A 121,896-nucleotide genomic window follows, 5' to 3' on the forward strand; every position below is an offset into this window, starting at 1 on the left:
TATGGATCAATGGTCTTGTTAGATAGTAATATTCATGTTAAATTGCTGTTTTAGGGGTTGTTTGTAAAAGTCTGGAACAGATTAATCCATTTTGCATTACTTTCTATGGGAAAGCACGCCTTGGTTTTGGAACGCTTTGGTTTTGGAACGGACTTCCGGAACAGATTAAGTTTGAGAACCAAGATACCACTGTGTATATGTATATGTAGATGTATATGTGTGAATATAAACCATGGTTCAGATTTTGTGGAAAGCTATCATTTCTCACTATGTGGAAAGGAGTTCAATTTTAAGCTAACTGCTCTTCCCTGTGACCTCCAAGCCCAGTAAATTGTGGTTTGTATCCACTATCAGTTTTGGAACAAGCCAAGATCTGAAAACATGCTTTTGATCATTAGTCGTAATTCAAACAAACCACAGTTCCTTGAATTTAGACTTTCGTTGTGCAAAAAAGAAGGCAAAGTATGAGCTTGAGGTATGTATAGGCTCATTCACATTGTTCCCTGAGGCAATATTACAATTGTTATTGATTGCTCTTGTGTGTGTGTGTGTGTGTGTGTGTGCGTGCGTGCGAAGTAGCACTCAGGATTATTATGAGAAAAGAATGAAATAATCTCATGGATGCCACTCTAAGGTTCTTGGAAGAACAGTAACATATAAACGTGATTGTTTCTCACCCTGCAGATGATGAGTGCCTGTACACAACAGTTTGAGTAATAGAAGTAGTGTGACAATCATAAAGTGCATTTAAACTGAGTATCCTTAACGTGAACAAAAATCTCTCCTGCATCACGAATAGATTTATAAAGTTCATTTTGAATTATGCCTAATCAAAGCAGTTGTGCTGCTTAATGAAATCAAGGATGAAATTAAGTTAAAATTTTATTTATGTAATAAATGCATGAACAAATTAACACTGCAAGGGAATGCGTAAATGGCAGATTTTGTTCTTTTAAAGTGAGAACTCACACAGATCCACCCCCATGCCTTGCCATGTCTTTTCCTCCCGCTATGTTGTTCCATTTCAGTGAAAGAAAGCAATATTCCTATCTTGTGTAAGTTAGATTTCCACAGAACATCCATTAGATTTTCACTCCAGATGTTCCATTCTTGCTATTCAAATTAAAAGCAGCCCACAGTTCCTTTGTTGTCTGCATGTACATTGCAAACCAAAATGTTGGCAAAGGAATAAGGCTATCAGTGACAGAAAATTAAATAGAAGGTGAGCAGTGTGCAGTACTGTGCACTATATAAAGATGTGGAAGAGAGTGGAAGTTGAAATAATGAGAATATTGCAAAAGTAAACCACTATACTAAACCCCAGCAGGAACAAAAGGAAACTGTTCTTAAAACGATAACATTCACATTCCATAACCCTTCTGCAGTACAATTGCAAAACAGTACAATTGCAACATATAACAACAGACATTTATAACTGAAAATTCTGGACATGGGCAGAGATAGCAGAGAAGTGTTGTTGGATTATTATTATTTTAAGTAACATATTCATAATTATATTTTACCTCTTGAACTGTTAACGTCCATCTTCAAACTTTCACTTTTTTAAGAGGAAAGCTTAGGTTTGTGATTCTAATGCCAAAAACCTACATGTTTTGTAGCAGGAGTATCCTGCAGAACAAGAAGTGCAGGACACCTACTTATTGGACCAGCTGCTGTCCAGTTACACATAATTGTTATTTGAAACTTAGGCATTCAAAACAAGAACCAAAAGATGTTACAGTGCTGCTGCTTGTGTTGTTGAGTTTTTGTGATCTTTAGAAGTAAAGTGGAGTGGGGAGTTAAACAGACAGTTGCTAAAGGAGAAGGACTGAGAGCAACATCATGAGAGGGTTGTTTCTAGGACCAAGCAGAAACTGCAAAGTTCCCTTGTTATTTTTGTTATTGGATCCTGGGTGTTGTTTATGTAATCATGTTATATTTATAGTTCTGAAATGTTGATTTTTGTAAGTTATGTTTGCAATTGTGTTGTTTGGCTATGTTATTAGGAAACTCTTTTTTGTACCATTTTGTTTTGAAATATATTGCTTTCTTCGTGCAAGTTGCCTTGAGCATAATTTTTGTGTGTGTGTGGCAACGCTGCATGCAAATAAATGAAATGAAATGCGACACCATCACCATCATTTTATTTGTATGCCGCCTTTCCATCGTTAAAACAATGCTCAAGGCGGCTTACAATATGAAAAGATTTACAGTTACAAACATAGCAAAGTAGTCATAAAAAAAACACATCAAAACTACATAACCAAACTGAACAATTTCCACATACAGTGGTACCTCGGTTTATGAACACAATTGGTTCCGGAAGTCTGTTCATAAACTGAAGCGTTCATAAACTGAAGCAAACTTTCCCATTGAAAGTAATGGAAAGTGGATTAATCCGTTCCAGACGGTCCGCGGAGTAACCGTTCATAAACTGAAGCGAACTTTTTCATTGAAAGTAATGGAAAGTGGATTAATCCGTTCCAGACGGGTCCGCGAAGTACTTAAACTGAAGCGTTCATAAACTGAAACATGGGTGTAATTGGTTCCGGAAATCTGTTCATAAACTGAAGCGTTCATAAACTGAAGCGAACTTTCCCATTGAAAGTAATGGAAAGTGAATTAATCCGTTCCAGATGCGTCCGCGGCGTTCATAAACCGAAAATTCATAAACCGAGGTGTTCATAAACCGAGGTTCCACTGTAAAAATAAAGATACAAAAAAATAATATCAACAACAGCAAAAACTTATGTCAAAACTTCCCCCAAAATACCCCAGTTCTTGACAGTGGTGGTTCATGTTCATTGGAAGTGCCAGTTATAATTTTGACCTCAGCTTCCCTGTTAAGTTTTACAAAGGGTAGGTTGAGTCTAAGGAGGAGGAAACTGACTCACAGTGCCATTCTCTAGACTGGTTGTACATAGGGAGGGAGGCGGGGCAGGGGGCTAGCTGAGGGCAATATTAGGATGGTTGGGTAGTGCCCCATATACCTAATGGAGCAGCCCCCCCCCCACTGGAAACAGTCTTATATTCTCTCTTCTCTTCTCTTCTTTTCCAGGTGGATCATGCTACCCAGAGACAACCCAATGGCAGGATATATATATTTATTAATTTATATCCCACACATCCTTATTTCCAAAATGCGAGTATAAACTGTTCTTGTTATTTTGGGGTGCTGCCCAGAAAACAACTATTCTGCGGTGCCTGCTAATTAGAATGAGTGTAAATCAGAGGAGAGGTTAGGTCAGCCGTCCCCAACCTGGCACCCAGAAATGTTGGACTGCAACTCCCGCCACACCGTTGGCCATGCTGACTGGGGCTCAAGGGAGTCGTCGGATGAAACATCCAGAGGGCACCACGTTTGGGAAAGATTGATCTCTAGCCACATATCCAAATATACTGACATTTCAAATCTGTTTCTTGCATAGGGAAGCCGTTGGAATCCCTACTCAGCCATGAACAATAGGAGCCAACTCCTATTATGTCTTTCTTATATAATTTTTATTAAATTTTGTTTTACAATTTAAAATACTCAATTTGCATCCTTAAGATATCAATGACTTCCCTTCTTCTCTTTCCATGGTTCATTTTACATATCATAAATCCCTCCACATTTTACAAAAAAACCTATACCATTCAGTATTCCATTATTGCTTCCATCAAAACTTGTCAACACTGTTGAATTTATTTTAATGCTGCCAGCGTTTTCAGCTGTATACAATTATTTCCCATATATTCAATAAAACATTTTACCAATCTTCTTTAAATGTTACATTCTTCTTCTTCTCTTACTCTATGTGCTAAGTCTGCGGGCTGTGCATACCGTGTTTTCCCCAAAATAAGACACTGTCTTATATTTATTTTTCCTCAAGAAGACACACAATGGCTTATTTTCAGGGGATATCCTATTTTTATTACGTGTCCAGCCTCGCCTCTTCCTTGGCACCCTCCAGAACTGTGCCTATCTTATTTTCAGGGTATGGCTTATATTGCGCAAATGCTTAGAAATCCTGCTACGGTTACTAGGACCTGGCCGTGGACCACAGGGAATTGTCAACCAGGGGAGGGAGGGGGGCTTTAAGGAAATAAGGGTAATAGGTTAAGAATGAGGGTGATAGATTTAGCAAATGGGAATATTTTTAAGGGAAATTTGTAGGCTAAGGGGTTTTTTATAGACAGAATATTTTGTTTTTCTCTTCTTTTCTTCTTCTTCTTTAATAAGGGAATTTCAAGGATTTAAGAGTATTAAATTATGTGAAGATATAGAAAGTATTATTAGATGAGTATGTTACACGGTGAAAACTGCTGAAGATGGATACAAAATGGACTCGGGAAGGGTGGGACGGGGAAGTCAAAGTCATGATAATGATATAGCTAGATTGATGCTATTTTTTCTTTTTTTAATTTATTTTTTTGTGTGTGTGGTTTTTTGTATTTTTTTTCTTTTTTCCTTTTTTCTTCTTTTTTCTTTCTTGCTAAATATTAGGTCATATTGTGATGATAAGCGTTGTGATGATAAGTGTTTTAAGTTGAAAATCTCCAATAAAAATTATTTTTTTAAAAAAAAAGAAATCCTGCTACGGCTTATTGTATGGGTATGTCTTATTTTCGGGAAAACAGGGTATTCTTTCAACGTATGTTTTTAGATACAGTAGTACCTTGGTTCTCAAATGCCTTGGTACTCAAACAACTTGGACCCCAAACACTGCAAATCCGGAAGTGTTCCCGTTTGCAAATAAAAAATAAAAAAATTCGGAAGCTGAATGTGCTCCGTTTTGACTGTTACGCTTCTGATTTGAGTGCCACACTTCCATTTTGAGTGTTACGCTGAGGTCTGTCCGTTTTTGCTATTTATTTTGCGTTTTTGTTTTTGCGGCTTCTTTGCTGTTTTAGTGACTGTGTGGAACTCAGTTCAGCTACTGATTGACTGTGTGATTGCAGTGCATCGTTTATTGCTTTCATTTTATGGCTCAGTGGTCTCGTTAGATAGTAAAAATCATGTTAAATTGCTGTTTTAGGGGTTGTTTTTAAAAGTCTGGAACGGATGAATCCATTTTGCATTCCTTTCTTATGGGAAAGCGCACCTTGGTTTTGGAATGCTTTGGTTTTGGAACAGACTTCCGGAACGGATTAAGTTTGAGAATCAAGGTACCGCTCTATGTTGGAAACTGCATAGAGTGGCTGAGGCAATAAATATCATCATGTTACAGATAGGTAGCCGTGTTGGTCCAACATAGTCGAAACAAACAAACAAACAAAATTACTTCCAGTAGCACCTTAGAGACCAAGTAAGTTTGTCATAGGTATGAGCTTTCGTGTGCATGCACACTGAAGAAGAGGTCTCTAAGGTGCTACTGGAAGGAATTTTTTAATTTATTTTTATGTTTTGACTATCATCATCATGGAATAGGACGCTCTTATTGGAGGGTCTGCGACAAATTCCATCAGGAAGTGGGACGAGCTTCACCTGTTGAATGTCCAAAAAAAACACCCACAGGAGCCCTATTTATTTGTTGGGAGGGGCGGGAGGGAGCAGCGGGAACACTTCCAAGCTGCAGTGCTTTGGTGGGGAGAAAGGGAGAACAATCGCAGGAAGCCACAGCCGCGCCAGGCGCCTCTGGGCCCAGAAGGGAGAACAAACAAGTCCGTCAGGCCGCCCGGGTCTTTCGCCCGCCTGAGGCAAAGGAGGGGAACCGGGCGGTCGGCGGTGGGGGGACGGGACTGGGGGGGGGGGCAGGCTGAGGTAGCAACGGCAGCGGCGGTGGCCGAAGCTCCTCCCCTGCTCGGGGCCGTTCTCTTCCCCGGCGGCGGAGGAACATTGTGACGCTGGCGGCGCTGGAACACCTGAAGCCACGGCGGCCGAGGGCGACGTGAGGTAAAAACAAAAGCAAACCATTCTCGGGCGGAGGAAAGGGGAGGGGAGTCCCTGGCCAGGCAGCGGCCGGGAAGAGGGCGCCATGAGGCTCCCCCTGTGAGGAGGAGCGCGAGGCCGCGGAGCCCTTCGAGGGAGTTGAGGGGGGACGGGCGGGGACGACACGCGCAGCCGCCCTCCGCCCCCTTCCCTCACAGCCGCGGGCAAGGTAGGTGCGGAAGGAGCGCCGCTTTGGCCCAGCTGGAAAAGCAGGTTCTTCCTCTTGAGGCAGCGGCGGACGGTGACTACGCCGCCGCAGGGCGGAGCCGCGCATGCCGGGCAGGGACCACCAACCACCTCGGCAGGCGGCGTGTCTCTTAGGAAGGAGGAGGAGGAGAAGAAGCGAATAGGTCGGGGATGCCTGGAAGCGGGAGGTGGGTCGGGGTGAAGCGGGAGGAGGGGCGCGACCCTGGCAGATGGAGAAGGGAGCTGCAATCTGGGGGGGGGTCAGGATTCAACCCCCCCCCCAATTCTTCGCCTGGGTAACCACAATTCCCCCGATTCCAAAATGGCATCTCTCCCCCCCCTTTCTCGCCTTAGCCTTTGCTTGCTCGGTATCCCCCGCCCTCCCTTCTCATCCTTTTAGCAGATATGACAACCAGCAGGTGTATTTGCTTCCTCCTCCCCGGTTTGTTTTTTCTTTTTTGTAATTTGCTGCATGATTTGCTTTCAGTCGTTAACTTGGGCGCCTGCTGTTTGCAGGGCAGGGAAGCTGCTACTGACACTTTATGAGGTCAGCAGCACGGTGTTACCATTCAAGCTGATGAGGAATAATAATGGGTATTATTATTATTATTATTATTATTATTATTATTATTATTATTATTATTATTATCCAGTGCTTTTTCCTGGGGGTACGCAGGGGTAGGCATACCCCTAAACATTTGTGAAACTAAGCTTGGCCTCATTGAGGGGTAGTATTTCAATATGAGTAGGAAAATGAGAGTACCCCTAAACATTTTTAAGGAAAAAAAGCACTGATTAAATCTATAGCACTGGTACCAGAGGGGCCAACTTGAATGAAATATTGGGGGGTGGCGGCACATAAGCCCAGTCCCACATAATCAATCACTATTTGAATGGCAATGTCCATTAACTTGGGGTGGGCACTAAGCCTCCTCCAAAAAATTTTGGGGGCCAAAGGGACCCCAGCCCCTAAGAATTGGCTCCTAGGACTGGTACTTTGGGTGACTGCTAGGCACTGCACAAGCCCTGAATTGTTTTGTCTTGATCTGTGTTTTAGAGATTGCATTATCCAGTAATAAAAACTGTGTTGGGGTGGTCATGTCTCAGCTTCGTAAACTGGATTATGAATGAGCCTTTTGCCCACACATGCGTGCAGCCCCTTTGCTTCTTTCCCGGCTGATTCAACAGACAAATCAGGAAGGGGTGCCAACTTGAATAACATATTGGGGGGCATGTAAGCAGCACCCCACATAATTGATCACAAGATGTGGCACATGCACACCATTTGAATGGCAATGCCTATCAACTTTGGGGGAGGGGAACCAGCCCCCTCATATATTTTATTTGGTGGTGCAAAGGGACCTTGCCCCCTAGGAGTTGGCTTCTACCGGTAGGAATGGGGAAGTTTCCAATCTTATCCAAACCAGGAAACTATGGTTATCAGCTGTGAAACAAGCCAGTATGTTAATTGTGGTTTGAAGTTGTTTTAATATCCTGGCTTGTAACCATAGATTCATGGTTTGGATGATACAGGAAATGATGGTTAATTGGAGACTTACTGGTTTGATTGCAAGGAGTGGTGGGGCTGCATGCATGGGGGAAAGGCTCGTTTGTATCTTGACCCATTAAGTCAATAGATGATCATCTGAAAACAGAAATCATGAATTATAGCTTATAGCTTGCACCATCTGAAATGTTTAGGATCATGATGGCAACTGTATTGCACTCCTTTCCTAGAAATAGTGGCAGGTTAACAGGAGAACAGGAAGAACAGGTGGATGGAAAGCACCCTGGGGGGTTATTTATACCTCATCATCATTGTATGCTGTCTTTCCATAGTTAAACCATGCTTACAATATCTATATGAAAACATCATTAAATATGCAATAAAATCAGACAATCCCAAAAAATGCATAAATAGTTGCAGTAACAGTAAAAATGCTTCTCCAAAATAAACTCTCAATCCAACAGAAACCCCCAAACACACCACCACCCCAGTAGTTTCTAGGCATCCTGAGCAGGAAGTCTCTTTGGGTTTAAGAGCAAGATAATCTCTGAGCCCTTCAGCAGCAGCTTTGTAGTTGGAGTCTGTCAGGACCCTCCCATCCCTAAGCCATACTTCACTGTATGTATCTATATGTTGCCAGTGTTCTCCATGCATTGCTTCACATTGTATATCCCACCTAGACTTCAAGGGCACTGTGAGATGGGGACTTGTCCAAAGTCATCCTGTGACCTTCATAGCCGAACAGGGTTTTCACCTGAGTTTGACAAGTCCATGCAAAACTTTCAGGAAATGACTCTGTCAACAAACTTGAGGGAAACCCTTTCAAACCCATCCAAGTGAGAATTTCTGACATCTCTGATGTAGACTCACGGGAAGTGTGGCATTCATGCCAGACTGTATTTGAGAAACTTTTATCAACAAAGAATCAAATTAAACAGTAACAATGAGTATTAGTGTTTTGTTGATGTTTCTAATTACATTTTGCAGATAGTTATTTATTGATTTCATTGTATTTATGTTGTAAGCTGCCTTGATATTTGTTGCAAAAGTGCAGGTCACAAATATACAAACAAATGATAGTTTGCCTTCCAGCCAGACAACTCATGCACCAGATGGAAAGGTTCTGTTGTCATAAGGTAGCAAACTACCCATCACTGCCACTTCATAGGCCTGGATATGGACTCCCTGGGATATGCAGTCATTTTTTACTTGGGTCTTTCTCCACTGGTGCTCAAGTTCTTTCCTAGCCCATTTCATAGATCCCAGCACTTTAATATACCAGGGAGCAAAGGAGGCATTTCTTTAAGCCTTCTGCAGCCACTATCTGGTTCTAGGCGTGCCACCAGTGTCAGTTTTCTATCTGAAAAAATATTGTTCATCATAATGATTCCACAAGTGGAAAATGGAAAAAGTCATGTACTGTAGAGAGTTGTTGGAATAACAAACCAAAAGAAAGTTGTAAATCATTCAGTAGATAAATTGTGCTGTATACCAGAGAGAGCAGCTTAATGAATATTTTGTTCTACTAAGAATGCTAATTTTATTTGTCAAATGTACATATATTTATTTATTAAATTTGTATACTGCCCTATACCCATAGATCTCAGGGAAGTTCACAACATATGTTGTCTCTTTCCTCCATGCAGTTCAAAAATGGTGTATGTTCCCTGGTCTAAACAACTTCAAAAGCAGATGATGTAAATAACATGACTGAATGCTTTCCAGTGTTAACCAAATAAAATATTTTAAACATAGAAACTAGCAAATCAGTGGAAGATTTCCACATCCAGCTTAGTATTTATTCATTTATTTCATTTATGAATCACTTCCCAATGAAGCACCCAGAAGCAATATGCAATATAATATCATATAAAAGAAGTCACAAATATTAAAAACAGTTAAAGCAATTTCATATACTGTATAAGAACAATGGGAAACATATAAGCATGTGACAGGAAACATTTGAGCATGCGGTTGCTCACCTGCAGCATTCTTGGAAGAGTATGTTGTTGTTGTTTAGTCGTTTAGTCGTGTCCGACGCTTCGTGACCCCATGGACCATAGCACGCCAGGCACTCCTGTCTTCCACTGCCTCCCGCAGTTTGGTCAAACTCATGTTCGTAGCTTTGAGAACACTGTCTAACCATCTCGTCCTCTGTCGTCCCCTTCTCCTAGTGCCCTCAATCTTTCCCAACATCAGGGTCTTTTCCAATGATTCTTCTCTTCTCATGAGGTAGCCAAAGTATTGGAGCCTCAGCTTCACGATCTGTCCTTCCAGTGAGCACTCAGGGCTGATTTCCTTAAGAATGGACAGGTTTGATCTTCCTGCAGTCCATGGGACTCTCAAGAGTATAGCCACATGAAATTTCTGAATATGAAGTTTGGCTCTTAAACATAAAGATTCTTACAAACAAAAGCAACTTGAATGAATGGGTATGTTTATGGGAGTTTTTAATGTTCATCGGGCTCAGGATCCCAATAATTGTTTATCTTGAAGAAAACTTGAAGAATACTTAATATGATCCCAGTCAAGTAGTTTATCATGAATGAAAAATGATGCAAAAGTAGAAGTTGAAAATACGTGTGTATCAGTATAAAGGCAAGAAAGCCGCAAATGATTGCATTATTCTGCCAAACTAGGTGCATGATCAGGCTGAAAGTAGTTCCACTGAATCTAGATAATACTTAATACATTAAATTACACTGGATCGCTCAGAAGACCCATATATCCTTTAGAATACCACATTGCCAGACCAGACAGGATTCTGTCCCTCATTCTGGTAGGGGGTGGGGAGGCAACAATATTTCAGCCTTCATGTGTAGTGTGGAGTTTTCCCCAATAGATATTCCTACTAGGTCAATGACTGTTTGCTTCAGCTTTATATATTTAGCTTTTTTGTTTCCTTGTCAAGGTAGCTTATAATATAGCGTCAAAATATCACACATCTTTGTATAGTAGTTTCCAAGAGGCTGGTGTGTAAATTGTACCTTGGATACCATGTTAATCCCCCCCTCCGTATTTTTCTTACATGAATATTTTAATCAGCTGTTTAAATTGGCAGGTAAATCCAGGTTTTTGTTTTTACAGGTCAAGAGTAGCATTCTACTTGTTCTTTGTGTTTATTTTGAAAACTGGTTTGCTGTGCCTCCAGCCATTATATACAGTATTAGTTCTGCTGTTAAGGCAGGTGGCTGGTATTTTGCAATGGTATAACCTTGAAAGCACTTTTCTAGATTAAATCCTTCAGAGTATGGTTTAAAGCATCGCAAACAGCTAAGGTCCTTGAAATGTTGCACATCACACACACACACACTTGCCTTGCCAACTCTCAGGCCAAATTTATAAATAGCTGCACACCTGGATTGCCTATTGCAGTGGAATTGTCACTGGGAATCTAGGCAGGAAAGCTTCTAGGCCACAAATGGTTGACATGGGAATGTGTGAACAAGCAAACTACTGAGAGGTAATTTTGATTAATTGAAATCTATTTCCACCCTGTGTTTTTTTTTACCATATACGCTTGCCAGTCAATTGACTGCCTCTCATTTTCTGCAGTCAAAACATTTCTTAAATCCCGTAATGCTTTATGAAATTCTTGGTAGCAGCTTAACATTGCCTATTTATTGATAGCATTGTTTACTGTAAAGGGCAGGAGCAAGAGCTTAAGGCTGGTTAAACCTGCAGTAAATACCGGGAAATGTAGCAACATAGCAAAGCTTCTCTTTGTGGTCACCCCTTGTAACCGCAGGCTTCTGACTAGACCACCTCAGTAGCAAAGGTCACTGTTGGACCGAGCAGTCCAAAAGTGGTGGGTAGGAGTGGGAGAATCCAAGGCAGAGGAATCATGAAATCTTAAGGCCTGCTGCGCTCAACGCAAAAGGTGGGTGGGTATCTTTAGTTTTTCTTTCTTCTGTCCACTGTGGTTTCCTTCATATTTTTCTTCCCATTGGTCCCAACAGTTGCTAGAATTTGGTTATTTGCAAAGCTGTGATCTTTGGCTGTGACTCACCCCCCCCCACTCTTCGCCTAGCCTGTCTGTATTCATTCCTTTGTTCCTCTTGCTTCTTGGCTTGCCCATTTGTTACTTTTCCTCAGCCTTCAATTTTCTTTATTACCCATCCTGCTAAAAGTGCCTGATCCAGCAATGCTTCTTTTACCCTTGTAAGACCCCTGACATCTAATTTTACTTTAACCTTTGTGCAAAATTAGGGACAGCTAGAAACTCTCTGCATGTTTTCTGAAGTTAAGTGCTGAAGGAGAGGATGCACTGGGAGCCTGAAAGCAGAAAGAATGGGGGAGGGAATATTTTGTGGGATGGGTGGAGCTTCACAAGAGTGGGTGTTTATACAGGGGAAAGAACCACTTGGGTAGCATAGGAGTGAATGACAGTAAGGTCCTGGGAGAATGGGGTGGGTGGAACATATATTGGAGAATGATATGCTGGGATAGGTGAAGTAGTTATGTGAATGACCTGGGTAGAAATAAGTTTAAGACACAGCAGTAAATAAAAGCTGAACCTTCTACCGTGTTTCCCCTTTTTTAATACGTAGTCAAAAAGTAAGGCATGGCAAGGTTTTTAATCGTTTGAGAAATGTAAGACATACCCCGAAAATAAGCCATACTTCCGCGACGTGCGGAGCAAGACCACCTAGCGCCCCAGCCAGCTAGCGGGACCCAGTACGCCGGCCGCAACAGGAGGAGGAAGCCTGCCGGGTTGGGTCGATGCCCGGAAGCGGCGGCGGCTGCTGCAGTGCCGATAAAGCGTGCAGCAGTGCCGCACGGAACACTGAGGGCACAAGCCAGCAGGACCCAGCTCCTGCAATGCCGGCCGTGGCAGGAGGAGGAAGCCTGCCAGGTCGGGTTGGCGTTCGGAAGCGGCGGCGGCTGCAGCGCTGACAAAGCGCGAAGCAGCACCGCTCTCCCTCTCTGTGTGGGTGTCAGTCTCTTTCTGTGTGTGTGCGCGCGCGTCTCTCTCTCTCCCCCCCCGTGCGTCTTTCTCTCTCCCCCCCCCCGTGCGTCTTTCTCTCTCTCTCCCCCTGTGTGCGCGTCTGTCTCTCTCTGTTTGTGATCGCGTCTCTCCCCCCCCCCGACAGAGAAAAGGTGCCGCGCAGGTTCCTCTTCGGCTCGTCATTCAGCTGCCCCAGCCTCCTCGCCGAGAGCTGACGCCGCTCCTCTCCTCCTCCTTCCCTCCCCCCTCCTTCCGTCAGTCCGTCAGTTGGGGTTGCGCGCGCCAGAGCCGCAGGCCCAAGCCTCGTCCCCCTCGCGCTTCCCTCACTAGCGTCTCGGAGCGGGACGGGTCCCGGCCTCCCTCCTCATTCTCCGGCCAGCGTGAGAGAGCCCGGGGAGCAGCCTCTATACCTCCACGCGCGCACACACACGGCCGCCGCTGCCTTCGAAGCCATGGCAGCAAGCGCCAAGCCGAAGCAGGAGGAGAAGCACCTAAAGCTGCTGAGGGAGATGAGCAGCCTCCCAGTGCTCCCACCCAATCGCGAGTGCTTCAACTGCGACCAGCGCCGTCCCACCTACACTGACATGACGGAGGGCAGCTTCGTGTATACCTCCTGCTCCACCTCACAGAGTGAAGTCCCCCCCGTCCCCCCCCGTGTGCACGTCTGTCTCCTAGGCAGGTGGCCATCCAGCCTCAGCTTAGAAGCCTCCAAGGAAGGAGAGCCCTTGATTCAGGATGGGGGAGGAGGGGAAACGGAGAGAATAGAAGAGGCAGAAAATGCACGCGGGAGAGAGCGCCAAGTTGTACCGGCACTTAAATAAAAAAAGACACCCCCTGAAAATAAGCCACCGTGTGCTTTTTTAAGGGAAAAAAGTTGTAAGACGGTGTCTTAAAAAGGGGGAAACACGGTATCAGCCACACCCTGTGTTGGCTAAGGGTGTTGAACACAAGGTAGTGAAACAGAAATGCAAAATGATACTAAGTGATCTAAAAGGTTACATATAGTTAATCAAGAGTATGTTGGCTGTACAGAAGAATGTATTCTCCCCCATGTGCTCCAATGTAGAAGGGTTGAATGACTTCCGCATTTAATCTTCTAGGAGCAAGGTAAACATATTTTAATTGTAAGGCATGAACAGTGGTTCCTATCACAGTCTAGTCAAATGAGTTTAGAACTGGGCTATAAGTAGTTCAAGTATAGGATTAAAGAACCATTGAAGCTAGGTCTGTGCACCTCAAGGATTTTTGGACATTCTACAGCCATTGTGCTGTGTGGTAAACCACTTTTGCAACCGAAAGGAGCCTCAAGGAATTTCGCATATGGTATATGGGGGTGATTCTGGTATTTCAAAGGAAAAAGCAGGGGAAATGTCTCTAGTGCCTAGGTCAGGAGATGTCAACCTGGTCCCTACCATCCACTAGTGGGCGTTTTAGGATTCTAGGTGGGCGGTAGGGGGTTCTACGGCACAAGCTGAATCCTCCTTCCATCGAGCACTGGTGGGCGGTAAGGAAATTTTACCATCAAGAAAGATGTATTAGTGGGTATTAGGTATAAAAAGGTTGACTACCCCTGGCATAGGTCTTCAGCTGTTGGGTTGGGGCCCAGTACTGGCGGGTTCAAGAAACTGCTGCAGCTGCAATGGACAGCATTGGAAGCATGGGCTGTGCTTCCTGAAATGGAAAAGCTGAGTAAGAGGAGCAAAAAACCTTGCACATTTTATGACTGAAAATTTTGTATTGCAGAAAGAGGTTTCTAAATTTATTGAGGATTTTTTTGCTGGATATTAGTTGCTAACTAGGTTTTTACTACAGCTGTAGAACTGGAAGGAATATTCATTATAAAAGCTACAGATTCCCAAGCAACTGTTTCGATGCAAAATTGCAACCATCAACTTGAATACTTTGCAAGAGGGTTTTTGTTTTTGCTTTTTAATTGGTGATAGATTTAGGAACTTAAAAACACAAAAAAACAAATAACTGCCACCGACAAGCTACAGCTTAGTCAGGTCACAATGAAAGCCTTTTTGTTTTCACATTTGTTACCTGTCTGGTTGTATAAACAAATAATTGTGTCTGCAAAACCCAAATCCTGCCTCTCCCATTAGAAGTATTCCTATTATTTCCGAGCACAGTTCAAAGTGTTGGTGCTGACCTTTAAAGCCCTAAATGGCCTTGGTGCAGTATACCTGAAGGAGCGTCTCCACCCCCATCGTTCTGCCTGGACACTGAGGTCCAGTACCGAGGGACTTCTGGCGGTTCCCTCGTTGCAAGAAGCCAAGTTGCAGGGAACCAGGCAGAGGGCCTTCTCAGTGGTGGTGCCCGCCCTGTGGAACGCCCTCCCATCAGATGTCAAAGAGAAAAACAGCTATCAGATTTTTAGAAGACATCTGAAGGCAGCCCTGTTTAGGGAGGCTTTTAATGTTTAATAGATTGTATTTCATTTTTCTGTTGGAAGCCGCCCAGAGTGGCTGGGGAAACCCAACCAGATGGGTGGGGTATGAATAATAAATTATTATTATTATTATTATTATTATTATTATTATTATTATTATTATTATTATTATTTTAGAATCTAAGGACTCTTCAAATGATACCTTAACTGCATAGTGGATTGCTATTTAAAAAAACCTGCATCAAAAGTAGTTAGGAAATGAAGTTACTTTGTTTAGCAACAACTTTTTGAGTTTATTATCCTCCACTAATTTTACTCAAGAGTTGAAGAAATGAAATAGCTCTAATCTAAGACAGCAACAGTCCCCCCCCCCCCTGGCCTTCATTCAAGATAGCAGCTGCAGTCTTGTTTTGTGAGAAGCTGAGGGATATCCATAAAGAAGTCACAGTCCAGAATATGTGATTAAGACATCTACCTTTATGATTAAGAACTGAACAGAAGGTAGCCCAAGGATGAAGGAAGCAAAGCATGTTAAAGTCTTAGTTCTTGCCAATCTTACATATATTCATTCCTTTTTAGAGTATTTCCATTACTGCAGTGGGAGTACATGCAAATGTAAATATCATGATTGGTATGAAACTAGTATCATTGGTAATTGGCTGCCATACAAAACATATCATCAGCATAGCTGGGCTTAAATTGATGTTAAGCCTATTACACAGTCCTGTGAATCATTGCTATATAGTTGGAAAAACCTATTTTCATGTAAAATGCTGTTTCCAAAGGTAAATGTTTTCTGACAGTTTGAAAGCCCCAAAGTAGAAATGGAAAACGTATTTTCCTTGTCTCTTAAAGGTAAAGGGACCCCTGACCATTAGGTCCAGTCGTGACCGACTCTGGGGTTGCACACTCATCTCGCATTATTGGCCGAGGGAGCCGGCGTATAGCTTCCAGGTCATGTGGCCAGCATGACAAAGCCACTTCTGGCGAACCAGAGCAGCACACGGAAACACCGTTTACCTTCCTGCTGTAGCGGTTCCTACTTATCTACTTGCATTTTGACGTGCTTTCGAACTGCTAGGTTGGCAGGAGCTGGGACTGAGCAACGGGAGCTCACCCCGTCACAGGGATTCGAACCGCTGACCTTCTGATCAGCAAGCCCTAGGCTCAGTGGTTTAACCCACAGTGCCACCTGGGTCTTACTTGTCTCCTTGTCTCTTACTGATATTTAAATATATATTAAAAATAATACTTGCTAGCTCTATTTGTGTATGGAGATGTAATGCTGGCATCTACAAACCACAGTTTGCACATGGACATCCAGTTTCAGTAATGTGCTCTCACTTCTCTGTTCTCTGGAACAATTTCCCCTCACCCTTCATTTCCTTGTGTCAACCATGTTTAGCATGATATGGACAAACACTATCCCTGGTACTTTCCTAGCCCAAAATGTAACCATGGTTTGAGGTGGCTTATGAGATAATCTGGTTTGTGTTGATGATAGTTTGTGTTGGTGTAATTGTTATGTAGCATCATGGTTAACTGGAAGGAAGGAGGGAAGAAAATTTCTCCATAGAAAGGTGGGTGTGGCATGTGTTCACAAGATAGGTTCCATATTTGCACCTAATGATTTGCAAGAATCTAGTGTTGTATCTGTACTGGGTTTATAACTTCATTCTGAAAGTTTATGTGAGCTGTTAGATGTGTTCCAGCCGTCCTCTTTTTCAACATGAAATGAAGTATATATCCATCAGTACCAGGGGCAGTACAGGCAACTCCCCATTCATATGCATTCAAGGCATGTATGATGCCACACATGTGCATCACCATGAACCTGGAAGTGGCACAAAAGGGGGCAAAATGGCCCTAAGAGTTTATTTTTCTTGTTTGTCTATTATAGTGAAACTGTTGAATACCAGTTATGCACTATATATTGGTCTATACCTTATATATTCTGTGATATATATCTCTATATAGTGCATAATTGGTATCTATCAGCTAAATGTTGTCTGTGCCATGGTTTAGGGCTAGCATAACTGAAATGATCTCATCCACTGATGCAAAAGAAAACGTGATGATTATGCAATAACACTTACTAAGGAGAACTTCTGTATCCGTGCATGAACTTAGCTGAATCCTTGGGATTCACTGAGGATACAAGAATTTATCTTCTCTGAGAAATGCATTATATTTTTCAAAGTAAACAGTATAAACACGACAAAGCTTTGGGATGCATAATCACATCAATCATTTTGCTGTGCTTTTCTTCCCTTATTTCATAGTGTTTGAAGAAAATAACAAAAGATGGATGACCACAAATAGTAAGTAGATTTCTCTGTGTTTGTATCTGTATCTGTAGCAGTAATAAAGTTAAGGCACAGCCTTTCCCAAAACTGACCAAAAAAAATCAAGCTATAGCTGCAGAATAGTTCATCCATACTCCTAAGTATGAAGAAGCCAGGAAAACTGGGGTGGTTGTAGGAGCTAAGGTCGGGAAAATGCAAGTCAGTGTAGAACTGTACAAGGAATGTAAATACAGACAGAGATGTTGCATCAAATGCTGCTTATATGATATCTTGCATGATTTCAACTTGTCTCTTAAATATTTCGTAAATAAACTAGCATCTTGCCTCCTAGCAGTTATTCAAGGGAATTTTATGATCGGTATGCCCAAGGCCAAGAGAAGTCTGTGGTCAATAAAATGCAGCAGAAATACTGGAAGACAAAACAAACTCTTATCAAAGTCACAGGAAAGAAGGAAGATGAACATGTGGTGGCCTCAGATGCAGATCTGGATGCAAAACTAGAGGTAGGCTTGGCAGCCCAGATATTTCCTCACAAAGGGGGGAAATCCTATGTTAGGAAGTCGCAAAAATTGGGCCAGGTTCCAAAAGGCCCTGCAGCTTTTCAACCCTAGCTTCCCTGTTGCAGCTCCCCTTGCCACTCTGCCCCTCAGATGCACCCTAATGTTAGAGGGACCCTTGGATATGGCATTTCATGAGGTATGAGAACAGTGGTGCAGCTAAGTAAAATCTGACCCTGGACTTAATGGAGCCTGGGAGGTGCTTAAGGTGGCCATGCGTAGGGCTCCAGTTGTGAAGCACACTGTTAACATTTATCTCCTCCCAGCACCATTCTATACTTTCCAACTGCTTTTTCTTTCCTGATAAGTTAGAGCAGACCTCCCCGCACAAAAAATAAAACCCCCAAAAAGCAACCAAACCAACACAGTTTACCAACCCCGATAAATGAAAGAAATATACAGAGCATGTGCAATTTCTCATTTTAAGACTTGCTTAAAGCATAGCACCATCATGAATACAGGAATAAAATGTAGTATGCTTCTGCTTCCCTTATGATAAACGGATTTTGTTGTAGAAAAGGACAATATTCTTTTAATAGTAAAATGAGCATCTGTAATCCCTTATTTGTCTGGCTGGTCTCCCACTGGCGATTTTTTTTGAAAAAAAACAACAACCACCAAGTACAGTAGAAAGAAAGGATACTGTGGCAACTAGTGGGAACTTCAGATTGCCCATGCCAGCTTAGATGCTGGTGCCGGGCCTGATGTTTGCCTCTGCTTCCACCATTTCCTTTTCTTTGGGTGGTAATTTGAGGGGGCCCTGAGCTGCAAGTCCCTGAACTTTAGCCTGGATATCCTAGCTGCACTACTGCAGGAGAAACTACATTGGGAGAAATCAAGAATCATGTACCTACCAATTGAAATCACTGTCCCCTGGCTAATGTACCTGATTTAGTCATAAAGATAAAAAAGTGTCCCCAACCTCTTGGAAGAATGGGATACAAATGTAGCGAATAAATCAGTGTTATGCCACAGAAGTCTGTTTTCAGCCATTTCCTTTCCTTTTTTTGGTGTGCAATTTCTGATGTGTTTTTTCCATTTTATTAGCAAGGTTGAGGCAATTGGATATGTTTAGCCTTGTAAAGAAGAGACCGAGAAGAGATAGATAGCCATATTCAAATATCTAAAGCAGGCTTCCTCAACCTCGGCCCTCCAGATGTTTTGAGACTACAATTCCCATCATCCCTGACCACTGGTCCTGCTAGCTAGGGATCATGGGAGTTGTAGGCCAAAAACATCTGTACGGCCGAGATTAGATTGAGGAAGCTGTAAGATGGAGCAAACTGTTTTCTGCTGCTCCAGAGGCTAGAGTCCAAAGCAATGGGTTCAAGTTACAAGAACCAATTAAACATCAGGAAGAACTTCCTGACAGTAAGAGCTGTTTGACAGTGGAACAGACTCCCACGAGAGGTGGTGGACTCTCCTTCCATGCAGGGGTTGGATGGCCATCTGTCATGTATAATTGAGTCAATATTCATGTATTACAGGGGGTTGGACTAGATGACCCTTGGGGTACCTTTCAACTCTACAGTTCTATGAGTCTGATTTTAAAGGATATTCATTACCTAACAGTAGAATTAAAGCAAGCAAAGCAGTGTTATCATAGAATTAGCATAGATAATAGAGAACCTGTTAACCCCTCTCTGGTCTCTCTTTAAATAAGGAAATGTTGATGTCTGATTTGGACTCTCTTTTTTTGTAACTATTTAATTCCTGAGAAATTCTAAAACTAAAATAATATAAACCTCATCTCTAGAAATATTGGATAGTTTGAGCGTTTACTTCTTGGACTGGTTCCAGCTTGCAAATTACATTTTACATATTTACTTTCTGCCTGTGACCTTAATTATACCTCTTTAAATCTGTGCTGTCACATTCCTTGCACAGAATGGCCTTCCTGCTATACTGTAAACATGGTTGCATTTCACTGGCGGAGAACATACCATAGAGCATAAATGCCCGTGAGACAAACTGATTTGCTCAGACCATCTCACATGCTTTTATATAGGAATTGTATTAGAAAATTGCTGCACACGTGAAGAGGAAAACACTATGAATTCATAGGCAAGGAAAGCTGATAAGGTTTCAGAAGCAACATACTGTTTTGAGGGGAAATATAGTATTAAGGAAAGTGGTTTTTTTCTGTGTCTCCTGTCTCAACAATAGTTTTCATTTTATGTTTCATTTCAGCTGTTCCATTCAATTCAGAGGACATGTATGGATTTACTTAAAGCAATTGAACTTTATCAAAAAAGGATTTGTTGTAAGTATTTTAGCTGTAGTTGGCTTCACTTTTTCAGCCTAACTTAAACAGTGGTAAAATGAAGATAATGGTGAGGTATTCTGCAGCATTAATCAGAGTTCAACTTGATACTAAAATTATTTATCAGTCTAGGCTTTAAAGATAGCTTTGTACATTTGGCGGAAACAAATATTATGGCTAAGAAAAATATGGTATTACATAGAACTTGATCAAATCCAGTCCAAGCGATTTTGCTGTCTGAGGCCAAAGACAAGATGCCTCTCCCCATTCCATATGCAAATCATGCTTGCAGTTAAATCTTACTTCAACATTGATGACAAGACAGCATCTTCTACCACACCTAAGGGGTGTGGTCTAGCTTACTGGTATTAGGTCAGAGCAGACCACATGACACACTCAGCTCTGTCTGCTGACAAAGGAAAATGGCCAGCAACAGTGTGTGCCTTAGGACAGATGACTAGGGTCCAGCACTGCTGCTCCTCACCCCAACTGCTGTCTAACGCAGCTACACCACTCTTTCTGATAGTAGGGACAGCCCCAAGTTTGATAAACTGATCCAATCTTTGTGTTACACAGAAAACATGAGAAATGTCTCCCTAGCATGTGCTTATATATATGTTTGTCTTGTCAAAGCATGCACCCCCCTCCAAGCTGCTTTTTATGGTAGAAAGGGGGAGGGCTGTATATTTTGTCCTGCAGAGAACAAAAGCAACTTAAATATAGCAGTTTGGGGTATCCTCTGTCCCTCTGCTTGAAGCAGCACCCTCCTGCACCTGCTTTTCAGTGTTAGCTGTTCAAGCAAAACATTGGTTCCAGAGTATGGTCTGAAGGCATAGGAGGCCACTCCCATGCTGAAAATAAGCCAGTCCGGTGGTGGTGGTGGTGGTGGTTATCAGTGAGCGGATAAGTGACTACCTGGGAACCACTTGAACTTCTTGAGTAACTCCTTGAGTTACATGATGGAAGAAAGGCAGGATATATATGTAAGGAAATAGAAAAGAAAAGTAAAAATCATCCATTGAGAGATTGCATAACTTGAGAACTTTTAATTTGGTCCTCACATTTGCTATTGTGTATGGAACTGTAGGACATGCTTTCCTTTGCCTTAGTTTGATTTAAAAAAAATTATCAATATTTTAAAACATTTTCTTAATTTAAATGCAAACTGTGAAACCAAATTTTCTAAATGAAAAATGCAAATATACAGAGGGAATAAAACTGAAGGGTGTGTGGTGCCCAAGTTGTTTCAGTCAGCATCCATTTGACAAGCCCCTTTGAACTTCTGTCACTTGAGCATCAGGCTCAAGGAGTTGAAAGAGAGTGTAAAACAATCAAGGGAAATTCTAGGTATTGTAGTCAGGTCACAGCAGTCTACTTCATCTGATCCCACCAAGCTTATAGCTCTATTCAAGCAAAAAATAGCACGTTCTCCTGTTGCCTTTTCAGCGTAGAGGTCATTTTGCAGTTCTTGTTACATTACACTGAGCCCATGAAGGGATGTGCTGAAGTGAACCCGATCGTCTGTTCCGTAAGTGCGGGGGATTCATGAAGGTTAATTAGAAATTGCAGGGTGATGTTGGAGGGTTATTCTGTGACCTGAATAATGGGGGCAATGCAACATTTCCCTTCTTTAAACTTTGTGGTGCATCACCACTTTCTCTCTTTTTTTAATCTCAGTTCTGTCTCAAGAAGAAAATGAATTGGGGAAATTTCTCCGATCCCAAGGTTCTCAGGATAAAACCAGAGCGGGCAAGATGATGCAAGCTACAGGAAAGGCCCTCTGCTTTTCCTCTCAACAAAGGTATGTTTGACTGGGGAGACTTCATGTCTGAAATAGCTTACCATCCTTGCCCTGCCTTCTGAAGCAGGCCTGCACAAGAAGCCCACGTGAGGTTTCAAGCTTTTTCTGTCTCCAGCATCCCAGCAGTCCCAACAAAAAGCAGGAAAGGACTGCTGGTAGCTTGAGGTCAAGAAAGCTCTCTGGCTATATCTTTTATCTGTTTTTCTTTGGGGGGGGATTTCTTTTTTCCTCAATGTCACTTTTATATTACATTTCTATCCTGTCCTTGTTCCAGTTAGTTCAAGGCAGCATCTACAATTCTCTTTCTCTTCCCCACCTCATGTTTTATTTTCATGACAACCTTGTGAGTTTGGCCAGTAACTCTCTCTCAGCCTAATATCACCCAGTGGGAGCCTCATAGCTAAATGGAGTTTTGAACCTCAGTCTCCCAGGTCCTTACGCAGGATTTTTTTTCTGCCTCCTCTCTGAATTCTCCCCAGACTTTTTACCTGTTCCCTGCCTGTCCTCCCTGAGCTTCTCATTCAGACCCAGGAGAATAGGCAGGAAATTAAAAGATTAAATCCTTCTCTGATTTGAAGACAGAGCTAATGAAATGTGCATCCCCTTCTGCACAGAGGATCCCTCTCAGTTTCCAGCTCAGCCTTCTGACAAAGAGGGCCACACATCTTGACCTCTGGTTTGTTAAAGCCAGGAGTCTTTGCCAAATGTGTTGTCGTTAAGAGGGCTGCCTTTCTCAGAAAAAAGACTCCAGGCACTTCAGGTAAACTCAAAGACCAACAGCTTATTTAAGTACAGCAGGCAGGTAGCCACACTCACTTCCTCCCCCCACTTGCCTCTACAGGACAGTCCCTCTTCAAGGTCTTGACCAGGCATCCCCAAACTGCGGCCCTCCAGATGTTTTGGCCTACAACTCCCATGATCCCTAACGAACAGGACCAGTGGTCGGGGAAGATGGGAATTGTAGTTCAAAACATCTGGAGGGCCGAAGTTTGGGGATGCCTGGTCTTGACCCAGGAGCTAACTATATACACACTTTCTGCTTTTGATTTTAGCTCCAGTATGATCATACACCCACACTCCTTGGCATCAAATGTGCATGTCCACCCTCTGGTTCACTAACTAGAAGATGGTGTTTTCTTTTCATCAGAGAGTTCACCTGTATCCTAGAGACAGGGTGCACCAGGACATTATTGCACCTTCCAATGTCAAAAATATCACAACTTCATTGTCAGGAGGATGGAAGAGCTATTGTTCTTTGGTTTGTGGTATTCAGCCTTGCTGGACACAAGCCAGGGGGAAGCAATCCTTGTTCCAGAAACCTATCAACTGGAAACACCTTAAGAGTTTGTCATATCTTCTTGATAGTGTGCTTTGACTCTGTGCATGGGGGCAAGACAAGGCTTTGTTCCTTACAATCTCACTAGCTACTGTTGTTCCCCCAACTCCAGATTGCACACAAGATCATTGGCCAGGTCAGGATACCTTCAGAGGCAAGGAAATCCTGGACTGGCGTGGACCCACCAGAGCAATATTGTGAGCCATGTGTCTCACAAGAGATGCAAGCTGTTTGGATGGGGAACAGTGTCGCATTGCCAGAAGTTGATAGCCTAGGAAAGAGTACAAAAAGTTCGCTCCAATACCAGTGCTATCTTGTATAATTTAGTATAAATGATATGTGAACCAGGAACATCAGAATGGACCGCCCAATCAAGGAAGAGTCCTTTGAGTTTCCTAATGCTTAGAGAGATACCGTATACCATTATGAGTAGCTTGAGATATTCAGGAGTTTGATGGCTAGGTCACCCATGCATGCACCAAACTGGAATTCTTTGTTGATTAAACTAGCTTTGCTCCAGTTTAATCAGTGAACCTATGTGTGAGTAGGCTATTGTATCTCCAGATAAGTGATAGCAGAAAAGGGTATTGTGTGCTGTATTCTGAGAATTGTCAAGGTGTGTGATTTTGAGGGAAGGTTTCTCGTGATCTCAGGATGGAATAGGAACCATATTCTAGAAAATGCAAGAGGGAACTTTCATCTTTCACCCAGACTGGTTCCATACTTTGAATGCTTAGCCGGTTATCCACATGGCCAATAACTTTTAACTTGTGTCTGCATATTAAATATTAGCTGCTTCACCACAGAACCAGCATACTGTGCAAATTAACTAGGGCTGCTCACTGGTATATTAAATATTCTGTTTAGGCTGCAATGCAACATTCACTTACCTGGAAGTAAGGCCCATTGTATCCAGTGGGACTTACTTCTGAGTAGATGGGCTTAGGATTGCCTTGTTAATTAATTGGTTACATTTCAACAGGTTATAAGCTTCTCTGAAAGGGCCATTTTAAGGATTCTGAAGGAAAGCTTCAGTCTTTGAGAATGTGGAAATTAATGAACTATTAGTGAGAACAGCAGGCTTTCTTAAATCTTTTTTTAATACACCAGAAGCAGTCAGGAAAAAATGGATTGGCTAAATCAGTTCTTGCATCAAGAAATTGTGTGCTGTGTACTTGTGAAAAAAATTGTCCTAAATTTTAACATCTGAACTGAACCTTGTGGCAGAGGGGTGGGGGTTCCATTCTAGTTTGCTTGTTGGCATTCCTTCCATTGGCATTTCCTTTCTAGCAACCCTTGGTCTCTCTGGTTTGCTAATCAAAACAAAGCCTAAAAAGTCTCTTTTGGTTTGCTTGCAGGAGTCCCTACACTTGCCATTTTTGTTTTTGCTTCTTTGGTCACAGGTTGGCATTGCGTACTCCTTTGTGCAGGCTGTACCAAGAAGTGGAGACATTTAGGTACAGAGCTATTTCCGATACGTGGTTGACGGTCAATCGAATGGAGCAGTGCCGAACTGAATACCGAGGAGCTTTATTGTGGATGAAAGATGTGTCTCAAGAGCTGGATCCTGATCTTTACAAACAGATGGAGAAGTTTAGGAAGGTATGAAATTTCCCACCATTTGCTAGAGAGCAATGCTTGAGAAATGGTAATGGAGCATGGATTTTATCCCAGTAAGAGAAATATAGTTCAACATCTAGCACTGAGGGTAAAATTAATCATAAATTGATCTTTCCCATGTGGCAGGATACACTTCATCTGGTAGTGAATATATTTTCCATCTTTGAAAGATGCAATTACTAGAAATGTTTTCCTAAGAGTGTAATCCTATTCACATGTGTGTAAGTGCCATTGAATTTAATGGGACTTACTTCAGAGTAGATACAGAATGCTCTATAAGTAACTGTATTACAGTTGATTATATGTAAACATACATAATATATTACACAAAATAGATCAGATATTACCATAGTAGGGATCTCTTTAGGGTTTTGAGGAAAGACAGATATAAATGTTTTAGGTAAATGTCTGGGCAATACTATACCTGAGAGGAATTCAATTGCACTTACTCTCTGTTGTCTGGGGCAAAGACGGCACGACTCGAGGCAGGTTGAACTCAATGGGAAGGCGACCAAGAGCAGAGCTCGAGGGCTTCCTTTTATTGAAAGCTCAGGATGACAGTTAATCATTACAACGACAGTGTAACTTCTAGCCAATTACAGCAGTGCAGTCCCATACAAGGTGATGTTTCCTGTAACGTCACACCCGGTCACTCCCTAAGACATCCTCCATAGCCCACGTGTTGTTTTGCCATGCCCTCTGTCCATGCTCCAAGCACATGTCACTCTGTAAACACCCCCTCCTAGTTCCCATTGTGTTGCCCTCCTTGGCTTGACCCATCTGGTTTGTCCTGATTCATCCAGTTCCATCCAGATCCTCCTTGATCCTTCTAGCTCTGTTGTGACCTGTTGCCCTGCTGACCTGAGCCTCTGACCTGTCCTTCTTCACGTGTTTCCCATTCTGACATTAGCCGGCTTGCCGTGCTAATGCCCACACTCTCGCAGATCGGTGTGGCTTGCCAGCACCAGATCTCAGTCATTCCCACACATGCCTGCACAATTTCCTCGTGTTATCCCCACAACTCTCAGGTAAACATATAATATATTGCAATCTATAGAAGATGCATGCAGCCTGTGCTTTTCCATGAAGACTATTGATTGCTAGCTTTCTTTGTTGATTCTGCCTCTATACCCAGGTGGAATCTACACACATGTTAAAAATGTTTTGAAAATGCTTTTGTTAAAAATTGTTTCGAAAAGTGCATTGAATTTGCCATAGCTCACAGTCGCCATCTAAGGTCACAATTGCATATTGCACTTTACAACACATTCAAAATGTTTTATTTGCAGCTGTGTAGCTGAGTCCCCAGTGGGTCCAGTCCTCCTGAGCTACAAGTTGCTTCTCAGCTCGCAATCCAGTGAAGGCATCTGTAGCTATATATATTTTTAAAACTGGCTAAGTGGTCTCTGGACATGGGCAGAGGACATTTTGTGTAGCCAGATTCTGCTGAAATTTTTTGCAAGATGGTTGGTTGATTGGGGCAAATCTGAGCAGCAGATCTATGGTATGTGTTACATGCCCTGCCATTTCGGAGACTATTGGTTTGTCAAGAATTCAGGCCTGCATTTGAAGGCCTGCAAATCCCTAACCTTGTTGATATGGAGTTGTTCTAAGAGAGGGAGAAAAATGTTTCTCGGTCAACTCTCTCGGTGCCATGCATAATTTTATAAACTTCTATCATATTGCCTCTTGCTCTCCTTTTCTTTAAACTCAGAAGTCTCAACCACTGCAACCTTTCTTCATAGGGGAGTCACTCTATCCCCTTGGTCATTTGGGTTGCCCTTTTCTGAACCTTTTCCCACTCTTATCGAACTTGCCTTTTAGAATTGTTTATAATACAAAACATCAAGCTAAACACCCTGTAACTTTGAAGAAGCTAACTTCCTCATCTGGACACCAGGTTTTACATAGCGCATCCTGTAACAGCAGTGGATATCTGCATGGCTTCACAGTTGAAAATTTGATAAGCAAATGTCTTACGTTGCCTTGATGAGAATTAATACAGAACTACCGTGTTTAGGTTTCTGCTGTTCTGAAGGGACAGTGGAGCTGCTTTTGTCTTATAGTGTGCAACTCTGATTTGTGCCATTGTGTGGCAGTATTTTACTAGATCTTTCAAGTTATTTGAAGATTTGTATCATAACAAGGGGGACTACACTGTATGTTTTTGTTCAAGAGGTTGTAGATGTACTAGGAAAAGAAAAAGCTGTAAATTCTTTTCCTAATCATGATGAATGCAGTTGACAATGCAGGTGGCGTGGCAATTTTTTATTATGATTGGGTGAATAGAAGTTGTGTGTTACTACATTATTAGAACATTTTTAATACTGGAATATTTGGGACAATTTCAGTTTTCGAGTCAAGTCATTTGTTGCAGTAGGAAACATGGTCAGAATAAAGTTACTTGGCATTTATTGTCTTTTCCCATGTGCAATATATACGTCATTGCAAATATGAAAGTTTATGCCCAATAATGTCATTGAGCTTAAGAATATCTGACTTGGGGCTCGTCCACACTTTGCTTGACCCACAGCTCCAAGAGGGTTTCTATGCTTTCTAGACATGGGTCTGAGTGGTTTTCCATTTGCCCCACTGCTTTCCCCAGGAAAAAAAACTACTGTTTAGCACTGAATTGGAGCAAACATCAATCCACAGAAAAAACAATTAACATTTATCCCAAATCAGAGGTAAGGAGCGGGTTTTTCCCGGGGGGAAACCGGCAGGACAAGTGGAAGTGTGGACAAGACCTCATTGGTGGATAATGTTTATTTTTAGAAAAGTGAAGGTAGAACTGAGTAGATGGGATTTTTATGCATTTTTGGTGTGTTGGGGGAAAGGCAGCACTTTTTTCTGGGGGAATGCAGGGGTACGCATACCCCTAAACATTTTGTGAATCTAAGTTTGGCCTCATTGAGGGGCAGTATTTCAATATGAGTAGAAAAATAAGAGCACCCCTAAACATTTTTTTAAGAAAAAAAGCACTGGGGAAAGGTGAGTAAATTTCCTAAGTACATCACACATATGTTAGTTAAGGTACCTACTGCAAAACACTTGAGTATGTTCCATACGAAGTTGGCAAGGGAGCAGTAGTCTTTTTCATAGTTCCTCAGGAGTGACTTATGTGATGATTTTATCCTTGCTGTGCACATACTGGCATTCCAACTACTGAATGTCGGGGAAACAATATCCCTGTGTTCAAGTGGTCCAGCTGCTTTGTTGGGTTCTCCACCACTCCAATTAAATAGCCCCAAATACCTTTTGGCATTGTTACTGATATCAAGAATGCTCGGTTGCCACATTGCATGCTTAGGTCTACTTTAGATGTTTATATAAACGTATAAACATATTGTGATTATATATCCTTGTGATTAAGGTGTTTTATCTGAAACAGGATATGGGACCTGGCATCCCATTAAGGACTTATCAGGAATGTGCACCTAATGTTTAGGCTTTATTAAAGCTTTTACAGAATTGCATTCAAGACTTGCTTTGAATGATGAGCAGTTTCAAAATGCAGGGTATTTTGCTTCACGTGGCCTTTTTTGTTTTGTGCCTCAATTATGCCAAGCCAAGAGAAATGCCAGCCATTCATTTCGCCTCTTTTTCTTCCTGCCCCCAATTGCAACATATAATTTCATACATTTTAGGCACCTCTTTGCCTTCTTCGTGTGGGTTGGTTTTTGTTGTTGTTGTTGTTGTTGTTGTTGTTGTTGTTGTTGTTGTTGTTTCCATAAATTACATGGAATAATGGAAAAGATCTGCCTATCTGAACTTTACAGCTAACCTGTATATGTTGGAGGTAAAAAGAGAATCTATATAGGTACTCAGTAGCATTCCACCAACTAAAATCTAAGCATTACTGGATGGTGTCTTTCAGTATGACAGTTTTCATGCTCTCTGCGCTACATTGAACACTTACTGGGAAAGGAGCTGCATTTCTTGAAGCATATTGTCTTTTCTCTTTTTCTTCATTCAAGCTGGGGGTGGGGGATGCTTTACTCTATTGGCCTTTATTTTTACTGTTTCTATTCCTTGGACCTTCATCAGTACATACCGGTGAGTTACCTGTCATTTGAAAAAAGCTGGCAAATGGAAATTTCGCAGTCCAACAGAGCTGCCATCAGTCATGTTTACAGGGCAAAAGCAGGACTTTAGCTGTTTTTTTTAGTTGGTCTTTAAGGTGCTACTGAAGAAAAAGTTCCAGAGTTATTTGTGCTGGACTCCTTTTAAGGTTTGAGGTGGGTTTTTTAAGGAGCCATCTATAACTTTTCTTTATTTCTTTGTATAATTGGACAAAAATTGAAGCAATAGCTGCCCCCTTCAGAGGAGGTGAATCCTGCCAGTTTGATAGCTGCAGGGGTTTTCCAGCAAGGGCAACCTTTTCAATTTCGGGGTGGTCAAAACGATACCACTTAATGTCCCTTAGGGTTTCTTGGAGAAATAGTCTGAAAATGTCAGACTTGAGAAAGGTGCTCCTAGATTAGAAACTGTCAAATTGCAGACAAATTGATCCAGAGGGAGAGAGCTTTCCCTCTCTCCACCCTGGCATTTGCTCTTTCTATCACACCTTTCTCACTCTCACACACAGGTATTTTTCTTATATGAAAGATGATAAAGGTGTGGGGTTTTTTAAGCAATCATTTGTCTGTAGCTTCATTTTTGGCTCTAGGTCACCACAAGGTCCTTGGGGAGGGGTACTTTGCAGGGTGCCTTGTACAGAACCTGTTTCACTTGAACAAGCCCAGAATCCCCCCAAAGCACCCCACTTCAGCCAAGGGCTTGTCTGATACCACTGAGCACCTCTAGTGCAAACTCATCCTCGGTCAGTCATTTGTCAAACTCCTTCCATTCCAGAGAGTTGCTTCGGAAGAGGAGACCATGAATTTCTTCTTTAACTGGATTGTGTCTGGCCAGCTTGTGATCTTTCACTCACTGATTACTCGGAGGGAGAGAAGTAGGAATGGAAAGGAAATTTCACTTTAGAGGCATGGTCTTAGAATATTTTTAGTGCAAACATATGTACTTCATGAATTTTAATTGCCATAGCAGGGCCACTAGTTAAAGCATTGTAGTTACTTTATGATCAATAACTGTCTACCTGCAGTCACTTAGTATGTATTAAATGGCTGGGAGAACTACATCATTGCTGTTCATAGGTTAAAAGCAGTGTAATAATGTGTGATAGAGATGCCCTTCAAATCCATAATGAAAACTGCTCTTTAAAAATAGAAGCAAGCTTCTGGGAACATATTACATCATCTTAAGATGTATTGCTTGTAGAATGTTGTAGTAACTGTAGACTGAATGCCCTTGAGTGATTTCCTTCCCCATCTGCTCCATTTTAGTCTTAAGAAATAAAAAAACCTGAAATGATGATCTAGGAGAAGTGCTTTTAAATTAATGAATGAAATTAAAATAAAAGTGATATTGTAGATACACAACTCTTCCAGTTATTCCAAATTGCTCTGTGATGCAAGTGAAACTAGGGTAATGGGCTCTTTTTAAAACTCTTGGACACATTCAGAATCCAGCAGAACTCAGTGTATGTATTACAGTTAATAATACAGTTTCTGTATCAATGTTCCCCCCCAAACAGAGACCTGAATGAGTCACTGGGAATGTTTGGATAATCATATTTTGGCTTAATACATGGAGATATAAAGGACCCCTTTGCTAGTGTGCACAAGCCCTTCACTCCTCTGAGGTGCAATCAATCAAATTGGACAGCTCCTTATTAAACATAGTTTCCCATTTTGTCCAAACCAAGAACCTGGAATTAGCCCATGGTATTAAACTAACTTCAAACCATGGCTTAATATCCCGTATTGTTCCGTAGCTTGTATTTTCCTGGATTATTTTTTTAATGACTGGTTATTGTGTACTGGTTGCTGTTGTAGTGTTTTTTGAAGAAATGTGAAACCATTGATAGTTAAAGACTTCCTGGCACAGGCTTGTGAAGGGGTTGCATACATTGGCACAATGCTTGGCCATATCTCAGCTTCTTAAGATGAATTCAAACCAGCTCACTGTTACATCTCAAAAGGAAAATATCTGCTTTGGGGTTGTTCACAACCTGTAAAGATTTTCTGTTGATATTAAACAGTCACTGTGTTTCAGATCTTCACTATAACAATAATGAAAAATGTGTTATGTTAAAGGTTTATCATCATCATTACTATTACGGCTATACTTGCTGTTGTACTATAGTCAGTGTGAACAATATAAATATTGGAGCTCGATCCAAGAGAGGTATACTGTAGATTTACAGAATGCCCTTAGATTGCTTTCTCAACTTTAATCATGAAATTATATTTTAGAAGTTTCTTTTTTTGCTATCTGACTCTTGACTTCATATTAAACTATTGATGTAATATCTGATTACATTAGTGTGAAAATTTATAAATGTAAGCTGCTTGCTAGCTCTAGGAAGCAATAATTGCTCACTCTTCTTCTTGACTTTGCTTCAATGTCAGAGGCATAGCATGAGGGGTGCTGGGGGTGCCATCCCCCCAGGTGTGGTTTCAGGGTGGGCGCCTTCCTGCCCGTCATGAGCCATTGCATCCTTGTCAGACACCCTCCAGCAGGAGGGAGCCTGAGGAGGTGGCAGCAGCTCAGACGTCCGGAAAGCCCTGTGCTCCTCACAAAAGGAGCATGGGGCTGGCGCTTGCCTGTTACCTCCTTCTCAGCTGCCCTCCAGCTGGAGCTTGGAGGACACCTGAGAAGGGCGCAACAGCTCAGACGTCCTGCGAGCTCAACGCCATTTTTGAGAGTCTCACAAAGTGATGCTGGCTTGCAGGGCGGCGTGAGGGGCAGCCAGGCAGACTGTACAGCATGGCTCCCAAGCATCGGAGAGACGGTGCTGCCCCTCTGTCTGATGCTGGGATGATCCAGGGCTGCAAGGGCGCAGACTGTCCTATCTGTTTGGCAGAGCAATAAATATTCATAATTTGAGAAGTGAACACATTGTGCTGTTCAGGTACTTGGGCTGCATAAAACTGGAATGTAGCCAAATGGGCCCTGCAGGTGATTCTGGTGATATGCATGATGGCATCTCCTAAATCACGAGTGGGAAACCTCTGACCCTCTAGATGTTGGAATCCAACCGCTAACAACCCCAGCCATCAGCATCATGGCTGGTGGTCAGGGATGATGGTAGTTGTTACCTTCCAGGTATTGCTGGACCTAAAGTTTCCCATCCCTGTCCTGGATATTGGGAGTTGTGGGAGCATGGGTTCAGTTAGACGCCCACAATAATAAGTGCAATACATCACTAATCATACACATACAGTATGTCATAATACATACAGTATACATAAATAAGCTTACATAATTTTAAATAACTACTTCTGATCATAGTTTTTTTTATATATTTCCTTAAGGGTGGGGAGAGGGAACATTGCATAACAATATCATTCATGTTCTCAAAGCCTAGAAAATATATATCAAATGCTGCATTTCATAAAATTCTTAATTTGCACTTACCGTAATAATGCACATGGTTGTACAGAGTCCTGTACCTTCAAATTCTCATACATAACAAAAATATTGCACTTTTCACAAAACATAAACATGTCTACGCTTTTCTTGCTGTAAGAAAATGTATCAATTCCAAATTCTCTATAACAGTTCTAAGAAGGTTGCATTATGTTTCCTGTTCCTCATAACTGAAAGACATTCTAAATACCACAAGGGGGTGTATTATAATCTCCTGATCCTCTGTTTTAACTTACATAGCTAAATAATAAAATTAGGGGATTTGAAGGAACACAATGAGAATTTTTTCTATATACCGTAGATAAGAATTAATTTCCTTTTTAAAAACTTAAGAGACATCCAGTAAATATGACTTACATTTGTCTTACTGTGTTATAGTGACATTGTTAGCCCCTGAATAGATTTGCCTCAATAATTAGATTCAATATTTTCCCCCATGGCTTTTGGTTTTTTATACAGAGGTTAAGTACAGATATTATGATCAAGAAAAACAAAGTATATAACTCGAATTAATTATCTAGGTTACTAGAGGCATCATGCAATTGAGTTGTTGTTTTATTAAAAAGCCACTTCATGGTGGTTGTTTTTTATCCTCCCTCTCTTGACAGAAGAGCATGGAATCTGAAGCGCTACCATAAACATATTTTTTTTACTCTTTAATGATGATGTGTCTGAGCAAGATTTGTTTCTTTCAAGCAAAGCTGCAGCAGCACCTGGCAAACATACCGGTAGATGCCTTTAGCAAAACGATAGCAGTGAGACTGTTCACAGATGGCCCACAAGGCATTCCCCCCCCCTCGTCTGTCCTAGAGGTTCTTGTTAAAAAAAAAATCAATGGAATCTCCTGTTTACATTTTTTCTCTCTGACTTTTTCCCCACAGCCATAAATCAAAAGGTTTTTTTTTTAATAAAGAAGAACAGCTCCTATGGTTTTTAAAAAAAATATATTTGCACACTGTTTTGTACTTTTAAGCATGTGGCTTGTTGGGTGAACCTGTTGAATTATCTACATCAGACACGTTGGCCACCTCTACTTTTTTGGGGGGGTGTACTGCAGTAGAGATGCTGTTCCCACGTTTTAAATATTTTATCAGCCCTGGAGTAAGTGAGTGATTGCATTTTAGAGTTCTGTTGCTGCAGGAGGTTTCCTGTTTTCTTCTGTGAGAGGAAAGCTATCTATGCTTGATCTTAATGAATGAATAATTTGTTAAGTTGAAAAAGAAATCTTCGTAATGGAGGCCAGGTTAATATAAAAGGCTGATTCCCTATATTACATGAAAACGAATGTTAGTGGACTTTTCTCAGCCTCCAGGCAACACCCTCACTCAGCCCAGCTCCACATCCTTGCTGAGCGTTTTCGCCTGAACGGAATGTGTCCTTGAACTGTAATAAAGCCCTTCACTTGTCTAGATGAAGGACAGAGGAGAGTGAGTGAGCATATGCAGATGCTATCCTATTGTACAAAAAAAATAAAATTTTACAAGCATTGCTCCATCCAATTTTGCCTCTGGTTCTACCTACCACTGGCATGTGGCGCTGGAAGTTTACCAGGAAGGGAATGTGCCCCACCCCTTGTTTACAACGTAAATGATCCTAGTGGTCTGGTAGCCAATTTTTGGCTGATAAATTTATTCTCATTCTCTTTTTCTCCCTCACACATCTTGCCAAACTCTTAGTCACCTTTTTTTTGGAGTTTGCTAACCCATATACTTCAGAGTTTCCTTTGCATGCCCATTTCATTTCACTCCACTGATGCCAGGTCACAGAACATATACCCCCATGTTGGCATCCTTCCTCGAAACTGTTTTTTCATAGGTCTTCAGCTTGTTGCTCACGTCCTGGTGTTTTTCTTCTTCAGTTCGCATAGCCCTCAGCCTCTGCTTCTCAGGAAGCAAGGGACTTGTATTGCACACAAGAGCTTATTGTGTACATATGAATCAGACCAAGCACACAGAGAAAAAGGTACCATGCTCAATGTTTCCATTGTGCTATGAGTCACCAGAGATAAAACCTGCAATCTGTGTTCAGTATCAGGGATGAGTCTTGGAATATGCCTCTCAGCATGTGGCGAGCAGGTTTTCCTTCTTTCTGAAGAACTACAGATTATTTGCACACTCCCTCACAAGTAAAGGTGCAGGGTTACAGGGCATATGGAATGACTAGCACACATACCTGAGTGGTAGCCTCTCTTTTTAGCTATTGAGCATGGCTCCCACATGAGGCTGCCACCTTGCTGAATCTAAGCACATCTGGGTCTGCTCAGTGCTGGGATAGGTGACAGTGTGGAGTTCCCTGGTGGAAGAAAGGTGGACTGTAAGTACAAGTAAACAATATGCAGTTGTAGAACCCAATTATTTCCATAAAAATCCACTCCTTGTTTCCCTCCTATCCCCTTTTCTGTGGCTTTCCTTCATGGATGCAGTAATTAACTTCTTTACTCCATGGGAACTTCCCTGCCTTTTTTGTGGGGAGGGAAGGAAAGAAGCAGGGAAGTTCCCATGGAGTAAAGAAATTAATTACTGCATCCATGAAGGAAAGAAGTCAAGTTTTTAATACTAGAACTTAGCCCAGCTAAGTCTCCTTTTCCTACACACACATCGGTTCCCAGTCTCTCTCTTTTCATTTTTCCAGCCACACTTATGGAGTTCTTCCCAAGACAATAGTCAACTTCTGGAGAAGGATAGGACTGGCTTGGTAGGAACTTTCCTCCCTCAGGCAAATAAAGCAACCTGGCTCTTTGGGCAGGAAAGCAGCTGAGGTGAGAGAAGGGGCTTTCAAAATGGTGTCACCATTTCTCCCCTTTCCTCCCCCCTCCATGGCTAGCTGTACCATCAAAGGACTGCAGGTCTCTTCCACCTCTCCTCTCCTTCCCTGGTGTGTGCCTTGTTTATGTCACCAAGCACAAGTATATTGCAATATAGACAAGAACACTCATAATTATTTTTTTACATATTGCAGTTGGAAGTGGCAGCCTTATAAGTCGCATGGTCCATATTGGGCATAATGTTCTGGAAAGAGAACCATTTTCCTTCAGTCTTTTTTTTTTTTTTGCTGTGTATTGGTTGAAGATACATTGTAACAGATTGAATGTACACTCTACATAGGTTCTAGGTCTGTTCAGAGTTTGAAGCTTGCTGTACAAGGAAAATGCCAATGTGGAGAGAGGAGGCAAGGAGAGCTCTTCCCTGACTGAAAATCTAATTGGAATGATTTCACCAGGGCTCTTCAATCACAGTGCCTTGGGGGAGGGAAGTTAAAGTAATGTATCGCCTTGTCATTGTCTGTTCTGCATTCTTTTCTAGTTCTGTTAATGGTGCTTGTTTGGAAAATGTGGGCTGGTCAATTCCTTCTGCCTCTGCCTCATTCACTTCTGCAAGTTCAGCTTTGCATTAGGTTTCTGAGATTTTTGGTGCCAATTGAGCAGAAATCAAGCCCAAAACTGGTTCCCCACCCCCACCCAAAACTGTTTTTTCCCCATTCGTCATAATTCTCTAGCCCCTACAGCAGTGATGGGCAACCTTTTGAGCTTGGTGTGTCAAAATTTGCCAAAAAACCGAGCATAACTCGGGTAGTGTGTCACTTGGAGGAAAAAACCATAATTTCCACGATATTTATAGTTCAAATAACAAAAATGTATAATTTTAATATATAACTTTATTTAATAAACCAAAAACAAATTATTTAACTTATTTTTTTGAAAAAATATTTTAAAATATTTTAAAAGGGAAAAAATAAGGGGCAAACCCAGAGATCTTTCCCAGTGGGACTCTGGGCTCAGGCCTTCCTCCAACGGGTCTGCCACTGGGGAGGTGGGCTCGGGTTAGGCCTGTGCCTCCTCATGGCCCTCTTCAGCCTACCTCTCCCCTCACTCAGCTATGCTTGTGCAGCGGCGGGGCAACAGGAAGTGAGGTTGAAGATCCGTGCAGTATCCGAGGATGAAATGCCCTTCTCAGCATGCGGCTGCGTGTCACCAAAAATGGCTATGCGTGTCAGTGCTGACACGCGTGTCATAGGTTCGCCATCACTGCCCTACAGCCACCTCTATCTCCTGCACCCACCCATTCTATGATGTATGCCATTTTCTACAAAAATGCATTCCTTTTAGTCCCAAATCAGCTGGAGGGCCAATTTTGGCCATGCCTGATCTAAGTCAACCTTAAAGGTGACTGACCCAGTATCTATTCTACTGGAATTCAGTGGATTTCTTACCTCAAAGCTGGTGTGTGCTTCCCGCCCCCTACAAATCTCCCAAAACTGTAAAGATTGCCCTCACAAGAAAACCACTGCAGCTACTCTGAAACCTGACAGTATGCATCCCCTTAGGCTACCCTGGCTACAATTTTCACCCAATTCTTTCAAAAAATTAGAAAGTTATAGACCAGGCATCCCCAAACTGCGGCCCTCCAGATGTTTTGGCCTACAACTCCCATGATCCCTAGCTAACAGGACCAGTGGTCGGGGAAGATGGGAATTGTAGTCCAAAACATCTGGAGGGCCGAAGTTTGGAGATGCCTGTTATAGACTGTTCCTTTATTGCTTCTGTGAAATTTTGTCAACTAGCCGCAGAACCTGGTGTGGTAGAGCAGTCTGTGATTTGTATTCTGTTATTGACAAAACTAGATAATATTGAGCAGTAGTTTGAGAAAACAAAAGGGGGTTGCATCATGAACTGTGTGTGCTTACACAAAGATAATTATTGTAGTGTGGATGGGAGGATTCAGGTAAGAAGACTAAAATGTAACCATCCCAACCATCCCTTCTAAGAGATGATAAACACAACTTAGTTCCTAAAAAACCCAATCATTACCAAACTAAAATTCTCTTTTTCTTAGTAAAAGTGATGTGTTTCTGCATTGCTTCTTAATGGTACAATAATAGTTTCAGTTTCCTTGAAAATAAACTGATGATCATTTTGCAAAGGATGCCTGTAGTGTCAAACTCTTTCCTGCCAGTTGCCATTTAGACTCTCCTGTCTGCCACCCTGCTCAGGTTTCACTTGCTTTCAGTGTTGAACACTGAACACCGAAACAAGAACAGTTAAAATCTGAAGGGAGAAATGGCATGCTAGCCCAGTCAGCTGTGTTTTTTCCCTTTAATTCAGTTCAGTCAATATTTGTATTTGAGTCTTGAACGGAGAAAAATTAATTTATGTAGCAAAGTAAAGCAGATGGACCACATTAGGTATAATCCCAACCCTCTACCAAGTCTTGAAAGTGAGTGGCAATCATAGCAAATCTGTTCTGTAAAAAACATCCGCCCAGCAGCTGTGTTTCCTTCCTGTTTACTTTTCCTTTCATCCCCTATTTCTTTACTCTTATTTCTCCATTTCAGTCCAGCTGTAAATCATTTTTATCACATAGTTCTGCAGATGACCCACTAACTGTACACATTATGGAAACGTAGAAGCTTTTTGCTCCCTTTTGGTTTCTGTCCTTTGCAAAATCTGAGCATAATTATTTTCTAGAGGGTGGTGTAAGGCCTTGTTTGGGCTGGCTATGAATGAACAATCAATATGCCAAAATATTTTAAGTTTATGTTGACACACATGTTTAATGGTGGTTTCATCCATTAGAAACTTAAGTCAGAAGCCAGGTTAGAAATTGAAATAATAACTACACTATCATTGAGGGAATTTATACCCCGCTCTTTGACTCTAAGCAGCCTAGGGCAGTAAAGAGATACGACAGTTTAAAAGCAAAAGCATTCTAGTATTCTGACCTCATGGGTGCCTATTGTTTTCTCCAGCTTTAGTGACCCATATAGAGCCTGTTTGGGGTCTTTCTAAAACCTCAGCATTTGAAATGATCAGTCTTAGAAAACAAAGCGGCGAAGAGTTCTGTTTTCCTTCAAATATCAGAAAATACAAAAAGCAATTAACAGAGCAATCCTATCCTCTAGTTATGCCTGCTTGGTAGGGTAAGATTGTTCGTAAGAACATAAGAAGAGCCTGCTGGATCAGCCCAATGACCCATCTAGTCTAGCATCCCATTCTCACAGTGCCATATCAGATGCCTGTGGGAAACCTGCAAGCAGGATTCGAGCACAATTGCACTTCCTCTCGTGTTTCTAGCAACTAGTATTCAGAAACATTACTGCCTCCAACTGTGGAGGCAAAGGCTAGCCATCATGGTTAGTAGCCTCCAATAGCCCTCTCCATGAATTTGTCCAATCTTCTTTTAAAATCATCTAGGTTGGTGGTCATCACTGCCTACTGTAGGAGCAAGTTCCATAATTCAGTTTTGTGTCCACTGCTAAATCACCTCATCCAATAGAACACAATGCAATGCCAACAGAAAAACATACATAACTTAGTGAACTCAGGCTGCAATCCTGTGCAGTCGTATTGGGGAGTAAGCCCTTTTGAGTTCAGTAGGACTTTCTTCTGCATAAACATGCATAGGAATGCACTAAAAATACATTCAGTATAACAATACAATCGTACAATTTGGCAGGACCAAAATACCATTTACATTGTAAATCTAAAATATCTCCTACACAGCTCATAGCATTATTGCCCTCTAAACACTTTCAGTGTTCTGCAAAAGTAGACACTCTCCTGGTAACTTGAATACTTGAGTTAACTTGAAGATGTTCATTCAGATGTCATGGGAAATGAGGGAGAGTACAGTGGTACCTCGGGTTGCAAACACTTCAGGTTACAAACTCCGCTAACCCAGAAATAGTACCTCAGGTTAAGAACTTTGCTTCAGGATGGGAACAGAAATTGTGCTCCAGCATCACGGCAACAGCAGGAGGCCCCATTAGCTAAAGTGGTGCTTCAGGTTAAGAACAGTTTCAGGTTAAGAACGGACCTCTGGAACGAATTAAGTTCTTAACCAGAGGTACCACTGTAAAGGGAAACGTTTGAGCGTGACACTTGTTTTTGGCTCAATAAACCAGTTTATGTATCCAGAATTGTTTTGCCAGAACCAGCCCATTCTGCCACATTTTACTCCATTTTGTAAAGCTCAAAGCTCAATTTCTGTTTCACCACAAATATCCAGTAAAATATCTTGCCCTCTCTTGCTCAGTTCTCTATATCAGTTTTGGGGACAGGGAAGAGCTAAATGTACACTGACATTCTTACAGGGGGAGGGGACACAAAATAAGTTTAGTAAACTTAATATTACTACTGGACATCATAGTGCTTCCCCTTCAGTTAGGAAATTCCCAGTATTTGTGGTTAGAAAACCGTATCTCGTCTCCTTTACAGCAAGAAAGGTGCATGTGTTCTCCTATAGATCCTGATCCAGCATAAGGGGTATTGTCACCTGAGAATGGAGGGTGGAGAGGGAGGCATCGGGTCCTATGAATTAACAGATACTTCTGTTACCTCTCAGTACTCGGATACTGCACTGAGTATGTAGATAATGTCCCAACATTAATAAGGCAAAGACTTGTCGGTGACCTGTATCTGAGGTAATGTCTGAGGAAAAATTCCTGGGAAAACATTCATGGGAACATTCACAGAAGTAATAAGGGGGTAATATGGAGAAAGACATTTGTGGGAAATATTTCATTGCAATTTATCACTTTCTGGGATTTCTCTCTAAGAGTGGATCCAATCCCTATTTACTCAGAGAACTGTAATGCATTGTTTCCCTCATGTGAGTGAAGCCTGTACTCCAGTTCCATTATTTCTTGTGGGTGGTGGATTCTAGTGCATGCCCAGATGCAAGTTGTTATGTAATAGCTTTCCCATTCGTTTAAATTGATAGATAAGTCATGGGGCACTGGGTTCAGTTACACAACTTGAAAACATCTGCAGTTGCCTTGGAAATGATTGGTAGAAAAGGATTAGCCTATGTGGAATGAGCTCATTTTAAAGACTAAAGACATTTGGAGCTTTCAAACCTTGGCCTAATAGCTATAGTATTCTCAGTCTCATAGAAGATCATGACTACCTCACAAGCTCTCACACTCTTTTCCTCATATTTCCTTCTCTTGTGAATTACTCCTCCTTTCCCAAAGCTAACTGTGGTTTGCCATTGTGACTTCCAGTATTAATGATAAATTTGGCTAGCTCCAAACAAGAGTTTGTCAACCTATTTCGGACCATGATTCTAAGAAGGGCTGCTTTTCCAAAGGCTGCCATCAAGCCAGCCCTTGAGTCCATCTATAGCTCCTTCTTCCCCATTCCTGTAGAGAGAAGCAGTTATTTTCTCCACCTGCTTAGCACCTACTTTGCCTCTGTCTTCACCCAAAAGGAAAGCAGTGCCCAACATGTTGATAATAATAGAATAAAAGATGCAAGGAGGGAGCTACAGCCCAAGATAGGAAAAGAGGTGGTAAGGAAACAACTAGCTGAATTTAAATGAATTTAAATCTCCAGGGTCTTATGTGTTGCATTCAATGGTAGTAAAGGAGCTTGTGGATGTAATCTTAGAGTCTCTGTCAGTAAGAGCCTCAACCAGAGCCAAGGCCTTTTCAACATTGGCTCCAGCCTGGTGGAACGCTCTGTCTCCTGAGACCAGGGCCCTGCGGGATTTGATTTCTTTCCGCAGGGCCTGTAAGACAGCATTGTTCCGCTGGCCTTAGGCCTGGAATCAACTTGATCCCTCCCCCTTTTCCTTTTTTCTGATGAGGATGCATTTTAATTTTAATGTATTTAATCTTGTTTTTAAGCTGTATTTTAATTAATTGTTTTATATTTGGTGTTAGCCACCCTGAGCCCAGTCCTGGCTGGGGAGGGCAGGGTATAAATTATTATTATTATTATTATTATTATTATTATTATTATTATTATTATTAATCTTTGAGAATTCTTGGAGAACAGGTGAGCTCCCTGCAGACAGAAGGCAGGCAACTGTTCCCATCTTCAAAAAGGGGACAAAAGGGGGTTGGGTGGCCATCTGTAATGGATGCTTTGGTTGCATAGCAGGGGGTTGCGACTAAATGACCCTTAGGGTCCCTTCCAACTCTACAATTCTATGATTCTACTGTTCTGAATTCTGTACTCAGTGCCCTGTACTGCTGTGCTGGAACCTCTTGTACCTCCCAAGTATAAAATAGAATCCATCCGTGTTAATAAAACTTAATACTGGAACATTTCCTGTCTTGGCAGAGGAAAACATGTAGCATTTGGTAACACCACAGTGCTCTAAGTATTATAATAACCGGTATTGACACAGAAAGCATATGGCCTTATGTTACATATTGGGTCAAGTACATCTAATGTTAGTCATCCTTTCCTGTTTATAAATTACCCATCCCTTAAAAGAGAAAATAATTGTGGTGTTGCATAAGAAAAAAGCTATTTCTCTTAAGAAACAACAGTTGTAATAAACAAAGACCGCTTGTATGAGTTTTTTTGGTGGATATTACATTATGTTGTGAGACAGGATTCTAGATTATGGGATGTTGGTTTAATCATATTCTTCCCAAACACAAATACTTGAAAGCTAATGCCCGTTCTGCTACAGTTAATGCCCATTTTGAAGTGCTCGGGACTGCTACTGACTAAGCTGTTTGAGTAATAAATCCTGGGGTGCATTGACATATGGGTAAAGCATATTAGATTTTATTATTATTATTAAACCAGTCACTAGGTTAGACAGTATATTTTGAAAATGAAATGGTAGGGTCACAACTGCAATCCTTTGCAGCCTTACAGGATGGGAGTGGGAATAGAAAGATCAGTTTACATAGAAACTATTTCTATTGTTTTTTTCAACCCTGCTGTATTTTTAACTCTGAAGCTCTAATTCCACTTGCAACAAAGTGAAGTCGAGCTAATCCACAGTATTTACATTTTGAACAAAAGCTCACATTCAAAAAAATAATACTCAGATTTGAATGGTTTAAACAATTTTTTTTAAAAAAATCCTTCCAGTAGCACCTTAGAGACCAACTAAGTTTGTCATTGGTATGAACTTTCGTGTGCATGCACACTTCTTCAGATACCAAGACCAACACCTGTAACTTGAATGGTTTAAGTTACTTTTGTCCTGCTCAGGGCAGTCTCGAGCAGGTCGCGCGCCCTGGCGCTGAGGGGCAGAGATTGCTCCGGCGCCCCCGCCCTCACAGGGCGCAGCATGGCTTCCACGCAGCTTTGCCGCGCAGCGCCCAGCCTACTGGCCCGGCACCCTAGCACCCCATGCCACCGGGACTCTACATAGAGCCGGCCCTGGTCCTGCTTATTATATTATATTTCATTTTAATGTTTGTTTCATTTTACTTTGGGCCCCTCCTTATGAGAAAAAAAAGAGACTAATAAATGCAATTAATAATAATCAGGTGAAAAAGCGCATGTTGTGTGCTTAAGTGAATGAATAAACAAAAAAGTTGAAGTATGATTCCGTTCCCATCCCCCAGCCACTGTTGCCTGGGTTATTGAGATAATTCAGAAGTGCATGCATCGTTTGTGTCATGTATATTTTGCCAATTTAAACACAGAAACCTTTGTATCTAAGTTAATGTCTGAACATGGTTAGAATTAGAATGTAGACAGTCAATACATTATAGAAAAGGGCAGGAACATTGTCAGGAGGCGTCCCAGGTGGCTTGAGCCCTGGAAGTGTCTGGATTAGGTTCCAGGGTAACGTTTGAAAATTCTTCCATTGACAAAAATGTGGTCTAAGAAAGAGTGGGTCACCTGAGAAATATGACCTTAATATATTGATGGAGGAATAGGCATGTTTGAGAGCTGGACCTACCATTAAATAAAGTCACTGGTTTTCATTGTCTATCTTTGCCAAGAGTGAGAGAGGTAGCAGCTACGTCTGCAACAAACTTTGGGTTTTGTAGGTTTCCACTGACACAGGTTTTGCTGAGACTGCGCTGTAAGAGAGAGAGTGTGTGTGTATGTGTATAATCTGCCTTTTTCAAGCATGAAAATTTATTTGCTTCTGTGGATATTGCTTACCTCTGGAGAATCAAATTTATTCACTAGTACTTCCAAGAACTTATTAATTGAAGTGTGGTCTATAAATCCATTAAATAAAACAAATAATGACTCTGCTGAATAATTATTTGAAAATGCGACAGTCATGATGATGAGTGGGTATTTTCTGTGATGTCCTGGTATCTGAAGAAGCTCTTTTTCTCTGAAACTCTCTATATTTATAGGTCCAAGCACAAGTCCGCCATGCAAAACTGAACTTTGACAAACTGAAAACTGATGTTTGTCAAAAAGTGGATCTTCTCGGAGCAAGCCGCTGTAATCTTCTGTCTCATGTGCTCACAACATACCAGGTAAAAGAAAGTATCCACTAAACCAGAACTTCTGCTTAATAGTGATACCCACCTGCCTTTATGTAACAGTCCAATCAAGTTTTCCTCCCCATAAGGCTAAGGTTGGGTATATGAGCAGGAAATCTTAAGTGTCAGTCAACATGCAAGTGTTAACTTTCATTGGTTCTTTCCATTACAGACAACCCTACTTCACTTTTGGGAAAAAACATCTCATACCATGGCAGCTATTCATGAAAGTTTCAAAGGGTATCAGCCATATGAATTCATGATGCTAAAGGTAAGACATATATAGTGGTTTGTTCCTTTTTATAGAACTTTTTTACACTGAGGAGTGTTCATCAATTTCTATATACCGTAAGTGCAGCTAGTCCACACACACACACACACACACACACACACACACACACACACACACACTGCTAGCAGGCACTTCTAACATGTATTAAGAAGAATGTTAAAATGTATGTTGTAATCCCATACATTTGGGTTAACCCATGATGTAACCCATAATGTTGGGTTGGTATGCATGTAATTCTAAACCAGGGATCCCCAAACTAAGGCCCGGGGGCCGGATGTGGCCTAATCGCCTTCTCAATCCGGCCCGCGGACGGTCCGGGAATGCATCTCTGGGTTATTTGTGGGGCATAGGAATTTGTTCATTTAAAAAAATAATACAGTCCGGCCCCCCACAAGCTCCAAGAGACAGTGGACCGGCCCCCTGCTGAAAAAGTTTGCTGACCCCTGTTCTAAACCATGGTTTGGTGCTCTGTAAACAGTCTTCAGTCACCTAGAGCAAAGCATCTGCCTCACCCCCTCTCCCCACCCCTGCGTGGCCAGGCAAGGAATTCTGTCAAGTTCAGAAGAATCTCTGCTCAGTGCTATATGCAAACCAGGAATTTGGGTTTAAAACAAACACTGTTTAGTTAAATAAACCAGCTGCACAATCCATATCACATCTAGTTTGGCCTTGAACTTTGTTACAAAGCAGATATTTGAAGCTAAGCAGGTATGTAAGTTTGGTCAGTAAGTCCAACACAATAGCCACTACAGCATACTCATACTAGTGAAGCTTGCTTATAAGTGTGCTCTCCTGTTATCAGAAATGAGCATATGGGAAATTTATCTTTTGGAATGCCTTGCCTTCCTAATGCAGAATAAGCATGTTCTTAGTTTCGTTAAATAATTATTTGCACAGACCACGCTGCAGCTGTCCAAATTAGTTAAGTGTGTCAGTTTTCTAGCATCTGAGTACAACTTGGTGAAGGTTATGAACTATCATTTATTCATGCTAAAGTGTTATCTCCAGAAAAAGAGACTCTGCCCTTGGGAATGTGTCTGGAAATAATACATTGCTTTAGCAGCGGGAGTTCTTCTCTCTTCGCTAAACTCTGGTAATGAACGATCTGATAAAAATTGTTTTCTTAGCTTCAGGGTATATTGTGGAAGTAATGTAATTGCAGCTGTGTTTCCTGATAGTTGTATTTGTGTTTAAAAGAATATTTTTAATGCACTAACAAGTCCAAGAATTTTGTTGCTTGGGGGTAACCAGGGGAGTTTGTTCAAGCTTTTAGGATTCATTCTGTTTATTGTTAGGAGAGTGCTGATTCCTCTTGACTCCTTTTTTGTTTAACAATTAACATTTTAAGTTTTGAAATATGCTGAATAGAAAACATGGCCTCATGAGGGCTTGGTGAGACTCCTGTCAGTGTAGACAAGAACTGAGCTAGGTGGGCCAGTCTGACTCAGTATTAAGGCTGCTTCCTGTGTTCCTACTTGAACTCCTGTTTTGCTACCTCAACTACCATTTTACCAACCAGAATCTATGCCCTTGAAAATGGCCCTTCTGAATATTGTTCTAAAGTGTCTTAAGAAAACAGAAACATTAAAACTTGTGAATCTATTTCTGGGTTTTATGTCCATTCATATGTTTTCTTAAGGATAGTTCCATTTGGGTGATGTTAGATTGATGTAAGAGCACAAGGTTATTGGGTGATATTATTTAGTCCTGAACTATGCTGCTGCTGTTACTGATCTAAGTGGTATAACTGGTATCTGGGTCAATCAATCAAATACCTTTATTGGCATCACAGTATAAAACATTTCAAGTAACTGGAATAATTAAAAAGACAAGGGTGAAGCTATCAAGGGTTATAAGGTCACACTATGGTTGTGTGCATTTGGATATTCTGCTACAGTCAGTGCCTTGGATGGAGACCACTGTGACGCCACTACCCCCAGATATAAGAAAAGCATACAAATTCTTTAATGAAATATATTCTTTCAAAATCAGTCAGTGGTCTTGATCAAGTGACTATTTCAGATGTGGAAATAACTCTACAAAATTAGTAGCTCACAGAAATGTTTCCTAGCCTGTTTTTACACACACATTGTTACTCATTGTCACCTTAAAAAAACCCTACCAACTCTCATAAATCGTCTGGAGGCGATTTCTTAGTCTCTAAAGGTGACCGGGCCTAGACTATGTGTAAATAATGACCTTGTAAAAATATTCATCTTATATAAATTGCTCTTTTTGCAAGCTTAAATCTAGGTTCAACTAAGCAATAAGGGTTTTGCTATCACCTCTTATGTTAATTTACCTGCTTGAGGAATATATGCATCTCCTGGGCTTCTAATTCATGTAAATATTTATAGAAAAGCATATTGTGACGGGAGGGAGAAATGAAATTGCCTGTTTGTTAACTGGAAACACCTAAAAATACCAGAGGTAACCTAAGTACAAACAGCTGTTTTCAGATCAGCATTACATTGGCAGGACTTTGCAACGCCTTCACTAATGAATCAGTTTGTTTAGCTTTGGGACCAGCAAAGGAGCTAAGATAAGACGGAATATTTTCCACTTGGCACACTGTTTCAAATTAAGAACCTTGTGGTAGATAATTTGAGAATATGTGAAGAAAATCTGGTTGCGCCCCACTTGGTTTATTGTGTGCCCTAGTATTTCGAAAGATGGGTAGATAATTTAATTAAAAAAATACTTGTTTTTGCTGTTTGCAACTTGTATTTGCATAAAACAACATTCTACCTACAGAGCAGGATGACAACATGTTAGTCAAATATCTTTAAAATGCTATTATCAGAATCATAGACTCATCAGATCATAGAATTGCAGAGTTGGGAGGGACCTCGAGGGTCGTCTAGTCCAATCCCTTGCAATGCAGGAATCCTGCCCACAGGTGTCTCTGGTGGGTTTGAACTACCAACCTTCCAGTTAATACCCAATGCATCACTTTCCCTATCTCAGAATGCAGACCACGCAACAGCAAATACTGTAGCATTAAATAGCAAACTTTTTAAAAAACAAAAATAATCTTATTTTAAGTGGGCAGAGCACTGAAAATGAAGTTGTAAACTTGTAAGTGCAATGTGCAATCTTTTGGCAGCCTGAAAAATGCATGTTTATAATGAGGTTAAGAGTCTGATTCTTGGAACAGCATTTTATTATACCTTTTATTATAAATCCCACAGCTTGCAAAACTACGCAACACGCTTCTTTCTTTTCAAATAGATTAATTTGTGTTAGTCTGTTGCAGCAGTCATGTGACTCCTTAAAGCAGAGCTTTCCAAACTTTTCATGTTGGTGACACACTTTTTAGACAAAATGCATCATTTTGCAACACAGTTTTTCAGTTTCACTAGCAAACCAGAGATTAAACTAACTAAGAGATACAGATACTTATCACGCAACACACGTACACACTGCAGCTGACACACTAACGTGTCGCAACACACAGTTTGCAAAGCTCTGGCTTAAAGACTGTGGGAGGAATTCTGCTAGAGCCATTACACTCATGGAAGAGCTTTTGATCCTGTGAATGCCTCTACTAATGGACGAAAAGGGGAGGCGATTTTTGCCAGTTTACCCCTGTAGAAGCCAATGTCACACAAAAAATGAATCCAGATAGTTGGGGGACCCTTCAGAACATCTGGATGCTTCAGGAGGAAGGATAAACTGGCAAAAACAAAAAACAAACCACCCCACCCTCCCCTCTTCTTCCATTCATAGAGACCTCTGCTGGATCAAAAGTGCTTATTATGAGCACAAGGCCACCAAATGAATTTCCTCCCTAACAAACTAATTGTGGCATGCATTTTAATAAAATTCACTTAGTGGTGGTACTAGAACTGAATGATGCATCATATCTCCATGGTCCTGATGCCCCTAGGGTGGGGAGATGACTGCAGCCCATCAGCAACAGTTGCCCAAAACATATTTTCTTCACCTCCTTTCATTCCTTCACACACACACACACACACACACCATTTTTTAAAATAGTGGGCATGATGTGGAACAACCCTTCAGAACCACCTTGGTTTCTCAGAGTGCTGAGCCTCTGGGCTCATGAAGGGACTGTGAGAATTTAAGGTGATGGGTACAACTGTCTGGAGCTTTGTTCTGTCTTTGGAAAAGGAAAGACATAATCACTATTGCCACTGTCACATGACCTGAAAGGAGGAGAAAAAGAGAAAACCAAATGGAAGGTTGCATGAGCAGGCAGAAAAGAACAAGCCACTGTTGCTTTCTTCAGCTTTATTTCACAAAGATTGGTCGGTATGCTGGAACTCAGCAACCTCCATAAAAATGTTTTGAAGAAAGCAACAGCTACCCTCTCTTTCCTCCCTTTCTTCCTGCATGCTGCGTGGTAAGCCAGGTTTCTTTATCTCATACTTAGCTAAAAGAAGGGAAAATGGGCCAGTTTTTCCACAAACTCTCCAGGAAGGGGACAAATGGGTCCTTTTTTCTTTCTATTTACAAAGTAAAGAAAGGGGGATCTTGTTCCTTGAGCTCCTTCTTCCGCTCACTTATCAGGCGGCAGAAAGAAGGAGCTTGGTGGAGGAGAGATGTGTGTGAGAGGGAGAGAACATGCGCAGGCTGGGAGGTGGGCTCCCATAGAGCATTTTGTCCAGGTCATCGAGCCCATTTCTTTTCTTTCTTTCCTCCCCCCCTTTATTTATTGATTTCCCCAAAGATTCCCCCAAAATACATGATACCCAAGTGAAAGCCATTGGTGTTCCTACATAGTAGTCTTCTCATGTGTAGCATAGTTGAATCACAGATGGGAACAAGTCAAGATCAAGCTTGTTGTGGTATTTTAAGAGACGTTCTACAGATTATTCATAAGAACCTTATATATCAAAGCTGCCCTTTGCCTCTGTTGCCGAATATTAACAGTATTTTTTTAATGCATATAAGGCACGATGGGTCATCTCTGCCTGTTTGCCACGGTGTATATTTAGCTTTTCTTTTGAAAAGAATCTCTATTACATTTGAATCAAATTTATCGAACTACCTGCCTGTTTTCCATTCTGTTTCCATTAAAGTTATTTTTCATTGAATTTCAATTGCTGGCCTCTTAATGTTTCAAGAGCTCTCATTTTTCCTGTTTAGATAGAAGTCATTTCCATCACTGTGAAACTGTTTTAATGCAACTTTGGATAAGTTTTCAGCATTCCTTCTTGTTGTCTTTCTATATTCTTTTTCATACGTTGATTGGTGGGTGACCCAGAGCTTACAAGAGCCTGTAAATAAACTAACGGAGAGTGAAGAAAAAGAGGAGGAATTGCGGCTAGAGAATGCCAGATTAGAAGATGATCAGCAGAATCAGTAAGCCATACAATAAGAATCTGTTGGAACAAAATAATACTGTGGATAACAATGGGCTTTCAGATTAATTTTAGCTCTGCAGTTTGGAAAATGCACAGTTTCCCCCAATCCCAAAGTGTATGAGTACCCCAAACAGAAGAGACAGGCATTGGGGAGGAGGTGTAAGCTTCTCTGAGTTTGCCAGGAAATCACCTTCTCATTAAAACTGGTTGAAGTGAATGGAAGAACCTTTCTACACCCATTCCTTCTTATGATCTTTTTGTCCCCCTAGCTGAATATCTTATTTTCTTCTTTCCCCTTGTAATATTTTTCCCTACAGACAACACATTTGAAAAAATATTTTGCAGGCATGCAAAATACACATTGTCTTTTGCCTTCCATGCATACGTTTCATGAGTTTCCCTACAGGTGCCCTTTTGCATTGGGAAAGTATTACATTGCATAGATATTAATTACATTACATTAGTCCACCTATCTGCTGTGCCTGGGCTTTGCTCCTGAATGCTGCCACTTTCCCTTTTTTGCTCCTCCTCACTGAGATACTGTGGGTCAGTGAAGAAGCAAGCATCTTAGGTATATCATACAGAAGATATAAGCACATCTCTCTCTCTATACTTTGCCTCCTCATCACTTCTCCTATTGCACACATGAATTGGAACATATCCATTGCTCACTTTGAGCACTGATTAGCTTTTGTAATCTATACAGGGTTTGGCAAGTGATCCAGTACAGCGGCAAGTACGCTGTAAGAATATACCCTGAGAACTAAGCCTGGTGGGATTCTAGTTACTGGTGTCAAGAGGCACTATACAGATAGGCTGTATCTTAATCTTTGGTAGTTTGGCTGATGGGGACATGTGAAAAGGAAAAAGAGATGTGATCCTTCTTCTATGGAAACATCCAGAATCAGCGAGGAGGGTATGAGCCTTGCTGTAATCACACGGCCAGCTGTTTAGAATATTCAAGGTTAAGGGAAGGCTAGTTGTTGATTCATTGAAGAGCAGCTTTCAGTGTTTGTCATTAGACCTCACTTCGTTGGTTTTTTAGTTTCTCCAAAATGTTTTTTGTTCACGGGGGAGATGCTTTTAAGTAGCAGTGTGACATAGATTAGATAGTTTTGCTTTGTGTCTTTCTAATTTTGGATATTTAAATGAGGGGTGGGAACCTTTGGCCTTCCAGATGCTTTTGGACCACAGTTTCCAGTGTTCCTGACCTTTGGTCACACTGACCTGGGCTGATGGAAGTTGGGAGTCTGGCAACATCTGGAGGGCATCAGATTCTACATTACTGGTTTGGAAGCTTGAGAACACCCACTGCTGAGTCACTTTTCTAGATAGCCGTTTTCACAACACCTATTGTGTTCCAAGGGAAGCAGGTTAAGACTCTTCTTCACAGTTCATGTAAATGTCTTACTTAACAGTATACAAGGAATTCTGAAAGGCCGCTTTGAAGAAAATTCCCACATGGAGCCTCTTCCTAAATATAGAGACTTCACATCAGCAAAGCACTTCTAACAAGCATGAGGAACACAAAAAAAACACATAAATGTGTTGACGGATGTTAACTTCCTTTTCAGCCTGACTAAGTGGCTCAGAAATTCATGTTTTGTTCTTCTTTTTTCTTCCCTCTTCTGACCTGCTTTGCACCAGAGCTTTATTTCTAAAAGCTTCTGCTACTCAATTTGGCCTGTGTTCCTCTTGCACACCTAAAGACGCAACTGACATGTCCTCAGCACTGGGCTCAAGGTTCAGATAAAATCACAGAGTGACAGCAGGCAGAGTAATAGCAATGATCCCTGCTAAGCCAGTACACGTCAGTTGCCATGTAATCAGTCCTCTTGCTTATTCAGTGGTTCTGCTGGCCGCTCCACACTGTATCAGAGAGAGTAGTTACTCTTGTCCTCCAGACAAGATACATTGAGTATCTTCTGCTCTCCTTAAATCTTTAGAAGAAAACAAAATAAACTAAGTTCTAAATCTCAAAAGCAAGGATAGCCAGCATGGTGCCCCATGGATGTTGCTAGCAGCATCCATTGTTCCTAACCATTGGCTGTGCCTGCTGAGCCTGATTTGGAGTCCAACTTCTGGAAGGTACCACATTGACTTCCCTTGCTTGTGAGAGTCTCCAGTAAGACTGCTTTAAAATGCTGTTTTGCATTAGTTAGAAAATGAGGAAGAAGTGAACACGGCCATAGTGCAATCACCAGGGCCACAAAGAAAGCTAGGGAATTTTTTTAATTTAGACAAGGTCCCCAGACTCATTTTGATTCAGTCCCTGCAGCTTGTTCTGTCCTTCTGACCATTACATTTAGAAGGATTATTCCTCCTGTCACTGTACCTTTACTGCCTGAATGCCAACATATTTTTGTGTGTTTCTGAAAACACCTTGGAATTTGAGTGTATCCCGACTTGGTCCATAAAAACTGAAAAGGGGCAGAGACAGTTGTAACTTTTTGCCATTATTTTCCTCAATAACATGCTACACCACAGCATAAACTAAGTTCTCATTTTTTTACCTTCCAATTTAAGGTTGATTTCATTAGATGAGGACAGCCACACCAAGGAATCAACCAGCTCAGGTATTTTCTTTTATTATGCCTTTCAAACGTCGAGCCGGCTTAAAAGTGTCTCATTCATCCTAATAGATGCTATGTGCCAGTTTGTTCCTGCAAGCTACTTTAGTGTATATAACATTTGTCTCAGTCAGGGTTTTCTTATCCTAGCTCTAAAAATCTGACGCATGTGAAATCAATTAAGAGCAGAGATCTAAGAATAGAGATTTTATTTAACAACTCTAAAGGCACCTTGGAAAATAAATATCATGGAGTGTAGGCTTCCATATCCTTCTACTTGCTGCCATAACTTTGAGTGACCTCCAGCCTTTTCTCTATAACACAACACTCACTGTGCTAGAACTATTGCCTGTATGGTGGTACTGTCACCCTCACCTCTTTCCAGAAAAAAATAGATTGGGGCCACTGCTAAATTAGTTGCGTTGCTCTGCTGTGCTTATCCAAACACACCAGACTTTTTACCTTCCCTGCTTCCCCTGTATGCTTTTTGTGTGGTGGAGCTGGGCTTGGTTGAGGTTTTAACTTGTTCCAGGTGAGGGCCTAAAAGCAAGGTTACCAAACATTGTCAAAAGTATTTTAATTCAGCTGGATTTATGGATAATTAACTGGAGCAAAAACATAATCTATTTCTAATTGTAGGCAGCCTGGCCGGCGGGGTGGGGAATCAGCATTTTTGAAATAATTTCATTGTAAACCAATTACCTAACCTGGAACAGATGCACCTCACTATCAAAATCACACTGCAGCTGCAGATTGAGGGGAGACTTTGACATCATCAAATATACTTTGAAGAGCAAAATGGGATTTTATCTGTAGGTAACAAAAGTAGGAACCCAGCCCTTTCTCTGTTATTGGCAGTATGTTCTTAATTGTGCAATATTCTGTCTTGTGCTGGTGATTAGCTTAGCTGGGAGGATGGCCAAGTAAGGAAGATTAGAATGCTGATATTTATCACTTCCTTAAATGATTAAATTTGGTAAATGGTTGACCATATTTGGAACTGATTCAGTGGCCTTTCCTGAAGTGGCACCCATTAGGTACACTAGACCTAGATCATGGTGTTTTTGTGAAATGAGTTTTGCTTTGGAAAGACATTGTGTAATTATTCAGTGGTAGTCATGCTCAGAGTTGACCCGTTGAAATGAATGGACTCAAGCTACTTAAGTCCATTGATTTCATTGGGTTCATTCTGAGCATGACTACTGTTTAATACAACCTACTGAATTAAAGGAGACCCTTTAAGAACAGCAAATAGTTTTGTCCGGTAGTAGGCTACAAAGTACTGAAAAGAGAGAGAGTGGTGTGTGTAAGAGAGTATATTTGGTATATAAATATAGTGTGTGTGTGTGTGTTTCTGGAGATTTTTAAGACACCACCAGTAAATAATTTATCTGGGATAGTTTCAGGTTCAATGTGAAATCCTAACTATGCAAGTTAACAGTGCAAAGAGTGTCAGACTAGAAAACCTTTGAAGCACATTCCATGTTAAAAGCACTTTAGGTTCTGATTCTAACCTAGAAAATATTTTGGTTACAGCAGAAGAAACTAAGGACATCCTGAGTACTTTTGGGGAGAGCTTCAACCACAGAGAGAATTCAGGTATGTCTCCTAGACATGGAGTGCAGAAGTAAGTTGCATTGAGTTCAGTGGGACTTGCTGACAAATTGCATAGGATTGCTGCCTAAAGAAAACGGTATAACTGCAAGTATGAAACGTACATATAAGAGCCTATAGCTCAATAACTTTCCCTTATATTTTGCCATTTTTAGGAGCCATAGATGACTTATTAGACTTGAAACCTGAGGAAAATGGTATGTAATCTTTTTGTCTGACTGTTTTATCAGTTCTGCAAAAGGGCACCAAACATAGTATTCTCTTCTTTTTATTTGGCGATCACTCGTAGCAGAGTAAAATTGTCTTACATGAACACGGTCTTAACAGTGAGTCCGTAAGTTTTTCGATGTGATCATCCACTTTGGGCACTTAAGGGTTGTAGAAGAACATTCACCTCAATTTGTGAACCTTTTAGTATATTGATGTAGAAAAGTATCTCCTTCTGAACTGACAGTGATAGTAATAGAGTGTGTTTGTCAGTTTCCTTGATTTGAAATGCTGTTGTAAGCAACAACTATTCCACTGCATTTTTCAGCCAGGCAAAATTTGGCAGCTATGCTTCAGTGGTCCATAACAACTCTGGTTTTTTTTTTGGGGGGGACAGATGTGTGCACCATAGTACATTCATCCTGGCAATAATTATATGGGTGGTATTCAGCTAGGTTTTATTCAAAGTAAAAAGTAACATGACTAAATCCATTAATTTCAACAGGTTTGCTCTGAGTAAAACATACCTATTCTTGTACATTCCCCCCCCTTTTTTGCCTCTGAAGCTAGATTCCCACATTTGGTTGCAACATGCTGAAGTTATCACATCATTTCTGATTCTGATTGTTTCAGCACAACTCCCACATATGGGGGTGGCTAGTATTTACCGTGTAAGGGAATCTATTAGCTCACAAGTTTTTCCCAGCAGTAGCTGCCTTTACACAGATACTTCTTCATTAAAAAAAATAACCATTATGTGTAATGTATGAAGCAGAACCATCTTGTATTGACTCTTGCAACCACATTAGAAGTGGCTGTGAATTGAGCTTGGCTTGGCTAACCACTAAAGTGGTAAACATACAGCAATGCCACATGAAGGAATAAATCTATATCAAAAGAAGGTAAAAAGCAGACTGTGTTCTGTTAGAATTTTCTTTCTTCAATACTGTGATGGCAAAGGACAATTTATGAAAATAAGGGATAGATTTACTGTTGGAAAAAGGAAGCGGCAAGGAAATGATGAACACAAGGCAAAGAACAGAAGGGAAGAGAAGGGAGAAGTAACAGCAGTGCAAATAGTTTATTGATAAGAGCCATGTTGGCGCTTCTTTAATAAGAACTCTGTTCTTAGTGAGTACACAGCTACAGTTTTTAGAACACAGAGAAATGGTTTATGTCTATTATACATGACTTCTTTGTGAAATACCAGCAGTATATGATGGCTGCATCAAATAGACTTGTTCTTTGCTATATTTCTGTTAGATTTTTAAAATAATAATAATAATAATCTTTATCATCATTATTATTTGCTATTGTGGTAGATATAATTTCTAGCATAGCAGAGGAATGGTTAAATGTTACTACCGGTATTAGAACCATGTCTTCAATATATGTTGTAACTTCATGATTCTCTGCTAGATCTGGAAATTCCAGGAAGCAAAACAGGCTCTCTCGAACACATTAAAACACTATGTAATATATCAGGGCAGAGAAGTCAAAATAAAGAGGAGTCTTACAACATAAGATGTGCCTTGCACCAAGGAGACAAGAGTTGCAGTGTTTTATGTCACATTTATCAAGAATGTTTTGCCACTTCTAGGCCACTTCTAGACCAATAAGAGAGCCTTTTGGCACAATTGATTTTCTTTGAGCCACATGGGTCAGCTGTGGCTTGTGAAGTGAAACATCAGTGATGTCACCCACTTGTAACATGAGATTTACCATGACTGAGGACTGCTTATATTTCCTGTACTGTATTGAGACTTTCTTGCTGTAGTGAACTGCTAACCACAAATCCTGCTTTCTTTGAGAGAGAGGAGGGTGGTGCTAATTTTTTAAATACCTAATTCATTCCAAACTTGGTATGCTAGAATGCAACTTTTGACTGCCATTTTTTATGCAGCTGGAAACGCACACTGAATTATACCAGTATAATTGACTACTTATAATATTGGGCTTTCTTGACAAGTAAATGTGTAACTGCAAAGGGGATTGAAGATGTAAATGGAAAGTTCAGCCCTCAAAATTGTCAACCATCGTGCAGGTTAAAGCTGCTGTTTTCTTTCATCCGAGTTGATTTTATTCATGGTTTGTAGGTGTTTTTTATTCTCCCAAATGGTGTTGACTCATAGGGGACAGAGTTGACTTTAAAAATTGCCTATCTTCTCCTCTTTTCACGCCCCCAATAACTTCACTCTATGTGGTTGTGCTCTTTGAAAGAAGACTCAATCACTTTTGGGTAAGACCTACTTAATGTATAGACGAAAGATTCTTTCATCTATACATTTCTAATATGCCCAACTCATTACAAGAAAGTATTTATCTTTGCTGTGTTGTGTGTGGATAATTTAAGTTCACAGAAGGTTACTTGGCCAACTGAGGCTTTTATTAGAGAAAGCTGCCTATTGTACATACTTTAGGTAAGCTACTGAGCTCCACAGTGATGAAGCAATGACAGGAAGATTTCAAAAATCGCCTAGCATCATACTCATTGCGGCAGTTTTGGAGCAAAGCTTCAAGCACTTTCATGCCTGTTTGGAGACACTAGCCTTTTCCACCCTGGTTCCCTCCAGATGTTTTCAACTACAGCTTCATCATTGACTAAGCTGGGTAGGATTGATGGGAATTGCTGTCCAAAAGATCTGATGGCTACCAGGTTGCCTCCAACAGCAATGTTTTGGGAGTTTAGATCATCTGTTGTCCCACCACACCTCCCAAATAATCTCTTCTTTTCAAAAGTCAATTTCTGGAGAAGACAAAAAGCAGCAATGGCAGATAAAGGACCTACTAGGGCCTCAGGTAGTTGCACTGAAATGAAAAGCATGTACAGTTCCAAAGCTCATGTTCTGAAAGAGATGTTTTAGGGAAAATGGAGAAGTATATTGCTGGTTATACTAAATTCAGTTTCTAATGAGGTCAGTGCTCAGACTTCAAATTCGCTGTAGAAAAATTTTCCAATAGTAGATGGAATTCATTCTCTGGAATAATTCAGCTATGACAGCCCCCTGGAGTTTGCTTCCTTATGAGTAGGTTGAAATGAAGTTGGCCAGACTGACATTGCCAACTGCTGTGAACTTGAAGTTGTGGCAAGGGTGGCATCAGACAAATTCCAGCACCAAACACATTTTTATTCTCCCAGGCAGTTGGACAGCTTGGGCTGTTGGCAGTAACTGATGTTCACCTTGTACAGAGTGAATGGGTAATTTGTGTTGCTTTTGATGATCCTTCCCCTCCCCCTTTTGGATGACCTTTTGACCTTTTTAAAGCATATCATATTTGTATTGACTTGTTAAATTTATTGTGCATTGCGTATTTTTATTATTGCAAGTTGTTTTGGAACACCCCTGGATGTGTGAATAAATATTGATTGATTTAAAAGCATTTCTGAACTGCTTAATATGTAAACAATCTGTACAGAAATGTAACATTAAAATTTAAAATGTAATAAAACAGAGACACAAAATAAAAAACAGTAAAAAGGGATTATAATAACTAGGAAAAATAAATTATGAAAACGATTAAAAGCAGGAATACAGTAATAACGGGGTGTATTCTTTTGGTCAGGGAAAGCTTGGGCAAAAAGAATACATCTTTGCAAGATGTCTGAAGCAAAGGATGGATAATGCTTCACGTATGGCAGAGGAAAATTCATTCTGGAATGCAAGGGCAATGGCAGAAAGGGGCCTTTTGCTGAGTTACCACCCTGTTATATTCAGTGCCCATGAATAAACTTTTCCCAGATGTTCTACAGATCTTACAGGTCTTTACAGGGACAGGAGGTCTTACAGATAACCTTGTTGTGCATTGTCTGCTATATTTCTTGCCCACCCTTCATCATAATGTCCCAGGGTGGATTAACATCTGAATATAGCTGATACAATGAAACAAGTTAAAACTAAACCATCAATCCAGAACAGACCGGATAGCTATGTCTTGGTGAGGTGGTCAGGGTTATTTCTGCCACACAGTTCTTCCCACAAACATGCTCTCTAGAGAAGGGGAAGAAACATTGTGGCTGGACAGATTCTCAGGGTAGAATCACATGTCCATTTCCCATGGAGGTGCTATTTTAAAACTTCCCATACGGTGAGACTCGCTTTTGAGAGCTGGTCCGTGGGCTAGAGGAACATGGTAATGGAGAGTTCTGAAGCTTCCACCATGCTTTCCATTGTCTCCTTGAGAGGGTGGTGGAAAGTAAAATGATAGGCTAGCAGTAGGCTTTAGTGACTCATTTGCTGGCTCATTGAGTTTTCCTAAGACAATAAGAAGAGCCCTGTATGATCAAACCAAAAAATTAAGCTAGTCTAGCATGTTTTCTCCTACCGTGGCCAATGGGATGCCTATGGAATCCCATAACCAGGAAATGAACACAAGAGCTCCCTTCCCCTTGTTGTTCAACAGTGACTGGTATTCAGAGGTCTACTACCTGTAGCTGTCATGACAAGAGGCCCCTGAGCTTTATCCTTCATAATTTTCTCTAATTCCCTTTAATACTGTCCAAGCTGGTGGCCATCACCACAAATTGCAGTAGCAAATTCCATAGCTGACTTTGCCATTTCTGTATCATTTTATTACCTAGAATTTTCTACATGCTGAAATTTAACTCCTTTTGCCCAACAGTGGTTGATTGGACACTGTTTGTTATCCCTGAGCATCCATTCTTGCCCCTCCAGTGCATGGGCACATAATCAATGTACAATGATTCACTGTATCTCTTTGCCTTCCACACTGGTAAAGCAGCCAAGTCCTATTCCCTTCCTGTTTACTTGTCATCTGGAAGAGGGGGCATTCTGTGCTTCTCCATTATGTATTTCCTTCATTTTTCATCTTGTAGACATCTGAGCCAGCATAAGGTCAACTCCATTCAGTAGAAATAGTGTAACTGTAAAGTAAGCTGTTCCTTTTCTAGGTAATCCACCATGAACCTTCTGTTTCTGGTCCATATTAAATCACATTTCTATTACAACAAGGATGAGGACTTCTGCAGGAAAGGGGTTTTTCATCATTTCGGATCATTGGTCAAAGTAGTTCTTTTGTTGAAATATCTGGTTTATATCTGGGAAAGTGGGGGTGTACCCCACTGAATGTGTCTGCGTTTTAAATAACTGTCAAAACATGAGTTATTGCATGAACTGTGGCATCTAGAGAGGTTAATCTGAGAGGTGAGAAATCATAAATTTCCAGACTGAATTCCAGAATGTGAGGGATGAGAGGTGCAATTGGAAGATCATCTAGTTTAGGTGCTCCCCATAAAATTATTTTATCTATGCCTCAGTCTCTAGGGCCTATGCCAGGTCTGTTAGCTGATCCCTTATGGTCTACTCTGACTGGCAGCTGCTGCCTAGAGTTTCAAGCAAAGGTCTATCCTGTTCCTTTTAACTGGAACTTCTAGAGATTGAACCTGGGCATGCACAGCGGAGCTATAGTTCCTTCCCTACTGGTAGATCTGAATGGGCATTCCTTAAGTATCTTCCTCTGTCCTTACTTGTTTTTTTTCTGATTTCTTTCTGCTTTGGTACTCCTGCTTCTCCCAGCAGCATCAATGGACCCGCTTGCAAATTCTTTGGAGGCTGAGGCTACTGATAAGGATGATATGGTATTACTGAATGAGATTCTCAATGCGTCTTCTTTGGATGACGGTGAATTCAGCAGAGAGTGGACAGCTGTGTTTGGAGAGGACCCACTTGCTGACATGCCCACAAGCTCTTCTGCAGGAGAAACGGAGAACAATCAGTCATCAGCGTCAGGCTTCCTTCCTTCTCAGCTTTTAGACCAAAACATGAATGACTTGCAGTCCTCCCTTCAAGGTAGGTTTATTTTAGGCTGATTAGCAAACGGATGAGCTCAGTCCACCAACCTAATGCCAAGCGCTGTGCCATGCATGAATGCATGTGAACAAAGACACAAACTTAACTTGGGAGGGTATAGCCATAACCACGAAACAAGAGCTTTCCAAACTTTTTATGTTGGTGACACACTTTTTAAACATGCATCATTTTGCGAAATAGTAATTCAGTTTTACTAGCAAACCGGGGGTTAAATTTACTTATTTCCAGCCTCAGGAGGAGCGTGGGGAGCGACTGCATGACACACCTGCACACTGCAGCCAACATACTAACATGTCGCAACACACAGTTTGAAAAGCTCTGCACTAAACCATAGGATAGTGTTATATGCATGAACCTTGGGCTTAAGTGCTCTCTCTCTCTCTCTCCCCTCCCCCTTTACAACCATGAGGAGACAACTTACTACTATTATTTAATTTTGTGTACTACTACCTTATACTTGATCAAATAACTGGTCCATTGATCTCAGTATTGTCTATAGTACTGACTTACAGTAGTTTCAGGGGTTTCTCCCAGCTCTACCGACAGATGCCAGGGATTGAACCAGGGGCAAGTTGCATGCAAAGCGTGCAATTTCAACCTAACCAGTTGGATGTTTTGTCCAAATTGGGACAAACTATGGTTAGGATAAACAGTGATTCGTCTGAAAAAGCCAGGATCAAGCCATGGCTTCTGATCCTGGCTTCTTTGGATAAGCATAGGGAAACTTACCAGTAACTGTAGTTCCCAGTTCAGACAAAACAACAAATTGCAGTTAGTTTAAAAAGGAAATGAATGCTTACAATCTCCATGCAGACAGAAGGGAGGTAGGTTTGTTCACATAAAGCTGAACTAGGCCTTAGCCAACATTACATCTGAATCAGGTCTCTTCTCTCAGTCACACTCACATCTCCCGTGAGGTTTGTAGGTGTGCCTTCCAGGTAATAGCTCCTTCCCTTGGGTTACTCACACTAAGCTCATTTATGCATTTTCCTCTCCCTATTTTTACCCTCCCTTAAGTATCAGTTGGCTACTCTGGTGCTGTAAAATAGATGCATCTGCACAACAGGCTCAGAATTAAAGTGCTTTGTTAGTTTGCAGCTCTTGTTGCTTCAGTGCTCCATGCACAGCAGACCAACCTCCTTGCTGCCAATATTCTATGTTAATCTCTCCGCTGTTTCTTGGGCAGATGGTGGTTGTGGGAGGGAGGCGTAGAGGGTGAAAGGAAAAAATTGTCTCATTATTTTTAGAGTGAAGGGATGACGTGTGTGAAGGGTTCTTAACTCCTCCAGGGTGTTAACGTGGGCTGGTTTGCTTGTCATTTGTTGATGGGAAAATTATTCCTCTGACATTCCTCAGGTAGAAGAAAATAGTAGAGCCTGGAGTAGCAATAAAAAAAGCTGTTGTTAAAGGGACCTTGTCAAGACTGGCATGCCTAAAATAGGAGCGTGTCATCAGTGAGGCTTCAGTGGCTTCAATCCAAGCACTTTGGCTTAATAGGCCTGTGGACAGAGGCATATCTGGCCTCTTTGTCTAGCGTAGTGCAGATGCTTAATGGAATCGAAGTACTCAGATTTTAAAGGTGATATGGTGTAGGAAAGTCACTAAGAGGCAAACCAGACACAGTGGGGCAGATCTGTGAACAGGATCTCCTATGATTGTAGTAGCTGCTTTTTTAATTCAATCAATCAATCAATCTTTATTATGGTCCAGAGACCCAACAAACTGATACAAAGCAATACACAATTCAGACAGCCTACCTCCAGGTTAAGCAAGCATTTTGTTCAAACTTAAAGATAGGGACCACCGATAAAAACTTCACCACTGCCAATGTTCTAGCATTTGACTGGTCTTCCAATAGGAACCTGACATAGTGAACCTCTGCTTTTTTATTTACAAACTATCACCAAGGGTAGGGAGGGCAATTAAATTTAAAAGCAGCCAGTGAGTGGGAGAGATGTGTGATACCTGCACATTGTTGCGGCAAATAGCTGCTTTTGGATGAGTTTGATTTAAATCGGGAAATTGCACAGATGGAGAATGTTTAGACCTTTCTCCCCCAGCACTGTGGCCCCAGTGTAGATCAGCTACTTTTAAATGAAAACTATCATTCACAAATCTTCAGCATAGCATACGGTTTGGTGCTAAAAGACTGAATAGTAAGCCAGGAGGTCTCTAGTTTGAATCTAGCTTTTGCCCTGAATAGAAGGCTGCTGTATCCCACCCACCCCCCACCCAGTTTGGACTACAGGCCTGTTCTCTTCCCAACTCTTTCGAACATGCAGTCTTGTACATTTGTTGTTACACAGTTCAGGCTGCAACACAGTCACAGATCACTTAAAGGAACGGCTGGTGGGGGGGAATGTATTATTTACAACGTTTGCAGGACACTTTCTTTTTTGCCAAATGCAATTATGTCATTCCTTTTCTAAGAAACCCATAGTGCAGGCTGGGACCCCAGGCTGAAAGAGCACAACTTCCCTAAGGCCAATGAGAGAGATCAGGGCGGAGCAAGGGTTGGGGTTCATGTCTCCTTGGTTCAGTGCCAACATACTTCCCTTCAGAAAGAACACAACTCTTTGCAATGCTATGGGTTATCTATGACATCCACCACAATATGGAGAGAGGTTGTTTTCCTTCTAAGTTAACCAGTAAAAGCTATGCCCTGTTAAATAATTGAAGGTGTATTATAAATGCAAGTAACCTCTCATTTTGCATGGCTGAGGAGCCAACCGTGGCAATTTTTCAGAATTTCCATTCCTAATAATGTAAGTGGTTTTCTTACAAAGTACACAGGCTTTGCTTGTAAATTGAAAATGTCTTTTTGCTAGGATTATTTTTCAGAGATCTGTTTAGCGTATGACTGGCAGAAAACAAGTCATCTTCAACTGCAAATTACTATCTTATTTCACAATGCCTGTTAAGTAAACTAGAGAACTTACTGTTGTGTGATCAAAGCAGTTATGTACAGGTTGCTAGCTTTGTGTCTCAGTTTCCCATCTAGCTATTAATTATCTTTGATGGCATCATATGTTAATAGAGAAGATGTTTTAGCTTGTATAAGGTTCCAGGTCAAATCCCAAGCATTTACAAATAATAAAATACGTTGGAGCAAACAATGCTAGACAAAAGAATCCTGGGAGACTGGAAAAACCTTCTGCTAAGTCAGGTTCCTAACTGTGTTCACGTAGTTAGTTATTGCTGATCAATTAAATTGATTATCTGTGGGGGTGTTTTTTAAAATAAAAAAATGGAGGTGCCCTAAGAGCTGTTAGACTTCTTCCATCTCATTTACTTTAGTGGGATTAAATCCTCTTAAAGCTGGTTTCAGATGTAATAAAAAACTACAGTTATGCTAACACACTGTTGAAGATCCCATGGTTCAGTGTTACATCTGAACCAGATCAATTTGTGGGGAAGCTCAAGTTCAAACATTGAACCACACCATGGTTTACCCAAGTACTCTGTGGTTTTGTGTTGCCTCTGAATTCAGCCTGTGCATAACATTTCAGCAATTAATCAACTAAGCATGCTTGTTTAATCCCCATTGACCAGCAAGGAGGCAGGCATCATACAGGCATGGGTTAAGAATATATAGAACACTTTACAGCCTCCGGAAATTGTCGTAATTATATTTTCCTGTCCCCTTAATCTTTTATCCAGTAAATACAGCCTTTGTCTTTTAGTCTGTTTTGTCTGCCTTTAAAACTGTATTGTTACTGCACCCATTTATTCCCAGTCTTCACTTGGTCCTACTGCAAGAAACTGTTATTGTTGAAGGGCTGCCTATGAAGGTGAAAGAAGGCTAAACTTCACAGCAAAAAGAGCAAATGATCCGAGTGTGTTTCAGTTGGTCCACTGATTATGTTTCTGCCTCCTCTGGCTAATTGCAAAGACTGCTTTAACAAAAAGGCAATCCCTTTCTTCACTCCTACCTGTATTTCATTTTGCTAATAATAATTATAGGAATCATTTTTAATTCATGTGTATGGGAGCTTCGTTCTGTGGCTGAACAATCTAGCTGCAGCTTCCATTTTTAAATATAATTGAGGCCAAGAGAATGACTGCTTGCTTGCTTCACCTTTTCCACATTTGTACGGTTGCTGGCAGAAGAGTAGGAGGTTTGGTTTCCTTAATGTCTCACTGATAATCTTGCGTCTAGTCATATCATGAGCTGCTCTTTGAGCGGCCAGCTAGCAAGCACCAATATTTTTCCCCCAAAGGCTAATTTCTCCTGTTTAACTTTGCTTGTATTAGCAATGGAAATAGAACACAGAGAGCTGTGTTCTATTTGTAACTTTGTAACACTATTCAAAAGTTTTTCCTAACCTTCCTTTTGGACCAAACCCACAGACCCGTAGGGCACATGTCAGGCACCCGAACTGCTAGTAGTAATACTAGCAGATCTCTTATAGAAGGGCTGGAGCCTGTTTGTTGTGGGAGCCTTTTCCAGACGGTAGGCTGGATTGACTCCTGCTTGCTATTTGAAACAGCACTCTGAAGGTCCCCACTCCCAGTCAGCAGATACATCTGCACATGAGCTCTGCTAACAACTTCAAAAATATCAATTGTCAAAACAAGTTGTACTGTTAGTTTCAGTAGATGAATGGATTTGATGGAGCAAGCAAGACAGTTAAAGTGAGGGCAAAAAAGCAAAACAAAAAAGCAGACTCAAATACAACCCTATTGCAATAACCCAGGCATCCCCAAACTGCGGCCCTCCAGATGTTTTGGCCTACAACTCCCATTATCCCTAGCTAACAGGACCAGTGGTTGGGGAAGATGGGAATTGTAGTCCAAAACATCTGGAGGGACGAAGTTTGGGGATGCCTGCAGTAACCTGTAAGGAAATGAGAATTGTTTAATTTCTATCCCAAAGTACACAACAAGAATTTACAACAGGGTTAAAGTAACATAAGGACCCAGGTGGCGCTGTGGTTAAACCACTGAGCCTAGGGCTTGCTGATCAGAAGGTCGGCGGTTCGAATCCCTGTGACGGGGTGAGCTCCCGTTGCTTGGTCCCAGCTCCTGCCAACCTAGCAGTTCGAAAGCACGTCAAAGTGCAAGTAGATAAATAGGAACCGCTACAGCGGGAAGGTAAACGGTGTTTCCGTGTGCTGCTCTGGTTTGCCAGAAGCGGCTTTGTCATGCTGGCCACATGACCTGGAAGCTATACACCGGCTCCCTAGGCCAATAATGTGAGATGAGCGCGCAACCCCAGAGTCGGTCACGACTGGACCTAATGGTCAGGGGTCCCTTTACCTTTACCTTTAAAGTAACATAATACAAAGTACAAAATGTAAAGACCTACATAAAGCAATGAAGCCAGAGCTGTAAAGCAACAGATCAGGACAGGATTTTTAGAAATTGTTTTTAACAGAAGAGTTCAAGCTTCAATTATTACTGTCGTGAGCAGTGTGAGCTCGTTAAGTAATTATAGTTGATTGACAGAAATGCAACTCTGCTATTGAATTTTAGGTTGGGCAGCCAGGACCATTAGCCCTACGCCTGCCCCACAGACCGCCCAGAAAGCCAACAGCCTGAACACGACCATCAACAAGACACCTATGAAAGGTGACAAACACGTTACTCTTTGATTGTGTGTGCACCAACACAGTAATACTGTACAAAGTTTGTGTGTGTGTGTGTGTGTGTGTGTGTGTGTGTGTGTGTGTGTGTGTAGTCTCACAACTATTTACATAGACTGGCTTCCTTTCAGGAATTATCCTCTAATTATGCTCTAATTGGCATGTTATTTAAGTAATCGGCACTTGAATATCAATGCTTGCTTGTTAGTTGACGTTATAGTGTTGCCAAGACTTGGGTGGAGATGTCCTGTTTCAGCAACGAAAACTCCACTGGGTCATCACTTGGTCACACTCCGTGTTGACAAAATTACTCCTGGCTGCAGGCAGAATGGCCCCTTAGGGCCCTGCCAGTGTTGGGGCTTTGGTGATCTCCCTTTCCATTTTTGCACAACCTCCAAAAGGCTCATCCAAGTGAAGATGAATTCATTAAAATACTATGAAGTGGTTGGGAATGGAGAAACCATGAGCCAATCCACCAGTTGAGGACATCTCCTGATGTCCTTGCGCTTAGTAGCCAGGGAAGTGGCTAATTGCTAAAAAGGCCTTCTCTGTGATGGCACCTAAATTATCAAACTTCCTCTTCAAATGTGTTTTCTGAGCAACATCATTGTTATCTTTCAGGAAAAACCCATCCCGATCAATTGTGTTCTTAATGACTTTTTAATGGCAGTTGAGATCCTCTTAATTTCTTTTTACTGCTGTTATGATATCTTTGTTTTTACCTGCCAGTTATGCTGCTTTAGTTTCCATTATATTTTACTGCAATATATTGGGGTTTTTCCTATCATAGTCAACTTTAAGGGCAGTGTGTGTTACAAGTTACCATATACTGTATAAATAATATAGAACTGTAAACCGCTTTGAGATTTTTCTTAAAAATATAAGAAAAATATAGAAATAATAGAAATGAAATAATAATAATAACTGCAGAATATTTAAATTTTCTATCCAAAGCAATACATGAATATGGGTTCTATCATGTATATATTACATATTTTTTCAGTAGTGCATTCCAAGTCCATACCATGTTTGTTTGTTTTATGTCAGCATTAGTATATATATATATTTTAAAAAAAAAAACCTCAAAGAAAAATCTTAACTTCTTGGGGATTGTTTGTCTTTCTTTTCTCCCCCCCCCCTTTTTGCAGAAGCTGCAAGTTCCTCTAAAGATCTAACGGCTTGGTTTAGCCTCTTTGCTGATCTGGACCCCTTGTCCAACCCAGATGCAGTTGGGAAAACAGATAAAGAACACGAATTGCTCAATGCATGAGTTGTCTGCCTGTGGTAACTCTCACTTCACCATTCAAAAATGCATTTCTTGGGGCTTTAGAAGAGTTTAAAAACAGATCAGTTTACTGTTGTACGACTTACTTCTCACTTCTGTGCCATTCTAATAAAATCAAGGGATTGACCTAACCCCTTTCTATAGGTAACAGTTATTTGCTCTTGTTTTGTACAAAGAGTTTGAGACTTCTTTTTTTGTATGTGAATGTACCAAACGAAGTTTTGATTTAGAGGAGACTACTGAATAGATTAGTGTACTTGCTGTAACTTGGCTCTTGGCAGGCAGAGTGCCACTGCTAACTCGAGTGAAATATAAATAATAAACCTATTTTTTATATCTTTTTCTTTGTGTAAATCAAAACAAAATCATGTAACTGGAGACTGCATGACCCAGTGGTATATTCGATACTACCATTTGGAAAGTAGTATATAACATACTGCTGTGATGTTAATTTATAATTTCTTTTGTTAGTATCCATAGTGAAAAATCTATACTCTGGGGCTAATTATTAGAGAATTATATTTGAGTATCTATGAATCTACTGTGCTCATTCTCTAATTTTAAATTATTAGGCAAATGGCATTGTATAAATCCAAGCCGACTGCCCAAACTACATCCTCCAGGCATGTTCAGTTGTACCAGCAGTTTCGGCAATTGGAGACCAAGTGGTATTGACTTTGCCAACATGTGTATTTACAGTAATCATGGTTTCCATACAAAGCACTTTTCATCAAAGCTGGTTTCATACACACATGTTCTGTCGCAACACTCACCTTTAATAAAGATGGTTTTGACAAAAAGAAAAAGTGTAGCTGAACCTTTGTCATGGGGAATGGGAGCAATTCAATGGAAGTAATCATGATTTAATAATAAATTATTGTTATTGTTATTTATATTCTACCCATCTGACTGGGTTGCCTCAACCACTCTGGGTAGTTCCCCCCAAAACAATAAAAACACAATAAAACCTCAAATGTTAAAAACTTACCAGTATAGGGCTGCCTTCAGATGTCTTCTAAAAAGTCACATAGTTGCTTATCTGTTTGAAATATGATGAGAGGGCCTTCCACAGGGCGGATGTGACTATCGAGAAGGCCCTCTGCCTGGTTCCCTGTAACTTATTGCAGTGAATGAACTGCCAGAAGGCCCTTGGAGCTGGACCCCAGTATCCAGGCTGATCATTCACTGCCTTAAAAAAAACAGGTGAGAATTCTGAGGTCATAGAGCAGACCAACATATCACAGGTAGAAATAACCTTTTTGAATGCTCCCCTTCTTTAATATAGATATAGATTCCTGTTAAGTCTTCTCCCAACTTTTCTATATTAGCTACAGTATTTTAGTTTCCATCCAGTAAAGTTTTCATATAGGGAAGACCTCAGAAACATGATTACTAGCTGAAATGTTACAGTCCATTCTGCCACCTCATTCTGCTTCATGTGCAGATCCAATCTTCTTAAGAAAAGCACATTTCTTTTGCCAGCCAGACATTTACTTTGACACTGTTTTCATGCAAGCTTAAATTCATGATGCAGGATTTCTGAATTTGAAACTGATAGAAACCTTCCTTCAGGTACCTGGATATTCAGAGTGCCCTAAAACAGCATAAAAGGCTGAGAAGAACACACACACACCTGGCTTATGATAGGCTTTCCTGGATTAGGGTAATGCAACAAAGGTAGAAGTTTTGCACTTACCTGTGAAGTTTGAACCTTGGCCTCCTGAAGTAGATTCATCACATGTCCAAGGCTCATAAGAACACACATTATTTTGGGTGTACTTGTTTAAAGTGTAATTTGTGGAATGGTCCTTTGTCAACATCACTTTAACTAAATCTGATGTCTAAAATGCTTCTGACAATCGCCTCTTAATACTCTTCATGTTGTTTGTCCTTATTGGGATGGAGGAGGGGGAAAGAAAAATCCCAGTGCACACTAGCATCTCACAACGCTTGAATTACTCTCTATATTTCATATTGTTGAAGCCCTGTAAGACAGTGACTCAGAGTCCCATAATTATATGTTTAAAGGCAAAGCTAAATTTTGCTGGAGGCAGCTGGTGGTCTTATCAACAATGGATTGTGCATTCCAAAATATATTGAGGATTCTTCTGCATTTCCACGTACTGTTTACAGTGCACTAAAAATCTCTGGAGCTGTTATTTTGGCCCCAATCTGTTAGATCTACAGCCAAATAAACGAACTTTAGCTGTAACTTTGCCAGCTTATAGAGGTAGAATGTTTTTTCAGGGGGGGGGGGTTTCTAATAATGTGAATAGATTGCAGTGGCTTTCAAGCAAGCTAATACGCTACTGTGTCAGACTTAATTAGAGCTGTTTTTAGGTCACAGATCATAGACATCTGAGCTGCAAATGGCTCCCACTCAATCGGGGTATTGTGCAGAGAGTACTCCACAAGTGTAACAAAGGTCCGCGTTGCCACCAATTCACATCACACTTCAGATACAATAGCTGAACTGACACATGATTTAAGACAGAAAAGCCGGAACTGTATTTGCAGCAGTTCAACCTCCCTTCAGATATATGTGTTATGACTGACAACCAATAAAAACCTGTGTTGTTAATGCAAAGAGTGCATTGTCCTTTAGTGTTGCATTATGAGCAATGTATATATTTTTGTATTTTGCTTTAAACAATGGAAGTTATAGTAATGAGAGTCTAGAAATGGAACTTGGCAACCAGACTCTTATCTTTGAGTTCCCAGACACATATAATTCATAGTATCTTGTAATTAGGGACCCAGGTGGCTCTGTGGGTTAAACCACTGAGCCTAGGGCTTGCTGATCAGAAGGTCGGCAGTTCAAATCCCTGTGACGGGGTGAGCTCCCGTTGCTTGGTCCCAGCTCCTGCCAACCTAGCAGTTCGAAAGCACGTCAAAATGCAAGTAGATAAATAGGAACCGCTACAGCGGGAAGGTAAACGGCGTTTCCATGTGCTGCTCTGGTTTGCCAGAAGCGGGTTTGTCATGCTGGCCACATGACCTGGAAGCTATACGCCGGCTCCCTCGGCCAATAATGTGAGATGAGCGCACAACCCCAGAGTCGGTCACGACTGGACGTAATGGTCAGGGGTCCCTTTACCCTTTACCTTTACCTATCTTGTAATTAAATATATATATATTACATGGAACTAAAAGTCATGGTATGTAGAATACTTTTTATAAGATTTTGCTATGCTGGCCATATGCACAGTCTCCATTATATAACAGAGCAAAGCTCTTAATCATTCTGTTAACAATTATAAGTCCGTTATCGCACCAGCTTAAGGATTCCTTTTGATTTGCAGATACTGCCCCATAGTTGCATATTTTGTTATTTTAAGTAGCATACTTTTAAATGATGCAGAAAGTTTATGATGGGGTGGGAGGTGAAGCAGCGATGATTGGTTTGCTGTCCTCAGAACGTTTATTTTTTAAAAAAACCTAATGATTTCAGCTAGCATGAATTTCTGCTAAGTTAAGAGAGGCTGCCTCTGGGGACCTCGGATGGAGTCGTTGAGAGAACAGATTGAGTAATTTTTATGGACTCTTATCTAAATCTGCCTAAATAATCCTCTAAGCATAACAGGAGCAGAAACATTATGGGCCAGTCAGTGGCTTTCCAAAGAGTGTGTAAAGCAAGTACGAAGTGACATGACAGAATTTTTTAAAAGTTATGCATGGCATGAAGAAAATGGATAGAGGAAAAGCTTATATTGGAAGTTTCAGGGCAGATAAAAGAAGGTGCTTCTTCATGCAGTGCATAGTTTAACTATGGAACTCAGTCCCACAGGAGGCAGTGATGGCCACCAACTTAGATGGATTTAAAAGAGGATTGGACAAATTCATGGCGGATAAGGCTATCTATCAATGGTTACTAGCCATCATAGTTATGCTCTGTCTCCACAGTCCAAGGCAATATGCTTCTGAATATCAGTTGCTAGAAACCCCAGGTGAGGAGAGTGCTGTTGTGCCCGAGTCCTGCTTGTGAGTTTTCCACAAGTATCTGAGTGGCTGGATTAGATGGGCAGGAGTCTTCTTATGTTTTTATGTTAAAACCTAAGTGCAGGCCCCAAAGTAAGCTCCTACCAGGATTTATTCTACCTTGCCTTTCAACTTGGGGTCAGTTTCAGCCCCGCTCAGCATCTCCAGTTAAAACGACTCAGGTAACAGGTGTGGGGGAAAGTCTCTTCCTGAGACCCTAGAAAGTGCTTGCCCATCAGAGTCCTGAACTAGAACAGACCAAGAGGAAATGCTGTTCAGTTCCAAATGCAGCTTACAACGAAGCAGTAAAATAATTAACTAACTGATTTTTAAAATGCAATCAAACATCACTAGCAGCAAATGGGTTTTACTAAAATTCTGGCAAGCATTTGTAAGTGTCAGCAAGTATCTCTGCAGGGAGAAGGAGGGCTGGGGATTTGTGTGTTGCTGCAGACTTTCAGTTGATCTTGGGAAATACATGTATGAACCAACCCTCGGAGAGGTTCTTGGTCTGTTCTAGTTCAGGACTCTGATGGGCAAGCACTTTCAGTCGGTATTTTGTTTGCATACAGCACAATAACTTGCGCATGTACACGTACGTACATCCTGGAAGTCTACAGTGGCATAAATCCTCTTCTGTCAGAAATTGTGTGCTTGCCATCCAGTGAAATCACAGCCAATGTGAATTTTTCACTAAGGGCTCCCTGGCTCCAGTTTGTTTTCTTCACCACTAAGCTCTTTTGCAGCTGCCACTATTTTGGAAATGGCTGCAGGCAGTGTGTAACCCATTTGACACAGACGCAATTCTATACGCAAGGGGGCTCGTGTGTTCCTGCTTTTAAAAGGGGACTAGTCTGAAAGCCAACTTGAGAGCAAAAAATATTGTGCTTAAGTATGCAGGAATTGATGAGGCAGGTGGGACTGGAAGGAACTAGCAGTCCTGCCATAGGATCTTAATGACAGATCATGGCTACCAGTTCCGGGAATCAAAGATGTTTTGAGGACAGTGCAACCTTATCAAAATGATATTTTATTCTCTGCAGTGGAATCAGGTTGGCAAGAATGTATTTTAAGTCCTGGCCAACCTGAGATCAGGGAGCCTGTGCATTGATGAAGGTGGTTTCAGCTTCTACAGTGCCACAAAGAAATCTGGTATTCCAAAATGTTGAGTCACATTCTAGAACACTTGATGTTTAAGAGTCTATTATTCCAAATCCCTGACGCTTCTGCTGCTTGATTTGCAGCGGTGTTTGACACCAGTGCCAGGTGCCCTGCCTCAACAGCTGTTCTTCACAGTTCAAGATTTGCCCTGTTTCTTGATTTATGCTTTTAAAGATACATTGCTCCTGCAAAATAAAGCACATTGGAGCTGTTTTGGTGCCCAACTGACGGCTTTGTTCTCCAATCAGCTGATATCCATGTACACTTACAATTGTTAAGTAGGTGGTTTGGATTATGTTAGCCAGCTCCTGCATCTCCATCCCTTCTAGTGATGAAGACTGGGACTAGAGAGGCTCACTAGAGAGCCGATACCGCCATTTTCGTAGGCACCAGTTCAGTACTGCCCGAGCTGTCTGGTGACACAAAAGACCCAACATTCCTGGTTCACAATCTCCATCTAGAAGGGGAGTATATCAGCTTTTGAAAAAGTCTTACCTGAAACCTTGATCAATTCACTATTCCTTCATATGAAACAAGCATGCCTAACAATAGCTCAAGTGCGATGATCTCCAACTGCAAGGCTTTTTAGATTCTCTTCTTTGGTGATAATCCCCTTCCCTTATGCAGACAGGAATATCCTGAACTAAGCAGCATCTACCTCAATTCTGAGCATAGGAACGGAGCTGAAAATAGGGAGCAATTTGCCTTATTTGTTATGGAAACACATCTTGAGACCAATCAGTGCTGTCTGAATATTCTGCACTCCCTGTTCCACAGTGCATTGGCGAGTCAAGACGTCATTCTAGGTAATGCTACAGAAACATTCATTGCAACCTCGCAAGTGCCACCATGGTTACTAAACCTTAGTGTACACCCTAGTCCTGATGCAAGTTCTATCAAGAACACTCCGTACTAATGATTACGAGAGCTGTACCCACATCTCAAGTCAACTGGGCATATGGAGATACGTAGAAATGCTTCTGCACAGAGAGTTGGGTACCAGGAAACCCCGTAAAGAGCCAGTCTCCTGGCCTGCACAGGAAGGTTAATGTGAAGAACTGAGAATGGCCTCTGAAGGATAACAGGCTATATATAATGACTCTGCAAAATAAAATTCTGGAGGAGCTTAGGCAGTTTCTGTTGTTTGCAGCCTCTTCTGGAGGTGTAAACACACAGCCAAGGAAAATGCAACACAGAAGCCTGGAGTTTAATGTAGGTAAGGCGAGTATTTCTCCCCTTTCTCTTCAAACAAAAGAATTTCCTCTGGCATGAAAATCTATTTCCTGAATTACTTGTTCTATTGATATTCTTCCTTCATGAGTTGCTTTTTTAAAAAAGGAAAAAAAGAATTACATTTAGAATTCCAGTATTATGTTGGCCACTGGAAATGTGTTCAAAAGCATTATTATAGAGGTATGGAGTCATGTTTCCTCCGGTATACTAGAATTCAGGGTCATTCAGTGAAGCTGAATGTTGGAAGATTCAGGAAAGACAAAAGAACATACTTCTTCACAAAGGACCAAGTCAACTGGTTTGCTCCCACACGATGTAGTGATGACCACCAAGTTGAAGGCCTTTTTAAAAAAAATTAGACTCATTCATAGCAGGTAAGGCTAAGTTGTAATTCCAATGTGAGCCAATTTCTGGGAACTACGGGTGAGGAGAGGGCACTTGCACTCAGGCTGGTTGGCACCATGAGAACAAGAGGGGTGGTGCCCAACTAAGACATTCTCCAAATCAGATACATGGAATCCATGTATACATTTAAGATAATCTTGGTTAACGCAAGTCCATATATTTCAATGGGACTGATCAGAGTATGACTTGGGTCACATCCACACCATTTAGAGCCCCATTATACCACTTTATCATAACTCCCTTCCAGAGAATAGTGGGAACTGAAGGGTGCCAATAGGCTGGAGCTGATGGAAAAGCCACAGCTGGTTTACACAAAGATAAAAACGGATTGTAGCTTACCTTACCTGAGGTTTGCTTGGCTCCATCCCTTGCCATCTTCTGTGGTTTGGTGAAGACTGTTTCTGGTGCCTTGCTAGGCAGATGTTTTCTGTGTTAAAACTTTTTATCACAGCTCATTTCTTTGACATTGTGACAGAGTCCATTCTTTATTTAGAGAGTTACTTTAACTGCTGTAAGCTGCCATGAGGTATGCATAGGTGTTAAATTCTCAAATGAAGAGATTGCTCTCTTGGATGAGCCAAACTTAACTGCTTAACTCAGCTGCTCAGTTTCCAGGACAATTTTTTTGGGGGGGGGATTTTGATGGGACACTAGGACAGATGATGGGATAAGTGGCCTTAGTGTGCTGCAAGCTTTTCGTTCAGATATCTCACCATTGTCTCCCTGCAACGATTTCCCCTCTTCTATCACTTTTAAGAGCCAGTTCAGGGTGAAGTTTCAAATCACTCGATTTATTATTTATGCTCTGCTCAGAACGGCTCAACATGGGCATACACTAAACAAAGGGTGTGTGTGTGTGTATATATATATATATATATATATATATATATATATATATATATATATATAGCACAGGTTAAAACAGCCATTTAAAAAATGAGAGCAGTCACCCAAAAGGCAGCATGAATGAAAGGCAACAGTAAAAATTAGGGTGTAATTTACGGTGAAAGGAGAGGCTGATAGGGTGTTTCTTCTACTACAGCAGTGGTCCTCAACCTCGGGCCTCCAGATGTTTTTGGCCTACAACTCCCATGATCCCTAGCTAGCAGGACCAGTGGTCAGGGATGATGGGAACTGTAGTCTCAAAACATCTGGAGGCCCAAGGTTGAGGACCACTGTACTACAGTACTGTACTCCAAAGGCATGAGACCACCACTAAGAAATCTTACGCTCTCAGGGTCACTATTTAACAGGTGAAGAGGATGGTAGAGAGCATCTCCAAAGTTGATCTTAAAACTTGGACTGGCCAATATGGAACAATTCCTAATGATGTCCGATACCAGTGGCTTCATAACCCTTTTTCTCTATGGACCACTTGAACATTGCCAAGAGTCTTGACAAAACACCTAATAGTTTTTCTGCTGGTTGTGCTAGATCAGGCATCCCCAAACTTCGGCCCTCCAGATGTTTTGGACTACAATCCCCATCATCCCTGACCACTGGTCCTGTTAGCTAGGGATCATGGGAGTTGTAGGCCAAAACATCTGGACTTCCGGTCTGGCGCTAATGGAAGCTGGCGGGGAATTCTCGATGTCCGAGGTTCCCGGCACCTCAGAGGAGGGGTAGAGCCGCTTGGGCGAAGCGGCCACCCGGAGAACCCCCGAATTGTGCTTTTCGGGGACGTGGCTACCCAGCAGTGCTCCTTTGAGCCCCGTTCGCCGCCCGTTAACCCCTTTTTTAGGGGTGACGTGCGCAGGCAGAGCGGGACGGAGCCTTGGGACATTCACTAGCTCTGAGGTGCAAAGCTCCATGCCGGCGACACCGCGCGCTAGATACCTCCAAAAGAAACGATCTGGATTTACAAGAAATTTTAACAATTTAGAAAAGAATTTGGACTTGGGAGGGGAATTTAAAAGATAACAGAGGTCGTTCCCCCCCCTCACTGAGAAACCAACACGCAATTGCCGAGCCTGCAGCCATTGTGCTGGAACGGGACTCTGAACTTTGCTAAAAACAAAAATTGAATCCCTCCCTGGGGTAGTGGAACCAAGGGGAGGTGAAGGATTTATTGTTTGCATTTCTGCAATATTTGGAACTGACTACTAACGAGCCCTCCGGTGGCCCAGTGACGGGAACCTGGAGGCACGGGTCAGCTCAGCTTGGATTCCATCTCTGACACAACAGCCTATTCGCCATATTGTAATCTGAGAAGACAAAGGATATAGATAGACAAAACAACTCGACATGATGTGTGAGAATGAGATACAAAGTGTCTGGGAAAAAGTTCAAGAAGTTTGGATGGGTGTAAAGGAATACCAGAGACTTACAAAGTTACTGATTGAACCCCAGCACCAACTCTATCCAACTGACAGCTTCGAGACACAGCATGAAACTCTAAAGGACCAAAACTTAAACATACTAGAAGAGGAGCAACAGGAGCTCTTTATCTTGAACGAAGTGCAACCGGTGGGAGAGGTTGCACGGGACCTGTGTCATAAAAAAAGAGCCGCATTGGACTTAGATCTCCAGGAGCCGCTTCTCTCAGTGAGAGAGGGAGAGCGGGCTCCTGGCAATAACAACCACGCTGTGTCAATGAATAAAGAGGTGGCCTGGATCCGAACCTCCTTAGTGAGAGAAGGGAGGCAAGATCCAGGCGAAGGTCTTGTTAAATGGGGAGCAAAGAAAAAGGAAAAATTAGAGGGGGTTGGCAGAGGGGGTGCTGGTTGGAAGAAGTTGGGCTGGAGTGGGTGAGAGATGGAGTGGGTTGAGACGTAGTGCAAATAAGGGATTGATAAAACGGTTTGGAATTGGACTGTATACAGGAGTTGGTTTGGGAATTCCAGGGGCTGGTCACCGGGCGGAGATGGGGGGATTTTAGAGAGTGATTAAGTGAGATGTTAGAATGTTCATTGTATAAGTTAGAATAATGTTAGTGAATAATTAAGAGGCTAAAGGGAATAATTAGAGAAATAAGAAATTTGTTATGTGATATAAGTAATTTTCATATAAGGTATTATTATAAGAATTAAAAGAAGATGTTTGTAATTGGTTAATTATGAAAAATTGCCAAATAGAGGTTATAATTAGACTCGGAAAGGGAGTAGCGAGGAAGCCAAAGTTATGACAGAGTTATGAATATTAGATTGGTTTGTAGCCTAATGCACAAAGGTAAAATTTCATAGAACCATAGTAGGAAGGGATCAGAGGGTCAACTAGTCCAAACCCCTGCAATGCAGGAATCTCAACTAGACCAACACATGACAGATGGCCATCCAATCTGCTTAGAAACCTCCAATGAAGGAGTCACCACCTTGAGGGAGCCTGTTCCACCGGCAAACAGCTCTTACCATCAGGGAACACGGGTTGCTCCACCCACTTTCGCCACTGGCTCCACCCACCACTGGCATGCAACCGTCGTGGGCTAAAATAAGTTCCCCCATGCCCAATTTAGTTTCAAAAGGCGAAACCAGCACCTTAAACTACATAGAGACAGGCAGCCAACTAAGTTGAGAAAGACAGATGATACATGCTGATCAGAGCACACAACAAGTCAAGCCTGGCTGCTGTAATTCTCTCCTATGGATGCACTGAGTGCTATTGGGCTGCCTTCCAACTACTGCAAGGGAGGTCTCACATTGAAAGCTCACAATGGTCCTTTCCTGCCTTCTGTTCCACGTTCCGTCCTACCCTATCTTAAGGCCCCCTTTGGGGAAGGGACAGTAGGTTTCCACCCTCTTCATTTTCCAGATGTGAAGGTGATGGTCCTTCCCTAATAATTTATTTTTTTCTCAGCTTCTCTAGGATCCTTAGGTTGGGGTGGGGAATGGTTTGTGCCCGGCCTTCTGTCAAACCAAAGGGCTGCCTTGGCTAGGCAAGTCCTACTCTGCTACCAGAATAGGATCTTTCCTATTAAAACAAGCCTGAAAGCAGAGAAGATTGGCTACATCTATAGCGTGAGAATGCACCCTTCACCTGCCTTATTTGCTACTGTACACACATCATTGCTCTCAGGTACATGCAGGGAAGATGGGAGGTCACGGACCATCCCGTTAACTAGGTCACATGCCTTTCCCCACCCCTTATTTATTGCAGTCACATTCACAAGTTCAACCCCACAGCTGCTGAGATGAAGCAGGTAATGAAAAGCAAGCAAACTATGATGAGATACAAATTGCACCCAGAATTGCACCAAAGAACAAAATACAATGAAGACAGAGCCATGGATTAATCAAAATGATTATATTGCCATTGCAGCATGTTACTGGAATATTTATATAGTAGGCAAGTTAGAGAACTATCCACTTCAAATGCAAACTAAAATGCACTCATAGTAGGAACACAAGAAAATGTTACCGATTTGTTTTCTCAGATTTATGGTGTTTGGGCCACTAAGTGAAGTGTTGTGTTCAAATGAGCCAATACTAAAAGCTTACTGGAAAACATGTCACAATGTTAACCAGAGTTTTAAAGGGTGCTGAAGCGCATGACGACACTTTCCCACGTATATAAAAGCTGTTGCACTGGGGGAAATGTGCTTTGTGAAAAATGATAACCAAACTAGGTTATGTTCTGTAGCTTCTCCTAAAGAGTGGAGGTTTTTGGAATCTTTAACATGTTAGAAGACATAGTCCATTTTGATATGCTATTCCAGTCCTGAGACTGAAGAGAACAAGTTGCTAAAAAAAACAGTGAGCCAGTTCCATGCTATTTGTTAAAAGTCATGAGAAATGAGAACAAATCATCAGAACAAGATGAATGGCCTATGAATAAGTGAATGTTTTCTAAATTATTTAGTCCACTATGTTACAGTGGAATGCAGTTTTTGCACCGTGTTACAGTGGAAATAAATGATTGAGTGCAACATAGCAATAGTTCAGCTACAAAAAGCTACCATTTCAATTTAATGATTGATTAATATTGGATTTTACAACCACCTTTTCTGCAGATATATACAAGCAGAGAATCCCGCCTCTCAACTAGTTTCTCTTCTCCCTGCTGCAGTTTCCTTACGGAAACCCTTTTTCTGAATGTTCAAGTTCAGCTCCAAACAGCTTTCAAAAGACAGACAACACACTACATTTTACAGGTTGTAGGGTGTGTTTTTTTCTAATAATTTTATTTAAATAAGACACAGGGACGTCTATACTGAAAAAATACAAAACAAAAGCCACACATTTCTTTGTAAAGCAATATTGTGTGGTAATTCAAATACTGTTCAGCACAGTGGCTAGAAATAACAGTACAACTATGTACAAAACTCTTGAAACAATATTTGACAAATTTCTACAGCTGAATGTAGGATATATTGGAGATCAACTGCTGGAAAATTTACATAGCAAAGCATTGTTTTAACACATTTGATTCAGAACCTTCCAATATGCCAAGGGCAAATGTGTGTGACAATTAATATTTAGTTTCTCGTGAGATAACAGAAGTAGTATCACTGTAAATATTGTTCACCAGAGTTAATTCTTGATCTAAAAAGTCACCTGATAGTTTCTCATAAAACCCTATAACATCAAGAACCATGACAATGCATTTATATTTGGAAAAAAAGAGAGATGGTGAGAAGGTAGATGTACTGTCATATTCAACTTTAATGTAAAACTTCAAAGAACACACATTTAGGTCACAAGAAACTGGATGCTTTTTTCCCTTACCCTTTAACAACATACAAACTATATAGTGCTTCCACCAAGGCCTGAGATTAGCAAGATTAAAGATGCCTGTTGCTGTATTAAAAAAAAATACTGTGAAAACAAAAGACAAACAGATCTTTTAAGCTTTCCACTCTCCGCCTGCTCCTACAGTCACACAGCGACTGAAAAAGAGACTGTCGGTCTAACTTCCTAACAGGTTATTACCAAACTCTTTGGTGATGATAGGAAGGAAAGAAACTGGGCATCATCTTGCAACAATATACATGTGCTGTATATTTCATTGCTTTTCTTAGGTACTTTTCACTGAGGCCTTTTTTTTTATTATTTCCCCAATTTCTTCCTCAAAAGAAGTAGCGGAGAGAGCATAAATGCTGCAGCAGCAGCAGCAGCAGCAGCTGCAGTGTTAATCTTTTCAGTTCTTGAAGAGGGGCAAGTAGGCTTTCTTAGGAACAGGCTTGCATAAAGGTACTTCCACTGAACTGAAAGCACAGAGCCAAGAATGAGTGGGTCTCTTGCCTTTGGGGTTGCCTTTGTATTGCAGGTTCATTCTCTCTGAAAGCAGCACTCGCATAGTTCCAGGGCTACTCTAATGTAACACTACTGGAGGATTCTAAGTTATGCAGCATCTGGAAAGACAAGCGACTGCACTGCCTGCCCACCTTCAAACTGCGATAAATTTACCTGCCAGTGGGCCTAAACCAAAGGGTACTAAGAAAGGCTTCAATTAGATACATGACTTAAAAACTATTGCTTCTTTCTTTTTTTCTTTTCTTTCTCTTTTTTTTTTCTACAAAACCTCATAGCCACGTAAGATTTTTTTTTTTAAGTTCAGGTGCAAAATACCCACTGTACAAATAAAACAAAGTTCACCGATCACTGCTTGTCAAAAACCCGAGATAATTTTTTGTTTTTGTTTTTTGCAACCAGCATGTGAATGGAACATTTCCTCCAAAAGAGAAACTAAACATTAATTAAGACTCCTAAAATGGTAACAGTAGCATTTCACGTCCTTATAACTTGCGAGAGGAAATTCCCACCACCCCCTCTGAAACCTGGGGGGGAGGGGGGAATGAATTTGCCGAAATTAAACGAAAACATTCTTGCCTTAGAGCCTCTCTCTCACACACACGTCATGGAATGTTTCTTATGTGCAGCCTAAAACTGAACACTTTATTCACAACAGCTTAACAGTCATTAATGGGCAAACACCTGAAACTTTAAAATGCCACAATTTACACGCTGAAACGATGGCAAATGCAACAGTTTAGTTTTTTGTTTGACTTGTAACCACACGACAATGGGATGCAGCACACCACAGATTTGCTGGTTCTCCTCATGTTCACCCATGCCCAGGGTTCGTATCCCCCTAGATCTGAATGCACTTTTTCCAAGAAAGTGGAATGTAATGAGGAAATATTAATGCATAAAATAAGGAAAGGCAGAAGAGTGATGAACCCTCTTTAGCTTTTTAGCTGTAAAGTATTTTATATCCCAATATGATATACATTCCAAGTTACCTGAGTTTAGACTTCGAGAGAAGTACCTGAAGCTAGGCCATATAGGGTGGGGGACACTGTGCAACTGTTGTGGCCATTTTTTTTCATATTTTTTTGCATTGTATGTATTACAGAAGTTCAAAACATAAATACCTGGATAAATTGTAAACATAATCCTGAAGTACAGTATTTTCCATAGAATACAACACAGCAAGACATTTTCTATTTAGACAGGCAACCTTTGTTTGATATAGAGCTTATTTATACTGTAGAATTTGAAACAGAACACAGGACAAAGTACTAATCTGGTCAAACATTCTATGAAATGCATAGTCTCCACTTAAAATGCTTAATGATACGTACACAGATTCTGCAAGCATTCTGCTCCCCCCCCCCCCGGCCAACTCACTCACACACACACACACAAAATGCTGAATGCATTTTTGTCCCTGCCAAGAACAGCGCTGAAATGCAGAAAGATGCTGATAAGTAGCTTTGTTTTGTTCCAGAAAAGTGCCACTCATGCAGTTGAGTTTTAGACCGTCCCTCTGCCTTTGCTCATCTAGATTATCACGTAATTTTGAGGAGAGGCGTGTTCTTCGGACTGCAGTTCTTGCAAAAGCTGTGGTGGCTGCTGCTGGGATGGCTGTTGTACTAAAACCTCTGTAGAGTCCATTGTGCTGGTGTCATCTGACAGAGAGGAGAAAGAGACCCGAGATGAAAGCTGCTCAACAGTCAGAGTACTCAAAGCTGTGCTTTGGCCAGAGTTTGGAGAGCTTTTGAGCATCAGGTCAGAAGCAGGTAGTAAAGGGCCCAGAAGTTTTACAGGACAGAAAGCTGATCCGGTTGGGATGAAATTAACCTTGTTTTTGTCAGGACATGAAAAGAGAGGGGCTGAGACAGGCTGACGAGTCCTAAAACAAAGGGGTTGAGAAAGAAATTAAAGTTACATACTTGAACATTTGCAGGTAACTTAGCACAGGTTGGCAGTTTTGTATGTTGCTAGAATGTGAGTGACAAGAAATGGGATTATTTGACAAATGGGCAAACATCTTCCATATTGCTAGTCAGCTGACTGATCCACAGCAATAAATATACATGCAAACAGCAACCAGAGAGGTAAGACTTTTCCACAATTCCCTTCCCTAAAGGATTCAGATGCACAAACCATATTGGAAATCCATCAATGTGCCGTTTATCAATAGAAAACTCACTGTAGCAAACACACATGAAATAGCACAATGTCCCTCTTTCTTTATCTCTATTTTGTCCAGCAAAACGTCTGCATTCACTTTAGAATACTCTATTAATGATCCAGAAGCATTTTTACCAGGATCTGGCTTCAGCTATTTTCCCAAGCAATATGTCTATGCTGTCCTAGTCTAAATTAGTCCCATGCTATTTCCTTGTACAGCAAAACAGGAGAGAAAACTGGCCAAACTTTAAGATATTCCCGCATGTATGTACTTACATATTGTGTTCTCTCCCCCACTCCCCAAAATACATAGATCAATTAAAAAAACCAAAACTCAAATGCTACCACGGCTGTTATTCAGAGCTTCAAAGGCTAAACAAATAAAGCTGAACTGGTATCATTATAAAGACAGCTTTACTCATGCTGGAAAATAATTTTTAAAACACTAAAGAAACCATAGCTCTGCTTGCATTTCCTCCTCAGTTGTGCTTTTATACATCTGGGTCATGTGGTCAAGAACAAATAGGTTGCATTCCCCCCCCCCCAAAGCTGACAGGAACACTTCCAACTTCTTGCCTGTGCAAAATTGGCAAGAGTGGTTTGCTCCTGAAAGAAGAAGGAGGGGGGAAAAAAACCTCATCAGCTGGAGTAGTTTATTCATCTGCAGTTGAAAAGGTCCAGTAAAAAGGTTTCCTGCATTTGCAGATCCAGCTGATATAAAAGGCATTACTTACGACATTTCCTCAAAGACCTTCACTCGCTCACATCCCTCTGGGGGCTCTCGTTTGAACATGTAGCTGTTGTTGGGTTTAGGAGAAGAGGCATACTTGGGCAACGGTGAGCTACTCCCACTGTCTGAAAATTTAAAGCAGTTGTATTACTAGGGATTGAGAGTGCTTTTTAATTAAATTTGATTTCCAAACACGATGGCTTTTGCACAACTTCACTGCTAATGCCAGTTTGTTTCAAGTCACAAAGCTTCTTTTATTGCAGGCTATATCCAACACTCTGGTAGAGCACATTTCTCCTGAATAAAAGCTTTAGAGGAGCAGTAATCTACCATACAGCAGCACATAATGGGAGGATATTTTTATCCAGAATGTTACAGACTGAATAAAGCAGAGCTGTAATCCTGGAAACAAATAAGTTCTTTATTATGCATTTCAAAAATGTAAATGATCAGGGCAACATGTACAGCATATGCAAAGAAGGGCAAGTGGTTAATGATAACGTAAAGTTCCGTTGTGTCTTGTCAACGCATAAACACAATAATTGGAAAGTGCTCGTAAGCAGCTTTTGAAATATGAAGCCATTAGAAATATTGTCCACAGTAATGTCACCCACAGAAAGAGACCAAAAAGGAAACAAAACCAAGGGCATATATAATGCAGATGCTGATCTTCAATCTGCTGTGTATGTGAGCTTTGGAACACAGGAAAGGGCTATTCCTTCTCTGCATCCCTGCATTTCATGGCTGACATATTGGTACAGCTGTTTCTGGTAACCCTTCTTTCACCTTGGAATACCATTTATCACAACACCAGAAACCTACAAAGAGCTCAGGCGCCATTCTACCTCCGAAAATTCACCACTGGACTTACATGAGACAAGCTGAAAAACACCCCTACATTCCTAACTGCCCTGCATACTGTATGTTTCTTCTTCAGACAATGGCCTAAAACATTTATACTTTTTAAGATCAAAAGGCTGAAACAGGCACCTCTCAGAGCCTTTTTACTTTTCCCCCCATATCTGGTGGTTATCAGTCCTTAACTCACCACAAGTTCAAATTTGTTCATACACTGTAGTAATGGAATGGGGCTTTTTTATTATTATTATAAAAAGGAGTTGCGAAAGAGTAAGCAACACTTAGCCTACTATTATATATAAATTATTATATATAAAATTATTATAAAGCTGAGGACTCATAATTTATTATTTAAAACACATTCTGTCACCCACTCTTTAAGCCAACAAAGCTCTCAGAGAGGCTTGCAACAATTCATAGTTAAGACAGTCCCTGCCCTAAGGCTTACAATCTAAAGAGACACACAAGGCAAGCGGTATATAAAATTTCTTAGATAAGTAATAGTTGGGATGGGGAATTTCCAGGTATCCTGATGGAATGGCGGCTGCTAGGTGAGAAAGGGCCATAGAGATTGATCTCTTTCTCATCCTAGGATACATGGCCACGTAAACAGCATCAACACTATCTAGGGCGATACTGCATTCCCTCTATGGAAGTATGACTAAGTATTCCAAAACAAGTAGGAGTGTGAGGAACTGCCAACAACAATTTTCTAAAGTTCTCTGAAAGCTAGTAGTAAAAGCCATAAAAGGATAAACACTAGTTCTAACCGTTGTTGTTTTTAAAAGTTGGGTGTCATTTCTTTTGCTGTTTTCCTTCCCCCCCTTAAATGTCTTCCTCTGTGGTTTCGAAATCAAAGTTTGCTCTGAGTAGACCCACAAAAATATCAGAATTGGATGGTTCACTGGAATTTGCTGGTAATAACTTTCTACCTATACAGCTCAATTAAATCATTCTAACATAATCCAGCAACCAATTACACTGGGTAAAGACTATGAAATGTCTACAGGCTCATTTCTATATCCTTCAGTTCCCTAACCATATATAGCACACAACCTCCTTCCTTTCTTCCCTGTGTGTATTCAACCCTGTATGTTCCCTGAGCCCCCCCTTGAAGTATTCAAATTTTATTTTTTCACATGAAGCTAGTCCTAAAAAAAATTAACCCTGGAGGAACCACAGAGCAGTGTGCAAAGTCTTCACTAACTTGAGAGGAGCTGTGCTGAACAGATGGCTAAAAAACAGTGTCAAGGGCTGGTTGTTGTTCAATTTTTACTTATCAGGAGTGAAATTTAATTTAAAAATTCAGAAACTAAAGGCTGAAAACCAGTATCTTTCTTTGTGGAGCAAGGTCTCAAAACTGAACCCTCCAGCCGTAAATAGCACATGGGGTCACCAAACTGAATTCTAATCACTGGCACCCTGTGGAGCTGGCCCTTCTAATGCAATAAAACTGCTTCTAATCACGGCGGGGCGGGCCCTTCCTCACCTCCCCTTCTCCACACACACAACAGGTGCCATTAACATTTTCTCCGCCCCCTGCTGTGCAAGATCACTCTCCCATCCCAAAGCAGACCATGGGTCCCCCTTTGCAGACTTTATGTTCATTTTCTTTTGAAAATTTCAACCTATTTAAGCAGCTCTTTATAGAAATGTAAAGTAAACAGCTGATCTGATCCAAAGAGCGGCAGTGGAGCCTGTGGTCAAAGCGCAGACTTAGGCAGAAAAGAAAAGATGCTTTAGAAATGTAAAGCAGGTCTGTGTCTGGCCGGCAGGTTAGCTCTCTCCCCATGCTTGATCAATTATTAACTTCCATTTTTTATTCAGAAACACAGTCAGGTCCAGCTTAAAGCTGATTCACGACTGAAAAGTATCATGGAAATTTAGCTGGAGAAGAAAACAAGCCCCTACGACAGGGAACAACAGAGCACAGAACCTTTGGGCATTATTTTAAGTGCCTTTTTAGCACAAGACATTCAAACTTGAAATGGTCTCCTTCCACAACACTGATACAGTACATTAATCAACTGCTTAGGTTGAACCATCACAGAAGAGGTGGCAGATGGCTTGAACAGAGATTAAACCACCAAAGGTGGGATTCACACCAAAAGTTTGGGAACTTCAACTCTAGAACGCGAAGTGCGGGAAATATTCAACAATAAAAGGAATTGCCAGCTCTGTTATGCAAACAAGTTGTGAACTACCACTAAATGTGGTACCAAATATGCTTTTCCAGTACAGTAAGACAGGATCAAATTATAATCACTAGCAATGATTAGTCTGGCTTTTTTCCTAATAAAAAAATTATGTAAAACATGCATTTCTGATTATCAATATTATAATAAAAAAAATCCTTCAGTAGCACCTTAAAGACCAACTAAGTTTTTATTTTGGTATGAGCTTTCGTGTGCATGCACACGAAAGCTCATACCAAAATAAAAACTTAGTTGGTCTTTAAGGTGCTACTGAAGGATTTTTTTATTTATTTTATTTTACTTCGATCCAGACCAACACGGCTACCTACCTGTAACCAATATTATAATGTGATTGTACACATTTCTGCAGCATCCTAACAGACAGTACAATGCCATCCTAGATCAATCTACATTAGTAATTTCCCCATGTTTCTATGAAGTTGCTAATTCTGCATATGTGGTACAAATACCCACGACTGAATAAACATACTTGGCAGCTGGAAACTGTTTTCAACAACTGAAAGATTGCCAGTGTTGGTGGCCTGATAGAATAGGTTGGGTAGGAAAGGTGTAACCATTGACATCCTCCCACCACCTTAATTAAAACAGAGTCAGTGATTTTCAACAGTTAAAACAAAGCAGAAAGTATAGTAGGCCATACTTCTTTAACAATTGTTCAGATGTTTAAGAACACTTTATCCAGAAATCTTCCTGGAGCTAGCGCATAATACTGTCTGGGTTGATACCAACAAACTTTCTTTTCTGAAAAAATAGGTTATCTGTTTAAGTTAGCTGGAAAACGTAGTGTTCTGCAGTACCTTGTCTACATTTAGCAATAGCACAATGCATTGGGGGAAAATTGCACATGGTCTAGCATACAAACCAAAATGATTATTTTATTCAATGCTCTGTTATTTTTCTGTACTTAATTAAGCACACAACACAGTTGATGGGGCAAATGTACTTTTTAAGGGACCACTGAACTAGTGAGCAATCTGCACAGCCTTTTATCAAATTGTGCCTTGTTCCAGAGGTACCTACTAACAATAATTATCAGATTCATCCTAAGGTAGCATGTACAGCAATTAAAGTTGTAACCACATCAGAGACTGGCTAACCAAAAAATACAGATCCCCAAGGATCTAAACTGGGAACAGTGCAAATCATCTGGAGTGAGAGGTGAGGAAGGATGTAGCTCAGTTAGTGGGCAACAACCAAAGGTGGGGAGAACAAAAGAGGGGTGCTGAAAGCTAAAAAATGAACTCTCCAAACTGGCTGATTGGGCATAAAAATGGTGAATGGAGTTCAATGTTAGTGTAAAATGAAGCACATCCGGACAAAACATCCTAATTTCACATACATCCTGGTGCAGTTTGAGCTGGTGGTGACCGGCCAGGAAAAAGATCTTGAGCTCATGGTGTGTTGTTTATTATTATTATTATTATTATTATTATTATTATTATTATTATTATTACTACACAATTCTGGTTGTCACACTTCAGAAAGGATATTGGAGAGAGAGGGAAAGGGTAACCAAAATTGTCAAGAGTCAGTTCTATACGAGGAAATGTTACAGTTTTTCCGTTATCAGGACAAAGAGAAGTACTTTTTCACATAACACAGTTGAACCATGGAATTTGCTACTGTAAGATGTGGAGATTGCTACCAACATGCAGCTTTAAAAGGAGGTGAGACCAATGCATGGAGGGTAAGGTGATGGCCACTAGTTATGATGACTATATGCTACCTCCAAGAACAGAAACACCATGCCTCTGAATACCAGTTGCTATGGAACAAACAGGAGTGTGCTATTTTGTTAATGTGGTGTTTGTGGGCTACCCATAGGTATCTGGTAGGCTGCTGTAGCAAACAGCAGACTGGACTAGACAGGCTTCTGTTCTGATCCAACACTGCTCTTTTTATGTTTTTAAAACTGTTGATGCAATCAGCCATTATTAGACAACCCAAGATAATGATAATTGTGGTAGCTCTGCCTACCCAAAAGAGAGCTTTGTGGATCCTTCAAGACTTCTCTCTCTCTCTCTCTCTCTCTCTCTCTCTCTCTCTCTCTCTCTCTCTCTCTCTCTCTCTCTCTCTCTCTCTCTTTTAGGAAGAGTAGATGTGAATGCTAATTTTCAAGTATTCGGCTCTATAGCATTCCCAAAGCAGGATCTGTGCAGGTGTAGATACCATGAAGAACTGTGACCATCAATCGAATGTACTTATCACATCAACTCCAAAAGAACTCTTATCTGTGTTCACCATTTCAGACGTCATTAAGTAAGAGAAGCCCTCTCTGTAAAACCAAATGCTGACATTGCTGAAACATATCTTTATGGCTACAGGCAAAATGCACAGACATGGACTTAACAAAGTTCTGCAGAATATTTTTCCTCCCAGCTAACAAATGTTAATCATTCAACAAGCATTTGAATGAGGTCTATGAGCATGAAACTAAGGAAACCTAGCAGAATTTTCTAGAGGTGATTTAGCCTAGTACCTCTGGGTTTGGTGGGCTTAATACTTGAGTTTTAGCTATACAAAGGGCAACATTGAATTTGGAAAAAGGGCTGGGGTGTGCAAGATCTGTGGTGGCAAAGAGCTAATATTGTGGTAGCCAGCATGGTGCCCTCCACATTACTTTTTATTACAATTGCCATCATCCCTGATCATTGGCCATGCTGGCTGAGGCTGATGGGAGCTTCAGTCCAAAACGTAGAGAGGATACCTCATTGGCTAACCCAATTTCTAGTATGTGAAAGTGACAGTAATGGACTTTACTTTTTGTTGCTATGTATTAGTACTGCTGTGCCTTTCTTCTTCTTTTTCTTCATTAATAATAATGTATTGTGAACTGCAGAATCATATAATTACATTTATTTTATCATCATAATTAGAATGCTTTCCCTTCTAAGGTTTTTTTGTTTGTTTGTTTGCCTTTCAATACCAGTTGAAAGGATGGTTGACCATCCAAAAATTTACTGGTTGTTGGTGTCTAGACTGGGTATTTAGATGTAGATAGCTATATATTAAAGGTAAAGGGTAATAGACTGTTTATCTATTGATTTGTCTTTTATCTTCCCCTGTTTTGTTGTGTATTTATGAATGTCTGGTAGTTTTACATTATTTTATTGCACCTAGCATTGATTGCTCATGATGAAGGGTGGAATAGAATGAATTTTAATTAAAATAAAATAAAAATAAAGTGAGATCATGATCTTTACTTAGTTTATCATGAAGCATATATCCAAAAGGCAGGCCAGGCTATAAATCTCTCCTTCAGGTGCTTTTGGACTACAACTCCCATCAGTTCCAACAGTCAATGGTCATGGATAATGGGAATTGTAGTCCCAACATCTGGGGGATACCTTGTGTAAATCACAATCCCTAGGCTTTTTTTTGCATTTCAAGAATGTCTTGCCTCTTCATGGAAAAATATTGTGTGTCTGGGTCCAACTGAGTAAAGAAACTAGAGCCAAGACAGCAAAATCACATGTGGGGGTTGAGGAAGTGTCCATGCATTGTAATCCTCATGAAAGAGAGAAAATAGATGGGGAGATTATCAGGCAGGGAAAGTAAGTAAAAGAAAAAAAACATGAGCCATGTGAAGAAATGCTTTCATTATAAATGATGTGCACGAATATGAAAAAGTAAAGGCAGGATGTGGCCATTTATAATAAAAAAACAGAAATTAGCATGGAAGATGAAAAACAAAAGAGGAAAGAGCTGGAGCACTCTAAAAATAATTGGGGAAAAGATGGAAGATACGAGCCATTTTTTGTTTTTTGTGAAGGAACAATTAAAATACTTAAATGGAGAAGTCCCGTTTTTAAAATCTGTATACCGGGAAACTTCATTATTTTATTCTTAATTTAAAACAGCTCACATTGACCAGGAGGCCTACAACTAGTGTTAAAAACACATGCACGTATTCAATCCTACAACCTACATTCATTCCACAAACCAAGCAAAATAATGATCCCAAGGCATGGTCTGAAAGCACATGGTACATCAACTTTGCTGAGACTAAGCAGCCAGGAGCCTGGTCAGTGTGCAGATGGAAAACCAGCTGGAAATGTCCCATGTGTCCTTCAGCTCCATGGAGGAAAGGGGGTATATAAGATAAACAGACACATGTATTTGCAGATTGTGCATAATTTACTCTACTCCCAATAGTTATAAACTGAACCAAGAAGCTTTGCAGAAAACTGAAACCTCTCCCCACTCCTTGTGGCTTCTGCACTGTCACTAAGCATTAGCCATACGCTTCTAAGCTTCTGTTTGCAGCCATTAAAGGCTAAAACTGTAGATCTAAAAAAAGGAGAACGAAAACCAAGAATCTAATCATGCTGAATTCTGGGTTCACCACCAACCCTTACGCTCGAGTAGAATTGCGAAATTCAAAAAAACATTGACTTTGCCAAAAACTGAGAACACTGCCAGATTTTTAAGACTGCAAAATCCTATATTCCCTTTTCTAGGAATCAATTCCTATTGGACTCAGCAGGGCTTACTTTGAATTGACATGCATAGGATTACTCTGTTAAATACATACAATGAAACATGACCAGCATTGATTTCATTTTGTTGCCATAGTATTTTGTACACTGGACTCAAATAATATTATTGTCTTCCTAACCTACCCTTTAAACAAACAATAAAAGTGGTAATGCAACCACAAACTCTGGATTCACTTATTTCACCAATAATTCACACACTATTTTATAAAATATTCACTTCATGCTTTTCCTTAACTTTTCATACTATAGCTTTCATAAAGAGTTACGCCCATTTGCTGTGTCCTTCTGACATTTATGGAAGATGTTTGTGAAACTGCACAAACAAAAGGGAAAACAAATGTAAACAAGCAAAAACAATTATGAGCAGTCTTCGGTTCACACCGACAGGACAAAATAAAATGAAATAAAAAATCTGATTTAAGCACAATGACAGTACAGCAGAACAAAAGCAAGCCATGAAACAATTATTCAAATAGACTCTCACCTTTGTCACGGTCATACAGCATGTCTTCTGTGGAGCAAGGACTCCCATCCTGAGACTCAGGAGGACAAAAAGGAGAAATGCATGGGGAATGGCTGCTGCAGCTGCTGCTGCGCTCTTGCACTGAAGGTGTTTGTGTATCGATGCTACGCGTGCTGCTGCTACGGTAGTGAGCAGGTAAGGGAGCTCGTCGGCCATCAGGAATATCCAAGGGCTGCAGCAAAAACAACATTCTTAAAAGGCACAGTGAAAGCTCCTGCCCCAGAGTGAAGCCTGGGACCTGGAGGGCACTTTGACCTGTGCTAATTTCTTTCAAGCCAGAAATGACCTTGAGAGAGGGAGGGAAGTCAGCTTCTTACAAAAGGAGGCAAGTGACACAATGGCATGCTGTTCATCAACTCATTTGGTGCAAGAGACTGCATGAAAATTCTAGTCACTTGAATGTGCAGCTATATCCTTAAATAAACATCAAGGCTAGATACACTTCAGCCATTAGGCCACATGCTGATATTTATGCTTACTAAACAAATGGCCTGGCATTATTTAATAGTAACTATATTAAAGGAAACAAGAACAAGACATTTTGCAATTACAAAAGAGACAGGAAATGTCACACAGCTTAGGACTGTCCCTATTACAATGAAAGACAATTAAAATCCCCCCCCCACAATATCAAGAGAGGGAAAAAACCCACAAACACTAATTTTAAACCACAGTCCCCTGGGATCTTGTCACAAAGGGCAGGCAACAGTAATTTAAGGGGTCAACTGAGACTTCATTTTTTCCATGAACTAGTTTCTCTTTTCTTAAGGGGAGTTTATTATTGCTTTCAGGGTAGAAAGTGTTGAAAGAAAGCAGTGAAGCTCTTTCATGTTTCCTACAAAACAGTTATGCAGTCTTTCCACCCCTTATAACTTACATTTTCACTAGGAATCTTTATAAAAAGAAATATCAAACTTTATGATGGTCTCACCATAGACATGCCAATCATTAGAAGTGAATTACTGACAACCTATTCATACCACGCTTCACCTACCATATCAGCCTTGATTAACATAGCAAGTAATTCTTTCAAACACAGTAAATAAGTTGTTAAAAAAGAAGTACACAGATTAAATTGTGATTTGCAAAGTTAGAGGCATCACACTTCAAAGAAAATACTGACAAAAGAGAAGAGTGATGCAAAAATACTGAGTCTGCCTTAAGAAGATCACAGCAATTTTTTGCTTTCCTGGAAAGCTATAATGAAGAAAATTCTAATATACTGATGTACACTCCCTTTGAGAGAAACACAAAAGGCTTAAGTTCCAGAAAGTAAGATTTAGCTTAGGTAATGCCTTCTTGTTCAACATCCTGTAAGTGTTTGAGAAATTACTCTAGCATTACAGAACACTATTTTCACTTCATTTTTTATCTGGGCTTTCCAATTCTTCAAGGCATTTCATTTTCGGCCAATTTAGAAATAAAGACTGACGTTTTTCCACTAAGTACTTTTCCCTCAAAAGCTTTTAAATGGCATCAACAAATGTATAAAAATAGCTTTGTCTTCCTGTCAAATAAGCAATGTTTCAAGAAGGCTTCCCATTTGTAACACTTAAAAGCCTGGTCCTCTGAGCGCACATGAACTGCAGCGGTAGACATGCCAGAAGGGGCTCTGCAGGGTGGTAGCAACATTTGCTTTAGGAGTCTTTCGGATCGAATGGTTCTAAAAGGTGCTTTTAGAACCATGCGCCTCCTCTATAAGAGGTTTGGAGGGTAGCAACACAAGAACGGGCCTTTTCTGCAGTGGCTCCTGCTTATGGAATGCTCTCCTCAGGGAGGTTTGCCTGGCGCCTTCATTATACACCTGTAGGTGCCAGGCGAAAAAGTTCCTCTTCAATGAGGCCTTTGACTTACCGTATTAACAGTCTATGTCCTTTTAAATGTGTTTTTTGGGTGGGGCAATGGTTTGGTTTGTTGTTGTTTTTATTATGTATTTTGTGTCTTATCTTACATTTTTATGCTGTGAACCACCCTGCAATCTACTGATGAAGGACGGTGTACAAATTTAATAATTATTTTTTAAAAAATATTTACAAACTCAAACATAAAGGAGCTGTAGCAGCTCTCTCATTTTCATTCCCTCCATCAGCACCAGCTGTCACCAGTGTGCTGTACCAGGGAAAGTTTCATACACCCCAGAGAGGTAGTGTTGATGTCTTCTGCCAAGCTGGCAAACTGACACAAAGCCAAGCCACCTAGGAGGGCATGCTAGAAGAAAAGGTCTGAGTTAACTAATGTTATGGTTTGCTGTGTTTGTGTCTCTATCAGACATTTATGTATTGGTACATATATGCCTATCTTTGTCTCAATCATAATGTATAACAAAAGCAACAGAACCAAAATTTTAAAAGTCATAAGCCTATGAAACTAACTACTTTGCAGTTCCGTGGCTTGCTGTCCTACTTAAAATATAAGTTATTTCATAACCTCCTTTCAAATCCCAGAAACTTATATAAAACCCCTCTGCCGTTTAGCATTTTCTGCAAGACTTTTCTGCATTCTGCTGGATGCTTACTAACGGAATAACAATTATTCCTGTGAAGAGAGCCTACTGTGATGTCAGCAATAGCTAATGATCTCTCAGGAACTCTCATGAGAGCACGGCACACGAAGCTTTGAGCTTATTTAAGCCTATGACCTAAAATGAGGCATGAATTGCTGTTATTGGGCAGATCAAATTATACTAAGTGCCAATTATTCAGCAGGCATATTTTCAAGTGTCTAAAAAGCATATTATGCAATGTAGTAGTTGATGAAGAAATATAAGGCAATATAGTACATGCAAGCCCTGTCTTGGCAGTAGCCTTCATCCAACAGGGAATCTTAAAGCTTTGAGGAGTCCTAATGAAATCAACTTAGTTCCTCCTCATTGTACTGCTTGATCAGAGCATAAGGGCTCAGGAGCTCAGAGACCTAACCTTGAACAGCCAGCCATAAATTGTTAAGAGGACAAGTATGTCCACTTTATTGTTCACTTTAATTTTGGGAGGTATTATTGCCACAGTGACAATGACACTGTAATATAAATTGTGGGGGAAAGGTGCAAAAAGCAGTACTTAGGAGATTTCAGCCTAGTTAAAACTGTAACCACTCTGAGTGTTTTAAAATCAGCACTTGCACTGTTTATTCGAATTACTACTGACCTCTAGAAATACCGATCACTCAAGATGCCTGGATTACTTTACCACCACCATCACCGTAGTTAAATGCAGTAGTATATCTTCAGTGTCTTTTTGCCACCTTACACTACCAGGTTCTTTGTAAAACTGAAACTAACTATATTAGTTGCTTATACAGTGGTACCTCGGTTTATGAACACAATTGGTTCCGGAAGTCTGTTCATAAACTGAAGCGTTCATAAACTGAAGCGAACTTTCCTACTGAAAGTAATGGAAAGTGGATTAATCCGTTCCAGACGGGTCCGCGGAGTACTCAACCTGAAGTGTACTTAACCCGAAGCATGGGTGTAATTGGTTCCATAAGTCTGTTCATAAACTGAAGCGTTCATAAACTGAAGCGAACTTTCCCATTGAAAGTAATGGAAAGTGAATTAATCCGTTCCAGATGGGTCCGCGGCGTTCGTAAACCGAAAATTCATAAACCGAGGTGTTCGTGAACTGAGGTTCCACTGTAGGAATACATGCAGAGTATCTATGCTCCCTGAGATTAGTTCAGTCATTTTGCACAGATTCACACATTTCAACATTCATTTCCTATATTATGCAGTTTAAAGTAACCATGCTTAGCATCAGCTTACCTTGGACATTTCTTCCTTTCCACTGTTCTCTTTGATGAACACCTTTTCTAGTTCTGGACTTATTCCTTCTACATTGCACGGCACACGTGAAACAGCTGATTTTGGCACTGAAATGTTTGAGAGCGGCATAGGGACTGATCTCGATATAGAAGCCTTTAAAGACAAAAGATATGTCAAATTTAGCTTTAAACCTATGGCAGGAGGATTGATGATGTGAAAGTTTGAGCTGTGCACTCATCTGAAGGTAGAGGAAGTATTAAACCGAAGAGCTATGCATCTTAGATTTCTGATGAAAAGGAAGAAAAGATTAAGTCCCTACTCTTATAGAGCTCTACCAACTCATCACTATGCTTATCAAAGCAATCAGTGTACTGGATCAAGAAAAAGGACATCAAACTTGCAAGGAGCATTGTGGCATCCATGACATCAGAAAACCAAACACATTAAACAAATCCACCAGTATATGCTAACAGCCAAATGTGCAGCTACCGCACCAAAGATATGGGTGTGTATGGTAGTAATGGGTATTTTTCGCCCCACAATCAAAAGGGCTGAATAAACACAGACATCTAACGAGTTACATGGTACTTATCAGGAGTCTTTGTTAGAGCAGAGGTTCTCAAACTGTGGTTCATTGATTATTGGTGGTCTGTGAGCTCCATTCAGGTGGTCTGCAGAACAGTTGTGCACCAGTCAATAATATCTGTACTTGACCCTGCAGTTAATTATCCCCCCCAAACAATGGAAAATAAGGGCATTTTGACCAGCACCAGATTACTGAACTGGTTAACAAGGCCCTATCCTAGGGCCTGTGCTGAATAGAAATATTGAAGTGGACTGCTGAGACCCCCCAGCAATTTTCAAGTGGTCCATGGGGGAGGGGGATGTTTGTGAATCACTGCACAGGTGGTTTTATATCCTGTTCTAAAAATGATTGCAGATAAATGTGAATAATGAGTACTGAAAAGGGGTATAACTGGTTAAAAATATTGCTGAATCTTTAATGCTGTATATAGTCATTTGTTGTGCAAACACTTTTTAAATCCTTAAAGCAAGGGTGTCTAGCAAGGTGGCTGTGACTAATAAGATGGTTCAAGTATCCTGCTTCAGTGGGAGTAAAATGACAAAGATAAACAGGACTTCCTTGGTCAGCAGGACTGAATAACCAGGTGGTGATATATTAGCATTTTAAAAACATCTCAAGTCCACAGGAGGACAGCAAGGTCAAATAACTGTGACTATAAATAATATAGTTGTTGTTGCTGAGAAAATGGCACTTCTTTACTGCCTTTAGCGAGTAATTTGGATATCGGGATTCAAACCTAACCCTTGTTTCTGATCAACTCAATGCTGCAAATTTATTATTTTTAAACAGGCGATTTCTCCCCAACTTTTCCAGGCTTGTTAAACAACCTGTCACTAATTTTTCCTGCATGAATTAAAACTGGAATAAAATCATCCTTATAATTTATAACTATGGAATCCATTTTAAACTGTAGACAGAAATTCAAAAGTGGAAAAGGATGGTCACTTTTAATTCTGAAGGTGTGAAAAATGCTGCCTGAACAACCTCAGTTGTCTGCTTACCTGAGTCTGATTGATTGCTATATGGTTGCCATGGAGAGGCGACTGACGTTCTTTTTCTTTATTGTGACGACTACTCTGTTTACTGCGCTGGAGCTGCTGTCTCAATTTGGCAATCTAGCAAGAAGAGGAGACAAAATCAAATAAAAGAAGGCGTGTAACTGACAATGCGCACATCTTGAGTCTAGCTGAAAGGGGGAGGAAAAGCACCTGCCAAACAAATAATACTAACTGCAAAACTACAATATCACACTTCAGAGATGAACATGGGTTACAATTACTGCTTCTTGCATAGAATTTATTGTCCTGATATGAATGCTCTCTTCCAAATACTAACCATTAGCTTAACATGAAGAGTTGCTTTCTGTGATTGTTCTGAGAAGATAAAGAGGTATATTTGAGAAACAACCATATCTAAATGTTCATAATAACATAATGTTGTAATTCACACATCTGCCTTGGACCTGTTTACAGAGCTCTGAACATGCCTTCTAAGACAGAATGATGTACTGTACTTACAACAGTGGATTTTAATAGAGCCTATTGATGAATTCCCAAATACAACTGAGGGCTGTCCTCCAATGCAAAAGCCTATTAATGATGGGATTGATTAGAATGCAACCTTTCCCAGAAAAAAAATTGCTGGCTGCTACTCTTTTGCATATGTACCAGTAAATTAAAATAGCTTTCTAAAGTTACTCTTAAAACAAACAGCCAGGTGGCAATGTTAGCTAATCAGAATAAATCAACCAGGCTTTGATGCCACCAAAAGGCATCGTATATATTTTTTTAAAATTTTATTTCACCATGAAATTATTTTATTTCACTATGTAGAGTAAAGAATGTGTGACATTGTATCTAGGAAGATCTTGCTCCTATAAGCAATAGCCACACTTTTAGCACCTTTTGAATATATTTTCAGTTGGAACCTTAAACCCATCAATAATGTTAGCATTGTTCCCAGTGCATAGGTGTTTAATACCATCCTATTCTTGCTCTTCACTGTGTTCATTTTGTTTGTTTTACTCCTCTTAACCTATTTCAGCAGAGACTTGCGGGTGGAGGGGGGTCCAATTGAGCGAGCTGGAATACTTGCACTGACGAGGCATTTACTTAGTGCTGCATTGGATACAAGCAACAATATCTACAATAATATGCAGTATGCCATTTCTATGGTATCAACTGAGCATATAAGAATTACTGGTACAGACAGTATATGATTATTTCTATTTTAACATATAGTACCCAAATGTATTAATTGGCTTTCATGTTAATTGCGGCCAAATAATTACAAGAATATGTGACTCATGGATACTAAGTTATACTTCAAACATCAATACCGGGACATTTTTTTGAAATCTGGGACAGATTTGATTCTTATCACGCATCATTCTACCTTTGGAACAATGCACACAATAACGTAAGACAGTGGAGTGCAGCCTTATGTCAACTTATCACAGAGAACTCTGCTGACTCCCCAGTGCATTCTGTCCATTCACTCACATTAGAGAAACCCTTAAATCAGGAGTTTGTAAAAGGGAGAAGAGCATGAATGTGCTCCCATGGACAAACTGCATTCAGTGAACCTGTGAGACTTGAGGGCCTCCTGTTTGTCAAACTGTTAAACACTTACTTCTTTTAGTTGATCAGCGCTCCCCCATGAAGCTGAACGCTGATGCGATCTCTTTTCTAATACCTCTTCTGCCCAACAGCTAGGTGTCTAAACGAACGAAAACCAACAAGTATGATATGGCACCATTACTTGCTCTTGTTTTAATCTTATAATGTTAGAACACCATTTAACAGTTATATTGCATATATGTATATTTCACATATGTATCTTCCTAGAGCAGGGTTGCCAATATGGCACCCATGAGCGCAATGGTGCCCTTGAGGTCTGCCCCTGGCACACCCAAAGCCTCTGAGCTCTGCCCCCCCCACTGCCCCCTTCAACAACAGGTGGTGAGGGTGATTAGCTTTTTCTACCCTGAACAGTAGACAGAACTGAAGAACGATGCTGGAAGAGTAATGCTCTTTCCCACATCCTCTTTCAAGTCTATGTGCTTTTTAAGGCTCAGATTAAGGCTACTGGATCCGGTTTGTACTCAGGATCCCTTGGAAAAGTGAAGTCTGTGTGCATGCACTTTATATTTTTCTCACTCTCAGAGGTGGGGGTGAGAAGTGACCAGAGTGGGTGGTGCCCCACAATCCTTGCTCAAAAATCCAAATGTGCTCATAGGGGTAAAAGATTGGGGACCTCTGCCTTAGATCAGCCCTAAAATAGGATTAATACTCTTTATTACTGAGGATGCTGTTACTGGGGGGAAAGGGGTTTAGTTTGCAAAGTGAGTTTGTGGCAGAGGTAACATTTGAACCAGAAGACTTCCTGGTTCACAGCTCAGACAACTAGTCATTTCTAGGCATGACAATAGCTCTCTACAAACAACATGCAAGAGAATTTCCTTCATATGTTGCTAATAACATTTTCACCACGGAGCACTGTTTTAGATAAATGCACATTTCATTTCTGCATACTGGAGTCACAAATGCATGCTTAGAACATAGACTAAATTAAAAACTTACAACCAGCAATAACACAGACCATGTAATATTGGCAGCTTGCAAGCTGTGCTCCTGCCACATCCCCCACTCTCTCTACACTGCATCTGCTATATTGAAAATGTGGCTTGCAAAGGCAAGTTGAACCACATGAACAGAAGCAGATGTGAAAAGCTTCAAAACAAAGGAGGCACTTGTTTAGAAGTGCACAAGTGAAGTGCTTTAGTGCAACTGCAAAATACAGATTCCCAGACAAATAATTAAAGAAAATAAATATTTAGCTCAAGAAAAAGGACAAAAGGAGTAGATATTGTAGTAAAACTTGCCAAAACGTCAGCCTGTGGGAATGAGAGAAGTCAGATTTGCAGAATAGAGAAGTTGAAGTAAGATACCGTATCTTATTCAGAGCTATCCCTAAAGCAAAACCTATTCACTCAGTACCATTCATCAGATTACACTGAGCTTTTTGGTATCAAACACACACCTGATTATCTATACTATAAAACTATGGGTTACACCACTTGTCATTTGTGTTAAATGGTAAATGGGTAATATATTTTAAAATGTTAATCATGCATAAGAATTAGAGACATTTCTAAACAAACATACAAGAGATTCTAACATTTCAGTGGTTTCACAGACCCAACAATGGACTAGCATGTTCATTGCATGCACAGTAATTCCTTTTACAGCAGAATGGCTTCTCTCATCCTTACTTGTATTTAATATTCAGAAAGCGCTTGGAAATGCTTGACTATGCACAGAGCAAGTTTGTAATAAATAAAACACTTGCCCTGATTGAAAATGGGGCATTAAAGTTGCTTCCGGGCAACGTTCTTATCACCACCTTCTCTGAGCTTCCTCTTTTCTTCTGACAGATGCACATTCACAGACCTCAGCTGTGGTTGTGGTGCATATGAGAGAGACTCCACCCAGACTGGCAGTAGTAGAAGGAAACACAGCAGCAGCATGGCCACTGCAGTATCTTGCTTCCTTCAGACAGGGAAAGAAACACCTAGACAAAGGCAACTCAGCCCAGAGGCAGCCATAACAATGCTGTTGCCCCAGCTGGCCAAACAGGCAATATGTTGCATGAGTTTGCTTACTCACTCTCCTGTGAAAGGGAGCTCACATTCCACAGCACTATCTGACCTTTTTAGCTGGTGATGATAGGGACTGAACATGCAAAGGACGTGCTTTTTCACTGAGCTATAGTGTCTTCCCATTTAAGTGTCAGAGGATGAAAAGTACAGTACTGCCAATAACGCCCCTTAAAAGCAACCATGTCAAAAGGACCATAACCCAAAATTGCTTTAACAAGCAGGTGGAAAACTTGAATTTTCAGATTTAGGAATGCCATAGCTCAAGTTGCTAGCTGGATTTTCAATGAACACAGTGATGAACTAGAAAAAAAATTGCACCAACTCATTTGATTTTAGCAAATTATGACTGCGTTATAGTAAGATTGAAACTTGAGAGCTTTGAATATCTCCGTCCCCACCTCAAGTATTACCTCAGTCTTCTACTCATTTGCCCTATAAATAACTCCAAATTCTATTTTCTCAACACCTATTATGAGGAGGAAAAATGCTACCCACATACTTTACTTTTAAAGCTACATTTGAAAGAAACACACAACTATTAAAATGAGCACCAGCAGCTGTTTGGGTACAGTGTACAGCCCTCACTATCTCATGACTGTTCACTGGGCTTCTCTGATTTTTAAAGCGATAACTGTGCACCTTTAAAAGGCAGCACAACTGCCAGAAAGCCCTTCTATGCCATCCCTTTAATCAGTTTGGACTTTTGTTCAAGCAGCAACCTGTACTATGGGCGCAGATCTGTTCCATCACTCCAAACATCTAGCCCCACACTTTTTACACAGTCCAGAAAACAGTGAAATATAGCTGATGACTGTGCATGAGCCCACATAAGAGAAAATGGAAAAGTTGTGAAGTGTTTCATGGATAGCAACTTGTGCATAGCAGATTGCAGGTACATGCACATAACCCTGCAACTATTTGCTAGGGAATAACTAGTACTTCAGCCCTTCTCCATGTGAAAGTCTACCCTGCACTAAGCCACAGTTTAGTGTAACATGTGAAAAGCAGGTTTTTTTTTTACAAAATATTAATAGCTAATTTATGCATGATGTCCTCTTTATCTTCTACTACAATTTCTCATGTTCTACTGTGCACAATAATTGAGTGCTGGTCATGAAATGTAGCTTTTTAAACATTCTCTCTTATAAAATAAGGTGCAAATGAGCTGAAAACTTTTTTAAAAGAAATCCACTTTTTTTTGTTAAGAACCAAAATTACAACTATAACTAAGATGCTGGTCCTGCAATATATTCATATTGACTGCTACCTGGTGCATGTGTCAAGGCTACAGAATTTTGAAGATTTTGATCTCCAAAGTAGGAAAAAAACCTGCAACTGTAGACGAATTGTAACATTCTTAAAAACGCTGTAACATGTGCATATGGACAAACTTTAAAAGCCCATGTCTTTACTTGCACCACTTGAAAAGAAACTGTACACATGGAAGGTTTGAATGACATGTTATGAAGACGCATAATGAAACCAGACTGCTGAAGCTAAGCAGGCCTGGATCTGAAAAGTGCCTGGATGGAAGGCTGCCTGGGAATCCCAGATGCACCACCTTGAGTTCCATGATAGAGGAAACGGACAATATAAACAGTACTGAATAAATGTCCACGTTCCGTTTTCTTAGAAGCTACTTCAGCCACTCACCTGTGGAGTACTAAATGTTGCCTCTAGGTGAATAATGAAGCTTGAAAAGTTTTGTCCACTCAAAAGGGAGATGGCTTTCCCAACACATTCATAATGCTATTTGTGCCATAAAGTATTAAAACACAGATATGACATCAGATGGAACCATTTTTTAAAAAGGGCTAATTATCTCTTGCAAGACTGCCAGTCGGACTTCCAAAGGTGAGACATGCATGTTGTCACACCGTACAACCTGATCAGCAGGGCAACCAAAATCTGTACTCAAGAAGCATTTGTGGATTTGCTCCTTTCTAATGTTTTTAATTTAATTGGCTGGCTTTTTTTACTTTATGAACCCTTATTTGATTTTATATTGTTTTATTGTTTATGATTATTATAGGGATTAGTTATCTATTGTGATTTTATTGTTATGCACCGTACATTTATGTAACAATAGAATAATAACTAAATAAACAGTCTCATTAAAAAACTGATGTCACTTAGCAGTATAGACTTGGGCAATATGTAGTCACTGAGCAATGAAAATGCACCTAAAAAGCACTTTTTTAAGTAGTAAAAAAGCACACAGAAAAGCAAAAAAAAAGTCATACTGCACCTAAAATACCAACTTATTTATTTTGGCATATGCTTTATTATGACAGCAATCAAAATTTTAAGTATTATATTTTCCCAATGCTTCTCCAAGCAGTTAGTGGTAAGATATAATTACATCCAAAACTCAACATGAAGCAATGAAATCTCACCTGCATACAACTTTTGGAAATAAATGTTCTTTTCCCTGCAAGTGACTCTGTAGGCAATATTTTTAGTACACCTTAATTAAAATTTGTGACAACCTTCAGGCGCTAGATAAGATCATGCTGCAAGTCATATCTGGGTTGCAGGTTACCATCTGGATATCAAGTCTGAAGAATGAAAAGCACTTTATTTGCTTTCAAAATAAGAAACTGCTAAAAGGTGCCAAATTCTACACTTTGGATTTGGTCATTTGAGAACAAAATTATTTAACTGCTTTGAAAACAGGCAATTTTGAACTGCAGCTTAATTTTCCTAAGTCTTGTGAGCCTATTTTATCCATTAAAACAGATTAAATACCACAGCAGTTAGTTTTAATTTGGTCTCTGTCATGTTATTTTAGTGCTGTAGTACTAAAGTGATGTCCATAATCGTGGTAAAAACATCAGATTGGTAGTTTTATGTCCTTGCTCAAAGTTTATCAAACAGTTACAGACGCTTCAGGTTGCGCGTTTTCAGGTTACGCACCGCACTGAACCCGGTAGTACCGGAACGGGTTACTTCTGGGTTTCGGCGCTCGCACACAACCACTAAATCGCGCTTTGCGCATAAGTGCCTAATTGTGACCCGCGCATGCACAGATGCGTCACTGCGGGTTGCAAATGCTGCAGGTTGCAAATGTGCCTCCTGCACAGGTCACGTTCACAACCCGAGCGTCCACAGTATTCTGTGTATTTTCAACACATGGATTAGCTGGGACTAGCCATTAACTAGGTGGTTGGAAGGCACAAGACCAATCATGATCATTTTGAAGAGTGGATGGGTTTCTTACATACAGAATTCTGGTCTTGAGATAAACTGATTTTGGTCTAATACAGTTTATCCATCCCTAACAAAAGTGTTGAGAAGCAGCTGGGCCCAACACATTTTACCACCAGAAATGAAGGACAAGACAGGCAGGGGAAGAATATACAGAAATCAACTGAACTAGCCATTTAATCTCACTTAAACACTGATGAGAGGACAGTGTCCTCCACTGCCCTTAAGGCAGCAGGCTAGTAAACTGTGTTACACAGTTGTTTTCCAACAGAGGAATATCCCTGGGAGGCTGCCACTCTGTGCCCCACATGGACTAGCATGTGGCCCCCTGAGGCAGCAGCCAATACTCTTTTGCTTACTGCTAGGATAGTTCCTGGTTGAGAATCCAAAATTTGAGAATCCAATTTTTAGAGAATCTAAATGAGAATCTAAAAATCGTGAATCACAAACAGAATACAAGAGCCCATGAAGATTTTTGTGTGCAATTTAAACAAGTGCCAAGACTAAGACCTTAAAGGGTTCCATGCCCATTATTTTTAAAAAATGAAAATTATTCAGCTACATAGGAAGCTGCCCATGGATGGGTGCTGTTCCTGCTGCTGCCTTTTATTAATGGTATGGGGGTCTGTGACTACTGGTTTTGTTCTAAAAAGCCACCTTAAGAGGATTTTATTTTATTTTTACCTTACAGGCAGCTTGCAAACTTTTTAAGAATAAAAATTAATAAAAACCAGGACAGACCGTTTGCCCATCTATCCCAGATTTGTCTACTCTGATTCACAGCAACCCTCTGGAACAGATGTATGTAGCTAATGTGACGCTTACCAGATGTTGCTGGACTACAATTCCCATCAACCCTAACCACTGGACATGCTTGCTGGGAGTGATTGCATTGTGAGTCAAACAATGTCTGGAGGGCACCATGCTCTAGCTCTAGGATACAGGTAGCCAATATAGTGGTCTCATGATATGGACCAACTCCCATTAGCCTCAGCCAACACAGCCAATGTTTAATGATGAGAGCTGCAGTCCAACATCATCTGGAAGGTGCCACATTGGTCATTCCTGCTCTAGGGACTCTGGCAAAGGTTTTTCTATCTTTTTCTACTCAATCCTTTTAACTGGAGATGTCAATAGACTAAACCTAGAACTTTTTGCATTCAGAGCACGTGCTCCACTTCTTGGGATATGGCCTTCCTCCATACTCTGAATTGACACTCAGAACTGAACTAGTTCACTATGTTTTTCAGTAGTAATGCAGTAATTATAACCCAGATATACTATTAAACGGAGCTAACCATTAGTTAATGGAAAACATTATTTCACCCCAAGTTGGTAATAATTGATTGTATTCCTCTTACATAATAGTGCCTAAAACCATATATCTAGCAAGTCTAACCATTCCATTATTGCAGAATGGCTCTCAGTATTTCCAATACTCCCAGCTACTATTATGTCAATCAATAGCCAGATCTTGATGTAGAGTCAGACCAATGCATTAATAAGGACGGCATGAAAGACTCCAACAAATTGAAAAATAGGTCAAAGTGACCATGTTCCCTAAAGCTCCAAGTTAAATCAATAGAATTTGAGGTAATCCAACTGTACATGTTGAGGTCTTGCTAGGCCATTTAACAGACAAAGAACGACAGTACCACCAGTTTGCAAAACAGATACAATGCAATTACAATATTAGAATTACTATGACAATTCACCAGTGACAGAACTTAAGCTGAAAATTTAAATATCAACTCCAAAAATCATTTCACATCTTTCCTCAAATCTGTTCTATGCAATCCAAAGGAGGGCATCTGTTCCACTGAATAATTTGGAATAATCACAGAGATAAAAAAATTATTCACCTTCTACAAACTACCACTACTGTTCACCTGGAGTATCACACTCAGCAAGGTATTTTTATTATTATCATTCGTTCATTGTGTGGTACCCAATGCACTCTTTCTGTAAGCGCAAGATATAAGTTTGCACAGTTCAAGTTCCCCACCCCATGTCAACTTTGAAGAGTTGAGGGAACTCCCAAAACAGATTTAGGGGGCAGGGCACCTGAGAGTGGGAGAGGAAGTTTAGCACAGCTAAAAGTCCTTGCACTGATGGAACAATTGAGTTGAATACCACTCACTATTTTTATATTCCATCTTTCCTCCAATCAGGAGCACAAAGCAGCTAACACTAAAAATTAAACCATACAGTGATAAAATAATCAAAACCATAAAATCTCAATACAAAACAGTAAACTCTGCAGCAAGGGGACCACACCTAATCATCTGAATGACTGGACAAATAAAAATATATTCAGCGACAATTTCTACTCTAATGGCAGATTGAACATCCCCTGGGAGGGAGTTTAATAGCTTGGGTGTCTCATTATCCTAGTTAGCACACTAAAGCTGCAGTTATTTAACCACCATGTGCTGCCAAATATATGTGTTTAACATGGGGATTCAAGAACCCAACACCAGCTTAGAAGATCAGGCTGCCTTTAACTTTCCTGTATTTAAGGGGAAATTCCAGCTTTCCAGCAAGGCATTGAGCAGCGTAGTAAAAAGAGCTTACCAACTTCCCATCTTAGTTAAGTTATTATAACCCTGTACTCTGTTTTCCCATTCATAACACACAGGAAAAGTACAGAAGAATCATATACACTGCTATAGGGTATGGAAAGCTGACTACAGATCTGAGGGGAGAGAAAAAGGCATTACAGTGGTGCCTCACTTAACGAATGCCCTGCTTAAAGAAATTTTCGCTTAACGAAAGGTTTTTTCTAGCGGAGGTTGCCTCGCTAGACGAATTCGTTTTCGTCTAGCGAATCGCGGTTTCCCATAGGAATGCATTGAAATTCAATTAATGCGTTCCTATGGGCAAAAAAAAAAGCAATGCATTCCTATGGGATTCGCTAGACGAATTTTTTTCGTTATAAGAAAAGACCCGTGGAACGAATTAAATTCGTCTAGCGAGGCACCACTGTATCTTAATTGTTTTATATTCAGAAGAACCTTAAAGCAAAGTACAAGACAGAATAAGATAGCATTATACTTTCAAAAATCAACAGGGACCAGATTGGTAGTTTTATGTCCTTGCTCAAAGGTTTATCAAACAGGCCAAGCATATCCTTCTGGGAATGCCTGTTGGGGAAAAAATGTCATTAAAAGGCACTGAAATGCCAAGATAGCCAGTGCCTGTCTAATATCCACTGGAAGGGAATTCCTACAACAGTGGGAGTGGTACACTAATTAATTACCTAATTAATTATGTATGTAGGAAGTATGTAGGAAGGTAAGACACTCTCTCAAGTACCCTGATCCCAAGTTCTTTTAAAGAACAATATGAAAACCTTAAATCTGACCCAGTAGCATGTTGGCAGTCAGTGCAGATCCCAGTGCAGAGTAGGTGTTACGTGCTGCTGACAAGTCACCAGTTTGTAGTGTAGATGCACTACTTTATTTATTTATGAACAACTGTGGCCCTAGCTGGAAAAAGGCACTCTTGGCTACTGATAACATCTGGGCCTCTGGTGAAAAGGATGGATCCAGGAGTATTCTGATTACAGAGCTCCTCCTTCTAAATGTGTGCAACACTATCTAGATCAGGAAACTAACCTGAACATGGGAACTTCTCACCTACAGTGCCTCCATCTTGTCAAATTGATAACCTGCAGCTGTTCTTTTCCCTGGGACTTACTTGGTCCAGGATTTTGTCTTCAATTAAACACTCCAGCTCAAAGCCACACTAAAAGAGCCAGCCTGTCCAGATATTAGACTCAACATCTGAAGCAAGGAAGAGTCACTGCTAGAGAACAAAACTCGTTTCCTGAAAGAGCAGGCTGAAGCACCTATCTTGTCCCAGTGCCGATTTCTAGAGGTACTGCAAGCCCATAAAAAGCAGCATAAGAACAAAAAGAAAAGAAAAATCAAACTGGAACAGAAGACAGGAAATGTACTGGTGGGCCTCTAGAATGGATGCACATTAGTGACAGCTGCTTTTTGGACTTTCACGTTTCCATAGTATTTGAAAAGAAGACTAAATATAAGGTTCTGAATCCCTCCTGTATACCTAACCTACTCATGACTCAAATTTAAAAAGCTTCATTAATAAAGCTGTCCTGCTCCAAGCAACCTACAATTATTTCAGAAGCCTCAGCCCCTTGCAAATAACATGCAGATGGTATTCTGTATATCAGAGCTCACCAGTGATTTATAAGCTAAAGAGGCCAAATGCCCTAGCTCTGCTGCAGTAGAGGGGAAATACCATCTTGCACATGGCTGTTCAGAACCTTATGACCTTTCCAAATGGACCCTAAAATAAAAGACAGATCGCTGCCCTGAGGAACTCCCAACCTAAGCCTGGACTGTTGGGTAATAAGGAAAAAGAGAAGTTGAACATGGCAGGGGTCTGTGAAGTGGAGGCAAGGGTGAACTAGAGAGATGTTTCTATTACGGAATATTACAATATGAAGCAGAGTATGTTCCCTCAGCTTCTATTTTGCTTCTTCTCTTACCTATCCCTCAACCAACTCATCCACAGTGTTTTTAGGTACCAGAACTGGCTATGTATTGCACATATTATTTGAAATGAATGACACACAACAGTTAAGTAAATAGCAATGATTGGCTTCTCAAACATACCTGAGTGGATTTATCCTTCATGCATGAAGGATAGTGTATGTGGGGATCTCGTGGCCACTGTCCTGTGAGGTAAGGTCCCGTTATTGTGTCCAAAGAAGAGGTACGTCTTATGGTGCTAGAAGTTCTAATTTGCTGGGCTTTTGGCCTGTCCACTGAAACAGAAACATGTTATATGCAACATAGTTAATGTGGTGTTTTTAGCTATTCACATCTATTTTTAGTGTGGCAACTTGCACAAAAGGCCTTTTAAAACTGAAAATATTTGCCTTAAGAACAAAAAAACCAAGCCTCTCAACAGTTGAGGTACATGTGACCAATGCCAAGTGTTCTGTAACTAGAGGTAATATGCACAACTGTTACAACCAGACTACACTGAAGGTAAACTCAGGAAAGAGCATTTGTGAGATTTTCTCTCACTTACTCTTCCATCTTTCGATCCCACCATGTATAAATCCAAGGCTTGATATTCTGCATTTTGAAAACTGATGGCAATCTACATTTTCTTGGGGGGGACACCAGAAGGCCACATGCTACCTTTAAGACCAATATTTATTATGATAGGTAAGGCTGAAAACCTAATTTCACCTTCTTGGAAGTTAAGCCCCACTGAATAGGACTTCTGAGCAGACATGGTTAGGGCTGCACTGTAAGAGTTTATTTCATTGTATGTGCAGACACAGAGTGCTAGACAAAAAGCTATTATATTAAGAAAATACAACTAACGTTAGAGCTGTGGAAGCTACTGTACACTATTCCAGTTAGATCACTTCTCATTGTTTTACCTTGCATTTTCTTAACAGATTCTGAGCCTCATGTGACAATGACAACTTGAATATAACATCTGATTATGGGGACAATGTATCCCATGAAGTCCCATCTCCATGTCCTGAACTCTCAAATAGCAGAAAGGGAGGGGAAGCTAGATCATCATTTCTCAACCGCTGTTCCGCGGCGACGAGAAGGGCAATTTGCATTGTCACGTGCCTGGCGGCCGCCAATGCACAACACTAACCCATCAGAAAGCAATATTTGGCAAGTGTTTCTTACAGTCATAATTATAATATAGGGCGGCACAGAGTTAATTTTTTAAACTTTTTAAATGGTGGTGTGCCTCGTGATTTTTTTCACGGAACAAGTGTGCCGTGTCCCAAAAAAGGTTGAGAAACACTGAGCTAGATCATTTGGAGAACCTGCAACTTTCTACCTTCAAAGTTGTTATTAATCATTCATTTCTACACTGCAAATTCATAAAAAGATATCCAAGTAGTATACAGAATCTCAATTAAAACCAATCAATAATATCAACATATATAAAAGAATCTGAAATATAAAAATAGATGTTCTAACAAGATAATGAAAACAATAAATTATTTCCCTAAGGCTTGCTAAAATAACAAAGTCTTTAAGTTGGCACTTGGAGCTCATTACAGAAAATGCCAACTTGCTCTCATTAGGTACAGAATTCCTTAACTCACACATAATGCACAAGTTATTGCCGAGGACAGTCTAGCACTGCCAGGCACCGTCAGACATGCCTCTGTGGCAAATTACAAAGATCAGGCAGGGGTGTAAGGAATAAGGCCATATTTTAAACACAATGCCAAAGATTGCTTAGAGGTGTATATAATAATGGGATGCTGAAAATAACTTGGCTGCCAGTGCAGCTCCCACATAAGTGCAGGGTAGCATGCCCAGTAACAACCCGGCTGCAGAATTCTGTGTCAGCTACTGCTTCCAAACCTGCTCCAAGGGCAGCCCCACATAGAGTGTATTATAGTAGTCTGTTCTTGGTTATCAATGCTTGAACCACCATAACCAAGCTATCCTGATTCAGGAACAGCCACAGCTAATGCACATGCTGAAGCTGGCGAAAGGCATTCCTAGCTACTGAGGCAACCTGAGTCTCAAGGGACAAAGCTGGGTCCAGGAGTACCTCCAGACTGCATGCCTGCTCAGAGGGAGTGCAAGAACAGGCAAATGGTCTCGTATCTCAGACACAGAAACCACTCATCAGCCATGCTTCCACCTTGCCAGGATTTCAACTCAATTTACTGGCCCTCATCTAGCCCACCACAGCATTCAGGTACCAGTCCATGCTTTGCACAACCTCACCTGACTCAGATGTTATAGAGAAACACGAGATGGTTGGTTTTGGCATATAGGTGACATCCTGCTCCCAACCTCTTAACAACTACTCCCAACAGCTTCGTATGTTTAATAGCATCGGGGATAATATAGCGCCCTGTGGCACCCTATAAAACAAGTGCCAGAGAGCCAAAATGCACTCCCCTTATGCTATCCTTCGTAACCAACCTTGTAGGCAAGATTGGAACCACTGTAAAACAATGGCCCCCAATATCCTTTCCTTGGAGGCAGTCCAGAAGGACATCTAGTTGATGCCATCAGAAGCTGCTGAGAGATCAAAAAGTAGTAACAGGGTTGCACTCCTCTATCCCAAGAAAGGTACAGTAATCCACTAGGGCAGGGGTTTCCAACAAAATTTTCTCGAGGACCCCTCATTGAGCCGCTATTGTGACAAGGACCCCCATTAATTCCTAATCCTAAAATTAAAAAGTGAGAGCCAAATTAAGAGTCTTTTTACATTTTATATTTTTAACCAACGGTCCATTTTTAACTACGCGAACTGTAGCTTCCGCGAAAAACAACGCTTTATTTACAAACACTACTGTTTTGCAAAGAGGCAGCGCTCACCAGGGAGGAGGGAGGGGAATGGAGAAGACAGGGTACCTGCGCAGTAGCGCACAAATGAAGCCGACGCGCGCAAAGCATCTTGGGGAGGTGAGCGTTAGTAGAATGCGTGCGCTGCCTCTTTGCAAAACAGTAGTGTTTGTAAAGCGCCACCTAACAGCATACAGCAGAACTACTGCCTCTATCTAATTCTAGTTTTGCGCTAGACTCTGCTCATGCAGGAAGCGGCCAAAACAAAAAATCTGTTATCATACGTAATATATTAAATATATTTTTTATTCTAATAGCATCTTGCGGACCCCTCTGGCATAGCTCGCGGACCCCTGGGGGTCCGTGGACCACCTGTTGGGAACCACTGCACTAGGGCATCCAAGGTCAAACTCAATTCTGTTCCAAAACTGGGCCTAGATAATCAGTCTCTTCCAAGAGTACCTGCACTTGTGCCAACACCTTCTCTCAACTCCTTTGCCCTAGAGAGGGTATTTGTGACTACATGATAATCATTAAAAGCCAATGGGTCCAGCATGGGTTTCTTTAGGAGAGGACACTTTCAGCCAGGCAAATAAACTGCACCCAATCACTCATACCTCCTCTACTAGCTTTTATGAACCAAGGTGGACAAGAATTAATAGGGTGATTTCAATGATATTTTTTTCAAAATGAAAGAGCATAATAGCCTTTCTTAAGTATTTTTTAAAAGTTACGTTAGTCAAATATACTACAGCAGGATTTCTAAACTCAAGGTTCAAAAGTAATAATGTTAGCAGTGGTAGCATTGTTACTAGATTACTAAGTAAGGTATTCAAGCTACACTATTATGATTCAATGTCGGTAAAACCGCTTTCAGAAGTTACGGAATATACAACCACTTTATTGTATTTGGATCAAATAGTTAGTGTGACACATATTGCTCCTGCAATGAGGTTGCAAGGCTTTTAGACAAGCAAACAAAATACCTCCTGCTTGTCTCTTGCCACAGATCCCTTCATTCTCTGCATCAAGTGAAAACTGATGAATGTTTAAAGACAATACAAACTAATATGAATGTTTGAATGGCCACTGGAAAGAAAGGCTTTTCAAAGGGGGCAATAAAACTGTGAAATTCAAACTGTTTCCCCATTTCCCCATAGGTGCCAGTTAATGCCTATTCTGCTGCCATGGTTTCAAGTGTCGTCTGTAATGCTATTATGAAGCTAAAACAAAAGTTCAAAATGAGAAGCTATGGTTCTTTCAGGCATCAATTCCAATAACATTACTATTTTTGAATATATATTATTTACTGATATGGAACAGGACATAAATAAATATGGTTCAATATAAACAATTTCCTGGTTTTTTATAATTTTACTAGCTGGCCCTGCCACGTGTTGCTGTGGCTCAGTCTGTTAAATGGAGACTCAGAGTCCCCCTTCAGACTCCCCTCACCTTCAGAGTCCCCCTGTTTTATGCGTGTTCTGTTTACGCAGGCGCATCCCTATGACTCCCCCCACCCTGTGCTGATCCATGATGTATCCCGCCCCCTCCTCCCCCCACCCCCGGCTCATCCCTGTGACTGGTCCCAACGTGTCCTGACCTATCCCGTCCCCTCCTCCCCCCAACCCCCACCCAGGTGAGTCAGTACCTCCATCCGGCCTAGTCTGTAAAGGCTTCGGCCTAGTATGTAAACTGGAGCAGAGGTGGTGTTGAGAGGGATGGTTTTATAGGTGCAATACCAGTGTAGCCACCGCTAGAGGGCACTGGTTTGCAACCTGGTTCTTTTCCCAGCATGCCCGGCAGTTTCTGCTGGGGTGTCATCTGTGCACGCAAATGGTATGTGGACACTCGGTTATTCGCATGTGACGCTGTGTCCAAATTTCATTGGCATTGGTCAAGCGGTTTTGGTGAGAGGTGGAGACCAAACAACATGCCCCTTTTACATTTTTATATATACTGTATAGATGTTGTATGCTGCTTTAGATTTTTACTATAAAGTGGCACATAAATAAAAAGCTAAGTTTACTGCCCTAGATTGAACATCACAGAAAGGCAAACTATGGTTTGAGCCCCTCGATAAGACAGATATGCCATGATGAGTAAAATACAGTATATGTTGAGCTTTCAGGAGGGAGGAAAGAAGCAAAGCACACCTCCCTTTTCCACTAGTCTTTTCCCTCCCTCTACTCTGCACCCCTTATTAGTGTGCATGCACACACAATGTCCTTTAGTGCCATATAATACAGCCAGCAAAGGTTTCAGGAGGCTTGGAGGCTGCTCCTGAAATCTCCCTTATGAACTCTGTTCTAGGATAGATGAAACCTGAACAGCAGTGCTCTTTTAAGAAGTCATGGATACACTGCAACATTTTGTTGCAGATCCCCAGTTGTGATATATGTAACATCCAAATGTATTACTGCTCCTTCATTTACATTCTGGCAGAATTTATTTCCCAAGCTCAAAAAGACAAGTTTCTTCAAAGTCTACATATAATTTTAAGACCAAATAATAAAACCTTCCTTTGTATACCGTGTTTCTCACATTTTAAGACGTGCCTATAAAATAAGCCATGGCACGATTTTCTGGAGGCAATAAAATATAAGGCATCCCCCAAAAATAAGACATGCTGGGGTACCGTATTGTTAGTGGTGGGAGCAGGTCTGCATGGCGCTTCTGCAGCGCGCGCCTCGTCGAGCGCTGCTATCTCTCCCGGGTCCCGCTCAGTCGGGACTCAGTGCGGTGCGTGCTGCTGTCTTTGCCAGGTCTAGCGGGAGGCCCCACCATCCCCACGCGGCGCGGCGTCCCTGCGGGTGCTGCCTCAGGAGCAGCGAAGCCATGGCGACCCTCCCGCCCCGCAGGCACCCCGACGCTCCCAGCGCAGCCATGGCGCGGCGACCCGGAACTGGTCCCGCAAGCGCTTCCGGGTCGCAGCGCCTCGGGTTTCTAAGGAAACACAATCCGGAAGCGGAGTTTGACCAATCCGCTCTAGGCTCCGATGGGGCAGCAGCCTCTATACTTGTGCCATAGAGAGCGCGCCGGCTTGAAGCTCTGGTGCTGGTTTGTTGGCTCTGCTTTTGAGTCCACCCGCACCCAGCACTGCGGAGCTTGGTTTGCGTGCAAAAAGCAACAGCGCCGAAGGAGATGCGAAGGTGGGAGCCTGGGAGGGGGAGAAAGCCACCCCGAGATAGGCACCCCGTTCTGGTTTAGCAAGATTTATTGCAATGACAGCTCAAGGCAGCACAAACGCTGCCCTGTGAGTTTTAAGAGTAGTGGCTGGGCAAAGCCCCTCCAGCTGCTGCTGTTTTTAATGTCTTGAGTGGGTTTTTGAGTGCGCCTCCTGGGGCGAAGTCAAACTGCTGGGGTAGCAGAACAGTCAGGACCTCCAAGGTGCAAGCCTGGGCCGCATGTATGGAGATCCCGGGCTGCCCAGGTGACAGTACCACCCTCGCGGCCTCTCTGATGTCACAGCGCCGAGTCCCGACCCAGCGGGAGCCGGCAAGGGCAGAAGCGTGTGCTGCACCGACCCCGACCCAGCAAAACTCTCTGAAAGCTTAATACCGGTAAAAAATTAAAAAGCTTAACAAAAAAATAAGACATCCCTGAAAATAAGCCGTGGTGTGTTTTTTTGGAGGAAAAATAAATATAAGACATGTCTTAAAATGTGAGAAACACGGTACCACAATGTTGAATTTTCTTTTTAAAATTCTTCCTCCTCCTCCACCCCCACAATATTTTCCCAAAGGGCAAGAACAAATGCATGTTCGAGATCTTTAGATGCAAGCTTGCAGCTTTATCTCTAATACTATTTTTAACTGATTTCCATTTAATTTTTTTGTACTTTTTTGTATGTTTATGTACTAAGCTATAAGCGATATTCACAGAACATTGTCATGACTCTTGAAACCAGAATTCCCATATACAGCTAAAGTACTGAACACATGAGCTTTCCAGACTTTACTGGGGTCATGTAGCTGGCACTCTTGCCTTTAAAAAAAAAAGAGCAAACAAAACTAGGAAAGATTTCGACTACTGAGCAACTATTGGTGAAGATAAGATTACATGACCCCATGACTGCTAATGAATGCTTGGATTACAGCCCAAACCAGATCATATTCAAGAACATTACACTTTTTTGTAGAATACACAATTAAGCTCAACTTTTATTGAATGTATTTTCTCTCTGGAGCTAAAATAGACTTCAGTACCTTAATAGCTTAACACCACTCAAATGAAGTTAAAAAAGAAAAGTAAGCTTCATCTCAGTTATAGGAGGAACTTAGTAAACTGTACTAGTCTGGGTTCCTGACAGTATTTTACAGTTGTACGCAGATATGTAACAACTTTAAAGTTTTAAACTTCAAAAATCAAAGTTAAATTACTTGCAAAACTGAGTTATGACTAAACTTGCCTGTCATTTCAAGAAGATGGAAAGTATTTTGTACAATCTGCTAAGCAACTACATATCACTGTTACTTATGAAATAAAAAAATCATATAGGTATTTATCCAGATAAATTACAAATAAAGATTTAAGCTGATGCACCCTAAGTAGCATTCCCACATTTTATTTTATTTTGCACACTGGCAAATCAGAATACCAGTTGAAGACCTTCAATTAATTACAGGGATGGAATAAGCAACTGGGAAATTCCACCACAGCAGTAACAGCACAAGATTTATAAACCCTGGTACTTTATGGTAGCTTCTTGTTCACTGAAGCTGAACCTCAGCTGTTTAGCAATTGTCCTGAGGAGGGGGAAGTGCTTAGAAAACTGCCTTGAGAACTCTGATAAAAGGAAATAGTAATAATTGAACTTTAACTGCTAATCTATCCCTGAACATGAGCTATATAGCATAGATAGAATGTTTGCATCTCCCTGCCTTAACATATACAGTAGTGTCTGGGTGTGGGAAGATTTGGCCTCAAGGATAGGAACCTCATGGCACACTGAATAATTGGAGAGAACACCCTTAAGTCATGGGTAAGTAAACTAAGGCCCGGGGGCCGGATTCGGCCCAATCGCCTTCTAATCTGGCCCGCGGAGGGTCCAGGAATCAGCGTGTTTTTGCATGAGTAGAATGTGTCCTTTTACTTAAAATGCATCTCTGGGTTATTTGAGGGACATAGGAAGGCAGCCCTGTTTAGGGAGGCTTTTAATGCTTAATAGATTATTTTATTTCACTTTTCTGTTGGAAGCCGCCCAGAGTGGCTGGGGAAACCCAGCCAGATGGGCGAGGTATAAATAATAAATTATTATTATTATTATTTGTTCATTCCCCCCCCTCCAAAATATAGTCCGCCCCTCCCAAAGGCCTGAGGGAAAATGGACCGGCCCCCTGCTGAAAAAGTTTGCTGACCCCTGCCTTAAGCACTTGTGGAGTGAGGCAGGGTGGGGAGGAAAGAGAAGGGGACACAAATTATGAGCGCTTAAGCTTTTTGGTCTGAGTAGGTCCCAGTTTCTCATCTCCTTGATGCTTCTTGTATTCAACACCTCCCAGAGAACATCGAATATGTGCAGCATACTTTGTGTCCTCTTTAGGGTTTTCAGTTTAGTATTAATTCAGACATATGCTTTTAAAAGTTTTTATCCAAGATACTCTTAGCATAAAGTTAAAAAAGTTAAAGGACGTCTGGACAATTACGTCCAGTCAAATTCGACTACGAGGTGTGGCGGTAATCTCCGCTTTCATACACACCCAACAACATGACCAAAATAATTCAGAAAGGTTGCTCTACAGAAAGAAGATACAGCTTAAATGAACGATGACAACTCTAAGTAAGATGTTGAAAAGGACATCTTTTAGCCACAGATAAAATGCTTATTTGTAGAAGCATTTATGTGACAAGTGGAGTGTTCATTTGCATAAATCAACATGTTGTCTATCTGATGTCAGAACAGGCACAAATTCTACATGTAAAGGCATTGACATGAAGCATGCAACATATGCTGGTGGATGCATGGAACCGTCACAAAATACTTTACTCATAGCCACCATAATGTCTGTTTTGGTTCCACACTTTCACAGAAGCCAGGATTCTGAGAGCTACAATCTGCTAAGCAACTACATACCATTATTACTTACGAAATACAAACAATATCATTCAGAAAGAAGATGATAAACGAGCACATTATCCACAACAGTAGTGTAAACACAAGAATAAAATGTCTTCCTAAATAATGTTTTTCAATATCTGTCTAAAACAGGAAGCTTGTTGAACTTTTGAGAAAGTGTCCTGTAACTGCAGTGCCACCATCAAGAAGGTCCTGACTCTGTAATTTCCACTAAAGACGAGCCAGAGAGCAAATGTTTTGGGGGGACATGCGTAAAGTTGGGCCAGAAGCAACCTGTTTCAAACCAAACCATTCTGAACATGTGAGATCTTATTCTCAATATTAGTTTAGTGCGCCATCACAATGCAGTCATAAAAAGTTAGCTTTTCAGCTAAGTGTCCAGGGCATCACCAAAGGGAGTTATTGAGAGCAGTGAGATCTCATATATGAGGTTTTTCTACACACTATGGAAGAAAAACACAACTTGATATGTGATGGTGCAAGGCACAAGTACACTGAGCATGCCAACAGAAGCACCTGATGCATTAGTACTCTTATTTGAAACAAATGTATGTGTATAACCAGTAAATAAATCAAACCAAACATGAAAGCCATGAACTTAAGCTATCAGTTTTCACAATGTTTTATGACATAGGTCAACTGCCCTTCACCTTTAAGAAAACAGGTCTAGTTAACTTTATCTTGTATTTATGCCAATGTAGCCCAAGATAATTTATTCCCAGCAGTAGGAGGAGGAAGGAGCAAGCTCTAGGCCTCAGAATATAGTCAAAGGCTACTTGAACTTGTTAACAAAAGCATTTAAAGATTAAATTCACTGTCCATAACACTTTGAGGCTTGTAAGAAAACATCTGCATCCATTTTAAATTACAGACAATGGCCAGGCCTCATCCAAATAATTTGCCAGAGATTATACATTTTAAATTATAATTTAAACTATGCTTAATTTATTGTATATTTATCTTGATTTTGTAATAGGAAACCTCCAGGAGTAAATTTAGAAATCATGCATTCACAGAAGGACAGTTTAAATATTTTTTTAAACAAGTGAATTCACATTTACTGTATATTAGTTTTAAAAGGGCCCTATTAGAATGTAAAATGTGGATTATGTAATTGAAATGCATTAGTTTTATTACAGAGCAGCAAGCATTTCTCCCAAATAAAACACTATGACTGTTTTATTTGGTTAGCTAATATTTTAACACAGTGGCATTCAAGTAACCAAATGCTGTTCAGTCACCACTATTTTCCAGTACAACTTTTTGCACTGGGTTAATTCACATACGTATTATTCATTTTTCATATAACCATGGCTTTCAGTAAAACAAATGCTTGCTTATTTAGCGTATTTATAAACCACCCTTCATACAAATATATCCCAAGATGGTTGTAAGACATCTGTTTTTATCTCCAAAAATGCAACAAGGAAACAGTTTTTTAAAATATAATGGAAAGGGGGGGGGACTGCAAAACGTCAGTTTTAGTAAAACATCAGATGCTGTAGTACTCCAAATAAATATGCACAAAACCCAAAGCATGCAATGACTATTACGTTTTAAAATGTAGGTGGCTGAAGATCATAAATATGTGGAAAGAAAGAAAATGCATTTTTGTAGAAAAACAACAACCCTGTTCTACAAATTTAAGCTCTAAAGATTGGCCTGGCTTGATTCTATTTTAAACCAGAATTAACGTTATGTTTTTTAAAACCAACATTTTAGATCATCCTTAAGCTGCAAAAGGGGGAAGGATGATGGAAGGGGAAAAAACCCAGAGGAAGCTGTTTTCATTCATGCAGTAGTGATGTCAGCGTCTGCAGTGGCAGCTGCCTGACCTGTACAAGCTTCCAACCCAGAGCACTTTTGCAGATTTCTTTTAAGAACCTCTGGGAGCTCATTTTTACTAAAGAACTTAAATCTGAGCAATGTCCTTTAAACATCTACACTGTAAGAAAGTGAAAGACATACCTTTGTATACAAATATATATACATATCCTAGAATTGCTCCAGTACAAACTGAATAATGCAACTCATTTGCAAAGCCAGAGCCATGCATTGCAGTATAAACACTAATGCACAGAGAAAACAAGATACGTTTAGGTGTGACATAAAACAATCTGAAGTATGGTATCTATGAAACATATTTATTATTCTTTCATGCTCTTTGCAAATTGCTAAAATAAATAACTGAATAATTAGATTAATTAATGATTGAAGCTAGATTAATTGATTCTGCTACAAAGGAGTTTTCCACAAAGCAACCAAGTTCTCTGAAGTTATTCCATAATGCAGGCTGCCATGCTAATTATAGGTACTACATGGGCCAGAGTCACAACAACTGGTGAAACTAGTCCACGGGGCAGATTCTGCAGGCTAAGAATTTGAAAGTAAAACTAAATATTTTATTTATTAGCTTGCAGAATTAAATAAGGCTTGTTCTGCTATCTAAGATGAGTGATGCCATAGACCCTAAAAGGCATCGAAACCTAGTGGAACTTTAATGGCTAAGAAATTGATTATGGCATAAATCTTTTGTGGACCACTGTCTGTTACATCAGATACAAATGTGGATTGTGGTCCATAAAACTTACGTCATAGTAAAGTTAGATGCCTCAATACCTTGGTTTTTTGTTTGTTTTTTGCTGCAACAGGCTAACATAGCTTTCCTTCTAGAAATTTAAAAATTATGAAATGAATTAATTCAAATATTCAGTATGTGGGCATATTTTCGTTTGTTCGGGATTTACTGGAGGGTGCCTGCTTTGAAATGCTAGCTCAACTAATGAGGATTTCCTTATGGTACATGCAGGTTAACAGTTCACTGCGGTCAATCCAGTTATATATTGCACTCTCACAACTCTATTAAGCAGTGGGTGCTGCTATGATGGCTTAAGGCAGGCTCAAACAAGTTTAATGAAGTCATTCAGTTGTAACTTAAGAGGACTGAATCATTGAAAGTAAGGCAGCAACATAATTCATCTATTTAAAGAGATTATATTATTTTAAAATACTTTAAGATAAAAGAATAAGCTGTTTAGTATTTGTTCACAAACATAGCACATTTAAATGCAGATTCAAACATGCAGTATTTGTTATCAGTTTTCCATTTTTGTTTTATATTAGCAAGCAAACAGAAATGTTTGAATTTGCTTAATTAGAATTGTATGCACTTGTCTTGTCCCCATAAAAGGAGAAGGCTTACATTTTCTAGACCCAATAACATGGATTAAACTCCATTTTTACAAAAGACTTGGTTTAGAAACACTTAATTCCATAAGGGTTTCCATAAGGATGAATCAAGATCATAGGCCTGTTGCATAACATACGTATAATTTGAAATGCATGGGGGGAATTAAATTTCATCTAGATGTACACGTTTTTAAGGCTGATATAATATAAGCAACATTTTGGAGGAGTTACAATCCAAATAACCATAACTGCACAACTAAGTGCAAGGATTCATGGCAATAATGCATCCAACTTGCTGCATTCAATACTATATCAAGAGTGGTATTTAATTTGCTGCTGAAACCAAACTCAGTCTTGGCATAATTAAAGAAGTGCTTAAAGATACAGGTTTCTCTATAGAAGGATAAGCAGTGTATTTCATATGATTCATTCAACTGCTTAAGGGGAGTGGACACAGCCACTTTTTAAAGAAACTTTTTCAAATATGCTTGGAGGGAACTTTTCCTATTACATTATATTCTTTAACAAGAATATCATAGAATGTGCATTCTACCTGCCGCCAGGGTTCAATAAGGTTTAATTTTAGCTCTACAAAGGGTTGTATTTGAGGGAGAGGGTTTTTTGAAGGCTTTTTGAGTAGACTGCAGGCAAAATCCTAGAGATGGTTTGTGCATTATATATCTTGGAAATATTGCAGAAGTGGCACGGGTGTTGAATTCTATTTAGAACCTGCAGTTTTGCTAGCATGTGCTTGCTTAAGTCAGATGTTTTTTATCTCTTCCTGGTAAAAGGGTACAGGAATACTTTTACAAACACTGCTGTTTTGCAAATCTTATGGTCTTGGTGGAGAGTGCTAGTATCTCTGTGCTTCGGCTTCCCTGAAGGCAGACATCTCAGAACTTATGCTTCAATAACCTATTGAAGCATTTAAATGTAAGTTGGCCAATATGGAACCATCCTTTAGCTCAGCCTTTAGGCACTAAACCAGATGAAAATTTCCATACAAGGCATGGATACAGCATGCTGCAACGCAAGCATTGAAAAACACTCTTCTAACCCCATTTAAAAAGGTGGTTAAAATAAACTTCATTAAACAGAATTCTGCTTCAGGGCACAAGCCAGTCTAGCATTCTATTCACACATATAAAATGCAGTTTAGGTTTCTCGTTTAGTAGCTCTGCATTAATAGAGCTTGGGAGTTCCACTCTCTCCTTTAAGGATATGGAAGAAGGCTCACTTTACCAAGGATTGCAAGGTAGAATTTTATAGCCCTTCAGCAGCCTAAACCGCCAGGAGTAGGCTATTGCAGAGTAGATGCAGGGTGTTAAAAGGGGTCACTAACCAAGACTGCCCCGTTTCAAGCTCGAGTTGAATTAAGACCTTGAGTCTTAACATTTAGGGTGGTGTGTTGTTGGGGTTTTTATTATTATTTTTTTAGGGCTGAGTCACTTCGCCTTCTTTCAGGGTCGGCGATCGTATTCACACTTACCTGGGGATGAGGCCCGCACTGAAAAGACGGGAAGATACTTCCGAGCATACCCTTGACAGAAATGTGCTGCTAGATCGGGGAGGTGTTGCCATAATCCGAAACATTAACATTTAAACCAAATTAACCGCGGGGTCGAGTTTGTCATTTTTTAGAGGGGTGGCTCAAGGAGGGTCTTCTCCACAGTGCTGCGTGGGGAGTTTGAGGTGGAAAATGGGGTGCAGGGGGGCGGAGAGAGCCGGATTCCAGGTGAGAGCCCCACAGGTGCCCTTACCTCTGTAGATGGGCGAACTGGGGCTCCTCCTCTCAGGTGAGATGCTTCTCCGCCTGCCGCTGCTGCTGTCGGGCGAGCGCCTCTGCCTCACCTTCACCCTCCCGGGCTCCGCCGCGCCGCCTGCTCCTGGAGGGGAGGCGGCAGCCCCGAGGGACAACGGAGGGGTCGAGCTGGGCGGGGGCGGGCTGCTGCTGCCACCTCCTCCTCCTCCTCCTCCAGGTGCTGCTCCGCGAGGCCCCCCGGGGCCGGTGTTGCTCCCCACCGAGGCTGAGGCTGCGGGAGAGCGAGTGGGGCTGTGCTGGTTGCCCCTGAGGAGCTGGTAAGGGACGGTGGCGCGGATAGGCTGGAGCAGCCGGCTAGTCCCCGAACTGCCACCGGGGGCGCCGCTACCGCCGCTTCCTCCTCCTCCTGCTGCTGCTCCGGCCCCGCTACTACCGACTGAGGAGGCTCCGGCGCTGCCGCTGGTGGGGGACCCCGCGGCCCCACGGCGCATCCTCTGCGCGGGCGGGTGGTGAGGAGGGGTCTGCGAGGAGGAGCTGGACATGGCGGCGGCTCCGAGGGCCACAGGAACGACGCGGGGGGGTTTTTTTCCCCTCGAGGCTCTTTCCCCTGGGAAGGAAAAAAAGGGGGGATGGGAAGGCGAGCGGGGATCCCGAGTGAGGCAAGTTCTATCGCCCAGCTGTGGCCATGGCTGCCCTCCTCGGCAGCTCGGCTCCTCGCGGCTCACATTGTCCACACGGCGCCGGCCGCTGAGGAGGCACAGCTGGGGTGGTGGTGAGGGGGGGTTGCTTAAGGCTCGCGCTCCTACCTAGCCGCGAGCTTCGGGGGTGGGGGGGGTGGCGCTACCGCACCTGCAGCCAGCCAGCCCTGCCGACCTACGCTCTGCTCCGCCGCCCTCCCTCCGAATGGCAATCCGCAGGCTCCGCCGCCCCGTCTGTGGCGGGCGAGGGGCGTCAAGCCTCGCGCCCATTGGGCGCCCTGCCTCCGTTAGCTCGAGCCGGATTGGACGCGGACCGGGAACGGGCGGCGCGTCTGCCCAATCGCCGGCCTCTACTTTACCTGGAGGAGGGGAAGGGCAAGAAAAAGGAAGGGGTTGGTAGTTTGGAGCCGCTTTGTGAGGAGGAGGGAGGTTTGTAGGTGGGCGGGGCGGAGTG

At 41.0% G+C, this 121,896-nt stretch overlaps 2 protein-coding genes across 14 annotated transcripts; one reads left to right on the forward strand and one right to left on the reverse strand.

The window, feature by feature from the left end:
- The first annotated feature begins 5,586 nt into the window (after nucleotides 1–5,586).
- ICA1 (islet cell autoantigen 1) lies at nucleotides 5,587–67,103 on the forward strand. 9 transcript variants are annotated; one of them, XM_035129091.2, is made up of 15 exons: nucleotides 5,587–5,875; nucleotides 17,227–17,265; nucleotides 17,582–17,753; nucleotides 19,998–20,070; nucleotides 21,748–21,871; nucleotides 24,611–24,809; nucleotides 43,389–43,514; nucleotides 43,693–43,791; nucleotides 49,043–49,140; nucleotides 51,669–51,718; nucleotides 53,249–53,311; nucleotides 53,482–53,523; nucleotides 59,071–59,340; nucleotides 64,837–64,932; nucleotides 66,095–67,103. In XM_035129091.2, exons 2-15 carry the CDS (start codon nucleotides 17,249–17,251, stop codon nucleotides 66,214–66,216), a joined length of 1,551 nt encoding a protein of 516 aa, XP_034984982.2. In that variant the 5' UTR covers nucleotides 5,587–5,875; nucleotides 17,227–17,248; the 3' UTR covers nucleotides 66,217–67,103. The 9 variants fall into 9 exon arrangements, with proteins under 9 accessions (XP_034984982.2, XP_034984983.2, XP_034984973.2 ...); XM_035129092.2 differs by having other exon boundaries at nucleotides 53,252–53,311; nucleotides 59,068–59,340; XM_035129082.2 differs by having other exon boundaries at nucleotides 5,588–5,875; nucleotides 59,068–59,340; nucleotides 66,095–67,102.
- An 11,484-nt stretch (nucleotides 67,104–78,587) lies between these two features.
- Nucleotides 78,588–121,657, reverse strand: GLCCI1 (glucocorticoid induced 1). 5 transcript variants are annotated; one of them, XM_035129241.2, is made up of 9 exons: nucleotides 121,551–121,656; nucleotides 120,743–121,351; nucleotides 107,039–107,190; nucleotides 97,160–97,246; nucleotides 95,530–95,643; nucleotides 93,943–94,095; nucleotides 90,147–90,357; nucleotides 82,094–82,214; nucleotides 78,588–81,078 (listed from the first exon to the last, which is right to left on the reverse strand). In XM_035129241.2, the coding sequence occupies exons 2-9, from the start codon at nucleotides 121,284–121,286 to the stop codon at nucleotides 80,727–80,729; spliced, it is 1,734 nt and encodes a 577-aa protein (XP_034985132.1). In that variant the 5' UTR covers nucleotides 121,287–121,351; nucleotides 121,551–121,656; the 3' UTR covers nucleotides 78,588–80,726. The 5 variants fall into 5 exon arrangements, 4 of the variants coding, with proteins under 4 accessions (XP_034985132.1, XP_034985131.1, XP_060136734.1 ...); XM_035129240.2 differs by having other exon boundaries at nucleotides 120,743–121,656; XM_060280751.1 differs by lacking the exons at nucleotides 120,743–121,351; nucleotides 121,551–121,656 and adding an exon at nucleotides 110,109–111,219 and having other exon boundaries at nucleotides 107,039–109,514.
- Between the last annotated feature and the right edge of the window lie 239 nt (nucleotides 121,658–121,896).

This window comes from Zootoca vivipara, chromosome 12 (assembly GCF_963506605.1).
Source record: "Zootoca vivipara chromosome 12, rZooViv1.1, whole genome shotgun sequence".
NCBI classification, from domain to species: domain Eukaryota; kingdom Metazoa; phylum Chordata; class Lepidosauria; order Squamata; family Lacertidae; genus Zootoca; species Zootoca vivipara.

Bases quoted from the DNA above. Each gene is read 5' to 3' on its own strand.
- ICA1 (XM_035129082.2), top strand. The intron at 49,141-51,668 runs GTAAGCCATACA...TTCCAATTTAAG, and splicing joins GAAGATGATCAGCAGAATCA to GTTGATTTCATTAGATGAGG. The intron at 59,341-64,836 runs GTAGGTTTATTT...ATTGAATTTTAG, and splicing joins CTTGCAGTCCTCCCTTCAAG to GTTGGGCAGCCAGGACCATT.
- GLCCI1 (XM_035129241.2), bottom strand. From the start codon at position 121,286: ATGTCCAGCTCCTCCTCGCAGACCCCTCCTCACCACCCGCCCGCGCAG. The intron at 90,358-93,942 runs GTAAGCTGATGC...TTTTTGCTGCAG, and splicing joins GAAAGGAAGAAATGTCCAAG to CCCTTGGATATTCCTGATGG. The intron at 81,079-82,093 runs GTAAGTAATGCC...CCTTTGTTTTAG, and splicing joins AAGGTCTTTGAGGAAATGTC to GACTCGTCAGCCTGTCTCAG.